Source organism: Trematomus bernacchii, unplaced genomic scaffold (assembly GCF_902827165.1).
Source record: "Trematomus bernacchii unplaced genomic scaffold, fTreBer1.1, whole genome shotgun sequence".
Lineage (NCBI taxonomy): Eukaryota > Metazoa > Chordata > Actinopteri > Perciformes > Nototheniidae > Trematomus > Trematomus bernacchii.
Window position 1 is genome coordinate 15,063,947 of NW_022988043.1, and position 121,541 is coordinate 15,185,487.

General features: G+C 40.2%; 4 protein-coding genes and 1 pseudogene across 4 annotated transcripts; 1 reads left to right on the plus strand and 4 right to left on the minus strand.

Moving 5' to 3' along the window:
- Nucleotides 1-10,268: 10,268 nt before the first annotated feature.
- Nucleotides 10,269-29,962, minus strand: castor1 (cytosolic arginine sensor for mTORC1 subunit 1). Its single transcript, XM_034118705.1, has 9 exons — nt 29,656-29,962; nt 23,011-23,081; nt 20,366-20,559; nt 19,754-19,889; nt 17,844-17,967; nt 16,624-16,731; nt 16,307-16,389; nt 13,615-13,709; nt 10,269-11,281 (listed from the first exon to the last, which is right to left on the minus strand). The coding sequence occupies exons 1-9, from the start codon at nt 29,766-29,768 to the stop codon at nt 11,210-11,212; spliced, it is 996 nt and encodes a 331-aa protein (XP_033974596.1). The 5' UTR covers nt 29,769-29,962; the 3' UTR covers nt 10,269-11,209.
- A 600-nt stretch (nt 29,963-30,562) lies between these two features.
- Nucleotides 30,563-41,749, minus strand: nipsnap1 (nipsnap homolog 1 (C. elegans)). Its single transcript, XM_034117559.1, has 10 exons — nt 41,568-41,749; nt 39,968-40,095; nt 39,253-39,298; nt 38,738-38,832; nt 38,302-38,372; nt 37,979-38,119; nt 32,273-32,304; nt 32,052-32,146; nt 31,787-31,870; nt 30,563-31,048 (listed from the first exon to the last, which is right to left on the minus strand). Exons 1-10 carry the CDS (start codon nt 41,636-41,638, stop codon nt 30,984-30,986), a joined length of 828 nt encoding a protein of 275 aa, XP_033973450.1. The 5' UTR covers nt 41,639-41,749; the 3' UTR covers nt 30,563-30,983.
- A 309-nt stretch (nt 41,750-42,058) lies between these two features.
- On the minus strand, nt 42,059-59,229 carry lrrc74b (leucine rich repeat containing 74B). Its single transcript, XM_034117558.1, has 10 exons — nt 59,048-59,229; nt 57,211-57,394; nt 56,473-56,606; nt 53,962-54,094; nt 50,511-50,717; nt 47,440-47,549; nt 44,638-44,753; nt 44,120-44,198; nt 43,204-43,299; nt 42,059-43,105 (listed from the first exon to the last, which is right to left on the minus strand). Exons 1-10 carry the CDS (start codon nt 59,063-59,065, stop codon nt 42,989-42,991), a joined length of 1,194 nt encoding a protein of 397 aa, XP_033973449.1. The 5' UTR covers nt 59,066-59,229; the 3' UTR covers nt 42,059-42,988.
- Nucleotides 59,230-59,532: 303 nt separating this feature from the next.
- nos1 (nitric oxide synthase 1 (neuronal)) lies at nt 59,533-99,831 on the minus strand. The gene is made up of 29 exons (XM_034117532.1): nt 99,155-99,831; nt 95,155-95,257; nt 88,334-88,471; nt 85,723-85,865; nt 84,861-85,023; nt 84,538-84,629; nt 82,508-82,649; nt 82,272-82,411; nt 81,179-81,353; nt 80,510-80,611; nt 77,974-78,168; nt 77,127-77,212; nt 76,431-76,575; nt 74,767-74,871; nt 74,621-74,679; nt 74,414-74,530; nt 73,926-73,985; nt 73,522-73,696; nt 72,418-72,556; nt 71,682-71,760; nt 71,288-71,481; nt 70,381-70,550; nt 68,548-68,758; nt 66,685-66,772; nt 65,896-66,017; nt 65,473-65,621; nt 64,581-64,775; nt 63,703-63,821; nt 59,533-62,551 (listed from the first exon to the last, which is right to left on the minus strand). Exons 1-29 carry the CDS (start codon nt 99,829-99,831, stop codon nt 62,536-62,538), a joined length of 4,299 nt encoding a protein of 1,432 aa, XP_033973423.1. The 3' UTR covers nt 59,533-62,535.
- A 6,337-nt stretch (nt 99,832-106,168) lies between these two features.
- On the plus strand, nt 106,169-109,434 carry LOC117472588 (annotated as a pseudogene).
- The last annotated feature ends 12,107 nt before the right edge of the window (nt 109,435-121,541 follow it).

Below are 121,541 nucleotides of genomic sequence, written 5' to 3' on the forward strand. Positions count from 1 at the left end.
TTCAATAGGCCTGTAAGATCCTCAGTGGTGTTTAATTCACAGCCGCTGTCAGTCGGAGCAGAAATCACTGGCCTCCACTGAAGTCCCAGGAGCATCAAGACAAGTGCTAACAAAAGAATATGTGAATACAGGTTATTGAAAATGTAACGCATGATAGGGTTAAATTATTTCTGCTTCTCTAAGGACACATTTCTCTACGTATTTGGCCAAAATAGTTAAGAAAGGAAGAAGACAAATAACATGTGATTGAAATTAAGTGAGAAACAATAATCAAATATACGCTCTTGTTTTGTTTTTTGAAGTTGTGAAACAAGGGGGGAAAAAGGAAAGAGCTCTATCACATGTAAATAAAAATCAGCAACATATTTCCAATATTGCCTCTCCTTGTGACTAGCCTTGCTTGCCCGTTCTGTATTCTGAGTAAAAATGGAAATCCTTTCACATCACTTGAAGTATCTCCTTCGATAAGGCTACTTTTAACAGACTAGTTCCATAAAGGCCTATTTAACCTGCACATATTATGGTATGTAGGCCTGCACATTCACACAACTTTTACTTCTGATTTGTCAGCATTATGATAGGCTCTACTTTTTGGACAATTAACCTTAGCAGCTAAATAATAAACTGCATTATTAAATACATGATATAACAACTTAGATTTTTAAACTAGTAGTAGTATATATTATTTTTAAGATATTTACCATAGTGCCAGAGAAGTCCATTGCATTTAAAATGCATAGCAGTCAGTGATGTTGTTGAGGTTCAGCAGTACTTGATAAACAACAAATCATGTAAAAATAGCAACTTTTCTGGCCTATATATACAGTATAAGAGCTCAGTCATCAACACCAACCCACACACACGGCAAGAATGTCATTTTTCCATGATGACATTTTTTGAAATTATGACACTGTGGTTTTTCTTAGTCCTTGAGATTAAGCAGGTGTTAATTACATGTATCATGAGCTCTTCAGATAATATCTGGCAAAAAAGGGTTAACAACCATAAATAGTTAAGACGCTTAAAATGTTAATATATTTTCATCACATTTAAGACCATTTCACTGTCTACTAAAATGTCTCACATATACAGAAACCACCTTTTTAAAATAATTTCATGACAGTTGTTTGTTTGTCTGTTGTTCCCAACCCTTAGGGTCGTGATGGAGCAAAGGGGGTAAAGAACATAAGAAATGGTGAGATTAATATAAGAGTGAAAAATAATCAAACATACTTTGGTTAGCAAAATCATGTTTCACACTTTGCTAAGTCATTGCTATGTTCTTGTCAATTGTGGAATAGTTTCATACCCCTTCAGAAATATTGTAAATATTACTGTACTTCAAGTGGACACAAGTTTAAAAAGTTTTAAGTGTTTTGATTTGAATGCCACTCAAACCTCCCTGATTAAGTTGAGTCATGATGAATGACAGATGTTAAAGGATACTCTGTCGGTGAGGTAGTCATTATTAGTTGGAACATGTTGTGCTATGAGTTTAACTGACTCTTGACAAGAAGTCAACAAAGAGTAAATATTTTCAATACTCTTTATTGAATGAAGCAGCACAAAAATTACAAATGTTTACAGAATAGGTTTACTTCAAATTGTACAAAACTTGTACAAAAGAAAATGTCTGAGTGAGCTAAATAAAAAGTGTATTGTGCAAATAACAAAAAAAATAAGACATAGTGTTATTGACCTAGGGTAATACTAAAGTAAAGATACACTGACCTCTTAAAAAAAAAAAACACTGACCAAGCCTCTGTCCTGCTTGACAGCATTTGTAGTAGTTTTAATATATAAGAACTACCTACACATTCGCCTCAGACCAGAACGAGTGAGTCCTGTTTGAAGACTCACTTTTGTTGCTTGAAAATTATTGTAAGATGAACTTTCTCACAATGCCTAGCATATTAAACTTCACACTTTCAGTTCCACAAAAAGGATAATTTAAATTCTTGCGAATGGCTTTAAATGTTTAAAATGTTATTTAGACACATGGCCCGGAAGACTAAGTTGTGCATTTATAGCACTGGTGAAATGTATGTGAAGGTGTTCTGCTTTACTGCTAAATAATATTATAACCAAATCAACCTACACCAAGAGATATCTGCATTAGAGAGAAAGGGTCATTCATCTGACTTTGTGCTTGTGAATTTGAATGTGCGAGTGTGTGTGCTTGTGTTTTGGAGTGATTGTGCATTTTGATGTGCAGGTGTCAGCTTGTGGGCCCCCTGGGATTCAGTGCATCCCGCCTTAGATAGGTAAGACAGGAGGAGACAAACTGTGTGCACACCATCGAGAAGCGCTTCTGGTGTTCATGGCAAGTCCGTAGTCGTTAATACTGCTGGCGATGCAGTGCTAGTCTAGGCACAGGGTTAGCCTCTCCTCCTGCTGCCGTGCCACCATTGGCCACTGGAGCTGGAGTGAGAGGCGAGGGTCATCCAGCTCAGACGGGACGTCAGAGATCAACTGGCTGCTGGATCTTTCCTCTGGTGCTGGAGCATGTCTGTTACGCTCACTATGTCCTCTTCTGGGACCTAGAAAATGGCAGAGGAAATGAAAGCAACGTTGGTTGATTTGTATCCTTTGCTTTACACACAACATATTCTCACTTTAAACATTTGTAATGGTGAACAAACCGTTGCCTATTTACAAATCCAGCAGACACACTTTTACCCATTCCGACATTCACTTTTGAATATTTGTGAGAAAAATAACAGATTCTTTACAGCAGGTTTTTTACTACTGCTTGTTGGATCTAGAACAAAGTATATAAGAGCTTTGAGAGTGAACCAGAAAACCACAGAGGTCATAAAACCAAAACAAGCATGCGTATAATCAGCAGCAACTCCATTTAGAACATTCATTCTGTTGGCCACTATGCATTTATTAACTTTGTTGTCTAAAATAAATTGCAAAAAATACAATCAAATATGTAAAAAGTGTATTAGCTTTTATATCTTGCCAGTTCACTATGGCCATACTCACAACCCCAGAAGAAGATACATTTTTTGTCATCTCCTTCAGAGTTTCTTCCAATTGTCTGTTTTCCTGTCAATAAAAGGCATTTGATGGCCCTATTTGAGTCTGACGTCACTGATTTCAAGTGCCAACACCATGCAATCCTTGCCATTAACTGACATTTTCCCTAGATTTTTATTTAGATCAAATGACATTGAATTTGTCAGTGAGTAATTAACTGAACATTACTGTACAGTGACCTACTGTAGCATCATACCGCACACACCTTCCAGGGAAGGAAATATAGTCAGCTTTGTGACCAAGAGCTTTCTGAGTTCCTTTAATTGTATTCTTCCTCTTTTGCAAAACAGGGTTGTCCCGGTTCTCTGGCCTCTGTGAGAAGACCGACCAATCATCTTGTTACACGAGTCCCTGTCTAAACTGCCAATAACATAATGATGGTACTGGAGCTTCCATGATTGGTCACATCCTGAAGCCCTTGCCACACGATAACGATAACGATAACGATAACGGACCACAATCGTTATCAAAAAAGTCTTCCGTCCACACGCAACAGGCACCAGAAACGTGTCCGTTCACACGAGACCGCTCGAAAGCACTGGAGACGCTGTAGTACATATGCCAGGCGCCCAGGCCTGTAAGTGGCGCTGTATGTATGGGATGCTACAATGCATGATCTGTTTGGTATTTCCAGCCAAACACTTCAGAGACATGTTTGTATGTATCTGAGACCTATAACATATTAAAAGAGTATAATAGTGGACCTTTAATTTCAAGAGTAAATTAATGCAGTATATTTGTCACACTCCTCTACTGCCTCTTCAAGTACCCTTGGCACCTGTGTAAGCCAGGCCTTCAGGTTTTCAATGACACACTTTCCCAATATCTTTTTTGGATAGTCATGCATGTCGGGCAACTGTGGAGTGGCTGGTGTTGGTGACAAAGCGTTCATGATTTTGAGAATATTCTTTATTTTATTTGAAAGGAGGGAGAGCTTTCCCTTGACATTGGGCCGGTGATCCAAACGCTGATATTCGTTTACCTCGGTAATATGCCAATGAAAAAGCAGATTCTTTGAGTAAATATCCTGCATCCGCTCGGAAACGCTGGCTCCAGATATATTGGAGTCGGGATCACAATCATCAGAAGGTGTATTCTTATCGAGATGATGAAATGTTAACTGTAAAGAAAAACAAGTAATGAAAATAAATTCATTGTATTAAATGATAGTTGAAAGTCATTATTGTTACTTTTTAATGGATTAAGGTATTGAACATGAAAAAAGTTTAAGAAATTTGAATTCTTTGCAAAATGTCAATCTCTTTACAATTCTTTCAGACATAATTAGTGACTGCATTTTTTTTTACATTGATAACAACCATATCAATACAAAGATCCGAACATCTATGAGACAGTAACGTTACAATGCTAGTGTTAGCTGTTAATGGTATCTGAAAGTAAGGTTTTTTTCTAGGCATTTCATGTTTTTTATATTATTTATTGTACATGATTCATTGGCGCCACAGTATAGGTGGTTGGATCAAGCGTCTCTGTTTTTCATTTTATCACATTAATATCCGCCTAATTGTTTACACTTCAACCTCCTGTCACCATATCAGAGCCGTATTAAAAGTGTCCTGTCGCTAATCCAATCTTTTTTCCCTAAATGCAGACTTCACTTTAAAGTCACTTCTAATTCAAACCAAAAACTCTAAAATACTGTATATTCAACATCCGAAACACTGGGTGGCTTTCCCTGTGAAGCAGTTACAGGAAATGCAATGAATTACTGTGCTGTCTGTGCACTCATTAAAATAAGCCGATTAAAACTATATTTGTGTATACAAATATTACAGGGACTAATGCAGTGGTGGAAAGCAAGTACATTCACTCAAGTATTATACTTAAGTACACATTTGAGGTACATTTACTTTAGCCGAATATTTTCATTTTATAATACTTCATACTTCCACCTTACTACATTTTCGAAGCCAATTTTAAAAATGTTACTCCAATACATTTATTTTACTGATTTATTCACTATTTACATTATAGATCAGATTTTAACACACAATATTTAGGACAAACTGTTAACATATGATTATTCGAATAGATTGAACTATCCATCATTATATTTAATAAACTGAGTGGTTCAACATTGGTGTACATTTTTGTAAGACGTTTTCTGTTCAAAGATTATTCACAGTTAAATGTGAAGATTTGCTGCTTTTGCTAATATTTAAATATTTTTTGAGTTTTTTCTGCAATGAGTACTATTAGTCCTAAAAGTACATTTTCCTCATCGTTCTGAAATACTTAAGTACCATTCTCGATGCAGAACTTTTACTTGAAATTGAGTATTTTTACAGTGTGGTATTAGTATTTTACATATAGCACCACTGGACTAATGGATTAAGATGGATCAGGCATGCTTAGTTATTATGCAGTTGCACAAACTGGCTGTTATTTATTTGTATTTATGACAAAGCAGCTGCACAAGCGTTAGTACAACACTGTTGCAATAGTAAATACATGTTAATTTAAACCAAATCAGTTAAGACCGAAACCTTAAAGATTACAATCGTCTGTGAATAAGCGGAATATGCGGTTTCCTGTCAGACACATCAGCGATAGCGTGACAAAACCACATTAGATCACATCAACACGTTGGGAGGCTGAAATTTAAGCCAAAATTGCTGTACGATCACTTTGTCTGCAAGTTAACACAGATATATCACAAACCATGCCTGGAAAATATGAAAACATTACAAAATCAAAGGGAAGGACTTACATATTGTTCCAGTAGTATATCTGTTTCATGTTTCAATAGGCCTGTAAGATCCTCAGTGGTGTTTAATTCACAGCCGCTGTCAGTCGGAGCAGAAATCACTGGCCTCCATTGAAGTCCCAGGAGCATCAAGACAAGTGCTAACAAAAGAATATGTGAATACAGGTTATTGAAAATGTAACAAATGATAGGGTTAAATTATTTCTGCTTCTCTAAGGACACATTTCTCTACGTATTTGGCCAAAATAGTTAAGAAAGGAAGAAGACAAATAACATGTGATTGAAATTAAGTGAGAAACAATAATCAACTAGAAAATGCATTTCCTGCAGAAAATGCGTGCGAATGCTGTAAACTGTGAACATTTGTGGCTGAATTTAGCTGAAAATGCAGAAAAAGCTGAATATGTTATTAGCTGAATGGTAGCTGCTTTTAGCTACAAAAATGCAGAAAAAGCTTAATATTTAAAAGAAAAGGTTTAAAAAAAGGTATAAACAACAACATGTACAGCCTTGATGTCCTGAAATAGCTGAATAATGTAATAGTTGAATGGTTTCTGCAGCTGAAAATAGGCTGAAGGAATTAAATATCAGATGTAAGTAGTAGTGAATGAATTTGTATTAAGATGAGAAAAGAAAGTAAAAAGGCTTGGGAAAGCAGCAGAATATTTGAACTGCACACTTTTGAACTAACTTGATGGTGAATCATCTGTCACCATGGCAACGGCATTTGATGACACCCCATAATACGCTTAGATGTGTTGATGGCTGCATCGTTACCAAACCTGTGAAGTTTTGGGCCATTTCGAGCATTTTCACGGAAGTTATGAGAAAACCGTGTTTCATGGTGAGCATTGTGTTGCCATGGCAACGGCATTTGAAGAAATCTCAAAACTGTCCCGTAGATGTCTTCACGGCTGGACTGTTAGCAGACATGTGAAGTTTGAGCACTTTTTGAACATTTTCATAGGAGTTATACATTACATTAGGAGGTTACATTACTCTCTCTCTTCTCTTGATCGCCCTCTCTCTTCTCTTGATCACCCTCTCAATCTTCTATCGCCCTCTCTCTCTTCTCTCTCTTCTCTTGCTCGCCCTCTCTCACTTCTCTTGATCGCCCTCTCTCTTCTCTTGATCGCTCTCTCTCTCTCCTCTTGATCGCCCTCTCTCTCTCCTCTTGATTGCCCTCTCTCTCTTCTCTCTTCTCTTGATCACCCGCTCTCTCTTCTCTTGATCGCCCCTCTCTCTCTTCTCTTGCTCGCCCTCTCTCTCTTCTCTTGCTCGCCCTCTCTCTCTTCTCTTGCTCGCCCTCTCTCTCTCTTCTCTTGATCGCCCTCTCTCTCTCTCCTCTTGATCGCCCTCTCTCTCTCTCCTCTTGATCGCCCTCTCTCTCTTCTCTTGATCGCCCTCTCTCTCTCTTGATCGCCCTCTCACTCTTCTATCACCCTCTCTCTCTTCTCTTGATCGCCCTCTCTCTCTTCTCTTGATCACCCTCTCTCTCTTCTCTTGATCGCCCTCCCTCTCTCCTTTTGATCACCCTCACTCTCTTCTCTTGATCACCCTCTCACTCTTCCATCACCCTCTCTCTCTTCTCTTGATCACCCTCTCTCTCCTCTTGATCGCCCTCTCTCTCCTCTTGATCGCCCTCTCACTCTTCTATCACCCTCTCTCTCTTCTCTTGATCACCCTCTCTCTCTCCTTTTGATCGCCCTCACTCTCTTCTCTTGATCACCCTCTCACTCTTCTATCACCCTCTCTCTCTTCTCTTGATCGCCCTCTCTCTCTTCTCTTGATTGCCCTCTCTCTGTCCTCTTGATCGCCCTCTCACTCTTCTATCACCCTCTCTCTCTTCTCTTGATCGCCCTCTCTCTCTTCTCTTGATCGCCCTCTCTCTCTCCTCTTGATCGCCCTCACTCTCTTCTCTTGATCACCCTCTCTCTCTTCTCTTGATCGCCCTCTCACTCTTCTATCACCCTCTCTCTCTTCTCTTGATCACCCTCTCTTCTCTTGATCGCCCTCTCTCTCTCCTCTTGATCGCCCTCACTCTCTTCTCTTGATCACCCTCTCACTCTTCCATCACCCTCTCACTCTCTTCTCTTGATCACCCTCTCACTCTTCTATCACCCTCTCTCTCTCTTCTCTTGATCACCCTCTCTCTCCTCTTGATCGCCCTCTCTCTCCTCTTGATCGCCCTCTCTTCTCTTGATCGCCCTTAATTGTTACAGCTCAAATGCATTGCAATGATTTCCATGTTAAAAAAAGACTTTAAAAAGCTGAATGTTTTAAAAAGTATAACATATTTTGAAAAAGTTGAAAGTTTCCCATCATGTGCTGAAAAGGCTGAATAGTTTGATATTTGAATGGTTCCTGCAGCTGAAATTAGGCTGAAGGAGTTAAATAAAGATATTAAATGTAAGTAGTAGTGAATGAATGTTTACAAACACCTGTGTGTGTAAACCCAGAGATGAAAGGTTACCATGGTGACGATTTATGGCGATTTACCAACTGCAGCACTGAGTCCCATTAAGAATGCATTGAGGATTATATCTGATAATTTTGCCACCTGTTCAAAAACTATGGCTCCTATCAAAAAATTACCAGACTGTGAGCATCAGGGAACCCCAATGAACTGATATATGTTGTTTTTTTTGTTTTTGTGTGTAAAATGTGGAGATGGGAGCAGTTTGTCTAAAGTGTACTTCTCTCTGTTCTGAAGAAAGTTCCGGAAAGATTTAACATGGGAATCAATTGGGAGCAAGGTGGACTTTTTGTCTCTTCATGCCCTCAAGAGGCATTTTGTTTAATATTTCTTCTTCATTTTTTTTAATTTGAGTGTAGGGTTTGGGAATTATGGCAGGTTTAAAACATTTTCTTTGGGAGAATTTCAAGCACTCTTCCACTCTGTTTTGAGATCAAAGCACTCTAGACTTAACGAGCTGCTCCATCCACACTAATGTTAAAATCTGAAGAAAGCCTCTTTACCAAGCTCCAAACTAAGTTAAATATCTCAAGAAGTGTAAAAGATATGAAGAATCTGAAGGTGTTGTGATGATTTGAAAGTTGGAATGAAGTGTCTAGCTGAAATTATGTGGAAGGAGAAGCATTTGGCGCAAAGTGTAGGAAAAGAGGATTTGAAGGCATCTCCCATTGACTTCAATGTTAAAAAAAAGTTTAAAAATCTGAATATTTCAAAAAGTATAAAATATTTTTAAAACGTTGAAGGTTGCCCATCGATTCCTGAACAGGCTGAATAGTTTGATATTTGAATGGTTTCTGTAGCTGAAAGTAAGCTGATGTTATGGAGAGCCAAAGTATTAGTGAAATAATAAGGGGAAGAATAAAGAATTTAAGTACTATAGTGGAATGCTGTGGTACAGCATTCGCACTAATAATAAGGGGAAGAATAAAGAAAATATCGAAGAACTATAGTGGAATGCTGTGGCACAGCATTCGCACTAAACATACGCTCTTGTTTTGTTTTTTGAAGTTGTGAAACAAGGGGGAAAAAAGGAAAGAGCTCTATCACATGTAAATAAAAATCAGCAACATTTTTCCAATATTGCCTCTCATAGCCTTGCTTGCCCCTTCTGTATTCTGAGTAAAAATGGAAATCCTTTCACATCACTTGAAGTATTTCCTTCGATAAGGCTACTTTTAACAGACTAGTTCCATAAAGGCCTATTTAACCTAAGGCGGGATGCACTGAATCCCAGGGGGCCCACAGATTTTTAAACTAGTAGTAGTATATATTATTTTTAAGATATTTACCATAGTGCCAGAGAAGTCCATTGCATTTAAAATGCATAGCAGTCAGTGATGTTGAGGTTCAGCAGTACTTGATAAACAAATCATGTAAAAATAGCAACTTTTCTGGCCTATATATACAGTATAAGAGCTCAGTCATCAACACCAACACCAACCCACACACACGGCAAGAATGTCATTTTTCCATGATGACATTTTTTTGAAATTATGACACTGTGGTTTTTCTTAGTCCTTGAGATTAAGCAGGTGTTAATTACATGTATCATGAGCTCTTCAGATAATATCTGGCAAAAAAGGGTTAACAACCATAAATAGTTAAAACGCTTAAAATGTTAATATATTTTCATCACATTTAAGACCATTTCACTGTCTACTAGATTTTCTCACATATATAGAAATGGTGAGATTAATATAAGAGTGAAAAATAATCAAACATACTTTGGTTAGCAAAATCATGTTTCACACTTTGCTAAGTCATTGCTATGTTCTTGTCCATTGTGGAATAGTTTCATACCCCTTCAGAAATATTGTAAATATTACTGTACTTCAAGTGGACACAAGTTTAAAAAGTTTTAAGTGTTTTGATTTGAATGCCACTCAAACCTCCCTGATTAAGTTGAGTCATGATGAATGACAGATGTTAAAGGATACTCTGTCGGTGAGGTAGTCATTATTAGTTGGAACATGTTGTGCTATGAGTTTAACTGACTCTTGACAAGAAGTCAACAAAGAGTAAATATTTTCAACTCTCTTTATTGAATGAAGCAGCACAAAAATTACAAATGTTTACAGAATATGTTTACTTCAAATTGTACAAAACTTGTACAAAAGAAAATGTCTGAGTGAGCTAAATAAAAAGTGTATTGTGCAAATAACAAAAAAAATAAGACATAGTGTTATTGACCTAGGGTAATACTAAAGTAAAGATACACTGACCTCTTAAAAAAAAAAAAACACTGACCAAGCCTCTGTCCTGCTTGACAGCATTTGTAGTAGTTCTAATATATAAGAACTACCTACACATTCGCCTCAGACCAGAACGAGTGAGTCCTGTTTGAAGACTCACTTTTGTTGTTTGAAAATTATTGTAAGATGAACTTTCTCACAATGCCTAGCATATTAAACTTCACACTTTCAGTTCCACAAAAAGGATAATTTAAATTCTTGCGAATGGCTTTAAATGTTTAAAATGTTATTTAGACACATGGCCCGGAAGACTAAGTTGTGCATTTATAGCACTGGTGAAATGTATGTGAAGGTGTTCTGCTTTACTGCTAAATAATATTATAACCAAATCAACCTACACCAAGAGATATCTGCATTAGAGAGAAAGGGTCATTCATCTGACTTTGTGCTTGTGAATTTGAATGTGCGAGTGTGTGTGCTTGTGTTTTGGAGTGATTGTGCATTTTGATGTGCAGGTGTCAGCTTGTGGGCCCCCTGGGATTCAGTGCATCCCGCCTTAGATAGGTAAGACAGGAGGAGACAAACTGTGTGCACACCATCGAGAAGCGCTTCTGGTGTTCATGGCAAGTCCGTAGTCGTTAATACTGCTGGCGATGCAGTGCTAGTCTAGGCACAGGGTTAGCCTCTCCTCCTGCTGCCGTGCCACCATTGGCCACTGGAGCTGGAGTGAGAGGCGAGGGTCATCCAGCTCAGACGGGACGTCAGAGATCAACTGGCTGCTGGATCTTTCCTCTGGTGCTGGAGCATGTCTGTTACGCTCACTATGTCCTCTTCTGGGACCTAGAAAATGGCAGAGGAAATGAAAGCAACGTTGGTTGATTTGTATCCTTTGCTTTACACACAACATATTCTCACTTGTGAACAAACCGTTGCCTATTTACAAATCCAGCAGACACACTTTTACCCATTCCGACATTCACTTTTGAATATTTGTGAGAAAAATAACAGATTCTTTACAGCAGGTTTTTTACTACTGCTTGTTGGATCTAGAACAAAGTATATAAGAGCTTTGAGAGTGAACCAGAAAACCACAGAGGTCATAAAACCAAAACAAGCATGCGTATAATCAGCAGCAACTCCATTTAGAACATTCATTCTGTTGGCCACTATGCATTTATTAACTTTGTTGTCTAAAATAAATTGCAAACAAATACAATCAAATATGTAAAAAGTGTATTAGCTTTTATATCTTGCCAGTTCACTATGGCCGTACTCACAACCCCAGAAGAAGATACATTTTTTGTCATCTCCTTCAGAGTTTCTTCCAATTGTCTGTTTTCCTGTCAATAAAAGGCATTTGATGGCCCTATTTGGGTCTGACGTCACTGATTTCAAGTGCCAACACCATGCAATCCTTGCCATTGACTGACATTTTCCCTAGATTTTTATTTAGATCAAATGACATTGAATTTGTCAGTGAGTAATTAACTGAACATTACTGTACAGTGACCTACTGTAGCATCATACCGCACACACCTTCCAGGGAAGGAAATATAGTCAGCTTTGTGACCAAGAGCTTTCTGAGTTCCTTTAATTGTATTCTTCCTCTTTTGCAAAACAGGGTTGTCCCGGTTCTCTGGCCTCTGTGAGAAGACCGACCAATCATCTTGTTACACGAGTCCCTGTCTAAACTGCCAATAACATAATGATGGTACTGGAGCTTCCATGATTGGTCACATCCTGAGATACTGAGCGAGTTGTGAAAGAGAACACGTAGATATTATTATCCATCATCACAGACTAAAGAGTAGTTGCTTTGAAAATGCAACACATGTGAAAGTTTTATTTCAACTTGCAATGTTTTAGTATTTTTGCTTTTCAATTGCAAGCGTAATTATAGCACATCACTTAAATTAAATAACATCATTTTCTGAACTTCGATCCGGATGACTTTTTTGAAGTGAAGATTATACCTATTATGTTTTCAATCTAGGTCGTAGAGATAATTTCTCAAAAAGACTATACTGTACTAAACAAGACGTTTTCAAGCGGAAACAATTGTGAGGTCACAGCTAGAATAATTTAATCAGTGGAATTTGCTATTATCAGGCCGGTCTGCGGTTTACACTGATCCCACTCAGGTTTACAAAGTTCCAGTGAAAATAGGATTTCATGACTGAAACAATGACCCTGTATGACACTCATGGTTAAGTTAAGTACAATGTTATGATGGATTGCATAATACAGCTCTGAAAGTGAGCACTCAAAGCATTCTGAAAGTAGGAGTACAATGGTGAACCCTTGAATACTATTTGGAATACCCAAAGATTTAACACCATGTTTTGCATCCTTTTTGAGTTCAATTTTGGTCATATATAAAGTTTTCTTCGTCATTTTTATGATAACAGGTGGTCGGAGTTAGTGATGAAGTTGGTAAAGGGAAAAAACAAAGAGATCAGGATACCGTCTGTCGTATATGTGGTACATTTGTACATTTACAAACACAAAAGTAGTACTGGTTTAGGCTGAAAACAGTATTTAAAATAGTTGTGCGTTAAAAGTCCTTAACAACCTAATACATGCTAACAACCAAGAAAACATTTAATTGAAGAAACCTTAATTACAGTCTAAAAATAAAAATAAATGTCTCCATCATGTGACAGTTAATAAGTTAGAAAGGGTAACAATAACTTGTAAATACATTTTCAGAGTGTTTACACATTTACATTGGACACTACATTTCAAGGATTCTTTTTTTTCTTGAATGATCTTAGCGTTTGTAAATGTGAACAGTAATTGGTCGATTGCTATTGATCAAATTGATAATATGGATCATAGGATTTTAATAATCATATACTAGCTAAATAAATTGGTCCATTTGATGAACCTATGAAGCCATATACCTTTATTCTCAAATGTATAAACCAGCTTGTATCAGAAACACCCTGAAGCTGATTTGGAATCACCTGGTTCGCTCATGATTGAACTTCACAGGAATGCTTACAGGAACACATATTTGTGTATCTCATCATTATTAGTCTCCCACATTACAGAAGAAAGACCAAACCTGAAATCTTTAAATATCTGAGCTAAGAGTAATCGCAAAAATGTGGCGTGATTTTGACAGCGCGGTGACAGAGGTCTATCTGATGACGGTGAGATGCTGGACTCACCAGAGCGTGGTCGAAGCTGAAGGTGCTGATGTAATAGGCTGAGATGTCGCTGTCTGCCAGAGGCTGAGATATCTGCGCCACTATTCCACATTCATCTGAAAAACAGAGAGAGAGTGGAGGATAAATGCATTAATATAAGTATCACATAATAAACAGCTGTTATCAAGCCAAATTAAGGATTTGTAATTGCCTGGAAATGTCATCACATGATAATGTAAAATATCTTATTTTCAATTGGTAACATTTTGTTTTAAGTATGTTAGGTAATAATACAAAAACAAGATGCATGTGAGGTAAAATATTGGAGTGTACGTATAAGACATGTAATAGAAAAACAAGGACATGACACTACTAGTGGTCCCATTACACCTCAACTGGCTGAATAATAAATAAGTTATAACAAAATAAATAAATTGAACACAGCAAGTGATAAAAAAGACATTTAGTTTAAATTATATCTCCGTCAACATTAAGCCTTACAAAATAAAGAAATGAGATACAACTGCCATTACAACTTGACAGCAAAAACTCTTTAGACAATATTTCTGGTGCATCACAGACATAATGAGTAAATCATATATTTTCTTAGAACAATCCTGTCACATGTTACAGTAAATCAAACAGCTTGTCTTACCATTTTAATAAAAAAAATGTGAAGTTTCAGTTAATGTATTGGCTTGCTAGGTCTGAAAGGTACGCAGGATTTGTCTGGACATGTGTTTGCATAACCGCAAAGATTTCTGATGTGATGTCAGATACCACTTGATCCAATTCCATTTCAATGTAAATACTGCTATATTTTACTATATTTTTGTAATGTTATTATAGTTTTCTTAAAATAGTTTTCTATCTGTGTTTTTAATTTTAGTTTTACTTTTACGTATGCACCAAAACACCAAGTCAAAATCCTTGTACGTGTCAACCTAGCTGGTAATAAACCTGTTTCTGATTCTGATCAATGTCAGCAGGGGAAGCAGATCCAGAAACAGGTTGGACTGTACCATATAAGTGATGCGCACTAACCTTGTTAGAGCCAGTATTTTGTTTTTTATAAGAAAGGCCACCTAATTGTGACGTCTGTAGTCAACACACTAAAAGACTACAATTCCCACGGGGCCTGCGCTAAAGTGACAGTGATGGGCAACCTGCTAGAAAGACACCGTTGAGGAACAGTTTTTAACTGTACAATTACCCTTTAAGTTATTAAGATATATAAGCCTTATCAAGAAAGAAAGAATACCCAAGTTGTTTGTTATTTTATTTGAGTTTTGCCTATTTGTTTTGAATATTGTAAAGGCCTCTTTTTCTTTGTTGCATGTGTAAAAGTTTGTTATTTTATTTTGAGCAAACACATCACATAACATCATCTAAACCATCGGAGGCCAAGCAAATCTTCAACTGTAAGTAATATAAAGGATGAAAACAAGTTAAACATGTGTGTTTAAGGCGTCTAGTGGCTTGATAGATAAACAAGGAAGGAAGCCACGACAAACCTGTACATAGATTAAATTACTCAGTGGCGAGCCGTCAGGGCCCTCTAGGCCCTCTGTGAGGGCCTAAGATATTCTAAAAAATAATATTTGAAAACATTAAAAAAAATAAAAAAATTTAAATATTATTTTTTATATATTTCTTTGTTACATTTTTCATTAGTTTGACCAAAATAACTTGATTTAATTGTATTTAAAATAACATTTCCAAAGAAATAAATCCTTCGAATCTGCCTGTTCAGTTTCTGTTGGAATGTGAAGGGTTAAATGCCGTCTCTGCGAGTTATGTGAAGACGGGAGAGCTTGTTGGTCCCTCTGTACATTCACAGAGGGCCCGCTATAGTAACTCAATGAGAGAGTAATGTCAAATGACAGTACAATTGACCAATCATATCTTCCCTCTAAATGGGTGGGCTTTATTTTCGCGGACTTTATGACAAGTTCGGCCCGCTGTGAGGTTTATGCAAGTGGTGCAGTGACGCGTCCTAAAACCCGGAAGTAAGCTGTGCTCGGGTTCCCTCGACAGAAAAGCAATGGGATTTCTCATGGATGTAATAGCTCGAAATAAGGTCTGTGGAAAACGAACCTGTTAGATAAATGCACGTTTTGTTCAGCCGTATAATATCTACATGTCTACCCTACTTTTATTATTTTCGAATCATAAATCTAATCAATAGATTTATGATTAGCATAAGTTCGTTCATGATGGCTCATTTCAGTGATAGTGATGACATCGTTGCGAAATTATTAACCAAGTCATTTTCAAGATTGAGTTACAATGATAAACTGGAGTGGCAAAGGATAAGCTGCATGACCCCGCCATCAAGTGCTTCATCCAAAAGGACAGGAGGATGGACTTTGTGTTTAAGTGATTTGATCATCAAAGGTAGGCCTAAGTCATTTTCAATGTGGACCGCCGTGCCGACTTCATTCATTTTTAATTGTGACTTGGCTGTGGGTGCCCTGTCATGATAGGTGTTTATATAAATGGTGTTGTTTTGTGTGGTAGAGGGTCGCTGTCATTGATGCGTTTTGCACCCCGGGCCGCTGTTTTGATATTCCGCTGAAGTATACGCTGTGACGTAATAACTCTTCTTTTTTTTCGAGGGAAGGGGGCGGGGGTCAGAGGGCCTAGGTACAAAAGTCACGGCTCGCCACTGAAATTACTATATGATTAAGTATTTGAAAGAAAGCAGCCTTACCAAAGCCCAGCGGCTGTCCCCCGATACGAACCATTCGCCACAGCTCCCCAGAGGAGCTGGTGAAGAGGAGGTCAGCAGGAAACCTGCAGCACAGAGATCAAGCTGAGGTCTCCCGGGCAACCGAGAGCAGACATACACAGAGACATTTCAGAGATGGAGTAGGCAATATCCTTTAACGCAAGCCCCAGATATCAGCTAGCAAATACTGACATCCGCAAAGCAGAGACAACAAAAAAGGGAAACAATTGACTTGCTAGCTGTAGTATGTAATCAAGGAATGTGCTTTTTTAAGGTGTCAAGAGTATGCTTTTCCTTACTGTCTCTGAGCCTCGGTGTCCATCACCAGTGAGATGTAGCCATCGATGAGGGAGAAGGAGAAGAACTTGATGCAGTCCAAACCCTGGTTGGCAGCATCCTCCTTAGGACTGCAGAGGAGAAGAGGCCATTGGTGAGACATTACCGAGCAAATAGACCACGAGGAGGAGAAGAGAAAAGCATTATTCAAAAGGAATAGAACCAAAACAATAAAATAGTTCCAAAATTTGATTAAATATTGTAAATAATTTGGATCTATATTATAATCAGAGTGTGTGAAAGACATGTGCCTGTATAGGCAGGAGTGTATTTAATTTCAAATGTTGCAACTCTAGTAATGCAAGCGTTCCTATTAGTGGTTCTTCCTCTAAGGCAGGGGTTTCCAAACCTTTTTCACCGAGGGCCACATACAGAAAAACATACGAAGGGCTTGGCCACTCACTAGAGGGGAGTTATACTGCCTCATAAGTTAAGTTATAAGTTAGCAAAACCAATCAAATACATTCAATGATGCTTGATATTTGAATATAAAGAGCCTACATCACAGCTCTCCATAGGGATTCTTTTATTTTGTTACAAACAGTGTTGGCAGCTCATTCCTTAAAAGGAAGCCTCAGATTGCTTATAATAAGGGGAAATAGTAAGTTATTGAGCTGTGTGCAGTGCTAGTGGAGCACGCTCATGAACTGTTCGCCGGAGCCTCGCAGCGGAGTTACTGCGGAGCGCATAAAGCAGACCCTACACGCGATAGCAGAGCGAACAGGTACAGGAGGGGTAGTTAATCGATCGCAGATGGTGTCGTGTTCGCGGACGAATAAACAAATATTAAACCTAAATAGGTCGCGAAATATACTTTGGTGGACGTTATGTGTGGGAAACCCTGTACATTATAAGACAAATACAAGTTTCATGTGTGGGACATATTCCATTATACTTTTAGAATTTGCTGCGGGCCAATTAAAAATGTAGTTTTGACACATTTTGAAAAAGAAAAAAAGAAAAAGATATGTATGGAAATTAGCCTGGACAATAATGTACATGTGTAATGTTTATAAATAATTGATTGTGACAAATTATCAAATTTGTGTCTCATGTTAGTAAACAGATGTGAAGTGATTGCCTGTGTCTGTTTGTGAAACAGTTAGTGAGCTGATGCCTTGTTAGGATCACGTGCTGCCACCTTGTGTTTTACAGAGGTACTGCGGTGCTGTGAACCACTCACCTATTGGAATAAAAGAGCACGTCGATGAGCGTGGTGGCGATGGACGGCAGAGTGTCCGGGTCCAGAGACATGACACAGAACTGGTTCTTAGGGATCACCACCGGGTGGACCGTGGGCTGGATGGCTGCGGAGAGAAAAGGAAGCATTGGTGTGTGGGAAAAGCTCAAAGTGTTTTCAGATGAAAGCCTCCACAGATATATCAAGTGTGTTGACTCTAGCTTTTTGTTTAAGATATTTTTCTATTGAATTAACCAAAAATAAATGTTAAGAAATGCATTATGTAGGATTTAAATGGTCATGTCTGGCACTTTGGGGCCCAAGTACACAAATTGAGAACAACTTGATTGTTTTTGGTAGTACATATTTTGTTAACTTTTACTTCATTACTGAAAAAAAGCATAATGATTCTAAGACATGTTGTGAGGTTTTCTCGCTCCATGTTTTATTATTTTATTCGTAGGCCTTAATCAAAAATCAGAAAGAAAATCACATCCCTCTCTATTAATGCACACACGTTTTACTAAGTATGTTTTAAAGTGTTGCACAGGTAGAGCTGCATCTTGATCACTATTGTGCCAAAAGTTTGTCAGTGAGTGCAATCTGTAAAACAAAAGCTTGTGAACATTTCCAAAGTAGTCATTTTTGTTCTTTGATGTTTTCATAAAGCCGTCATCTTGAAGATGCAAAGATATGAAAGATTGTGAAAGGGTGTCGATATATTCCATAATTGTTCTCTCTCTTCGTACAGCATGTTCTGCACTTTGTACAAATAACAAATAACTTCCTGTGGAGGACACAGCATGTTTGTAACCCGGTGCGGACCCAGCCTGTTCACATTGTTTCTTTATGTAATGTCATATAATACAATATCCTTCAACAGCAGGTTCCTTTAGCTATAAACACATATTCGATTTTACATGTAAACTAAACTCTATTTTCTGTCATGGAGCTATTCAAAAAAGAAAAAGAGAAGCTGTCTTTGCTTTTTAGAGGAACACTGAATGAAAAAGAGGCTGGCAGGTAGAGCACATTAATTCACAAAGTATTCGTTTCTAAAGGGATTTATTAAACTGCGTTCTAATCTAAATGTAAAAATAGGTATGCAATATCTTAAAGCAGTTGTGAATTGAATACTGTATATAATAAATGTTCATACAGCCTATTTATGTTAAGGCCTTGCTAATCTGGTAATGTGACCACCTTACATTCAAATATTAACTGTTGAGAAACAATGTTTTTAAGAAACAGCAATGATTCATGTTTCACTGACATCTTATTTTCGACCTGTGACTATACAGTATTTTAAGGTCACTTCCTTTGCTCAGAAACCTGAAGGTGGTGCTAGAGGATCTTAAAGGGGCCCTATTTGGCTTTTTTTGTGGTTTCCCTTTCCTGTAGTGCGTTATATAAGTTTCTGTGCATATAAAAAGGTCTGCAAAGGCTAAAATCCAGAAGTTCCCTCCAGAAGGAGTTTCTCTCCCACACACTCCCCCCCTCCTGCTTGAAACACCTCCATTGGACTCCTTTGTTTACCTCTGTTACATAATGACATCACTATGTAACACTCGCGCTGCTATTGGCTAACGCTCCATTGTAAGTGATAGGCCAAGGGGCAGGACATTTCTAAGCCGTTGACCAATCACAACAGAGCCGGCCAGCTAACCAATCAGAGCAGACTGTGTTCTGGTTTCAGACAGAGGGTGAAAAGAGGTGCTGCAGCACAGGCAGTATGAGAACAATTAAGAGCTTTTTAAACATTAAAGCGTGGAAACATGTCCCAGTAGAGGATCAAAATACAATTATAAAACCTGAAAGGAGCACAATAGGGCCCCTTTAACTTTCTCCCCTGAGACGAGCTTGATCAATACCTGAGAGGTAAGTGAGCTCATATCGAACAAAGTGACCTCTACCTTCTTTGCCGTTCTTCTGGAGGCCGTTGGGGACATCCTGACAGTGCATGGGGACCGACTCTCCTCCCACCTCCTTGTAGATATTGAACTCCTCCTCCAGAGTGCTGATGACTACAGACAGGTCTTTCTCTTTCACCTACACAACAAAGATGTGGATCATGAATATTGTTTAATCTACGGTGAGTTTATTGTGTAGTCAGTGTACATCATGTAGTTTCAGCCAACACTGGTTCACTTTCAGACATTATTATTAAACTTGCTGACACAAACGTCTGTCAAGTTGTTATCTATTTTTGCCCACTTAACACTTTCACAAGTAAGACAACAACTAACTTTTTAGTGCCATCAGCTCAGTTGGGAATTCATTCTTTCACATTATTGCCGAGTGGACAAAAAGGCTTCTTTTGTCTGGCAGAGCTCAGTAGGTGAAAGGCTTCACTGCGAGATTAGAAGTCTGGAGTTTTTTGTATACGTTTAGATTTTGAAAAACTGCTCCAGACGTCTATAAATTATACAACGTCCTACTGTGCCTCTTTTATTTTAACAAGGTTCTTAGGCTGGAGTGCAATAGAGTGGAGCAGAAATAAGAGTGTGCAAGTAGACGGGGCTCACCAGGATGAAGTCGGTCTGATAGGTGGAGAGCATGAAGACAGAGACGTGCTGCTGGGCCAGAGGGGCGATGACCGACTTGGCGATCTTGGTCACGCCGACAGCCTGCGAGCTGCTGGAGGCGTTGCCGTTGGAGGCCACGTTGAGCGGCAGCCAGATGGAGCTCTCCACCTTCAGATGCTCTGAGGGCTGGAGCTCTGAGTGGGGTGGAGGAGAGAAATGTTGCCTTTATGAAAATGTATCTCATTGAACATGTTCAATTTACAGTGGCAAAGAAGATGTCAGATTAAAACCTAAATCATTTTTATCAAAGTTTTTTTTTTGTCCAAGGAGCATTTCAAAGACGTTTTATTTAGCTGAAGGTTATTACTACACATTCAAATTTAGCCATTTAGACATTGTTGATTATTTTTTTATACGGGCATACCATCCCATCTTTTACACAGCGTGAATAGATGAGTATTGTTGCCTTTATCAATTAAATTAAGCATATATATGCAGGTTTTTTAAACAAAAGAAACTAGAGGATATATTCCCGTGCCAATGCCATTTTTTTGGCCTCCATCAATTTTGACAATTTAAATCTTATCTAGACTTAAAAGTAGTGCTGTTGCACGATGGTTTGTTGAGAAACAAGACATCAGAGCTCTAATGAATCGAGAAAGACAGTTTAATCAAAAATAAACTTCTGCAAAACTGATGCAGTCATATCTAGAGGGAAAAATAATTGACAGCACACACCAAACTGCACAAGTGATTCTTTTTGATTATCAAGTGATTATTTTTACAGCAATTACAATAGTTACTTGGTTACTTTAAAATAAAAGGCCCCTTGCAATGAAGTGTTCAACGTCTGCAGCCCATTACTATTTTATGTTACTGCTGATGTAATTGTTATTTTTGTGAAGGTGTGAAATATGAGGCAGCTTTAAGAAACAACTTCCTCATGATTGCCGTTTAGTGTTACAGAGACACACACTTCCTCTGCCCGACCTCCTGTCTCTTCGTTCACCATGGAGACCTAAAACGTCCTCGCTATTTATACCGCACAGTTAAACTGAAGTGTGTAAACCTGATACCAATGCATTAGACACGCGGCTCCTAGTAGGTGGTAAAGAAGGGTCAGAGTTCAAACGGGCGTCTTTCCCTTAGACTTGGCTGTAGCAACCGAAAGTCTGGAAGCCAGAAAATGAAAGACCTGTGGGGTGATGTCTTAGGGAAATGGGCACCCTAACCTTTTTTATGTCACTTCAAATACTGTTCCAAATGTAGAATACATTAATGGTTTCCTAGGTCGACTTAACACACTATTCTTTGCATGCTTGAAATGTGTCTTTATTTAAAGTCTCATCAAGGTTCAAGGTTATTTATTGTCAAACTAACATAGCTACAGAGTAATGATGTCGTTAAAGGAGATATACTACTTTTTCGTTATGGTTTAGATAGCACATTTTTTTTAACCACATGGTGTCTACCTCCTGCGGTGAATACAGTTTTTTCTTTGCTCTCCTTCAAAGAGCCAAAGTTCTGGTTGGCATAATTTGTCAGACGGCCCCTTGTGGCTTCTCTACACCAGCTTTCACCTCTTAAAATAGGCACTCGGTTAGAAGGAGAGCAAAGGAGACAGAGAGAAACAGAGCACCCGGAGGCAACATATGTCTTTGCAACTACATCCATGTGAAAGGACCAGACAGAAATGTCTGGATGCTGAGTGGGTGGGACTATGACATGTCCACAGTAAGCTATACTGTGGACTCTGACCTGGAAGTGTGTTCAGGCAGGAGGGGCAAAACATTAATAGAGGGCAAACACATACTTTAATAAATGATACATCTATCCATTGTCTTTGGGATGATCTAAAAAAATTTACAGTATATCAAATCTCATTTTAAATAACAGATACTCATCACAATTAATCATGAAAAATACTTAAAATGTAAAGAAATAAAAATGCTTCAATCTTCAGGAAACATTGAGATATTCATAATGAATTTATTTTGGAAAGTAAAAAAGGGAAGACTGCAGACATTTGAGAAGCTCAAATAAATTATCTATTTAATTTTGCTGCCGTTTTAAATCAAAATGCACTTAAGTCTTTACAAATGACTTATTTAGGGTTTTAACCTCATGTTCAGCTCCATCACTGAGAATAACAAACAAAACAAATTGCAGTCCAGCAACTTCACTATATTTTGGGAATTAAAAAAACTTGAATTTCCTATTTTTCTTCAAGCTTCAGAATTGCCTGATCATAGAATTCCGATATTATGCAAAAAGTATGTTTTGTTGATTACCTTGATGTTATCACTAGGATAATTTACACAAAATAAATTATAAAATTGTTTTCCCATCATACCAGTGAATAGTGTAACATTAAAGAGTTCCCCTTTAAGTTTCAAAATTAGAGATTGGCAGAAGCTTCCCTAAATTGTTGTTTGGTTGACATTAATTAGTGCATGTCTTTCAACATTCTCTCCAAGTTAAAAAAAGCCACGTTTCATTTATTTATTGTATTCTGGCTGCCAAACATGATACTATAAGGATCAGTATATATTGTCTTCTGTATGGTACATATTTATGGTCTAAAACAAGAATAAGCAGTCAGAGTGTAGGAGGACAGATGAAAGATATACACAAGGGTGCTTTACCTTTGAAACCTTCCTCGTCAAGGACAACTGTGTAGTTCTCTGGTGTCTCTGTCAGACTGAAAAACTTGCATCTGAAACAGAAGAGGAAGTACAGATGAGGAGAGGCATGAGAGAACATAAAAAGGGCAGGAGATAAAAAGGCGGGGGAGAGGTGAAAAGTGTTATTCATTTGCAACCAACTAAAGAAGGTTCAGATTTCAAGAATCAAGTAAATGGGGTTCTCAGAAAGTCACACTGGTTTGCAGGACTGTCTGTCGCTCGATAAGCAAAAGCCCGAGCTCCGCATTATGCCAGCATTGCTCCTTTGTCCACAGCAAATTGGTGGGTAACACACCAAACTGGGGCACTGCTGCATTCAAGGAAAGGCCTGGCATGACCTTTCTAAATGTGATGATATGCAAGTTTCAGAAGCTGCAGCATTGCAAATAAGCATCCGATATGAAAATCGTCATATGGGATCGCAGAACTGCTTTATACAAGACATTTCCTCGATGATAATGTAGTTTACTTTCTTTCTCCAGCTTGGTATTTGTGCATCATTGGGCTTCGGGCCAAAAGCATTTGCTTTCAAAGGTTTTGGCTTGGCCTGGCCAGTGTTCAGTTCTATTGAATGTTGCCTTTGTGAAACAAGTACAAAAAAACAACATCGAAGTACACGGGCCCAGAAGGTTTGGTATGGGTTGAGGGGAAGAACTGGGAAGTGAAACGCATTTTCTTGGATTACACCAGCTCCAAACGACTTTTATGAATCAAATCCAGTTTCTGCAGCTAAAAATTTCCTTTTGTTCTTAATCCAAATAAATACCTTTGGTAAGTGTAACAGCAAAAACAGGGAGATACATTGGAGTTTTTGAGGGAGTTGTTGGCAGCGAGAACTGATTACTGTGTACACCAGGAACTGCGTTTGCCCTGTGTCCTGGACATAGATATGAACTTTGACAAAGGAAAACTAGTGTCCACTATTCACTGGCTAGTCCAGAATTAAAGGGGCCCTGTTATGCTTATTTTCAGGTTCATATTTGTATTTTGTTCTTCTACTGTGACATGTTTACATGCTTTAATGTTCAAAAAGCTCTTTATTTCTCTCATACTGCCTGTGCTGTACCATATTTTCGTGTGTGGTTCGGGTGCCATCGTGTGGCCTTCTGTAGGCATCGTACTTGCTTCGGCTGTTGACCAACTTCGGGGCCATCTTCGTACAAAATTCACAATTCCATATTCGTGTGTCCATCTGGTGTCAATTTCGGGACAGTGTGACAGGGGCTTAAGAGATGTCCCGCCCCTTAGCCCATCATGTACAATGTGTTGGAGGGCTAGCCAATGGGAGACCAATCGAGTCCTTCAGGCATCAAGCTCTGATTGGCACCTCTGACAAACTTATTATCTATAGAGCGAGCAAAGCTCAATATGGGAAATATTTAAAACAACTGACCATACTGTGGAAAATCATTTGTATTCCCCGTAAGTTTTAGTGGGGAGACATTTGTGTTTATATCCTTCATAGATGATCGTCCCACTTTGCAACTCTACAGGATTCTATTTGGTGCATTTTTAAGAATAGTTTAACCTTTAAATGAACCTTATTATCAACTAGACATTCATTTTTAGTAGAAAGAAGATGCAAGCCATTTCTGGATGGATGATTTTTCTTTGTTTTCCTTAAATCCCTCAAATTAAAGCGCTATATTATTCATGTTTTCCTGAAATGTCTCACAGGAGATACACCATTCTCTTCCTCTGCTTGTCGGTCAGCTGAAGCTATTACAGTAGGAGCCTGAGTGAGAGTGCAATACTCCTGCCTCAGCAAAAAGTAATCCCTGCCATGAGACCAGACAATCACCCCACATAGAGACAAAGAGAGGGAGCACTAACTACCAAATCAAATCAAATCAAGTTTTATTTATATAGCACATTTTTAAACGATTTTTGGTCGAGCCAAAGTGCTGTGTACATATAATAAAAATACCCTACAGTAAAGACACTTTACAGCAAATACAACAGCACAGTTTGTTCAGAATATCAGTATGAGAAAAACGACACCCTCTGTCCTTAGACCCTCACATCGTACAAGGAAAAACTTCCAGAGAAAAACCCACATTTCAAAGGGAAAAATGGGAGAAAACTTGGGGAGAGGAACAGAGGAGGGATCCCTCTCCCAGGACGGACAGAAGTGCAATAGATGCCGTGTGTAAATCGAAGAGATAATACATTTTACAGCATACCAGCTGTGGTAGCAAACTCAGCCAGCCCATTGTGCTATATTACACCCCCCCCCCCATTTCCTCGTGACCCTTCACCTTCCCTTGCTGGAAGTTTCCTGCAGGTCATGCGTGCCAAGCATCTATCCTGCCAATGAGACAGATAAAGAGAGGAGCTTTATAGCATGTGGTGTGCCTTTGGAGAAGACCGTTGGTGCTCTTATTTTGCACCTGCATGGCCGAAAAAACCTCTACAACGTATTGGTTGTGGGTTGTTAAAAACCTGAGAGTATGCATCAGTTTTTATTTGACTTCCTGTTTATAAAGGCAGTGGCACAGATAAAATGTCCTGCCAAAGTTTCATGACTGAATTAAGCATACTGAGAAGCACACAGAAAGATGTACTTGCCTATCATTATTCATCTTCCTCACATCAGTCTAAGGAGTATTGCTTTACATTACCTATGATCAGTACACCCCTGCACTTCTTATGAAGGGCAAAGACAACTTTATATCTGTTGTTGCAGAAATTAATTATACATGTCCTTCCAAAAAACTAATCTAATCAGTAAAACGAAGATGTTGTAATATATCACTTGGTGGAATGAATGCAAAAAGAGGGCCAACCCAATGTCTCCCCATAATAAAGCTTACTGCCCTTACTTTATCTTTTTTTAGCAACACATAAAAAGGACAAACAGACAAGTAGAGGACAAATACAGCCCAAATGGAACACAGTATGCAAGGTTTTGGTTCTGCTCAACATAACTTGTTTGTACAACGTGTTGTATAACCCTGTCGGAAATGAAATATGTTCAAGTTGTTCCCACTACCTGAAAGCAGAGTAGAAAACAGGGTGTCATAGATAGGGAGGAGAGGCAATATATATATATATATATATGGGATAATGTTGGTGCACATTTTCAGACAGTCTCTCCAGAAAGTCAATGATAGCGTTGCACTAAGTGACAGAAATAGTTATGTCAAAAATGTAATAAGTTAAAAAAACAGAGATAGAAAGATAAGTTAAATCCCTGGCCCCTTCTGTAGCATAAACAGACTAGTTCAATTCTGGGGTAAAACGGCCAATTCTGATGTTGGAAGGTGTGTGCATGTGCATGTGCATGTGCATGTGTGCGTGACTTTCCTAATCTATTCAAACATCTGACAAGCCCTTCTGAAGAAGTGACAGCTTCCCCCACATCTTCCAAGCAACTTACCCAACCAGATGAAACAAGACATGTAAAAACGATTATGATATTGGCCTCAGCACAGCCCATTGTCTGTAATCATTGAAAACAATACAGATGAATCCATTGATCAAGTGAAACAAAACTATTTTAAATGATCAATTAGAATGAGAAGTATCAGCTTCTCTAGTGGGGCTGTGTGCTTCTTTTCTTGGTAAATATCAGTCAGTGCAATTTGAATGCATTTGGTTTTGGACTGTTGCCTGATGAGTGCCATGGGAACATTTCAGGTCAATAATAAGTCAACTAATCATAAACATATTCGTACAGCACTCTGAAACAGTGACGATTAGCTTGTGTATGATCACTGGTGGTAGTGTGTTTGAAAAACAAGTTTCTTCTATTGAAGCATGAAGGAACACAAATAGGAGGAGACGAAAAATAACAAAAAAAGGACGAGGAAGCAACAGGTAGCGAGGAAGCGGCTGAGTGGGGAAGATGAAAACCAAGCATACCAGAGTCTGGACTTTGATCCAGCTGCACAAAGCAATGGGCGGTAGGTGGTTGTGGGGTTTGTGCAACTCATGCTCCAGCTGAGGAAACATGATAAGAAGCGGAGAAAACTGATGTTGTTGAAGCGTGAGGAAGGATCCTCAAGTCACCTCAGCCCCACTGACAGTGGACGACAAAGTTGTCGGCTACATCGGCTGCTTTCGAAAAAATGGTCTGTAGCGTTCTCACGACCTACTCTTTATTCAGAACAATGGGGAAGGTTGTTTTTTTTTCTTCAAATGCCTGCATGTTATTAGAGGCAGGGGGGCAGCCTTGTGCAAAAGTGGGGAGCAAGAGCCCCAACCTTGACAGTTCACTGAAGCAGACAAGTGGAAAACTCGCCACCGGGGTTTCTGGCTCAGCTGAGGCATTGTTCCAACCCATGCTCTCGTTAGGGAGCTGCAGAAAAAGAAGAAAGAAGGACTCTGTGGAGCCTGCAGGGCTGCATCTAAAGTACAGCAACACCGATATTTTTGGGCTGAGTACTGGGCTTAGTTTACTACCATACACTCCAAACAACAAATTACAACTATGTATAAAATGAAAGCTTGCAAGCTAATAAAAGTGTTGAACAGAAGCATACTTACACTTTTTGTAAAAGTGCATGAAGATACATACAAGCAAATAAAAAAACTCATTCTCTTTGCCTGTAATCCTTACCACTATAGCACACATCGAACATGATTCATGGCAAAACCACCCTAAAACCAAACAAAAGGCCTGAGCTAAATCCTCCCTTACAGTATGAGGACATTTGACTTTTCCCATACCTTAACCCTTTTGATGACAATAGCTAAACATAGCTGATCATCACAGATTAACATTGAAGCTGATGCAATGTTGTGCCTCATCAAAAAGGGTTCTAATTTTTTGACAAGGCAAAGTCTCGAACTACTTTCATCCTCCACAGGTGTTTTAATCCCTTAGTTGTGCTGGATGATGTTAAAAAGGAACATCGACATTCTTACAATTTCAGATAAGTCTAGCTCCTATAAGTGATTATAACCTTCTTAAAATTATGCTCAGGACTGCTTTCAAATCACTTTGAGTGCATTCACAGGGAGTTGTTTGCTAATGAATAGCAGGGGCCTGAAAGAGGGAGATGGCAAAAACCAACCAAGGCAATCAGGCTTGTTTTTGCTCCATTGTTTTTAGTTGCTATGAACTCAATTCTCTCCACCACTCCCCAATCTCAATCGTCTATAGTTTGAACACAGAGGATGGGGGGAGGGTAAACAAACCATGCTATAGAAAAAGAACAGGAAAAACCAAGCAAAACACAATAATGCCACAGTATGATGATATAACACCAAAGCATGCAAAACAACACACTGAAAAACATACTAATCAAAGGAAGAATGGCCTGCATGCTTTTTCTGGTTCATTCTTGGCCAGGCCTACTTTCCCCCCACACTCACAGTGACTGCATCACAGCGCCTGTTTAGGTAAAAATGTAGGCAAACACTTTTTAAATAAAGTAAAACACTAACTGTAAATCTGGGAGCTGCAGTTCCTGATAATATTGCTCAGTAGGAACCTGTTGGCATGTGCCTTCGAAATACTGACGCAATTACAGTACTTGTATTATTCACAGTGGCTTGTTAGTTTTTTAGGATAGGCCTTGTAGTTTATAACGTCATCATGCCAGTGTGTCTGGTATGGACATGTCAAAACCTACTGTCTCATCCTATGCTCTGAGACAAATGCATGATGATGGATGCAGCTAGGCATGAATGGATGTGAAGCATTTGACAGGACAAGATATAAATCTAATGTATCTGTCAATTGACAAGATATGAACAGTAAGTGTTTTCCAGGATGATGATCCACTCACTCGTCGACATGGGTTAGTCCTGTTGCAAATAAACAGAATATTAAAGGGCTGTTACTTATGAGATGCTAAAATCCTCAAGGATGTTGTGTTATCTAGACTTCAGAAGTCACAGAGCACAAAGGCAATCAGAGGAAGAAAATCTTCTCTGACAACTTCTTCGTATCTTGAAATGTAGCTAAGCCACTGCCTGTCATGTATCACGGGCAGCTCAAAGACAGATGTTGAGCTCTAGCCATGCATATGTGGGGCAGCCAGAGTAATAAACAATGACATAACAAAGGGAGGATATCCAGGGATTAACTGAAAACTGGTACAAATGCCAACATGTGATGCGTACAACTTGCAAACGGGATGTTGGCCTTGGGTAAAGGAGGTCAAAGTTCAAGTTTGTGTTGGAGAAACAATGTCTTTTTAGAGATGTTATCAATGTTCTGCTGAAGCAACATATACAAAAAAAAAAGTATGCGTGCATGTATTTCACAGGACTACAACATACATGCATATTAAGAGCATGCAAAGTGTTTACTGGTGCAGGTTTATTCAAATGTAACCTAGATAATAAAGAAATATAATGAATATATATCAAATCTCCATTGTTAGAATGCATTCCCAAAGAAAGGGCCTGTTTTTGGCTAATGTGCAGTTTTACAAACGTTAAATATACGTCATAATCTACTGTTATTCCCAACAGCTACATGCATATGAGTAGCTCCCTCATGGAGGCAGAGCAGGGCATGCACAGGCAGATACCCCCAGTAATGGCTCTGCCACCCAGTGAATGAAAAGGCGCTGTGGGTTATTTCATATCGGTACTGGATTACCGGGGTGATTCACACAAACATTTGACCCCGATCAATAATAATCTTCTTACCGTGTTCTGTTCCGGAGGAATATCAGTTTAATCAGGGGGTGTGTGAAATTCACCAGCCCATTCTTGGATATGCTGATGACTCGGAGCCTGTGGTCCAATATGTGCAAGTCCATATTGTCGGTAGCGTGCAGTGTCGTCTCCTCGAGTGTGCATGCGGCGGAGAAAACGCCTTCCTAGCTGAGTGGTATCATTCAAATGTTAAATATAGGCCTGGATGATGAGCATTACCGACGACTACGACCACCATGTCCCGCTGTGCTCCTCTCACAAGGCGAAAAACATCCGACGCAATCCGACTCCAGCCTCGCAGAACTACTGTATATTCAAATAAAGGGACAGCACCAGAAACGACACGCCCCCTTCTCTTAAAGAGACAGGCTTATGTTTAATGTCCCGCGCATGCACATACATTTTTCAACTGCGAACAGAAATGAAAGTTTCTTCAAATTAAAGTACACGTGCACCACATGGCCAAACATTAAGGTATATACTTGGGTTACAAATGGTCAAAAATGTGTACAGAAATGTTTAATTTTAAAACGACATGTTGTGGTTTAACAGTCAGCATTATGTGCTTTTTTAAAGCAATTTGGTTTTTGTACTGATAAAAGAACCAATATAACTTGTTAATTAGTTTATTTCAGAGATGCTGGTGCCATGGATGAGAAAGCGATTACAAATTCTCCCAAATAAACTGGCACAGGGTGACTTGTAGCCTACCCATTAAAAAGTTCAGTTTAACTTAGTTTTGCTTAATTTATATTAAGCCTTTATACAAGTCTTAATAACATTAGTCATGGGTATTACAAGGACCACACTGCTGTTTTGCCAACTTTTTTTACGAAGATACAGACTGCCTCAGTTCCGCATCTTACTGTTGAAACAGCGAAATGATCAGATATTTGTGTGAGGTTCGACAAGTTTTATTTTCAATCAAACAGCTGTGAAGCTCATTGTGATCTCATTCACTATGATTCATTTCCAGTCATAAAAGTGCAATCATAAAAGCCTGGGTGGAGACTATTGTGAAATACAAATACACGCCCATTACCATTATTCATCCTATTTTTTTTTTACTATTTTACCTAAACTTCTTGAATTTTCAGGATCCTCAAAGTCTACTCTTCACCATTAATTTGCATAACTGGCTGGCTGCTGTGCAATTATTGAATCAATTTACATACTTGAACTTAATACAGATCATCCAGCAGATGAAAACAATCTGACAAATTGAGCACCTGATAAATAAAATGTATTATTATTATTACATTTTGCTCTGGCAGTAGGTGAATGAGATGTAGTTCATGCTCCCAGGTTCCACCATCTTCTTATTGTAAGGGTGAACTTTTGGTGGGGATCATTATCCTAGACTCCATGCTTCTGATCAATGGCACTGAGGAGAGAGAGAGAGTAACCCGTTATCTTAAAGACAATACAATTAAGGGTAATTTGCTGCAACTGTTACATTATTTACATTGTTTCACAGAATACTCACATCATGTTCACTGTTTTCACCACGTTTTACAATCTCAGAAAATACTTATATTGCTAATATTGCTTATTGAGATATCTATCTAGCTATAAATGTGTCTTAATGAGCTGAGGCTGAGTACTTGCCTGTATATTTTATACAGGCAAGAAAGCGTCTCCCTAATATGCTAACTCACATATAACCCTGTGCTTACCTGCTCACTATGCTGCTAAAAGATTTCTCTTGGTAAATACATCTTTGCTCCTTTCACTTCCTCAGCATCCACCTGTGGGCTCTCTTCTCCAAAACCACTGAGGATGATCTCTGTCCAGTTAACTTTATATTTCAATACACCAGTTCTCTATGTACTTTTAAACTCACTGCATCTGTGAAGTAAAATGTCTGCAGTGCTTCACATCGTGTTTCAAATGTAAAGTATGTTTATTTTACAGGCTGATTAAGCTCCTATCTGCAATCCTATCCATAGTATTTGAAGCAGCACTTCTTATTGCATTCATGGAAGTTAAGCCACAAATTCAGTCACTGATTTGATCTGAATCCCTCTTTTTAAAATACAAATATATGATGATATGACACTTTTGGTTTAACTGTGGATGATTTTCTTGGGAGTGTATGTGTGGTTGTTTGCTTCTCTCAGACCTGTATAATACACATTTGCATCCCATCCGTCCTTCAGCCAGGCAGACTTTCTGGTGTCCTCTCGGGACTGGAGGCTTTCATACGCTGCAAACAAAAGTAACCAAACCGAATGTTACATTATGAGTAAATAAATAAATGATACTTATATAAAACCTTTAGCTTCCCTAAGTTAAGTGATCAGGCAAATTGTAGTTTTGGCTGTACAAATAACTTATAGCGGAAGATTTACCAAATTATTGAATGTTTTGTTATGTAACATACTCACCCCACAAATGATGAACAACATATAGGTCCCCGATCTGTGAGAAGAAGCCGCCGATTGCTTCGTTGTTTTCCTGTCTGTGCATAATTGCCCTCGCCCTGTTGTGAGACATGTTATTTTCAGGGGTATAATGATCACCTAAACACCGGTTATACTTAATGCTTACTTCTGAAAAAGTTCAGGCGGCTGATATTATCTATTTTTAGGAAAATATTAAGCCTTACCAGTGGTTTCCCCATTCAATCATGGTTCCTGGCTGAAACACAAGTGTGGAGATAAATTATTAAAACAGTTCAAACATGACTTAGCTTGTTTATTTTACACGGACCGACCAACTCAATAAGCCACATGAGACCATATGCAGGAAGAACTTCAGATTTGGTTGCACACAGATTTGATCATAGTTGTGTTTTTAACCACTTTATCAGGTACACCTCTAAATGTGTGGACAGCTCACCCAATAAGTCAACTGTGAATAAAAAAGGTGTAAAATCACACTATTAGCATTTGTAAGGGCTAGTATGAGCATGGGCAGGGTGGAATACAAGTATGATTGAACAAGAACAAATTCCTAACCTCTTGTCATTAATGTGAGAGAAAAGAGGAAAAAAATATAATTCTTTCAAGACAACAGGAAGACCAAAGGTATGCAAAATATTTTAAATGCAGTTATGTGTATAGTACCATACAACTGTATTAAACAGGGATGGTAAACAACTAGCATGGACAAAGATCCCCTTGGCTCATAGGCTTGAACATTTCAGCCTGATTTAAAAAGGCACCATCCTCATGTTAATAATACCTGTATGTGTACAAAGTGGCTCTCACATTCAGTTAATGGGCAGGCTGCTCTGTGATACAAATTGTTATATTACATACTTTGGCAAACAAAATTCATCAGTGTCAGCTAAGCCATGATAAACACTCAAAGAATATGTAATTTAGTGGGAATGCTGACACAGCATTCCAACTATCCGTTATGCTACGCACAAAATTCTTTATTATTCCGCCGGGTTATTTTGCGCTGCTTCTTCTCCCACATTGAACATCACAGAAACTCCGTTCAAAGATCAAAACGTTCAGCTTGGTCGGGAATCAATGGCTATTACTTTTATCATTCATAACTTTCATAATTCCAGAGATACATCCCATAATACATCCCATTTTTAACATGGAAGTCAATGGAGAACTCTTCAGACTTCAACAATCTTCATGCAACTTCAACTGCTAAATGCTCCTTCTTCAACTGCTAACTGCTCCTTCATACTTTCACTCAGAAACCTCATTCCAACTTTAAAATGTTACACATCTTTCTGACATTATTCGTGTAACACAACTTTTAAATCTGATTCTTACTTTTAGAGATATTAAACATTGTTCAGACCTTGGTAAAGAGGCCTTCTTCATATTTTAGAGTGCGTGATGTCACAGATAGAGTGGAGGACAGATTTAATTTGGAAGACTTCATATTTTCTTTTAAACCTGCCATAATTCCCAAACCCTACATTCCTGAGACATAATTTTTCATGACAAACGTAGGAAAACATCTCGTAGCTTGAAAGATAAAATAAAATTAAGCAAAATAATTAAACAAAATGCATCTTGAGGGCATGAAGTGACAAAAACATTCAACATGTCTCCATTAAACTCCATTGTAACTTCAGCCTCATCGATCCCCACCACAGCAGCCGCACACCTTTAGTTAATCTGCCAAAAAGGCCACATTATTAACCCGAAAGTATACAAAAAGTACACTTCAGATGCTCAAGTTCCTTGACATGCTTCACGCTTTGAAATTTCACCGATATCTGTTACGGTTCTTCAACAAAACGTTCACATGTAACAGGTTTATTTCTCATTCAGAACAATGAAAATGCTTTCCTCTCACTAATCACCATGGAAACCTTTGATCTCTGGACACCTCGTTAGCTCAAATATAAACACCTGTGTCATGGAACACGATGATGTCATAACTCCAATTGACATAATTAGAGCAGCAGACTAATGACGTGGTCACTGGAGTTTAACAGACTGTCTCAGCCTATTCTTTTCCGTCTGATGGAGACTTCATTCTGACTTCAACATGTTCCACATATTTTAGACATTATTGGTGACGTATGCTTTTAGTTCTAAAGTTTTCAGTTCAAATATTCTGCTGCTTTTTCATGCATTTAGACTTTTATTTTCTTGTTTCTTGTTCTTATTTCACATTCAAGTCCCCTCTATTCATGAACCCTTTAAAGTACTCAGCCACACCACGTGCGACTGTTGCTATGTCAGTTAATCTTTCAAATACAAGGTTGCTTGTTTGATTCAAGCTCTTGTAGTCAATAGGTCAAGGTATTTATCCCTAACATTTTATCAGCTAACTAATGACACACACTCAGAGGATCTTTATAAACGTTTTAAAGGGGACCTATCATGCAAAATGGACTTTGTGATGTCTTTTATACATAAATATGTGTCCCCGGTGCGTCGGGGAACTCACGCAGCGTCAGAAAATAAAACCCTCTCTTTTAAACCCAAATCTTTTAAAAACGGTTACACGAGCGGATACAGATTTCCATCCGCTGTGACGTGTCCATCCGCTGTGACGTCATAGCGGCGGCGGACCCACAGAAAGTTGCTATCAGAAACAATGCCTGACGTGTTTTGGACGTCTTTGTTTACATTAGCAAGCCTCGCTAACACTCAGAGCTAACCTGTACTGAAGAGCACATGTGTTTAAAAAGCAGGAAATAAAAAAAAGATCTCACCTTGTGATAAACCTGCAAGAGAAAAAGCATTTGTGCTCCATACTATTTCAGAAATAATCCTTGACATGGTTTAAACAGGATGGCGTTTTATCACAACCGAATTTAACTTTAACTCCGGTAGAATTCAGATCAGGCATTAGCTCCGCCTCCTCTTTTTTTTTTTGTTCAAGCTAAGGACACAAAATCTGCATTTCTCTAACAGGGCTGCAAAAGAGGGGTTTGAGCAGTATGAGGCATGGCTACAATGGGTGATCTGTTTGGTATTTTGAAAAAAAAAACTTCACAGACATGTTTTATATAGGTATGGCCCTACAATATATTTTTCAAATATAGCATGAAAGGTCCACTTTAAGTATTGCACATCTTTAAACATGACTCTTATAAATCACTTTTAAAACCAGCGATGCACTATACAGTGTCAGCTTTTCTAAAATAGAAACTTCAATGTTCACATCTTTCTAAATGATTCTACTTTTCAATGACCTACAAATAATCCTAATAATAATCCCATTTTCAATCTTCCAACTGTTCACATTTTTTGGTCAATTAACCTCTTAAGCACGGCGGTCCCCCCATTGGACCCCTCCCACCGTTTTTTTTTCAAGATAATGTCTCAGGGCTTCTTAACTATTATGAAACTATTAATGTGTAGCACCAGATTAACGGGAAGAATCTCAGCTAACTGAAGATATGAACCATTTTTACCAAAACAAAACACAAGTCTCATAAGAATCGTCTAAATGACCCCTGAGCGAAAAAATTCTAACGCACTGCGGCACACAATTCAAGATAAAGATACCCTTATTACTTATCGTAGCTGCACATACAATATAGCCGATTAAAGCTGAGACTCCACTGATTATTTAGGTATAGTATCATCACTGAGTGATCCGAACTTGCGACAGGGGAAGCAAACACAGACATCACAACACGTACCTTTACGGAGCTTTTACGGCAGATTGTCTCACCGTAGCTGTCAATTAGGTCAAAAGACGTTTTCAATGGCATTAAAACGAAAAGAAAAAATGCTACAACTGTTGATCCATAGGTTGATAATGTACCTGTGCCTTTGAAGAAATTATTTATAATCCATAATTCCATTTTGTATGTAAAAATCGGAGCGGAAAAGTCAGCTGCTAATGGTAGCCACCAGAGTGTATGCAGCTTCCGGTTTTGGTAACGCGTCACTCTCACTCCTTATTTGTTAACGTTTTGGTGTGTATATAACTTTCCCTCGATTCCATTGGCTCTAGCGGTTATAAAGAGATTTCATTCATCAAAATTGAGCAAGGGGGGCCAGAGATAGGTCAAATCCACCCAAATGACCCCAGAAGTGGGGGTTTTTGGCTAAATCTCTCTAAAAAGGTCAAATTTCACTTGTTTTGCATCAATCTTGATACAGGGTACTTATTATATGTTGTACTTTGGATTCCTAAAGCTTTTAGTCTACTAACCCATCATCCAAGGGTAGTTTTCACTATAAGTAAAAAAAAATGTTGGACGGACACTATAATTTACAGTTTTTTACTATGTAAAATCTGAATTTTCTTTAAAATAAAAAACATCTATATTGATTCTGACTTTTCTACATCCAACTCACAGGTTTATCATTACTTTGAGAATAAAGATTATTAATTTAACCCTTTTAGAAGGGAAGATATGGTCATTTGTTCTGGGAATGTCATTTTCGAGCCTGAGACCTGAAAAACAGGCTCAGGGCTTAAGAGGTTAACAAACCTGTTACAAATGTGTTGTTCAACACATTTGAGCCTTTGCCACATTTATTTGAATTATTTATATAATTCCTACATAATGGGGAAGCTTCCCACTCTATGTTATGTAAATACAAGTCTTTGACAAGAAAATATGTGAATTTCTAAATATTCCCTGGTTTTGGTTCTAGTATGTTCACTGTACTGTAGGTTATTTAGTGGGAATGCTGATACAGCATTCCAAATATCTGTTATGCTACACACGAAATTCTTTATTATATCACCATGGAAACCTTTGATCTCTGGACACGTCGTTAGCTCAAATATAAACACCTGTGTCATGGAACACGATGATGTCATAACTCCAACTGATATGCTCAGAGCACCAGACTTCAAATAATGGTTAACGGTCCAGCCCTAACAGCTCTACGTCAATTATGGGGTGTCATCATATGCCGTTTCCATGAAAACGCATCCCTCGCCATAAAAGACGATGTCGCTATAACTCCTATGAAAATGTTCAAAAAGTGCTCAAACTTCACATGTGTGCTAACAGTCCAGCCGTGAAGACATCTACGGGACAGTTTTGAGATTTCTTCAAATGCTGTTGCCATGGCAACACAATGCTCACCATGAAACACGGTTTTCTCATAACTTCAGTGAAAACGCTCCAAACGGCCCAACACAAACCAGGTTTGGTAACAATGCAGCCATCAACGCATCTAAGCGTATTATGGGATGTCATCAAATGCCGTTGGCATGGCGACAGATCATTCGCCATCAAGTTAGTTCAAAAGTTTGCAGTTAAAATATTCTGCTGCTTTTCCAAGCCTTTTTACTTTCTTTTCTTCTCTCATCACACATTCAAGCCCCCAGTGTTCATGCATCATTTCAATCTAAATTCTTCACTTTCTTCTTACACATTATATTTCAGCATAGCAGTTTAGCGTCAGCTTTTCAGCATAAAGCATTCCCACAAGCAATTTCTTCAGGAATTGCATTCTCTAGTTATAAATATTAGTGTTCCTGTAAAAATTATGTTTTTTGCAACAATTTGGTAGCCTTACATACTAGTAGGGGATTAAATAACTGTAATATTATGTATGGGTTAATTTATTATGAGATGACCATTAACAAATAAAAAATCTGCTGCACAGAGAATTTACGTCCGACATTTTTATCATTTTCACGGGGGTTAAATTAGTATGTTACTTCTATAAATGTGATTTATTAAAAAAATACATCTTCAGAAACCTTAAACTAATACCTTTAATTCAAACTGTAAGTCCATTTGTAGTCTTAATATATGAAAAGCTTCATTAGTATTTTATTTGAATGAAACTACCCAACTGAGAGAACTGACTCATGTCTATTCTATATCATTCTGAAAATAAAATCTATAGTGTAAAGTGCAGGAACATGTTAGTCATGGCATTAATATGTACAATATATGTGGATATACCTTGAGAAAATATGTTCGCATTTCATAGATGTTTGGTCCTGGTCTGGGCACGGGTTCATTCCAGAAACTGAACTCCAAGAGGAGCTGATTTCGCCTTGAAATCAACATTTTTGCCCTCTCTTTGCGAAACTCGAAATACGCCTGAAGGGAGATACAAATGTTTTCAATAAGATATACGATACAGTTCTTTTATTTTGCTCAATTGAAAAGGAAATTCTGGAATGCTGATAAAAAAACTCAAATCAGTGTAAATTGCATTTTAAATATCAGTTTTTCCATTCTGTGCAACAAGGTTAACGCTTAAGAAACAGTTCACAGTCAACCTTGTCATTGTTCAGCTTCTTCAGGCATTCAGTCAAGGCCGGGTATCCTCCTCTGTATCGCCATAGATGCACTGCAACAAACAGAGCAGCAGATGTCACTGCAGCACTGTGTGAGGACTGAAGCCACCCACACAGCAAACAGACACAGTCCAATGCATTGTGATCACTTCTGGCTGTCACTGAATGATCCTAATGTACATTATACAGTGTAAATGAGCATATGTAGGGGGAGAAGTGCTGGCGGTGAGTCATCTGGTAGTGTCTGTACATTTCTCTGTCATGCTCTGCCAAACAATTCACTGCAGCTATGAACATTCATGGGGCCAGAAAAAAGGAACTAACCCTCAAACAAATGGTGAATGTGATCAATAAGATGTGACACTTCTTTATTTATTTTGTAACATGTTGTCTGTTTACGGTTGTGATTGCTGCTTACCTGCTTGGTCCTGTTCTCCATACCAGGTATTCCAGCTTCCGACCACCTCACATGGGTAATCCTGGTCCAGATGGAGCCTGGTTTGCACCTCAGCCCTAAGGGCAGCATAACAAATATTACAATATTTGATCAATTGTGAATGTGCCAGAAGTCATAATATACTGTCACCAGGAACAACTAGAAGCCCCTCAGAGAGTAATAAGTCCACATATATCCATCTTGCTGTTACACCCAAGATATCACTTCAATTTTACAATTAATTACTCTTGAGATTCTGCAGGACTATTATGCAATATTTTCCATCTCAGAATTATACGAAACAAAATATAATTAGCAGCTCGTTAACTGAAAGCATAATTTACCTAATCTGTCTTTAATTATGTGGAAATGCAGGTTTTCAAAATGTACGTTTGAAAGAAACCTAATTAGACATGCAAAGGATTTCATACTTGTCGAAATATACTATATTGTTTGAATAAATGCAAGATACGTTTTAAAGCAGTGAACACACTCACTCTAGACTGTTGTATGCTTCCATGCACTCTGGTTTGACGTTGTGAACTGAAAAGAAAAAAGACAGTCATATCACAAAGAGGTGTTTTTTTTTGTATAAAAGCAACCCTTAAAATTCCTCAACAAAGTAATTTCACACTCCGATTCAGCACAGGCTCCTATTCAAAAAACTGATTTGCTTTCAATAGGTTATAGGCTACGGCCAATAGAGTGTTCAAATTGAAATCCCCACATGGTGTGATGTACGCCACAAAAAAGATCAAAGCCCTAGGAAGAATGATATATTTCTCTACAAGAGACAGACACAGTTATCACCACAGACTCAAAAGAAAACATTGTTTTGATGTCGCTTTAAAACTGTACAGACTTGGCACCTCACCTCACACTATAATATATTGACTTGTTGCTGCCTGTATGTTTCATATGTATGATATAACAAAAATGTGTTAAAGTGCAAAGCTGTGCTTGTCCGTAATGTCATGTAACATATAGTTCTCTCTGAGGTCACTGAAGCCAGATTTAATTGTATCAACATTATTTGTTTAGCCATTTTCTACAGAGATAAATGGATGATGGACTGTTGAAACATAAAACAGAATCAATGTCATTATAATATGATGCAACTGTATCCCATTGACTTGTGTCTGGCCCTCTGCAGCCTCACACTGAATGAAGTCAAACCTTCACTTGAACCAAAGTATAGATCTTTATGCCTACATTGAATTTTATACAGGCTGCTGGTCTCTTTCTTTGACAACAGGTTGGAGTGGGCATCTTTCCTGGCATCCAGTTTGTGCGCAAATACAGAACGGAACCAGCCTTTGTCTTCACTCTCCGAAAACCTCCTACACAGAAACGAGATGACAGAAGTTTCACAAAGGCTCAAAGCAACAACGTAAAAAGTTTTTTGATTTAAAAAGGAAAAACTCAAAAGGGACGTGGAGATCTGCGTGACATATCAGCTAAAAGATGGTAATATTCTTTGATATGAAAAACATGCATACTGTAGGAGTGAGTGGGATGAATGACATAGCTTGTGTCTTCAGGAAAACACCTCTTTTCAACCACTCTGGAGTGGATAAAAGGGGAATTTTAATCACTTTAGTAACTATTGTTACTTAATCAGTATTAAGGAATGAATAACAGTCTCTCAAAGTCAGAGGGGACAGGTAATCATTTAATCTGTTGTGTCTTTAGGTATTTTAAAGGAACTGGCCTAAAGAAAATAAACTGGAAAGGAATATAATAGTGGCATTACAGCAAACAGGGACAATTGCACTTTTGATACTAATACGTTGAGGTAAAAAAAATATTATTTAAGGCTTGAATAATCACAAAAACAATCCATAAATGTAATTGGTTGTATAGAGCTATGTCATGCTAAATATTGCTTCAACGCTCAGAATGACATTCAATCCAAGGACAGTTTAAGGATTCCCTTTTAATGGACTTTGAATTTTAAAACATTTTTAAAGCTGCTTCAATGTCAACATTAACTTCAATTTAGGGATTTCTGTGTTTGTTGGACCAAGAACAGCCCAGAGAGGATAGTTGGTATATGCCCACTAATGGATTAAGAAGAAGCTATATTGTGCATATGTTTACTTGTTAATTCACAGACACTTTCTAAGGCTTTATTTAATATTCTGAAATCCCCAATCAAACTTTCAAGGTCAGAGAGACTTATTTTGTATTAACCTTAAGGGCTTTAATTAGAAACTATAATTAGAATGTACCATGGCTCCTCTGAAACATAACAAAAGTAGTAATCGAGCCAGAAAATATGTTGCTGAATAAAGCCAGATACAGGGGAGGTGCATACAGTGTGGAGGCACAGATAAGATGTCAACAAGTGGTGGTTAAACTAAGTGAAGCTTTACAGGACAAAGTTCAGAGGTCCAGCAAATGATTAAAGCTGCTTTGGAAAACTGCCTGGTTGTTTTGTTAATAATGACCCTGCTGTCTTACATAAAAAGGTGTTTACTTCAGCATATTGTAGTCAATATACATTGACCCAATTTATCATTCAGTTCTTAAACTTGATGTGGATACAAATATAGATAAAGTTAAGATGCAGGCTGAAATAAACACAAAAGCTTGGTTTGTGTTGCATAGACACAGAAAAGTCTATTTAGCAATATTTTTGTTTGGTAACGTTTTTATAGCAAACTATCGCACATATTTTCCAAGTTCAGGCATGTAAGGTTAGATTTTAAAATGTAACTTACTGTTACACTTAAAGGTAAACATACAGAACGTTGCACAGGCTTTTTAATAAACATGTAATAATGCTGTACAGTTAAAATAACTTATTTACCTGGTTGCTCGGTGCAGCCTCGAGGAATACCCGAACAACATCTGTCCTTTGGACCACACAGTCGTCGCCATGTTCTCTGTCAACGAAAAACTTATTTGGACACGTAAAAGCAGCAGTGTGGTTAATGTTTACCTCCTGGCGCTGCCCTCTGTCTTGTGACGCCGGGCTAACCCTTCAGCTGCTAAAGGAGTTAGCCCGCCGGGGATTTAAAAACACGCGAGACTCTGTGACGCAGTTACGCTGGGATCAATAAGCACAATCCATCAGACATGATTAGATGAGTTTGTCTTTATTTAAAACAGTTTGCTAATGAAATCATTTACTTAAAACATGAATGTGATGCTTTAATTGTATGCAGGACATGCATGTTTAATTTAATTTAATTGTAGGCCTTTTTATTCATGCCATTCTATAGGCTTGGCAATTTAATGCTTTGGTATTTGGAGTATTTGTATATTACAAGCATTACGTTTAGTCATCAAGGGTTCATCCCTAAAAAATAAAGCATAGGCCTACATTATATTACCAAATACATTATTGTAAGTCCAAACAGCCTACTGTATGGGGGATGAAACCATTCAAAGATTTAAATTAAATGACTAAATGTACAATCTGAAAGGTTGTAGCTGGTAGCTACATTTGCTGTTTTTGTCAAAAACAAAATCCAGATAGGCTACCTTAAAACCTTTCCCTGAAAAGCAACTACAGACAAAGAAACAAGAACTACAACCTTTAACAAAATAATTACTATGGGGCATGTCAGTGCAGAAAATATAAAACTCAAGCAAAGAACATTAAGTATATATACTGTAGCCGCTACTGTAAGTATAAATGTTTAGCACCTTTTTATCCCTGGATTTAAATAAGACAACCTGTATCTAACCCTGTTGGAGTTGTTCTGCTGCAGTAAACAAGCCTCTTATCTAACAGTGGATCATTCTTTCAAAGCTGGTTTCTCTATTAGACTAGTCATGCAGTACTTATATCCTTTTTGTGCAACCCACTTTCACTTCTTTTCATACACAATGGGGTGCTCTCTGATCCTCTCTATCATTCTACCCACTGACATTATATAACATCAAATCAGATCATACCTAAAAAGAATCATACTCAATACCTGTATATATTTAACAACACCATATTTTAAGCACACACACATGCGGTACTCAACATTTTGAAAACAAAGAAACAGTCGCTTAATTATATTTACGTTAGATTATCTGGTATTAATCTGGTAGTTTATTTCACACAAAAACCTTTCATTTAGTGGAATATATTTTTTGAATTGACATGTTTTTTTAATGATATCCTTGCATGCATCCATCCTTTGGTTCATTTGTCGATGAAAACTTATACAGTGCTTTGACAAGACTTATTCCATCTTTTCTGGCATAAAATGTAAGCAATTACAGTAACACTTTTCAAGCTTTTGCTTTTCTGAATGTGCCAATTCTGCCCCCATGATTAACTGTAAGCGCAGGGAATATTTCTTTCACTGCCCTATACAAATCTTCAAAATCCTGGTTCACCGTGATGTCCTAGAGAGAGTGATACAGAAAAGCAGTGAATAAGTTTGAAAGGGAGAATATTTGCAGAAAGTCTCATGAAGATGTAGATGGAAATGTCGGTGAGTTACCGAGAAGTATATTGCTTCCATGGCTGAATCTGGGTTTTCTTGTACAGACTTGAGGATGGTAAAGCACCCAGCATTCTGGATGGGGTTCCTACCCATCTGGCCAAAGACAAACATTAATAATGTGAGAAAATTGCAATAGTGCAAATGATTAACACCAAACATCTAAAAATAATCCTCCTATAGCCATACAAGGAATAGTTAAGCATTTTGGGAAACAGACAAGCAGCAACCTTGGTGCTGAAAAATGAAATCAACGACCGATTACCCAAAACCGCAGTTCTGCCAATAGCTGGTTACAAAGATCAATCCTACTGTATACGCCGAAGTTGAAATGCCCAACTTTACCCAACCCGAAAAAAAAATACATTTTAACAGCCTGTTACAATAAACATGTTTGGTCTCGTGAGATAATTTCATAATTTGATGATGGCTTGAGCGTTAACATTTAGAGCCAACCACATTGAGCTTCACAACAACTCTAAGTAAATGTATGGGTGGCGTCACAGAGACTAGGCTACGTCTTTGTTAGTGTTTCAGAAATAATCTGCGCATTTCCAAAAAGGTCAAACTATTCCTTTAAAAAATGTCCAACAAATTACAAAATCAAATCGTGCACTATCTACATTCAGCTGGTCATGGTGTGACTTCTACTTCAGACTTGTTTATTCTTACCCCAACTACATTTTCAATTTAGGAGTGCATGTCATCAACAATAAATGCTTAAACTGTAACTCAATATCAATGTATTTATTCACCACAACTTTACAATTCCTAACTTGTTTTAGGCAGTCGAAGTAAGTCCTTGTGGCGCTGACATTAAAACAAATACAGTGATCCAGTTATTTATCCCATTTTATCCACTGATGCCCCCCATTGCCTTGCCTTTGAAGCTAGAATCAATCTTTTAACAGCTTACATTCAGGGATTTGATGGTCTTGTTTACTTTCAGGCCCATGGCTAGGTGGATAGCTCCTTCAGGGGGTATTCGGTTATTACTGTGGCGAGAATTGTTTGAGAGAACAAATAAAGTGTTGGAGTGTGAGGAAAGCAATCATAAAGTGTTGTTTTTTTCAAAAATGGCATTATTCATCCATGTACAGAAGCGCACACATATCTGGAAATCTGTGAGGCATGCTTTGTTTTGCTTCAGATGTTAAGAGAAAGGCAAAAGAAACTCAATTACCTCCACTTTGTTAATGCTTACAGTCTCACTTTAAAAAAAAATGTCACCAGTGTTTAAAATTTGACAGTAAAACTGCACATCTGATACAGCAGGTGGGCCTTATTAGGAGTCTCATGGAGGATATTTTGTGTTAGTTTGGCCCCTCAGTAAACTACAGACCAGCATTTGATCTGATTCAAGATACGAATGACCTAAACTGAATTTGTAACTCAGAGCGAGCATAAAATAATCTGATTACCAGATACACATACCTCACATTCAACTCCTCCAGAACGGTGTTTTCTTTCAGAGCCTTTCCTAAAGCACTGGCTCCTTCTTTACCAAGGCCATTGAATGACAGATCCACTGTCCTTAGGCAAATGTTTCCCTAAAAACAGAAATAATCGTTTTTGGTAAAGCCCCTGTTACACTGTCCCGAAATTGACACCAGATGGACACACGATAAAGGAAATGTTCAAATTCGGCTCTGATCGTAACAACATCGGGCCATTCGTGAGGGCATCTTAAGCCAGTATGACCGCAGTTGTATGTCTTAAATGTAATTTAGGTTAACTTCCTGTTTTATTTAGATGCTTTTATTTTGAAGGCGAGTTTACGCTGTTGACAGGAAGTTGTTGTTTCTATGGAAACAACATGACGGAGATAAGTAATATCTTCTAATCTACATATAAAGACGGAGAAAGTAAAGAATAAAGTGTATGTTTAAATGTTAGCACCCCCCGAAGAGGCACAAGCTCTTACGTTGAGTCTGGATACATTCTAAATCATCAGTAAAGTCTACGACCATATTTTCGTGTGTGGTTCGGGTGCCATGGTGTGGCCTTCTGTAGGCATCGTACTTGCTTCGGCTGTTGCTTGGTTGTTGACCAACTTCGGGGCCATCTTCGTGCGAAATTCACAATTCCATATTCGTGTGTCCATCTGGTGTCAATTTCGGGACAGTGTGACAGGGGCTTAAAGTAAGCATTTAAATGCAATCACAAGAAATACTTGAATGACTTCTCTGATGTGATCAACTGAGTGAGGACCAAAGGAAGACTTTAATTTAGAGTGGGGGTGCAGAAGTATTGATCCGGATGTAATCAGTCTCTCACGAACTAAATCAATCACACCCGTCAGTGCAGCTTACTGATCCGGGTCCTCTTGACCTCCTTGATCATTAGCCGCTTTCACACCAAGTACTTTGCCGTACTTAGTGCCCGGCACTTAGTATCCCCATGGAACTAAGTACAGATCGCGTTCACACCGGAATAAGTTCCCTGTGGGAAGATTACGCAAATGAAGCCGCTGACGTCAATTCTTCTTCTTCTGCTTTGGGTTTACTGGCAGGCCACAAACCACTTCACGGCATATACTGCCACCCGAAATCCCCGGCTGGAAGTCCCCGGAGTTGGGGACTGGCTTCAGTAGAAGCTGCTGGGACTCGAAGCCTTCCGAGTAAATCGCCAGAACGCCGACACCTCCTCATCACTCCACCACTCCCATGTTTTTTTTTGTGTTGCCATAAGTTATTCTCTCTCCGTTGGTGCGCGGGGCTAATGCTAATGATAATAATGCTAATGCCAGCAAATACAATGGCGGCTTCACAAAACTTTTCAGAGTTTTACGGGGCGTGGTTTGCAATTCGCCCAGCCAATCGAAATTGGTACTTTTTTCTCCCCATGATAGTACCACCTCTCTAGCAGGCACTAAAAATGGGGGTAAAAGTTCTCGGAACTAAGTACTTTTTTTGGTGTGAACGCAAAATTCCAGGCACTAACGGAACTAAACGGGAAAACTACGGGGAAAAGTACTCCGGTGTGAACGCGCCTATTAAGACCCCATTTACACGGGAACGTTTGCGTTTACGCAGCGTATGCGTTTTCAAAAAGGTCTTCCGTTCACACGCATTCGATTCATTTAACGTGTCCGTTCACATGAGACCGCTGGAAACGCTGAAATGAAAAACACCCACCTCTCCGCCTTTTCCAAGGGACGAGGGAACCATGCGGCAGAGTTTCCATTAACCTTTTTTTTCGCCGGTCAACATGTCCGTTAAAGTTTAAATCTTCTGGACAAAATTCGAAAAGTGCCGGTCAGAGGTCTTCTTTGTTATTTATTGAGCTTTAAAACAAATTGATAACGACTCTATATAATAATAATAAACGGAGCCTCTCTTTTCCTCCCCCTCTTCTGACAGCTGATCTCTGAGCAGGAGACGTGGGGAGAGGGAGGCGGGGCTATTTCATCGCTATCAGAAAATGATCGCATAGGGCGTACACACGGAGCCGTTTGCCCCCCCAGAGCGTTCCGTTTGCAGATCTATCCACCTTGGGACCCTTTATCGTTTGCGGGGTCCGTTTCTATCGTTTTGTTACGGCCTTGTGTAAACGAAAGGGCTATACACAAGAGAAACTATGCGGATACAACCCGTATCGTCCTCGTGTAAACAGGGTCTAAGATAGGAAGAACCACTTACACAGTCCCTCCTGCTGTGAGATGTTAATGAATACATGACCAGGGGGCTGTTTCAGAAATAGGATGAGCGAGTTAGCCTGGCATGCTCAAGTAGCATTTATCAACCGGCATCATCAAAATACGTAATATACACATTATAAACACATTCTAAATAGTGTCATCAGAGTATATCATGATTTTGTTCTTACAGTTACTGTACCACATTTCAGATTCTGGTTTTGGAAATCCTCTATGCCCTTGTCAAAAATTGGCCCTATAGCCAATTGACCATTTGCTGTAAGAACAAAAGGCTATGCACCTGGGTAGTATGATATTACGTTTTTTTTGCCTTGCATAACAAAAACCACATTAGCAAATCATGACCGATACAAAATGTATGCACTAATTGAGAGAAGTGCTTTTCATTAGCAATGTTCTTAATTTGAATTGTATTATAATTGAATTCATATGAATATTTATTGTATTGCTTCATGTGATACAAGTTCACAGAACTGTCCTGGTTTTACCTCACACATTATTACCTGAAGACCACCTTTTGCTTGAATGAGTTGAAAAACTAATATGGTGTTCAAACTTTAAATCTCCAGGTGGATTACCCCTAGGCCATTAGCCAATATCGCAGCTTCTCTCCCTCGGATGCAGTTCCAGGCCAGACTTAGTGATCTCAACCCAGTGTTCTCTGACAGAGCGTGTCCCAGGCTCTGCCCTTAAAGGAGAGGACACAATAAGAAGGAATAATGTCAGTATGACAAATGAAAGGCTACATTGTTTCCATTGTAAAACCAAGAAAATAGCTAAACACCTTGGTAACATACAAGGGCTTGTTCTGAATTAATATAAACAACTCAGCTACAAGCCTTTGGGACAATTTCTCAAATAGGTACAATCTGAATTTGGAAAAAATATACACATCCAGACAGGTGGAGGGGAAAATAAATCTCAATGATGGATATTTTAGACATGTTACTGGTCAGAAAGCATAATCAGAAGTACTTCAAATCAAACACAGACTTCATGCTGCAACTCATCTTATCTCCAGATGGTAGATTCCACTGAGATGGTATGATTGTGTGTCTCGTGGTCTAAAAGCACAAGTCTGTGAGGATCCTAAAAAGAATGATCCCCATCATCATTTCACTAAATGTAGCTCAAGAATAAGAATAGGCACAACACTTAGTGGATCATAACCAATGGATACGCTCAAAACGTGCTTGATCGAAAATGAAATAGAACCATAGCATGAATTCTGTTTTATTGGTGCACTTTCTTCTATATGGAAGAGTGCACTCAAAAAGCATGAGGATGTCCTTTGATATTTAATACAATTGGATATTTCGGGATGAATCATAGCAGCAATGAAAAATGGTGGTGCACCTTTTCCACATTCAGATTTATTTTCAATTATGTATACATCAGACGCTCATTGCTTCCTGGTCTGACATTCTCCCACAAGGTGCACAACACTTAGTGGATCATAACCAATGGATACGCTCAAAACGTGCTTGATCGAAAATGAAATATAACCATAGCATGAATTCCCAGAGTGTTTTATTGGTGCACTTTCTTCTATATGGAAGAGTGCACTCAAAAACCATGAGGATGTCCTTTGATATTTAATAGAATTGGATATTTCGGGATGAATCATAGCAGCAATGAAAAATGGTGGTGCACCTTTTCCACATTCAGATTTATTTTCAATTATGTATACATCAGACGCTCATTGCTTCATGGTCTGACATTCTCCCACAAGGTGCCTGTCACAAAGCTCATCCACATGGTAATTAAACAATTAAAAGGGGTTTTAATCCAGGCGAAATGTTCTTGACCTTTGAATGCCAAAGTCTGCTGCGGCCTGCTGTCCTGTGCATGCTTCCAAATGTTTTTTCAATGATCTAATAATAGGAGATACCAGATATTGCTTAAAGTGGACCTATCATGCTATATTTCAATTATATATTGTAGGGCCATACCTATATAAGGTATATTTATACGTTTCTGTTTTCAAAATACCAAACAGATCATGCATTTTAGCCATGCCTCATTTCGCTCTATGTGCTGTTTGCTGTCTACGGGTCTGATTCTGCTGACCACGCCCCCCTGCAGGAGAGGAGAAACGTGCTCTGATCAGCTGCTGGGCTGTCAGAAGAGGGGGAGAAAAAGAGATCTCCGTCCTCCGTGTTTTATTATATAGAGTCGTTATTCATTTGTTTTAAAGCTCAATAAATAACAAAGAAGACCTTTGACCGGCACTTTTCTAATTTTGTCCGGAAGATTTAAACTTTAACGGACATCTTGACCGGCGAAACAAACTGAAACTGAAACTCTGCCGCACGGTCCCCTCGTTCCTTGGAAGAGGCGGAGAGGTGGGTGTTTGTCATCTGCTGGTGGACTAACCGGAGAGAATTACAGTGCTTGCCTCGACGGGGAGGGATTGCATTGCAGCGGGAGCAAACACTTGCCTCGGGGAGGGAGAAAAAAAGCCACAGCGGAGAATAAACAGAAGGAAGGGTAACCAGGGTAACTATGGGCGGGAAGTCTTCTTCGCTGCTTTTGTGGCAGACTACAGCGCCACTTACAGGCCTGGCATATGTACTACAGCGTCTCCAGCGCTTTCGAGCGGCAATGGCCGGCCGTGGCCCAACCCCACATTCCCCTGATAGGTGGAGAGTTGGCCCAATAGCCGTAGCACCACCGTCCTGACGTCAGTAACGTGTTCAAATCTGGATCAGTTTTTATCAGATCCGTTGCAGCCCCTTTTTTAGAGATTTGGGTATGGAGGAAAATAGAGAGGGTTGTGTTTTCTGACACTTGGTGAGTTCCCTGGAACACCGGGGACACATATTCATGTATAAAAGACGTACAAAAGTGCATTTTGCATGATAGGTCCCCTTTAATTAAAGATATTCTGCACTCATAGCAAATGGTCAATTTATAGAGCTCTAATGTTTATTCAAATGGCTAGATGGTAAATCAACTGAATTCATAGAGGGAGAGCCTGCCCTACAAGGTGAGGGTGGTGAGGGAAATTACCATTCACACACATTTACACACCATGTTAGGTCAATTTGAACTAAAGCCAATAATACATTAAATGTCAATTTGTTAGACGCTTTTATCCAAAGCGACTTACATACATTCAGTACTGTGGTCAATCCCCACAGGAGCAATTTGGGGTAAAGTGTCTTTCCCAGGGACACAACGACATGCTGACTGCAGCGGGACTCAAACTTGCTATCCCCCGTTGAGCATTAATCTCCATCCCATGCAAGACTTTTGGGATTAATCAGAACTACCTGAAGTGTTAAACGGTCCATATGGGTGTAACGTTTGAATGTCCACATGCTTGATTCCATACTTTTGGCCATATAGTGTTTTCTTTGACATGGTACAAATTCAACTGAAGGTTGAAAAGCAAACTTTCTGTTTAATAAGAGCTCTGTCCAAATAAACCAGAGTTATTTATCCAATACAGCACACCTCTTTCATGTCCTTTGCTTTTACAATGATCACCCATATCATTTATGGGTCCCAAATGTATTTCAAATTACCTTTATGCTAAGTATTTGAAATACAGATGGGATCCATGGGTAGAGTTACATTCCTTGAAAGACTAAGTGCTCACAGAATATATGTGACCTTTACAATAAAGAACTAATTGCTGTTCTACCTGCTTGCTCTCCCAGAGCGTTGTGGCTGAGGTCGAGGTGCTGCAGCCGAGAGTTGGTGATCAGAGCTGGGCCGAGGTGTTCAACGGACCGGTCTGTGAAATGGTTTCCTGACAGATTGAGGTTCACCAGGGTGCTGTTCTCCTTTAGCATACTAGCTATGGCTCCGGCCCCATGATCCCCAAGGCTGTTGTCGGAGAGGTCCACCTCTGTGATGACACACAGTACACAGGTTATGATGCAAATAGGCCAGTGGAAACAACAGTACCTGGCAGGAGAAGCTGATGTGTTTCCAATTGCAAAGAGGGAAAGACCGGCATAGGGGAAGTAGGGTAGATTTTTTTCTCACAATTCTGTAATGTTTTATCGATTTATACTGTAGAGTGGTTGTTTCAAGTTTGATCGTTTATCTTGCATATATCAGATATTGCATTTATCAGGCTCATTTAGTGGGATTGCTGATACAGCATTCCAACTATCTGTTCTTCAAAATCTTTATTCCGCCCGTTATTTTGCCGGTCTTCTTCTCCCACATTCCACATCGCAGAAATCGTTCAAACATCAAAACGTTCAGCTCGGTCGGGAATCGATGGCTATTACTTTTCTCATTCATAACTTTCATAATTCCCGAGATATATCCCATAATTCATCACATTTTTAACCATTGAAGTCAATGGAGAAAATCTTCAGACTTGAACAATCTTCATGCGACTTCAACTGCTAACTGTTCCTTCATACTTTCACTCAGAAACCTCATTCCAACTTTAAAATGTTACACATCTTTCTGACATTATTCGTGTAACACAACTTTTAAATCTGATTCTTACTTTTAGAGATATCATTGTTGTCATTGAGAGGTCATTGTTCAGACCTTGGTACAGAGGCCTTCTTCAGATTTGAACATTAACTAGAGTGCGTGATGTCACAGAGTATAGGAAATCTTGAAATTTGCCTTCATATTTGTCTTTTAAACTGCCATAATTCCCAAACCCTACATTCCTGAGACATAATTTTTCATGACAAACGTAGGAAAACATCTCGTAGCTTGAAAAATGACAAATAATTAAACAAAAATAATTAAACGAAATGCCTCTTGAGGGCATGAAGTGACAAAAACTTTCAACATGTCTCCATTAAAGCCCATTGTAATTTCAGGCTGATATTTCCTCACAGCAGCAGCCGCACACCTTTACATGTAGTTAATCTGCCAAAAAGGCCACATTATTGACCCGAAAGTACACAAAAAGCACACTTCAGATACTCAAGGTCCTTGAGATGCTTCACGCTTTGAAATTTCACCGATATCTGTTACGGTTCTTCAACAAAACGTTCACATGTAAGAGATTTATCTCTCATTCAGAACAATGGAAACCTTTGATCTCTGGACACCTCGTTAGCTCAAATATAAACACCTGTGTCATGGAACACGATGATGTCATAACTCCAACTGACATGCTCAGAGCAGCAGACTTCAGATAATGGTTAATGGTCCTGCCCTCAACAGCTCTACGTCAATTATGGGGTGTCATCATATGCCGTTTCCATGGAAACGCATCCCTCGCCATAAAAGACGATGTCGCTATAACTCCTATGAAAATGTTCAAAAAGTGCTTAAACTTCACATGTGTGCTAACAGTCCAGCCGTGAAGACATCTATGGGACAGTTTTGAGATTTCTTCAAATGCCGTTGCCATGGCAACACAATGCTCACCATGAAACACGGTTTTCTCATAACTTCAGTGAAAATGCTCCAAACGGCACAAAACTCTTTGGTAATGATGCAGCCATCAACATATCTAACCGTATATGGGGTCATCAAATACCGTTGCCATGGCGATAGATCATTCGCCATCAAGTTAGTTCAATAGTTTGCAGTTCAAATATTCTGCTGCTTTTCCAAGCCATTTTACTTTCTTTTCTTCTCTCATCATACATTCAAGCCCCCAGTGTTCATGTATCATTTCAATCTAAATTCTTCACTTTCTTCTTACACATTACATTTCAGCATAGCAATTCAGTGTCAGCTTTTCAGCATAAAGCATTCCCACTAGCAATTTCTTCAGGAATTGCATTCTCTAGTCAGAATATATTACCCCCTTTACACCAACAGCATGAGTGCAGCATATCAATTAAATTATGTCACTCTTAAATTAAGTCTCTCCTAATTCATCTAGCCTTTTTTGATTATTTGATTAAAATCTTAGTGATTCAAAACTTTTTATGAAGCACCATCAGAAATCTTACATTTGTTCAATACGTTGGTATACCTGTAAAATCAATGATTTCTAATCTCGAACCTTTCAGAGTTATCAATTGTTTTGTATGCCTGCATTTGAAATGCAAACATAATGTGTGTGGGCAAATGTCTGCTACTGCATCAGCAAAATATATATTGGCAACTTTTTCTTTTAGGTTTTTTAGGTTTTATGTTGCCTATATGCATACAATTACCTCTGCAATTTGAATAGTGGTTTGTACAGACCCAGTAATTTATAATTTCCTGAAATGTAGGAGGATAAGATTTACACCTAAACCTAAAATGTAATTAAACTAAATAATGCAATACAACTTCCTGACTGATATTATGGATGATTTGACATTAATGTAATAATTAGTAAAAGTATTGTTTTCTTACCAGAAATGTGAAATTTGCAAAGTTTAACAAAAATGAACCTGCACACACCCTGATTGTTTGTTGTGCAAGGATCCTTCATTAGAGCAAAGTGGACCTTAGGTAAGACACCATCAGTTGATTGCTAACGTCACACAAAGCGTTCTCAAATCTTTATTGTCATTTGAGTCAACAGTGATTCTTATTGAATGTAGTGTATCCATCGTTTCGCCTGATCTTATGACATATCCTGTATTAAAAAAGTGTTTCAAAAATCGAATTGGAAATTAATTGACTTTTACTCATGTTGGGGGGATCTAAAGACACATTTTCTAGTTTTAAAGTAGGTCCTGACCAAAAAGCTTGATCATCACTGCCTAAACTTCCCAAAAAACAATGACCTATACAAGGAAATAAAATAAAAAATCTCAAAATTGGTATTACAGTATCAGGCGAAACGTTTTTACTTTATTGGTCAAACTATAGGATTATGTCACGTTGCACTCAGGTATATATAATAGGTCCAAAAGTTCAGACGTAATGACATTTTCAGGAAATTATTTCATTATTGGGATTTACATAATGTATGAAAAACAATGTAAAAAAATTATAATACCACCCCGAAGAACCTGCGTGCCTCACAGTAGTAATTCTCAATTGATCCCTCCCCAGGTTCCTGAACTGCACGAATATGACACATACCCCAGATATCATGGCTTATAATTGGGGTGACAATGGCACATGAGTGGGAGTGAGGGTGGCATTCTGCTAGAAAAATATGAGGCAGGGTGAGGAAAAAGGGAGAGATAATGTGAGGATGCTTGAGTGCCCAGCAAAACCACCTGTAATGTAACAATTTTCCTTTAACATCTCGGCGATAGCAGCTCCGCCCATTCCTTCCATCCAATTATCTCGCAGGTTCAGCCTCAGTATTGAAGTGTTGGTTACCAGGGGAACTGCCAGTGCTTTGGTGCCCTGCAAACACACAACCACCCCCCCACCACTACCCTTTAAAGTAAAATTCCTCACTGCAGTACATTTTCTTATCAGTATTCCAGTTAGAAGAGCAGATATAGTGATGCAGGTGGGCAGAGAGCGAGAGGGGGGGGGGGGGGGGGGGTATTAAACCTGTGTGAAACAAATGAAGCAGAAGGGAGCTGTGTGGAGGCGTGGGTCAGAAATGAAGCTCGCAGAACATGAAAATTATAGTTTCCAGCACGGCTAATGAGAAAGTTGGCTGCATGGAGCTAAACTAAAAGCTCCTCCAGAGAATAGTGTGTCGAAATGCATGCAGAGTATCGTTCTCTTCGATTTCAGAAGTGTTGGGGAAATATTTTCCAAGGCCCATAACGTTGACCCAGTTTATCAGTTCATACTGTCCTGACTGAGCACACGCACCTGTAACCTTGGCTGCTGTGCTCTCAGTGTTTTGTCTCCCTGTTCCTGCCTGTTGGCGTCAGCTGATAGAGGTGTTATGATTCTATCTTGTTATGCACAATGTTGATTATTCTCTCTGAACTAGCTAAATGCATGGGTCTGGGGTAGAGTTCTTCAGAATTGACGTGGCAACTCTACCGTGAAGTCAGAACCTCTGACTCTTTGACTTGTTTTGTGAATTCTCCGGCCGAAGCTCCAAATAAACCCATCAGTGTTTGCCATCAAAGCTCCAGCTCGCCCCGTGTCTCCTTTGAGTCGGTGACTCCTCCTGCATTGCTACACAGAAGTTTCCCCCACAAGAAGCATATCAGTCTGAAAGACATTTTAACAAATAACCTTTGGCAGTTGCACTTTGTTACTTTACTACTCTCTGCAATGGACAGGTCAGACTTATTTGAAATCCAAATGTAATCCGTCTGAATGATGTCGCTGAAGCAGAAACCGCGGGAAACGGCTTGTTGAGGAATGGATTTACTTTCACAACTTTAATTTACAGCGTGATGGACCAGTAGAAGCATGTAAAATGTCAAACTGTGTTTCTAAGAGCTCCAGGCAATGCCTTTTTTTACACGTGTAGAGCATGTACTCTACCCTCAGTCGGAGTTATACAACCATAGAGCAATTTAACTTTGATTTACTGCTTAAAATACAAGTGAATTTCAGAGATTTTGGTCTGAAATTAGGCTATTGGAGAGTTCGAGAATATAAAAACGTCTCAAAAGCTTGTTTTGTTTATGTTTCCCTGTATTTTATCGCAAAAAGTAAATAAAGCATTGTTTTGCATGTACTTAAAATGAACCATTTGGTTTATACAACATGTCATAATGGATTTCCTGTTTGGTCTAAAACTGCCAAGAGCATCTTTGATTATGTTTTTGTGGATCTGTATCTAGTGTGTGTGTATTTTGGATAATAAAGAAGCTCAAACATGTATACGTAATATTGAAATTGGATATTATGCTGTAACAAGACCAAATAATAAAGCTATACTTTCTGTCTTTTAGATAAAAAATGAGAACCTTTCCCCAGATGTCAATTAACATCTGCATAATGAGCTCTCTGAGTAAATCCCTGCCATCTGCCTTCTCTCTTTTTAGATAGGGAAGGGCTCTACACTTATACGTGCACTGGTATGATCAATACAGTGAACTAGAAATGTGCCATTTTTTATGTCAAGTGTATGGCAAAGATATGTACGTGCATGATCTATTTCCTGGGGAGAAACACTGAACGCTACTTGAAGCTCAGCTGCGTGCAGTTAACACGGTGCTCCCCAGACTTTGTCATGATCAGTGCAGTCCCCTGGAGGGGAATGTGACTTTGAATTAATGAATCATTAAATGTTCTAAAATAGCGTTAGAGAGTAAGGAAGGAAAAAGCAAGTACGATTCAAATACCTTACCCCGGGTGTAACTGAAAGCCATGGAGTTGGCAGAAATAAGATGTAGCAACATTATTTACATATGATAATCAGTGATATGGGGAACTTGTTAGCAAACTGTTGCTTATTAACACATCCAGCAGTTTCAAAGCAAGATTATCATTTATTTGTAGTTGGGTTTCTTTCTCCTTTAGCTCGGTTTTTGGTCTCTGCCTCGGGTAGATGCTAACTTTGTGCTGTTTGGGGCTGAGCGGCTAGTGGACACTGAGTCTTCTTTAGCTTTGTCACATTAAGTGATGACATTTACTAGAGTCAACTAAAGCAGTAAAGTTGCCAGACATAACAAAATAAGCTGAAACTTGAGAGAAGAGAGGTGCTTCAGATTCAGGTGATAATTCTCTGTAGGTTCACCATCAGGAGCAAATCCCTTTCACATTGTCTTCACAATGCCATGTGATATATTGCTGATATAAATATAGCAATTATAAAATGTTTGTAACTTAGAGATGCAATCCCTAATTTATGGTTAAAGTACCTGAGGCCCCAGACAGCGATGCATCATGGATAGCTCGCTATTGTGCATGTTCCTCAGGAAGTTATAGGCAGGCACCACCTGTAACGCTTCGCACGCCTTCATGTAGCCCGTCGGATCATACGCCTCCTCCTTATCTGCAATAGGAAAAAAAGACAATAGCCTGCTGAATTGTTCGCTATCAATACCTCTTTATGAAAACCGAGATGTGGCACCTTCCCCCCGGAGGAGGACCTTTTGAGTGGGATATTGAAAACTCCCTTGTGGCTGATTTCGCCCTGTCAGTGGATCTCATTCATACCAGATAGTTTTCACTTCTCGCGAAAAAGGAGGCCTGACACAAAGGCTGAGATGTAATCATTAAGATGCAGAACAGAGCTTTACATGTGTGGGCAGCAGGCGCGCGTAGGAGTTACTGTTTTTCTTTCCTGAAATCATTTAGAGAATGAGAAGATGTAATAGCAGAAGGGAGAAGATTAACAGATGGGATGACAAGAGGGCTTCACTTTATCAAAGCATGTTCTGATCAAGATCAAATTAAGATTCACATTCAAAGTACTTGCTGCTGGAGTCTGGTATACAATATATAATACAAGCCACAAAATAACATGATGAAATTGTTCTTTTCAAAAATGTGACACATCACCAAGCCTTTTCCTCACTTTTATTATAACAGGGAACATCACACCCTTTATCATAAAATGAATAGCTTTCCCACCCTTTTTATCTCCCTTCTTTTACCTCGGAGCTCCAAGTCTGTGTCGTAGTCCTCATTGAGGATCACACAGTCTTCCCCTCCCAGCTCTTCCTCTTGATCCTCTTCCTCTTCAACCTCTTTTTCACCCCTGTCTAGCAAATTCCCGCACGGACTTGAGCGTTGGTCCTTTGGCCCACACACGTCGACCTCTGTCTGGCTCATTCTTTCCTGGATGGAGAATGAGAAAATAAGACATTGTGACTCCTAAAAGCTGCCTGTTGTGGGCAGCTTGAGTGAGGAGATTGGATGGATTTTGAACAACTGTTTCCATCAATATGGTTGGATTGTATCACACTGTCCTCCAAGTTTTTTTAACTACTTATTTTGCTTTCCCACCTCTCTTTTGCCAGAGGCTGTTTTTGCTGTCTTTCACCCCCTTTTTCAAGGCCTAAGGCATATCCACTACATTTCCTTTTCAACCTTGCATTATATTGTTATATTCAGGAATAAATCAGTCTGGCAACAAGGCAAAAGTAAGTCCAATATTTATTGTCTTTAAACCAGGGGTGTCAAACTCAATTTCATCACGGGCCACATCAGCATTATGGTTGCACTCAAAGGGCCGGTTGTAACTTTAAGACTATATAAAAAGACATATATAAATATTGAATATATATATAAAATAATGTATTATATTACATTATTGCCTCTGATTAGGATTATTATCGGATAGGGTAATAACTTCTTAATTAACTACGTCTGAAAGCAGAAGTCTAGGGGAAATAATTGCAAGTCTCTTGAGTAAGAATGTCACAATATGATTTTAAAAGAAAAGCCACATTTTGGAAAAACATTGATTGTGACATTTTGAAAAAGAGAAGTGACATTTTGGAAAAAAAGTAACATTTTGAAAAAAAAATCTATTTATGAGAAAAAGGCTAATTCTAAGAAAAAAGGCATATTTGGACAAAAAAAGTCAAATTCTGAGAAAAAGTCAAATTTGAGATGCATTGTGGGACATGTCGTTTATGGGCAAAGTGCTTCTGTAAAGTAGCATGTAACCGTATAATAAACATATTATATTCTTTGCAAGCTCTTGTGGGGCCACATAAAAGGAAGTCGCGGGCCGGATTTGGCCCCCGGGCCTTGAGTTTGACACCCCTGCTTTAAACCGTCTTTTTGGTCTCCACCATCTCCTAGGGGAAGATGTCTGCCTTTAATCACAAGGTAGCTGCTAACTTTGCCTTTGTGCTGGTGAAGCTTTTTCACAGAAAGTGATACCAGAGTGGCTGAAGCAAAATAAGAGCTAAAACTCAATACAAATCATAAATAAAGCCAATAAAAGCTTCAGACTTGGGTGATCATTCTCATACTGTACGTTCTTTCTGAGGCCCTTTGTGTGGACATTCAACATTAAAAAATTATAAAAAATAAGCTGCCTGCATAATGTTTTTCTGACACTTACAAAAGAGCATGCAGGCCTCTGATTAGATTGCATAAAAGTGTAATTAAGTCGGACTTTCAGGGTGACACTCCGAGTCCCCCGTTAAATAATTCATGCAAGTACACAGGTCAAAAGAACAATCTATTAAAAGAAAAATAGCAGGTCTCTCGCCTGTATTTTTTAGCCTTGCCCTAGGCATAGAAAGACCTCAGCTGTGTCTATATAAGGTGTTATGCTGTGTCTATAGAAGGTGTTATGGTCTAGACCTCAACTTTCAAGCTTGATACACTCTTGCAGATCAAGGACATGCTTTGAATTCTCACCAAGTCCTTCTCTTATGTACTAATCAATCTCTACAATATAGAACATCTACCTGAACACTTGTACAAGTCTCCACTTGCCTACCTGGTTGTTCACACTTCAATGATCCTTCCTACCTCTCCCAGTTGCAGCATCTCACTTTCCAAATCATCGGCTTCCAGCAAAGAAGGTTGCTATAATTTAGCTTTTTTGTTATCAATATTAAAATCACTGCACTGCATTTGACTAGCAGGTATGTATCATCTTCCTCAAAAGGAGGGTCTTCTCTCTTTGGGCTAATGAGCAAGGCCAATGTTTCTCTTCCCGGTAGCCAGTCACCAATCAGAGTCCTTTATTGTAAAGTTTGGACCTCTTGTTATGTTGACACGTTTCCATGGCGATGAGAGGTATTTGTGCTCTGAGTTTAGACTCTCTAAGCCATGACTACCAGCACTTAAAGAGGCAGGAAGAACAGTGGAAGCAAATGGCTTGTTTGTATCAACATCTAAATCTGACCTTCATCTAAAACGCTTCAAACTTAAACAAGTTCTACTGCAGGAATAAACCTTTTCAGTCCCGCTTCTCTCTTATATAAACAAGAATCACAGACAAAACACATGTGTTGACATATTCTGTAAATGTTTCTCTTTATTTGAAAGTAAATGCAAAGTCCTTGCAGTGGATGCATTAAAATGGAATATCCTCAATCAATTACACAACAAAGGTCATTATAGCAGAGGCTGATTGGATCAGAGTTGTTTATAGTAGCAGCAATATGCAAACACAGAAAAATAAACCCCCTCCCCCATCACAATACAGTCTCACTGACTGACACAGTGCTGGTAAATAGACAGAGCTTTTAAAATATACACAGGAGAGAGAAGATCGCCATGCATTTAGTCAATGCTGCTGTTTTATCCCTAAACCGCAGAATAGGCTTTTTTTTTGTCCTTTTTTTAAAATCAAGCAGAATCAAAGTGCTCCTTTACATAATCAAAATACATTCTTAGAAAAGATCGAAGTAGTACTCTTTGTATTTTATACTTTGAATATATATCTATAGAAGCTATATATAGAAGCTATATGTATCAATTGTTTGTCTTGCTGCACATTTGACATCACAGACGTTTTCTTGACGGCTCCCATTCCAATGAAACTAAATGTGTTGAAAACAAATTATACAGAGGAGACATTCATCCAGATTGAACAACAGTGGGGACGTGGGGTATCCCCCTCTTTATGCAGGCAGTAAATAAAAGATAATTTAGAAAACGAAAAGCTGTGAGGGACGTTTGAAAATCACATTGAAATCTGTTTATCATGCTAACAGTTACCTTTAATTTGAATCAAAGACAAATAAAGGGAACAGACAAGAAAAGCCACAAGTTACTGCAGAGTGGGTGATCAATAAACAATGTGGCCCCTCCACCAATATATTCAATTTACAAACCTGATGCATTGGAAAGCAGAAAATGACCACAGCGGCAGTGGGATTGCCTTTTGTCCCTGAATGAAAAACATCACTGGAACTTATCATAACAATAGTACTGAACTGCTGAGATCAAAACTTAAAAAGCCATGTGGGCAGTTTCCTGTCACCAAAACACCATCTGTAAGATTTGCAGGCTTGTGTGACTCACAGAGCAACAAATTCATGCTTATTTTAAAGGTGACAAGTTTGACAAGGTAACAAACAACAAGCAGAATCGTCATGTAAAACATACACCTGAGCACATGCATGTTTGAAACCCACTCGTATAGAGATGCACACTTCTGAATTGTTATGGCACATACGCGCACATACACACGCATGCGGATGCTACTGAGCAGGTGTGTGAGGTCACAGTGAAAGGGTGGCGTGTAAGCCTAGGGTTGTGCACAATCATGCAGAGGGACAAAAGAGAATGAATATGCTGTATCTAGGCAGATAGTTAATGTAAGGCAAGAGGAATAGGGGGTTGTGATGTGGATAAATGCACATTTCAAAACTCAATAGCTTAAATTGTTTTGTTACATGTCATTTTTAAAGGAAACGTTTTCACAGAGTAAGATGAAAAGATTGATGTTGTGCTATGGTCACTTTTGTTAGAAGCCAATAAAAAGTAAACTATAACAAATCATACGACTTACACCAAGCCTCCATTTTTTCAGAATTGGCTGTAGGATTGGTGTGTCGAGATGACTGCCATGTTGTTTTAACTCTGATTTGTGTAATATACTTCTGCTACCACAGATGGCAGGAAAAACATGTCAACAAATGAGGACACAGGTCTTAGTTTAGCATAATGGAGTTTAACCACATATGTAATGTCCCCATATCATAACGCAGGGTGACGGGGGAAAACAAGTTCACCTTTAGGGCACTGGTAGGGAGATATTGTTGCATTTCCCTAGGTTTCCAGTGTTTATGCTAAGCTAATGCTGCATTTAGACATGAAAGAACACCCCTGAATCAAAGGAATCCTTGCTTTGTCTGTCTGAATGCCTCAAACGGGCTGTTGAATGTAGCTTCTCATTAACCATAGCAAAAAGTAGTGGCATCAATATTCTCATCTTACTCCTGGCAATAGAGATCAATGTATACCCAAAATAACACCTTTAACTTATAAACTAATGATTCGATCATTGAACAATAATATGCAAATCAAGAAATGTCAAAACAATGTTGCATCTAGCATGATTATATGATTGATATATGATTAGGATAATATTTGATTGAACACATCAATGATTAGATAGTTAAAATCTGAAAATTAATTGATTAGAGTTCTTTAAATATGAATCAGGTTAAGCCTTTTTGCTTCTTGGTTGACCTCCAAATTCCTATGCAGCTGCTGTTGGTGGGACAAGCACCAGCTGGGAGACAGAGTACCATAATAATGTTGGGAGAATGGATAGGCCAATAAAAAGAGAGCTGAGTGGCTGATGCGCTTTGATTGAGTGCCAGTAAATAGATATATAATATGGTAGTTTAGGCTGTGACAAAATAGCTGTTTTCATAATCAGGGCAGCCTGTTAGCATGCCAAATGTGCTTGCACAATATCTGTCTTTCAGTTGTTTCTATCTGCATGCCTGTACATCTTTGAATCATCTCTTCCATTTGACTTTTTCATTAAACTAATTGAAAATAAAACCCCAGCTCCAATAGATTTGACCAGCCCTGAATCCTTTCTGAATGTCCCTTTAATTCGTATTTCTGAAACATCTGCGGGTTTGTTATCAATGCCATACTTTAACTCGTAGAATAGGAAACCCCAATAAAAGCCTTTTAACTGTAACAATAACACCGAGTATATTATATTTCTTGAGTATATTCTCTTCTTGGTCATGCATTCACAATGAGGCAGGTCATTACACTAGGTGCACACATTATGAATCAAAATGATCAATTAATAATTTTTGGAAGTATCATCAACAAGCAAAACAGATTTTCAGAGAACAGAACATTTCCAACTTGCTACAGACAAAATCGCAGAGCCCAACAAAAACATTAAAGTGGTATAAAAAAAAGAAAGAAACCTGTTTTCTTTTTTTTTACAGTACAAAAATTGGCACAGTATTTTTTAACCAGTGTTGCTGTGTCCTCCAGATTGGTTGTTGACAGAAAGCCGCCGCTTCACGGACCTACACGCAGAAAACCCTGAGAGAGGAGACAGAAGGAGAGACAGAAAGATGGACAGAGAGAGCAGAGACATGGAAATAGAGATGTTACAGTCATTACTCATCCAACGAACCGGGGCTTTGATGGCCAAATGTGAAATTCAAGTGACAATCCACACAGGAGCCATCGTCTGTGATGCATTATGTTGGGGCTTAATGAGCCATAGTGGATATGTAGGGCCCTTGTTTTGCTCTCATGGCAAGAGTATATGAAGTGTCTAATCTTCAATGTGCACAAATGACGACGGAAACAAAAACAGAAATGGAGCAGACCCACTCGCTTTCACTCTAATCCTGTTAGTTTAAAGGCCCCTCTCCATGGGTTTCTATGGTTACCCACTCTGTTTTCATCTGAAACGAGGAGTGATAACACATCGGGGCCGCCAACAACTACAGGTTGGAGATTGGAGTTATACAAATGTCTTTCAGAGGAAAAACTGCCCTAGTCAATCAATGAGATAAATCTAAATGGGCTGTGCCAAAAACACATTTTCTCTCTTATAATATGAGTTACCCAGCTGGCATATCTGAGTGGTTCAAAAATGATGTCTGGTAAATAAAAAATAAATAAGATTGATTACTAAAACACATCATAGATCTTAAGCATCCCACGCTGTTCAGCTGTGTTGCAGATTAGTTAAGTGAGTAATCCTGGTTTCAAGGTTAAAGACATTACCATGCGTCCTAAATTCCACAACGAATCCAAAAGATGAATGATGAAGCAAAGGGGGACATGAATGTAGAAATATTTTTTTTTAAATGATTCATGCCTGAGTCAGCAGGTTTGGATAACTAAATTAGCAAAAGGCTAGGCCCTTGGTCAATAACTGAGGAAGATAGTTTATAAGAAATGATGCTTATATTTATGACTCATAGCGGATGAATCCTTCTGTTTCTGGTGACCCCTTGACCCCAACTATCCATTTGTAGATAAGATATGTCAAAATCTACTGGGAAAGTTACTATACCATTACTATGGATGCCTTTCGTGTCATGCAAAAGCCAAAAGGTTACAGGCAAGATACGTCTTTATCCACTAAGATTATTGCCTTGAAATGTACTAAGGACATACATATTGGCTTTAGGATAAACTTTTGAATTACCCTAGGGAAAATGGAATAACACACTTACTCATCCGAGTCCTTTTTGCTCTCCTCAATGAAGGCTATGGACTCTGAGCGAAGCCTGTTGGTGACCTCATAGGTCCGCAGGGTGACTCCAAAGATGTCTTCATGGTAGCGGTTCTCATCCTGGATACGGTGGGAAGGTGAAAGTAAAGAGAAAAGGGGACATGAATATGAAATGGATATTGTTACACAGTAAATCACAGGACTGATTTTAAAGAAAGAAAAGAATACCATATATAATCAAATCTTAAACACAACCAGAGGAGACTTACAATAAGAGCATGCAATTAAGATATATTATGGTTTCAGAATACTTCTTAGTTCGCTTTGGGGGTCTTAATATCATACATAGAATTGAAAATGTATAAGTAAATTGTACTTTTTATTTAAAGTTTAGAGATTTTAAAGATATCTTTATCCACTCTTACAATATAGAAAGACAGAGTTACGGACGGTGTTTACATGCCTGCAGTTGTTACAATAGACAGATTCACTGAACAGTAAAAACGCCTCTTCAGTCAATTTGTATTCTACACATGTAAGTGTGTTAATTGTAGGCTTGTTGAAACGTGTCATTTTTTCTATTTATAGCCCGTTACCCTTGAGTTCACACATGAATATGAGCCAGTGGGGGTGTTTTTAACCTTCATTTTCACAAGTTATACTGACTCAACACGCCTTCTGTTTTTCGACTGCTCCACGCTAGCACTCAGTTACATTCATGTGAAGAAGCTAACCTGTAACACCTCGCCTGTTCATATTCACTTTTTTCACAGCTCATCTAGGATTCAAACCTTTGACCCCGACAGTACCAATATTCCAACCCTATAATGGTGCACATCATTGTGATAATGTTGCACGGTAACCTCTACTTTTTCTTACCCGCAGCTTGCTGAGGAAGAAGCCAGCATCCTCCAGGGTCATGTTGCCTTGCTGCCTGATGATTTGCTGGATGGTCTTGAGAACATCCCCAGCCATTGTAACATCCCCACACACGTAGATGTGTCCTCCCTCCTCCCTCAGGCACTGGTACACAGTCTCTGACAGCTGCTCCCGCAGTACATCCTGTACGTATTTCTGACAGAGAGGCAATGGGGAATGATGGGTGTGAATTAGGAAGTCAAGTGTGAGACAAGTAAGGGAAGCAAAGTACTGTACAATGACAGAAAGGGAATAAAGTTAAATAAAGTAGCAAACTGCAAGCTCAAAGCGTGTTGGATACATTGGAAAAGTATCTTTCTATATAAGGAGGACCTAGAAGATGGATACAAACTAAATGCTAAATAAAAAGTCAATTAGAAAGTCCAGACCTAAGCCAAGGTGGATTGTGCGGTCAAGTGCTCCTTGGGCATTTCCATTTCCACAGTGAGGAATTTCCCAAAGAACACATTTTGTCCACTTATTCCAACATTAAATAAAAGCAGCACAAATGCCCTATCTCACAATGTTAACAGCATTTAAACATTACTAGTGTATCCACCACATGATTTGGAAGGGCTTTACAATTAATGTGTTCTTCCTTTAACCAATCTTCATCTTCATTTTCATAATCCTGCTAATTAACCGAAAGCATAACCTCCTCTGCAGAGATAATAACTTTACCTTGGGATCAACTGTAGAAAATCGCATTCATTATGTGAATCGGAGTGAACTATCTCCTGAATACAAGCACAGCATTTTTATACAGCCTTTCCTCTACTCTCATTTTAAACCCACACAGCGACCCAACATTTTGCTGACTCATCCACAGCTATGGAATGTTTAGTGCTTGTACCTTTGGTTTGTCGGGCTCTCTTGAATAGGCCGCGTAGAGCTCCTTGAACGCTTGTTTGTTCTTGGCCTGGATGGTCTCCTCCTTGTAGATGTGGTCCATCTCAGACTGCCGACAACCGAACACCAGGGTCATGGGGCACGACTCAATTACTAAAAAATATGACAATCAGAGTTACTTTGCTGCTCTGAATGGTGATGAAGAAGAAACAATCTGCTGTGTTGTGTATTATCTTGATCTCTGATACGGATTTGATACGACTTCCATTAATGCGATATATATGCGAGGTGCACATTTATCCTTGATATTCTTATAATAAAGCCATCAATCAAAACATTCCTTCAGCTAGTTCATGTTCAGCAGTGACAATCCAATGCAACGCCTCTCAAAGATAACAATAAATAAGGAAGGAGAAAAACAACCTACCGTTGTGTTCAAGGTCAAATAGTCTTTGTTGCCAGAAGCTTCTGAAAGGGGCGATACCTGTTCCCGGGCCCACCAGGATACAAGGTGCTTGGTTGTCTTTGGGAAGTCGGAATGATGGTGCACTAAAGTAATGCATTAGACAAAAACATGAAGCAAATATGTAATACAAGTGATGACTAAACTTTCGACATTTGGGAAAAAGTGTATTCTGTTTCTGGATTGTCTGACAAAAGAACATGATCTCTGGTGTCTGCCAGCTGAATATGAAACTGCAGCAGCTGGCTGACTTAGCTTAGTAGAAAGACTGGAAGCAGCCCTGGGTCTGTCCAACAATAACAAAAAACGTACAAAGCCCACTGATCAGCACATTATGTTTTGTTTGTCTAGTCTATAATGATAAATGGCTGTTTTACATGGATTTATATGGTTGTATTACTTGGTATGCTACCAGTGGAGACTCCAGGAAGTTACTGGCTCTGACCGGGAAACAGCTTGGTTGTTTTATTGTTGATAAATATGTTCAGATCAAACATGTTAATTAGTGAGCTTTAGAGGTGCTTGTTTGTAGAGTTTGTTACTTTAGAATGAGCTAGCTGTTTTCCTGTTTTCTGTCTTCGTGCTCAGCTAAGTAAGCTAGCTGCTGGTGGTAGTTCACATTTAGCATGCAGACATGAAAGTGTTATCTTTTCTGAGAAAGAAGATTAGCTTTTTCCCTCAAAATGTCAACATTTTCTTTTAACAAACAATACTGACTCAGCTGACATTAAAAAATGTTTTTATGATATTTACCCTCTGACAAAGCATGGCACCATCTCCCCCTTCTCTATGCTGTTGAGCCACGAGGAACACACTCCATGGTGAATAGGTCCCACTCCATCTGAAAGGGATGATTATTACCAAGCAGGCACTTTACCATTGCTCTCCACCTCCCACTCTCTTTAAGAGCAAAAACCAACAGAAGAAGAGTGGCCCCAACACGTTTTCCAAGGCCAGGGCTGCTCTCCCCCTCAAGGTAATTACATGAATTCAAAGGTTACCTTTACAATCATAGTTATATTGTTTCCACGGGTACAAATTACACGTATGAAAGAAAATAGCAGGGTTAGCATCTGGTAATGTTTGTAATATAAGAGCCTTGTGATATTCATGCTACAGTATACACGGAACTTGAATAGCCTAGTCATTTTAATATAGTGTCAGACAGACTGATATACCTGCAGTGTTTCCTCTTATTTGTGTTTGTGTCTGTAAATAGAATATGTTTGTAGATATAGGCTCTTCCTGAGGCGTTTCTAAATCTACGTTTCTTGTAGTTACAGTTGTGGTCTGGTTGCCCTATGAAGCAGACCGGCTTTCCAGGATAACTTCCAATCAATTTTCTTTGAGCCATCGGAGGGTTCTCACAGAGGCTGAGTCATTTGACTCTCTGAGTCTTTTCAGCAACCTTGAAAGAGCCACAGCACAGTGCCTTTTATCCTTGGCTCAAACTGAACTAAAGGAAAATATATACACAGGATAGGCTCTTATTGCTAGTTCATGTGAAATTATTTAAACAGGGTTGGTTGTGAAACAATGACGCAACTGCAGGAGACGCATGCAGACAGCAGGCATTGAATATACAAACATAAAAGACAATTCTATTCTTTGGCTGGGCAATCTGTTGATATATCGATATTGTGTTATGATGCTAGATATTGCATATTGTACAATAGTAATATGGCATACCTCTTTGCCTGGTTTTAAAGGCTGCATTGCAGTAAGGTGATGTCATTTACTGAACTCACCTGATTTTCCTAGCTCTTCTATTATTTGCCTTCACCCATTTCGTCATTACTTCTACCATGCTTATGATTTTTTAACAAAACTCTCATTGTGTTCATATTTGTTGAAAGCATAAATGGTGAATTTGTTATGAAACAATATCTATTCATATTCAAATACTTTAATGGCATGATTATCCGGTACCACTTTACAATAAGACTACCCTCATAAAGGGTTTACGAATAGTTTGGAATTCATTTATTAATTAGGCTGTGAACACTTTATAAATCATTAATAAGCTTTTATAAGACATGAGATAAACAGGGCAACTGTGACCGGTTGCTTGCCAAATAGTGAGCCTTCTTCATCAGCCAGCATCCTTGGTATCTGTTGTTCACTGAGTTGATTCACTAAGTAGTCGATATAAGACTTAGACATCTTGCAAAATAGTGAGCCTGTGTTGATGTGTGAAAACTATGTTAGAACTGGTTTATAAATGGTTCTTAATGATTAATAAAGTGTTTACAACCTAATTATAAACCCTTTATGAATCCTTTATAAGGATAGTCTCCTTGTAAAGTGGTACCGATTATCCCAACCAAATTCACAAACTTTCCTTATTTTAAGGACCCAAGGGAACCATGCTTACTGCTAAATACAGTTTAAACCACAATCATGGTTGCGCTAGTTGAAATGTCAAGAAAGTGGCAATACAAAATGCCAAGAAAGAAAGAGACCAATTCCAGACCTTCAAAAGCCTAATGGGAGCATTACAGTTCATCCTCAAAGAGAGCAGCAGAAAATACCAACGGATACAACCCACACAGTCTTAAAATCCTTGGAGACACAGCAACTAATGCTCAGAGAGCCAAGTGGGTAGTAGGTCCTTACCCCGAGCACGGTAAGAGACCACAGCCACGGTGAGGTGGATCTCCCCTGGGTGCAGGTCTGGAGAGGAGCTGATGGAGTAGTAGCGAGGCTGCAGCAGGGGCAGCTGGGTGAGCAGCAGAGTGGAGGGCATCTGAATGGAGGGGAACTCCTCCAGCACCTCCACCAGCGTCGGATCATTGAACCACTTCCACTCCTCGTACTCCTGCAAGCCCTGGGGGGTGATGAGAAAAAGACAGAGGTTGAAGAAGTACTTGGATCCTTTACTAGAGTAAATACTTAATTACAAGTAACAGTCCTAAATGTAACATGTTTATTGGAGACAGAATTATTATCAGGTATATGAACATAAAGTATATACTACTAAATACAGTTTAAGTAGTCTTAATGCAGAACATCTCTTTATATATGGTAAAACATCATGATACTATCCTGTTTTTTACCCAATACATATATGTAAAAGCCTTTTAATGTTGGAGTTTTTCAATGTGGAGCCGATTTTAGTTACAAGATACAGCAGAGGAGTAAAAAGTTAGATATTTGCCTCTGAAATGAAGCAGTGGGGAAGTATAATGTAGCATAACATAGAATTACTCAAAGTAAGATTGTGTCAAAATAGTACTTAAGTATGGCACATGAGTTCATGTACTTAGTTTCATTGCAGCACTGGATAAGTTCAGATGGATATGTATCAGATTTAATTTCTGTCTAAGTTAGTTGTTGTCCTAATTAAGAAACCCGAGTAGCTGCCATGATTACAGAAAGAAAATAGGGGGTGGTTTCCTCTTAGGGAAAACGTCTGACTCGAGAGCAGGAGGCAGCCACAAGCGGAGCCATTCACCATTCACTGCCCAACTGTTTTAGTGTGTCATCACTTACATTTGGGTGGGATTTATTTAGAGCACTGCCACAAGGCTTAAAAACGTTGATATATCCCCAACTTTTGCTTTGTTTTCAAAGTGCTAATGAGCGACACAGTGCCCTTGAAGAAGCCTTGTGTGGTTCCATTATAAAAGGCGAAGCACTGTTAAAAGCGCGGTGTGAACAATTAGCAAAAGTTTAACAAAGAAAATATTCTTGGGCCTGTGTTTTTTTAACCTTGATGCACAGATGGGGTTTCAGGGGGTCTTTTCATGAACTGTTTTGAGATTTCTTATGAATATGCAATCATTTTTAAGGCAATTCCCTCTTTCGTGCTTTTGAAAATACATAAAAAGAACACAATAACAAAATAAACTTAACAGCTTGAATGTTCTCGAATGCTTGATATGATTAAAAAGACTAGGAATGTCAGAGATCCATGCTTTAGTCCGGAAATGTGCTTGAAATTAGGGCATATACAAATTAAAATTATCTGCAGTGCTGATTCTACAGTACTGTTTCTGAATTCCTCTTGCTTTGGTGACAATGATTCGACGTATGAGCATATGAGTCACTGCTTGGCCTCAGCCAGCCTTCTCCACACATTGACAGAAATGGAGAGTGAATTGTGGGAGGCACTGCATGGGGGAATGGCTCTGAGATAGAACGAACAACGGCTATAATTTGGCGCCAGCTCACTCCTGCTGTACATATTTCTGTCGGAGCAAAGTGCAACAAATCGGCATTCAGACACAGAAAACCATGTCCCATATTCTGATGGCAAACATGAGAAATGCGTTGGTTATTGTTGTGCCTTAAACACATGTCGACTCTTTCTAGAAATGTGCTTCAAAATGTGCTTTAGTATAAATATCTGCATACATTTGGCACGCAAGAAAAGAGAGCCTAATTTAGGATACAGCCTACGCACATACATTGCAAATCCAACATTTAGCTCAGTTAGACTGAATTTACCTTGCTGAGGACCTCTAGTTTCTTTTTCTGTTTGTCATTGGTTGCCAGAGCAGCAAACTGCTGCAGCAGCACAGGGCTCGGTGGGGTGGTGATGTCCAGGAAGTACTGGAAGGCCTGGTAGATGGTGCAGGGAGGGATCCGAGTTTCATTGGTCCAGTTAGTGATAACACCTGTCGTAAGGAAAAAAAGATTCAAGCTGCATTCATTCATATTTTTCATCCTCAGTGCATCAAATGTGTAACTGATGAGCTAGTGGTGTGGAACCCACAGAAAATTCATCGAACAACACCCAACTGTGAATTCCCCTTAACTCCATGCAGAGTTTACGCTTCTACCTTTGAATACTTTTTTTTCTGGCCTGAAAATTCACTGAAAAATCACAAATAAACCCATTTGTCTGCACAGCACCAAAAGGGCACACAATGGTATTACATACTTAGTTGTTCATAGGCAATTACATATCACGTACTACATATTATATATAGTCAAGACTATGTGATACTGTGTTTTCAGGTTTTCAATACCTATTGAAACTTTATTAAATTAGCTTCATATGAAGAATTATAATCTTTAATTTATTATTTTATTTATTTATTAGTAAAGTTCTTATATGCTGCTTATAAATGCCACGACACAGGATGGCTTTATGTCTTAAGGTAACGTTTGTTTAAGCTCATGTGATGTGCTTGAAAAACACCTTGCTTCACAGCCACAGTTAAAATCACACTTATGTCACACGGTGTCACCACAACTGTGTCTGACTTCATCTCGTCTGTTGATTCAAGAGAGTCTGTTTCTTATTCATGTTCAGATTAGGACATCCTGCCCAGATTCCAACTGCTGCCCTCCAGTTTGCACGCCTGCCGTATCCGTAAAGTACCATGACGTTGCTGATAGCATCACCCACCTAGGGCAGTGTTCCTCTCATCCAGGAACTCCACTTTCACAATTTGATTGACAGGCGGAGCGTCTTCCAGTTTATCCATGAGTGCTGTCACCAGGTCCTCGTGGTTGCCAGGGAAGATGCCCAGATGGTCGCCGGGCTGGTAGCTCAGCTTGTCATGGTTGTTAGTGTGGAGCCGCACAAATATGGTGGAGCGACTGCAAAAGAGATACAACATTTAGGGAATAACGAGTCGACGCACCATTTTCAGTCTGTTCCATTTAGTTTGTGCAGCACATTAAACCAAATGAATGAGTTGGAAACCAGAGTGCATTACATCAAATAAGAATATATTTTTACAAGCTTACAAAACCGTTAACATGTGACTTATTATTGTCCTGTTTTAAAACATACTTACTTGGATTTAGAACTTTGCAAATTTTGAGATTCTAGCATCTTTGCACCGTACACCATCTTCTTGTGAACACTGTGCAATGCTGTTGGTAGACATAAACACAATTATATTTTCACAGAAACAGACTGTTCCATGGGCGGCTCTAAGGGGGGCCCAACAGGAGCCAGTGCCCCTGTAACATTGAGCTTAGAGCCCTTTGTGACCCCCCCTCCAAAAGAAGAATTCGTCATAATGTTATGGTTTGTTTTTTTCAATAATTTAATTGTAAATCATTTACAGAAACAAATTATGCTACAAAAAAAAAATTCCAACAAAGATTAAGAAATCAAATCAAAGTTTGGCTGTATAAATAATGTAGCAAATAAATTCCTGTAACCTTGGCCAAAGTAACTCAAACTAGTAACTAAACTAAAATTGTAACTAAGTAATTGACACAAATTATATTACTAAAACAACAACCAATAATGGTATGTTGTGTTTTTTGTCATACTGAACTCAAAGACTGACTTTTTTGACCACCTATAAGGCTGGGTAAATTAACTACAGTAACCCCCCTTCTCTTTATAATGCAAAAGAGTCCAACAGCTAAAGAAAATGACCAAATCTCAGCTCTAGTTAACATTTTGGATGAGTCACTGCACTTGATCAATAACCTTGACGCCCCTCTGCAGATACATTATAGTGGGGATCAAGACGCTATCAATATTTGTCACTTAGCTCCCACTGGATTATTATGTACCTTCTGTGAGGGCCGGGGCCTCGGCTGTGTAAGTCATGCGGAACTTGCTCTTCTTCCAGCTGCGGTCGTTACTGATCAAGGAGTCGTTGGCCTTCTCGATGTTCACGTCATCGCCAACACAAAACACGTCACAGGCAGCCTTGACATGTAACAACCGGGCAAAAGGAAAGAAAAGGACCAATTTTCAAAGTGTGCCCTCAAATGAATAACAAAGGATTTGGAAAATGATCTCTGCATTCAAAGTAGGACTGCCCCCACCAACTCAAGGTCAGTGTGTGGTCATCCATGGCCAAACAACACCACTGTTGGGGTTGTTGTAAAGGGATGAGGGTGCCTTCTGATTTAGTTTTCTTTGTTGTGGTAGCACAGAAAAATTGGGACCTATTTCAAAATGAAGTCTTGGCAAATACCCAATTAGATTTTAATGTGTCATGAATTAAAGTTAAAAATGATGTACATGTTGTTCCCATTTGAACAACATGTAATAATCTAGAGTCTTATCTTCTAGAACCAATTCACAATTCCAAAAGTAGATTAATGTTAATATTTAGATTTCAATAAAATAAGCATGCTTTTTTTACTGACTGACTGCCCATAACCCTACACACTGAGTCAAAGTTGTGTCAACATAATTTTTTGACATGACGGAAAATACACATTTTGCAGTGTTGTTGTGCTTCCTATATGTTTCTGAGGAAAAAAAAGCCAGCAAGCCTAAGCACACCAATTGTATTTATGTGACAGGCATCATTTGTATTTTGTGGTGAAAATGGTAGTGAGAAATAGTACTAGTAATAGTAATTGTAATAGTACTATTCGTGAAAGGTTGGCATGATTAAATGTCACCTTTTGTCCTCGGTTTACCTTTGTGTGTTAATGTTATTGCAATCAATGAATAATATAACTTTGACAAATATGAGAACTCTAAAATCTTGTTCACACTTTACACTTCATCATGCCATAATTTGCCAAAACCCCTTTATTATTATAATGGATTAAATGCTGAAATTAACATCACCAAGATAACTGAATCGGAAATCCCTTTGAATCAAGAATCAATATTCATTTAACCAAGCCCACAGGGTCTTAAACCATGAAACAGACCTTAAAAACCTTCTTGGCCCAGGTTCTGAATGACTCCTCCTGGCCACACAGCTCATCTCCCTCTCCCATACGTAGGATGCGCTCCCCCCCCAGCTCTTCAAACAGCGTGTCCACAGCGTGGGCAAAGGCGCAGAAGTGTGGGTAGGCCCTGGAGCCAAGGCCAAACACTGAGAACCTAAACAGAGACACACACACACAAACACATACACAAGAAGGAAGAGAGAGAACAAGTGTGAGAGGCAGATAGCGTTAAAAAAATCCAAACACAAACCAACGTTGGTCAATCACCGCCAACAAAGCCATGTCTGAATCCCCAGAGTTAGTCGTTTTAGAGCTTTTGATTCGTTAGAAATGTGAATGAGCTGAGGGCAGGAGATTCATCAAACCACAGCTTCACAACTTACTTTAACTTAGGGCGACATGTTTGTGTTTCTTTCATATTCAACATGTCAGGAATCTGTGCACTGCAATTAGATTTGAAATCCAGAAAATAAGTTTAACATGCAAAACACATACAAATGACAAACGAAATGCTCAATTGATAAGACATACAGAAAAGGATCCGTATAACCATTGTTTAGACTATAATGAATAGTGAGAATGACCTTGAAATTACCACAGTATTGCCTACTGTGTGCAGTGAAAAAAAATAAACATGGCCTTCAACAAGTTTCAACAGGTTATACATAATTGTATTAGATTAGATGAAAGCAATAGTATTAAGTTGAACCTATCATTTTTTTATGTAATATTATTGCTTTCAAATACAATTCGTGTATGTGTAATTTGTTGACATAATACATGTATTTAAGTCAACGTTTCAGTTTTTTTTCAGTGTGGCTTTTGTTTGACAAGTTGTTAAAGTCTTATTGTATGGCTCATTTTTGTTTACCTGACATTTGCGAGTGGTCCGGTGCTCTCAAAGTTAATCCTGGGTTCTGGCTCGTCACTGGAGGACTTGCGAGTGTCAGAGTAGGAGGACACGCTGTTGAAACGGACCTTGTAGCTCCTGGATGGGAGGCAAAAGTGGAGAGATTAAAAGCATGGACACATAACTCAAGGAAAAAGGAGAAAAATCCACAATGCAATACAAACTTACTTTCTATCTTCTGTGTTGGATGTTGGGTGGCGCATCTCCATTAAGGCAGCTCCAAATTTCTTCAGTAGCCAAAGAAGGACTGTTAGTAATCCATGCATCTGCCTAGTGTTAAATAGTCAGAGTTGTGAATATATAAATATACATACCTCTCCATTCTCTGGTGGATCACCATTGCCGAATGTGCTGGTCACCGCTAACACCAGCGTCTCGTGCTCCAGGTCCACCACATCGTATTCATCCATCGACATGACCTGCGGATAACAAAACGGGGCATCATGCAAATGAAATATTAGCCTCCACGTACAGGGTGTAGTCTTCAGTGTGAATTTAAGTCTACTATTGAAGGAAAAATGGGACAATATATTTATGTAAACTTCCTTATCATCCTAGGACAAGATGATGAAGATGACGTCATTAAACACCAAAGGAAAAAGAAAAAAGGAGAGACTTAAATGTAGTTTTAAAAAAAAAAAACATTACATGAGAACCTCTATTTTTGTCACTTTTCCCTTTCTTTCCCACACTCTCTCAAACAAACACCATGTGAGCCTAGAGATCAGCCGTTGTCTCAATCCTCCTCTGTCCTGATAATTGTGCTACTTTATTTAATTATATTTCTAGTGTTTTTCCGCGTTGGGCGTTACAGATCGGCTCATTACAGGCTGGTTGGGTGCTAATGACCCAACACTAATGAGCACAAATATTTTATGCTACATATATTTGACCAAAATGACAACAATATTTGTTTTGGCAAAACTACATTGACTAAAAACAGACTTAATTGTCAAAAGTATTTATGAGTAAAATAGAACAAAATCAACTTTTTTCTTTGACTAACTTTCAGTAGAACTAAACCACATAAATAACAAATAAGCCTGGCTAATTATGATTTTTTTTTTTATCTCACAAAGACATTTGACACAGGGCTAAGCCTAAATAAAAAAGAACTGGGAAAATTAACCCTCGCCTTTTTAAGCTTGCTCTCCAGACACGCATTTCTAAAGACAGATGACCAGAGCGTGTAAAATAAGGCTGAACACGCAGCCGTTGGCGAAGGAAGAGGTTGTAATGACCACTCCGTCCTCGCCTCTAACGAGATGATAATATGCTGCTGCCACACAACGAGCATCCATGATGCATGCATACCGCTCAACATGAATGTGTTAGTCTGCCACAGGACTCACTTGCATTTCACACACACACACACAAAGGCATGAAGAGGAAACAGGCTTTAGCCCCACGACAACGAAGATTTGCCCCGGGCACTCAAATCTGCCCTGCGATCCATCTACAGACACCCACTCTCAGTGACACACACATCCACACACACACGAATCTCTTCTTGTACGATTGATCACACTGGGAAAACAGGAAGGGGAAATTAGACATGACCTGAAGGAAAAGCATGCAGTGTATGATTGAGAGCAGCGTGTTTAGCATTTTTGCTCTCTCTCTATTTTTCAAAACAGATTTGCACAGCCAGGGGTGCTTCGGGATCTCGTCTTAAACTACTGCACTGCTCAACGCATCGGTGGTTAAATGTTGCCTCCAACCCGCGGGCACTTTACTGCATGAGAGAAGAAGAAATTGTGACAAAAGATACACTTTATTCTTGTATGCTCTCGTTGCCTGTGCTCAGCTGGCATCTGCCTGGCTTCGTCAGCCACAGAGGGGGTAGAGGGGATGGAGGCGGGGGGTGTAGGAACGGTGTCTTTGAATTCCTCCTTTTTAAATGAAACGTCTGCACAATGACAGTGAACGTTCCTGTCCAACTTTCGGATAACATGATGCAAGGCAGGAGCAAGGGTACCTTTGCGTCGAATGCGTGCTTGAAGATTTCACACAGAGTTTTGGCATAATCTTGCGATTTGCCCGTCTCCGTTGCAAACAGTATGGTGGCTTTCACCCTCTTGGCCATGGCTTGGCCCATGAGCTTGGCTGAAAACTTCACAGCCCTGCAAAGGCAAAGAAAGAGATGGTTAGAATTGAGAAGCACAGAAAATCCAAGGGTAAGACATTTAGAAAAACAAAGACCATTGATTTAGGGGCACAGTTTGCTGATAGATAATTTGGTTTTGAGAGTAGTGTGGTACACTTAGAAGCGGGAAAACAAATGTGTCAAGGGGGATGGATGACAATAATGATTACATAGCTTGTCATATCCTTGAGGAAAAACATTAAAAGCAGAACATGCGCGTGAACATGCATGCCTGCTCAGACAAAACAATGACAAAGCTTTGATTACTCCCTGAGGGGTTGATTGAATAAATTGCACCGCTGATCACACCAGTTTCCTTCCAATGCGTCTCACTTTTGTCAGTAAAGTGATTACTAGTTTGGCATTAGATTAGACACATCCTTCACTAAATTATCTTTGGCATTTGATAATGCAATTTAACCTTGACTTTAAAAATGCAGGAAGAACAAAGGAAGAAAAACAAGTCATACATTTAACAAACACTAAACCTTGTTTTTTTCAAATCTTTCCGTGTGCCTGCATACTCACTTGGCAAGCTTCTTGAATCCAATGGTTCTCTTCTTTGTCGGCGTCCCGTTGGCTCCCTTCCACACATAGGTATTCCAGGGATCGAGCTTTTTGCATATGGAACAAGAAATTCAAGTTTGTTTAAAGGGGCCCTATTATGCAGATTTTCAGGTTCATATTTGTATTTTGTTCACATGTTCAAAAAGGTCTTTACTTCTCTCATACTGCAGCATCTATTTTCACCATCTGTCTAAAACCAAAACCCAGTCTGCTCTGATTGGTTAGCCGGCCGGCTGTGTTGTGATTGTACAACCACTTAGAGATGTCCCGCTCCTAAGCTTATCACTTACAATGTGTTGAAGCGCTAGCCAATAGTAGCGTGAGTGTTACCTAGTGAGGTCACTATGTTGCGGAAGTAAACAAAGGACTACATTTGAGACGTTTCAAGCAGGAAGAAATGTATGACATTAAATGAGTGAGTTTAGCCTTTGGAGTCCATCTACATGCAAACCAATCTATATAACACACTACAGGAAAGGGAAAACCCCCAAAAACACAAACACACTCTTTAGGGCTAGAATCCATTACCAGATACTGAGACATCTTCTGTGACATTCAGTGTATTCAAGAGGTGCAACTTCCTGTACAAACTTTCCTTTATTGTGTTTGGTCTACTTTTACTAATGATTCCCAACATTTACCTTCATGACTTCCTTAATATAGCTCTTCAACCAAGCAGTTTGTGAACATAAGTGCTGTACTTGTGGTAGTACCATCTGCCAATAACACACAGCACCCCATGAGTTGCGTTACGGCCTTGGAAGCTAATGTCAAAGCAGGTATTCTTATCTCCGTTTTATGGCCTCACCTGGTACTCAAAGGAAGGGGTGAGGCGATAGTTGATCATTTCTTGGTGGAACACCGGTGTGATACTTCCTGACATGGAAGGCACAATCCACACCCAGTCTCCGGGGCAGCCACCTCGCACCCGGTACTCATTCTCCATGTGCTTCATGAAGGACTCTGTGGCTGAGTGATGGTCCACTATGGTGACTTTGCACAGCTGAAAATAAAGGATACACACAATGAGCTCATTTAAGTATCTCTGCATGTTCTCTGATGCTTTCTATAAGTACTATAGATCAAATACAGTATCTCGTAACCCATTGGCTATTGGTCTGGCGACAATATCCTCTCAGGGTGAGGGGTAATCTTTTTGGGGTTCCATGTAGCTAGCAGATATCAGGGCAAAGACTTCCTTCAGTGCACTGCTCATTGTTTTCAGTTCGATTAGCAATAGTTAAAATATGCGAGGAATGGAGTTTAAGTGGGAAAACCATATGAAACGACCAATTTGTTTCACAAGGGGCCCTTTAACAAATATGCTTTTGTAAAGCCCGCGTCACACTGTCCCGAAATTGACAACAGATGGACACGCGAATATGGAATTGTGAATTTCGCACGAAGATTTCGCACAAGTACGATGCCTACAGAAGGCCACACGATGGCGCCCGAACCACACACGAAGGCAACATTTACATTACATTTAAGACATACAACTGCAACGAAAGTAACAAAAACAAATTATGTTAAAGTACTATGGGACTTTACATTTTGGAAACTTGAGATTGTATATAATAACGTCATATTAAATGCAGTCATTTGGTCTTTAGCAACAGCTTGTGAGAGCAGTGCATTCATCGGTGTTCGTTTGAATGCTGCCAGTTTGTTGACGGCCTGTGTGTTGATGGGACTTCTCATGCTCCCTAAATGTTTCCCCTGCCTTTCGCCAGTTGTTAAACCCTCCTTTCACAAAACTCCCATCCCTGATTGTGTCTGCACTGACGAGCTTCTTTTCTATAGCAGAGCAACAGAAGTAGCACACCGGATTATCACTTTCTCTTATATAGTGAAGCTTTTTATAGACTGCTTACAATAAAATGTTAACTCAAAAATAGTAACTAAAAATAAAAATGTTGTATTGATTTGTTTAGTGAACTTTTTGGCGTTGCAGTTACAACTCTCCGCCAACAGATGGGGGTGCTGCAGCCCCCTCAGCACCCCCCCCCCTTCCCGCGTCCCTGCAAGGAAACATTGCACACCGTGGTCCCATCTCGATGTCATCGTACTATAATACGATGGCTACACGACGGCATTGCGAGGGCTACACGTAGTCGTGTTGCCTTCCCAAGACAATCGGGCAGCTTCTTGTTTCCTTCGTATTGTCTTCGTGAGGCGGAAAATGCCCGATGGCACCGATGATCACACGAAGTAAAGACGAAGATGACACGATTTGACAAGATGCACTCACGCTGGCCTTACGAAGGGCAAAATGGACACACAAATTCAACACGAAAATGAACCTTCGCAAGGTCCTTCTGCAATTTTTTGGCATGCCAAAGATTTTGCCACCGCTCACGAAGTTGCTGCCGGAGCCTGAGAAACACCACCGGCGGTCATACGATGGCTTAAGATGCCCTCACGAATGGCCCGATGTTACGATCAGAGCCGAATTTGAACATGTCTTTATCGTGTGTACATCTGGTGTCATTTTCGGGACAGTGTGACAGGGGCTTTAGGGAATTATTTAACTAACTTTATTATCATGGCCTTAAGGCTGAAACCTTTTGCATGATAAAGCAGGCAACTCTCAGCCATTGGGGCCTCAACAGTAGCTGGTAAAGAGAAGACCTGTCTTTAAACCCTGAATGTGTCTAAAGCAAAGACATAAACACACAGATAGGGCCAACGTTTCTGCTGAGGATCAGAGTACGTTTAATCAGACCAGTGCTTTCTGGAGCCAGCTTCTTTGTGAAAGACATTTCTGGTTGTTGATAGAGCGTTAGTTGTCCTTTTTGGGCGTGTTAAGTAGGCACTGAGAGAGGACTTGAATCACATAATTGGTTGGGGCAGGAGCTTCACTAGAATCTCCCAACAAACCTCCAGTGTCAGTTCTCTAGCTTCATCATCATATTCCAGTTCATCGCTCCATCTAAGAGTTTCCATCTAATTAAATCGAATTCGTTGTCATTTGATAGCTGAACGGTTAAGAGGTTGCATTTCAGGCCGATCCTCTTTAATTCTCTACAGGGAATGTGAACCTGCATTCCACCAAAGCCTGCTCTGCATTCATATTCAGAATCTGTTTACAAAGATGATGTGCATTTCACAAAACAATATGTTCTATTTCATCAGTTACGTTAAAGGCAAATCTTTTATGCCTGCTGACATTGGATGCACCTCATGTTAGACTAACATTAAAAAGTGACAGCTCTAGAGACAAACATGTTGCAAATTCTCGCAAAGAATAAGAGTGTTCAGAACATGCCAGCTTTTCAGAGCCAGCCCATAGCGGGGTTGAGGAAACATATTCAAAACATTGTTTATTATAAAGTAAAGTGTACCTGGAAGCTGTAGAGAACAGCGATGTTGATTTCCACACATGCCTGGTCTTTCCAAAGGGAGGAAGTCTTCCTGGTGTCTAAGGCCATCTTGTCAGCAACTTCCTACATGATATAAAAATAAATGTAACAGTTGCAAATATGAAAAGTATCTGTCCAAATTAAATCAAGTGTGACATTGAAGTACTTTTCACGCCTCCAACAGGTGTTTGTTTATAGTAATAGATCATTTTTGAGAGTGCAAAAAAGTATTTCTCCCTCTCTTTTAACTTGACTCAAAAGGAAACATGCACATTTAGGTAATTGCCCTAATTATGTCACATATATAAAATATTTAAATTTGAAGCGTTTACTATTCACTTCCATTAGCTTCTCTAAATACATGACTTACAGTATATGACTGCATACATATATCAACAGTTAACTATGTACACATTTTGTAACAATATTCAAATTAACAATGTATAATTGATGTTATGAGTGTCTGTGCCAATACAAAAGGAGGCTTTAAGTGCTGTTCAGCAGTTTTTTCGTCAGAGTGCACAATTAGCAGAGGAATGGCATCCTGATTTGACCATTTGGTGAGACAACACATGCTCCCCTCTACACAAGGTGTCAGTCAATCTGTGGTTCCTATGGAGCATGACTCCATATTCTGGCACGACACATTACCTCCAGAATGTTGTAGCGCGAGCTGTCACAGAAGTCTCTCACGCCGATCTCTGTGCCCATGTACCAGCCACTGAATGGGCAGCCAGTGAACTCCAGACCCCCGATCTCAAGCAGCATGTTGGAGACCGCCGGGAGGGAGTACCACTTCAGCTCCAGGTCCTTGAACCAGTCGTACCTGGGCAGAGCAAAGAGGGGATTGCCAGGTGGGAACTGTAGGTAAACATCCAATTTGCGATATCAAGCTTATTAACCACAACAATTTGCATTGGTCTGTTTGAGCACACAAATGTATTCCTGAGACACAAATAATTAAAAAAAAACAGAGCAGCCAAAACCAACATTAACAAAAAGAAACCGTTTTTGAGAGCTTTTCAGTGCTGGACAGAGCAGGCAGGGTGTAAATCAACCTCCCACTGCTCGCTCCTTGCACCCTCTAGGGGGATTGATAACATTGCTTTCAGTGTATTATTTGAAGAGTTGGGTCTAATCTCATGTAATGATGAGGCGCCGTTGGCGGTCGACTCCTGTGCCAAGCTGCTGCCAGAGCTGAGGGCCAGTTGAAGCGAGGAATGGAGCAAGAGATGCCAATTTTGGGGAGAGTAGTCTGGCGGGAGATCAGTGTGGGTTTTGAAATGCTCTGTGTAGCGTGCAGAGATGTATTGATGGCTCAGTGTGCATCTGTATTTATGATATCTAGTGTAGCTGCAGTTGTTAATGTGATTATCAGTATAAGATAGAGCAGCATAATGCTTAAGATTTCAAACACATTGTGGTTTCATACAGGGTCAGTTTTCTTAAAATAAAGTAAACGCATAAAAAAAGGCAAAGCTTGAAACCTCATTTTCAAGTCCCATGGTTACCACAAAAGCTGGCATAGCAACAGATCAAGTATGGCTTGTTGCGCTTTCTGGGAGCATTCAGCACAGTTTGAATGTCACAATAACCCAATCAGACTTCTTGTTGTAAAAGTAACCCATTGTTTAAGAAGTGTTGTTAAGAGATGTGTGAGTGGGTGGATGTCTTTTTTATGTAACCCCCTCTGTTTTTATTTTTGCTAGATTGATGCATGCTTCAGAGGGAAAGCAGAACTCACTTAGGGTGTGTGAATGGCACCTCCAGGATGAGGTCTTCGGGAATTTCGAACAGCTCGGGATCATTTCCATTGGCTTGCAGCAGGAGGGGCAGGACATCAAAACGACCCTTTGGACCTTTCCATCCCAGCTGCGTGCAGATCTGGGGACGAATAGCAACAAAGCAGAGTGCAAATAGGACATTTGTTTCAAAGTGACATCACCATTTACCACATTGACTTCAGCTCCTCTTGTGTACCTCAGTAAATTCGACATTAGCAGGGTCCCCTTGGATCTTTCCATCAGGCATTTTGTATCCAGCGTAGCGAATCAGCTGACAGTTCCACACTCGATAGTCATGTTTTCCATCTATCCTCTGAGGGAATATGGTGATTGCCGACCTGCAAAAAACAAAAAATATAAATTGGTTTCAAAGAAAAATCTAAATTCGGTGGCATATCTGTACCTACATTATAGTGTATACGGTGTGAGGGAAACATTACATTGAGTATATGTTTAAGTGTATTAATCAACTAGATTGCAACAGATGGTTGGCATCGTACATGTAATCCTCATCAAATATATTTTCAATTATGCTTTGTCACAGCTTAGCTACCTACATCCCTGTGGTGTTTTTAATGCCATGACCGGGTGAAAGTGTTAACACTACTAAGCTGGTGCTAAGTCACTGAGGAGGGGGAGCAGCTGCTGAGAATCTGGGCCAGTTGTGCTAGCAAACAACATCTGCAGTAAAGCTTGGAAACTGGTGTGAACAGCAAAACCAACAGTCTGTGCCTTCAGACTTTAATGTGCCAACGACACATTTCATTACAATCTGTCCTCTTGCTGCCAATATCTAATGAAGTACATTGTTGACATTCACGAGTTCTAAGGGCTGTGTGTTGCTGCTGCTGAAGGGACATCCTGACAGGCCGGAGCAAAAGATACACACCCAAAAGCTGAACTCTTAAATACAGGAAGTGGTCAATCGGAATGTATCAATTACCTGCAGGGGTAAAGGTTGCGAATTCATGTCAAGAGATTTTGTTTAATACTTTTGTTATGGTTAATTGATTGAATATTAATACCGATAATGCGATTTTTTATGTACTTAGGTATTAAATTGTTTTTCAGAAGTATACAGTAGGTCCTTACATTAAGTTCTGTTTACTACCGTGGACTACTGTCATGGTTTCCATAAATGTTTGTGTCACTTTTTTACACATTTTGTAAATTGTTTACTTCCTTTTTATGTAAATAAACCTGCCTTTTACACTCTTCTTGCCTGCTGGCTCTGTCTGCAGGCATGAGGCTTAACACTAAAAGATAAGCCCCTTGACTCTACTTTATTGCTTAAAAAAACATTTCAAACTGCATTAGTATAAAATAGAAAGGATAAACGTCACCAAATGGAATTGTTCACAACCTTGCAACCCAACAACGGCAACACACTGATGACTTATGGATCACTTCAACTGTAAAGGTTTAGTAAATAATCGATGAATTTGTTACAACTAAAAAAAACCTTCATAACAAGGTGCCTAAAGAGAAGTGTGCAGTGAAATTCAACAACATGTTGACACATATTTTGTAATATATTGAAGACATAACATCATGTTTTTCCAAGAAATCCTAAACCTAAAAACCACTGACTCATAGTCTTTTCTTTGCATCATTTATCATCCTTCCTGACATTTTTATTTATATTTTGTCATGTTGACAGGTGTTTTGGGGATGAGCAGAATGATTTCAAAACTATTGCAACACGTTGCATGTATTTATGTGTCTGTATTTATCTATGTCGAAGCGAGCCAGACGGAGAGAGGATGTTGTGCTGGCTCCTATCAACATGTGTATCCGAGCTCTCCTCCAGAAGGCCAGGCTAAGTGTAGTAATGATTCAGAAGCTATCCATCATTCAAGAAGTAAATATGAGGTGTCACATGTGATTAGCACTTGGCAGAAAGTGAGCGAGCAGGTCTGACAAATGACTGCTTGTTAGCAAGGCCCGCCGCCTCACCAAGAGGGCTTTGATTGGTGCAGAGACACTGACAGGCAGCAGATAGTGTCAGATAAAGCATTAATAGCCAGAGCACAGGCTGACAGATGGGACAGAGGGTCATGTCAGGGCAGAAAGAGATGGAGAGAGGAGGGGGGGGGGGGGGGTGAGATATATGAAGCGACAGATGGGGAGAGAAACACGTGTAGTCTGAGGAACAGGAGCAGAGTAGAATAAAAAGAAACAAGACATAGGTAAATAGCTGAGCATTGTGTGTGTGTTTTTGTTTACCTCAGATTGCCTTTGTTGGTGGCGTACTTGATGTGGTTACAGATGTAGTTGTACATTCCATGAGCTGTTGTGCAGTCTCTAGCATCAAAAAGCTGGAAAGCAAAACAAAAGAAGAATAGATGTTTTCAATATTAGAATAAAATAGTAGTACAGTCTGATATTTTATGCAAGATGATATGACTGCAAAGCTATGTTTCTGAGTATCTTGGATGTTATATGAAACAGCAAATGCACAATGCACAATTGACCTTGTTGACTTTCCATATTACTTGTTAAAAAAAAGCAGTGTAAATCTAAGTGCTATTTGTGCATGCTGCTAGTACCTGCAGTTTGGACCACTGGATCCTCCCTACACATCGGGCAGCATTCCTCCAGGCGTGCTTGGCTCCATAAATCAGTTCAGTGTCTTTCAGCTGGTAAGTGTCCGAAATTTCAATCTCCTTGGTTACTTCCTCCAGCCTGTCCACATGAGCCTTAGAGCCGAATCTGTACACAGAACAGGTACGGAGGCACGACAGAATAGAAGAGAACATTTTAACTTCTAATTGAGTTGAATTATTTCAATTAACTGAGTTTTTACTTTTGTAAAATATCCCAGTACTTGTTGCTTTCTGTTGTTATGTAAGCTAGGAAAATTAAGCTACCATGTTGAACCAGGCTCATTAGCTAACACTAACGAGTAGCTATCAGCCATGTTAGCATTTACTACACATACATTAGTGGATTAAAAAAAAGAAGATAACCTCATAAGATAAAAAACAATAATACAAATAGTTATTTATGTTTAACCTTTATATTTTATTATTTGCCTCTACCCAAACATGCAGGAATGAGTTCTGAAACCCAGAAGTGTCATCATTGTTGCGCAGAAGTCCCTTTAACACAAGTCAATGGGTCGTTTGAATGAGGTTTTGAAAAGATTCCTAAAATAACTTCTGCGGCTAACAAGCTTTAGAGATTTTACTTTTTTGTGATATTCTGACATAGAAATATGTCAGTAACTACCCTACCCTTTAATGTTCAGTCTACCTAACCCACTCACTCTAAATTGCATTTAAAAAAATCGTATTTTTTGTGTGTGAAGGAAACCAGTGTGACGCCTACTTTCTGGTTGGCCTAATACAAATGTATTTTCTGCAGCACTCTATTGAGTCACAACTATCAGCTGTTACAGGCCATGCTTACCTTTTGATAGAGGTGTAGTACTGGTCTATGAAGTCAGTGGCCAGTGGAAGAAGCTCCTCTTTGGTTCTGAACTCGTCTGGTTTGCGGACAGGGGGCGGCATCATCATGGAGCCCATGCACACATTTTCATTACAGAGTGGCATCTGATGAGACAATATTATGACAAATGAGGTAGGATTTTGGGGGTTAAATCGGCTTGTTTGCTTTTCGTTAGTGCCAAAAATCCATCTGAAGAGCCAGGAGATCATTGCATATGGTACAGCTCTCTGATATTATATCAGCAAATATCCTCAACATTTACTTTCAACTAAAGGAAAAGAAGACACAATGCTGCCTCCCAGTTCACAACATAGAGGTGTTCCTTTCTTTGAATTGGACAAAGAATTCTTCAACATATTTCAGAGGTCTTCGGGATTACTGTTCACTGACAAGAGCCAGTTTCTGTACTCACGTCTGTGTTGTGACTAGATGCAAAATGAGAGATGCATGGCATCCTATTCATTTACAAAAGGCAGAGCTATCATATTACCTTCCCCCTCTATTCATTTTAGATTAACCCTCTAGGTCTTGGTTCTGCTTGATATGAAACAGACCCAAGGCATGCTTGAATTACACTTTAGGCAAATGGAATCATTCACAAGTGTTTTCCTATTGTATTCACTTTTTACTTTTCTCTCCTTTTCTTACTGTGTGTGAGCCATAATCCCCTCACTTCTTTATCCCTCTGATAGAAGGCTCTCAGGGTGCCTAGGAGTAAACCTCTCTTTTAATGCGTTTTCAAGGATAAAGGTAAATAAATTGTCAATAAGAAATAAACTAGAACAAATACATATTTTAATAGGTAAAGGCCTACAGGCCATTGGTAGATCACATCCAACTGCACTGGAAAGGGTTCATCTTGATATTTAGTCCCACAGGGTTCAGACGCAAGGTCATGTTTTATTATAAGCTCCGGACTCTGAATGCAAACAAGGCATCATAACTGTTTTACAATTCCTTTCATGATATTGTTCACACATGGCTGGCACGCATGTTAATGAATGAGTAAGTCGGTGAGTCATGGATTGGTATCCTTCTTTTAAGCAGGGCAGGAAGACTGAAAGAGCGAGGATACAAAACAGAAAACAAGTAAACAGAGATGCAGGGAGAGAATTGCTCATAGCTGAGAGCAACCTTGTGTGGTCAGTTTAATATGATTAGAGATGAAGTCAGCTGTCACTTTGGTTTGCCTAAATGCCTTCACCAGCTCAGAGAGAGATGGAATGAGTGAGCCAGAGCGGACGGCAGGACGGATAGCGCAGGCGTGCAGCCGAAGAGGAAATTTGACACTGACCCCATCGCTACTAAAATTGGCTTGTTACGCTGAACCACACACTTGCACTGTCCAAACACTCAGACGTGGACCGGCAGTCTGTCCAAAATAAACTTCCCTCTGTGTGCCTTCCAACAAATCCAACCCTCGCTCGACAAAAACAGAGAAGAGAAACAAATATGTTGAGCAACACAACAAACACACCATCACAGCCAGTCAACAACAATAAAAACCGAGTTAAAATGCGTGAAAGATTCTGTAATAACAAAGATAAAAAAATAAAGGGATCATTTGAAAGAAAAAGGAAGCTGAGGAAAGATTGTTGTCAACATGAGAGAAGGAAAGATATGAACAGAAAGAGGTGACAGAGTAAAAAGGGGTAATGGATGAGTAAAGCAGGGAGTGTTAAAAATAAAACAAAGGAATCGCTCGTGCTCCAGCACGTCCGCTCATTATACCGCTCTGGGCATTCATGCCAGCCAGCTGTCCTTTTCGAAAAAGACGGATCATCCTCGAATACAGCAGCGTCTGTGATATATAATAAATCTGAAGATGCTATTAGAGGCCATTCATTGGGATGCACAGTCTGTGTTCGATAAGTCACCAAAGTAATTAGGCTGCCGTTTGCTGTTCACAAATGGCTACTGTGATTTGGGGGGTGAATGCTTAAACAGCGGGGTTCACCTTGTGCTTGTTAGACTGGCTTCTTAACTAGAGGGAGAAGCTTTGGCTGCCTGATCAAACGGAAAAAACCAATGATGAAAAGGGATAAGACGTATTTCAAACTTTTTGATCGAAACCATAAACTTGTCAGGAAATGTTTGTAATTTCTCATAGACTAAATGTTTATTATTGTAACCATGATGATGAAGGTACCCCAACATTAGCCAAGTAATAACCCATATCATTATCTTTTCCTAACCCTAATTGTGCCTTAACCTTTGTGATGTTAGATTAGAAAATAGTCTTGATTTTCAATAGCCAATGTTGTCTTATTGAGAGTTGTCTTTTACCAGGAAATGTTATGTGTCAATTTGGACGGCATGGCCCGCTTTGTCCTTTAAATTAGATGGAATTCTCACTGGATTTTTCTTATTTCAGCAAACATGTTCCTAATGTATTCATGTTCATAAGGTTCATCACTGGCATAGAAATCCTGGATATTATATGACGACTTGAATCACAACATCTTTCTCATCCTTGCCGGTATGGTTGCCACAGCAACAAATGTAAATATGTAAATGTTGAAGCAGACTGCTTAATCTAACCCTTAATTGAGCTGATTTCCATATGGCTTACCTTGCTGGAGCTGTGGTGGAGTGTGTCATTGTAGAGGGTGCCAGTTTCCCAGTTCTTGATCTTAATGAAGCGGGGGCATTTGGAGGGGCTTCCATTCTGAAGTGACTTAGTGGGTGAGGTCCTTCCCAGAGCCGGGGGCTGGAAAGAGCACACAGAAAAGGACACACGAGTCATTACTTCATGCCTTTGAACTATATATGGCTAATGGGTTCTGACCTTTGCTCCAAGCATGGATACATTGCTTATGAGTCATACTGTGGTAAGAGACAGTCATGCATTGTCCTCAAACTACCTCAAATGGACATTGATTGGCAGGTTTAAGATGGGAATAACACAAACAATATATGGAGGAACTTTTGCAACCATTTGGAGGCTTTCTTTGTGGACCACAGGGAATGATCCGTTTGTCATTGTGTTTAAGCCTCACCAACACAGAAACTCTTCACATTGCCTCCCCTATCCATTTCTGGTTTAGTTCCCACTCAAGGATAAAGGCAATCAACATTTAACAGCAGGTTGATGGCAAGCTTACTTTGGCTCACTTGGTTTTCCAATATGGTGGCTGTATTGACTAAAATGAATGCCTGCAATTTAACCCCGAAGCAAACTGTACACGTTCCAAGAGAAAGGCACAGAGTGATGTCCAATTATCAGAGCAATCAATCCCACACCTTGGAAGCTCTTTCATCATCTCCCTCTGCATTGTTAATGACACAGTGGAGCATCTCCTGAACAACTGTGCCACAATCATCACACTCGACTGGGACCTGAATACCGACAGAGTCACGCCAGTTGAGTCGCATTGTTATTTTGCATCCTCTCAAACATCGGAGAGGAATGAGATGGATTGAATTGGATTTGATTTGATTTTGCACATACTGATAGTAAAGCGCTTAGTTCCTGTGTGTTCATGCGCCAACAGCAGTAACCCCCTCAGATATGCCACATGATCACTGAGGTTGTGGACAGGAAGGAAGACCATCGGAGCGTAAAAACCTCTCAGTCAAACAGGCAAAGAAAATCAGAGAATTCAAGCTTTTTGACAGGAAAAGCAGAGCCGTTATGTGTATGAAGTGAACATTTATAAATTCGTGTTGCGCACTGACCGGAAGCTATAGCTCTGGCATTTACGTTTAACAAAGTCTGTTTATATGAACAACCTGTAAATGTCAGTTTACTTTTCCCTCATTTATACACACGTTGTGATGTCAATTTAAAATGTCAGAGTTAATGTAGCATCTTTTCTCGCCCCTGAAAACATTTACATGAGTGGAAAGTCAGCTATTGAGTGACCATTAACTACATGTTTGGAAAGGACTGACATCAGCCAGGATCGATAGGGAGGTAATTGTGTGTCAAATAGATTGCTCAATCGAAATCCCTCCCGCTAAAAGAGATTGTCCAATCATAGCTTGGCAAATGCATCTAGTACAGGGGTGTCAAACTCAATTTCATCACGGGCCACATCAGCATTATGGTTGCACTCAAAAGGGCCGGTTGTAACTTTAAGACGATGTAAAAAGACATATATAAATATAATAATTACATTATTGCCTCTGCATTGGATTATTATCGGATAGGGTAATAACTTCTTAATGAACTACTACGTCTGAAAGCAGAAGTCTAGGGCAAATAATTGCAAGTCTCTTCAGTAAGAATGTCACAATAAGATTTTAAAAGAAAAGCCACATTTTGGAAAAACATTGATTGTGACATTTTGAAAAAGAGAAGTGACTTTTTAATTTTAACCAATGACATATCACTGGAAAGACCAGGATTTCCTCTGTACAGTACAGTACATCAGGGATTGATAGAGTAGCTCAAAAGAGTTGCATGTTAACAAAATGTCCACTACAGTGGACATTTTCAATGGGCTGGGTACCAGGAGGATTTACATATACTGTAAACAACAATAAGTATATTCCACACAATGAATATAATTGCACATTAATGAGTTTGATGGCAAGTTAGCAACCTAAACTTTATGTTTTGGACTCTCTCCACCATAGTGAGGCGACCTGAGATCACCCCTGCCCTTCTTAGAGTGTGAGACCTTCCATTCCAGCTGTCTGCTGTCATAAGGGCGGCCGCGCCCCCTTCGACCCACAACCACAACAATACACAACATGAAATGACGTGCAAATTGGTGATACAAAAAAAAAAACGTTTTCATTGCGCTTGTGCCTCCCCCAGTCGAAATGCCGCCCTGGGCAACCGCCCATGTCGCCCATATCAATATCCGCCACTGCCCGGAAGAAAAAACGTACTGTACTTCGAGGGTTTGTGACTTTACATGCAGAAAAAGCTACATAACACACGAAAGGACGGGTAATAACCGGAAAAGCATATGATGGGACCTTTAACCGAACTTTAATCGCCCTGGATATATGTTAGAACACCTGATTTACAAGAAATGCACTGGGGGGGTGGGGTTGTTCTTGGCCTCTCAACATTTGCATGGATTTAGGCGGAGAAGCCTAACTGTAACTGTGTACATGATGACTGTATGATTACTACCCCCCCCCCCCCCCCCCCCCCCGCAGTGCTTTTCTTGTAAATCAGGTCTTACAATATCCCAAAAAAACCCGGCGGAGTGGAGATTGCGAAACTGAGGCCCAATTCCAAACCACACCGTAGCTACTTCCTCTCCGTGATGGAGTGAACTCCGTCTGTAGTCACGAGGCTCCCTTCTTCCAGGTGGAGGGTGTAAGAACAGCGGCAAGCTTAGGGACGAACTCCCCTCTCTCTGGCAGAAACAGGAAATGCTGTAACCTTTCGTAACAACGGTTTCAAATCAGCATATCTTGGATTAAAAATAACCCCAAAAATCTTTAATGGCGTTTCCTTTTTGTTTTAAAATCTAATGTTTATAAGCTGCTTGGTTTTTGCAACAGTCCCTGTAAATATACCCAACTTTTTCAACTTTGGAGCGATTTTATCGACCTTCTTTGGGGGCCCCCTTCTGGTCCGGGGCCCCAAGCAGTTGCCTGCCGGCAAACGGCGCCCCTACTGATGCTCTTCTGGGTAATCATACATCCTATCATGTACACAGTATACAGTTGGGCTTCTCCTTCCCCTAAATCAGGGGTGTCAAACTCAATTTCATCACGGGCCACATTACATTACATGTCATTTGTTAGATGCTTTTATCCAAAGCGTACTGTACTGTGGATAGTCCCCACAGGAGCAATTTGGGGTGAAGTGTCTTGCCCAGGGACACAACGACATGCTGACTGCAGTGGGACTTGAACTTGCTATCGCCTGATTCGAAGTCCAGCACACTATCGACTGAGCCACAGCCTCCCACATCAGCATTATGGTTGCACTCAAAGGGCCGGTTGTAACTTTAAGACTATATAAAAAGACATATATAAATATTGAATATATATATAAAATAATGTATTATATTACATTATTGCCTCTGAATTGGATTATTATCGGATAGGGTAATAACTTCATAATTAACTACGTCTGAAAGCAGAAGTCTAGGGCAAATAATTTCAAGTCTCTTCAGTAAGAATGTCACAATATGATTTTAAAAGAAAAGCCACAGTCTGGAAAAACAAAAAAAGAAGTGACATTTTGAAAAAGAGAAGTGACATTTTGAAAAGAAAATCTATTTATGAGAAAAAGTCAAATTCTGAGAAAAAATGCATTCTGTATGTTGAAGAAAAAAAGTCAAATTCTGAGAAAAAGTCGAATTTGAGATGCATTGTGGGACATGTCGTTTATGTGCAACGTGCTTCTGTAAAGTGGCATGTAACTGTATAATAAACATATTATATTCTTTGCAAGCTCTTGTGGGGCCACATAAAATGAAGTCGCGGGCCGGATTTGGCCCCCGGGCCTTGAGTTTGACACCCCTGATCTAGTAGGTTCAGCTGATCTTTCAGTTTACTCTCTTTTTCACTTATTCAATACTCCCTAAATAATAGATGTGCAACGGTTTAGTCATTAAACGCTAATCATGTCTGCTGAAGTGTTGCTGAACAGTATTTTTGCATTGTGGGATTCTTCAAAGTCATTCTTTTACTTATTACAATGTGGAATTTGTAAGCACTTTATAGTGGGTTGATTTACTCACAATTTGGACAATCAGATGGCAGATGGTAAATACTGTGCACTCTATAGTAAATAGGGATTGATCCCTGACACAGGGGAGCTTGTGTCACAGCCAAGCTTTGGATTTCTCCACATGCTAAAGTGGCATTTCAAGGTTCTTTTTTAAGACTGGTGTCTTTTGTTAGCCTTTCCAAAATCAAAAGCATAATTTAGTGACGTCAAGTTAGGATTGTATAGAGAAATCCTTTGTGTGTAGAAAATCCTTACGCTCTTAATTTTGTATTGAGAACATTTAAGTAATCCCCTATACTTAGTGGGCGTTTTAAAGTTATACCTGTAAGCTATGGGAATATAATATATTCAAAACAAAACTCACAAAAAGGCAGAGACTGAGAGAATATTACAGAGTTACAAATCCATCTGCTGCTTCAGCACCACGGACAGTGAAGTATCAGTACATTCAAGATACCAAGGTGTAAGAGCCAAGGTCGGGCCATAGATTCTATCTTGCACAATCCTTAGTCAAATAAAGCATACGCGAGTATGGTTGACTAAAGTAACTAGGGTATGAGAGATAACATCAATACCCCAAGGCAGCATGCCTGGGCCATGGCCAGAGAGACCAAGTAAAGAATGAACTGGGTCAAAGGCAGGCATCTAAGCAAAATATTCCTTAACACTGGATCCTGACATTAAGAGTTACCTGTGCCTAGTTCCTGTTGTTCAATGTAAAACGAGAAGTTTAAACAAAAAAGTAAAGTTAGCTGAAAACATTTTTAAACCCACTCACGTTAACTTACCTAGCTAGCTAGCTACAGCTGACTCAAAATCAGGCAGCAACAGTTTTCATTGAAGTCCGAAATCAACAGTCTCCCACTACATGACAGCATGCTTTTATCTACTTCTGACTGAAATCAATAACCTAGAAACATACCTACTGAGAGTCAAGAGTCCAAATCTGCCACGATAATATTGTAAAGCTCTACAAAAATTATTTACAGAAAAATATCTGACATTATAGTTTATCCTAATATAAAGAGATAATAAAAGAGATAAAGAGATGATTGTAATCGATCTGTGTTCTAATGCACAAAGTCCAGTCTCTTTGTGAGACACACTTCCCTGATCTAGTCCATATTACTGGGAGAAGTTGCTGGACCACGCAGACTTTTGAAATCCCATCATATGTCATCAAGCCTCAATGTCAAAAATAAGGTGTGGATGTAACAGTAGGAAGCATCTATGAAGCTAGAAATGAAGATAATTGGAGATAATCTGATAAAGATAATTTCATAACGGGGCGTAATGACCAAAGTCATTCTGGTAAATGCAGTTATAGAATAAAAGTTCCCTTAAACACCCATCAATTAAAATGTCTGATGGGAAATGGAGATGATGAGAGCAAGGTAGGGGGTAAAAGGGAAACGAGAAAGGAAGAAAGTGAGACTGACAGCCGGAGAAATGGAAAGACATGGTACGCGTTAAATATTGATATGGTTTAGTCATGTGCATTTATGGTTTGACAATCGGGATTTAATTAATTAAGCCCTTGCGTGTATAGAAAGACAAATATATTCTGTTTTTAATGGATAATCAAAAGGCAGCTGGTGGAATTTGACGGAACATTTACCACCTTTTTTAGACAACAGGCTTTTCAAACATTATATCAGGCAGCAGCAGAAGCAAAAACAAGAGCATATCCTTCTCCAAAGTGAGAAACGTGTTGGCCGTTAACATAGCAATCCATGTCAATCTGCCTTACATGTCCTGACATTTCTTTTACTGTCTGAGTCTATCGAATTAAACACTTAGCGATGAGCCATCAAAGTCAGCATCAGTGTCTAGAGAAACGCCTGCAGGGGAGCTTCTTGCTGCATGAGTCAGTACACATGCATATACTGGCCACTGATACACACACACACTGCTTTCACTTCCCACACTTTTCTAAAAGCATGCATGTCCTCAGTCCGAGCACACACTCCCAAGACAAAGATCTAGCTATCACATCATACATACATATCCTCTAGTGCCACTGCTAAGAATGCATCACCCAAACCAACCCCACCCACCCACCCACCCCCCTTCTTCCCTTCCTCTTTCCAGCACTCTCACACAATTATTCTCATAAGCATGCACATTAACACTCTCTTCTCTGCATGTCTGAGGGGCTTGAACGTTTCTACAGGAGCCACAGTTGATAGAGAGTGACGGATCAGCAGCTGCATGTATTCATTAGACCTCCTGGAATCATTTTGCCCCATCCGGTCCCATTGAGAGGGGATCGAGCAGCGTCACAAGTGGGTGGATAACGCCGACCATGTGCAGATTACGACACTATCCCTGTCACAGACTCTCAGACTTGTGACCAGACCCTTCTATGTGGAAGGCATAAGCTGGATTTAATGCCGCACAAGCTTACCTCCCGGAAGGATCTAATGCCTAGGTGATGGGATCTTAAGCAAGGGCTTTACTACTATGAGCAAAGAAGCAACACAGATGTGCGTGCTCAGTTTCTGAAAGCATCGCAAGTGCCAATCGTGTGGATTAATGCACAGGGCTAAAAGAAAACTCAGACATGGATGCACATGTATTACACAGCTGCAACGATTCACTAACTGTAGCCGGCCTGCTCATACACACTTGCAAACACGGGGAGGATTTGCAGGTTATTGATCTAAAAGATACACAAACGTGTGCTTACAAGTGATTTGTCTTCCTCGGAAAATCATTTGAAGGCTTGAACATTTGTTTCATTTTACCTTGTTAGTGTCAGCGTTGTGGAGCACCACCGGCATGTTTTCCAGCATTCTGTTGTTATCTGACGCCAGCTGGGGAGACGTGCCATTTCCCACGCCAAGGTCCCTGGGGGTCATAAACCATTTTCTGTCAGGTGTGTTTGCTCACATCTGTTGCAACATAGTTATTTCATTTCATGTAAAAGAAAAAAATGCCACACTTGGAATGGCATTGAAACAGTGAACAAGCCACCTTTCTTCTGTCTTTACAAATAAATGAACCGGGGACTTGTACACGCTCCAAAATGCTTTTTACTCAGGGATCTCTGCACACCCACATAGGTGTTTTCTCTCTTCAGGCCTCCGTGGGTGTGTAGATGGAGATCGTTTGGCTTCTATCAGGCTCTCCAGTGTTTCTTGTTCACTTTTGTTGCGGTGCTGCATTGGGACAATGTGATCCTTAATGGAGGTCAGCCTAAGTAATTCTTTCTCCACAGCTGTGCTCCAAATTCACTCAAAAAGAAGTGGGCGTATGCTACAAAAACTCCTAAGGAAAGACCCTTGTAAGATGGGGACGGAGACCTAAAAGTGAATTGCAAAAGGTGTATTGTCATTGCATGTGTGATTTCAATAATGTTTTGTAATATTTTTTTAGGTACACTGTAGGTCAGGGGTGTCAAACTCAAGGCCCGGGGGCCAAATCTGGCCCGCGACTTCATTTTATGTGGCCCCACAAGAGCTTGCAAAGAATATAATATGTTTATTATACGGTTACATGCTACTTTACAGAAGCACGGTGCCCATAAACGACATGTCCCACAATGCATCTCAAATTTGACTTTTTCCTCAGAATGTAACTTTTTTTCTTCAACATACAGTATGCATTTTTTCTCAGAATTTGACTTTTCTTGTCCAAATAAGCCTTTTTTTCATCAAATTAGCCTTTTTCTCATAAATAGATTTTTTTTTCAGAATTTGGCTTTTCTTTTTAAATCATTTTGTGACATGCACACTGAAGGGACTTGCAATTATTTGCCCTAGACTTCTGCTTTCAGACGTAGTTGATTATGAAGTTACTACCCTATCTGATAATAATCCAATGCAGAGGCAATAATGTAATACAATACATTATTTTATATTATTAAATATTTATATTTGTATTTTTATATAGTCTTATATATAAAACTGGCCCTTTGAGTGCAACCATGATGCTACTGTAGCCCGAGAGGAAATTGAGTTTGACACCCCTGAACTGAGTTTACCCAGGAAGTTAAAACTTTACTAAGGTTTCTCGGCAGTAGCTAACTTTCTTTGCATTGTTCTCTGCATTTAGACATGTGAGAACAGGTTAAGACTGATATTCCATTAGTTTTGCCTGTAGACCATTTCAAATGACCTGAGGCTACAGATAACATAAATACTATTTATCAGATTAAATAAGTCCCAAAACATCGGAAAAAAATGCAAGGATCTGAGATTGTCCAGGTCTTTCTTAATAGAAAGGCTCAGTCTTAGTCTTTTTTGATAATATTTCTTTGCAGTTTGACATCTATTTCCATACATTTAAAAAAACATCAATTTATTTTCAGTATGAATTAGAAAATAGATACGGCTGACGGCTTGCAAGTGAAGCTCTTTCTGGCTTAGTCCTATTTGGTCATTCAAACACATCATAACCAAGTTACAATATAGATGTTCGACTTTCGTTTCACATTGGATACAGTTTACGACATGAACAGGGAGGTCTCTCGCTGAGCTGTAACTATAAGATCGTAAGAGACTAAAGCAGAAGGGGGGGGGGGAGGACACTGTAATGCCGCTGTGTTAAACAACACGAGACATGAATAAACGAATAAACACAGTTTGCGTTCCTCCAATCAAAACCGCCCAAACGCAGATCCAGTCTACTGTATTCAGTTTCCCACCCCCCTAACTTTCTTATAATCACGTGTCTATGCTAATTGTAAATCCTTACAGGCTTCCCTTCTCCCCTTCACACTCCCTGTCACACTGTATCTCTTTATCATAGCAATTTGCATGAGGATGTTTATCCCCCTCCATTCAGAGGTGGAGTTCAGACATGCAGAAACATGCAGAGGAGTTGCATATGTCACTAGTCATTAGCTCTGACGAAGAGCGTCATCAGCCTCATGCTGAATTGTGAGATTGTTAAAAAAATAAAAAGCAGTAAATCAGCAATAATGTGCCATTCCTTTCCAAGCAAATAGATTACAATTATTTTAGGGTTTATTCGATATTGATGCCCTTTCAAAATAATGTATACTAATGATTGTTCTCATACGCATTTTTCCAAAGCCATAAGAGTAAATCAAATAAGGTAAGCTCTCTCCTAGTGCCGACCAAATGTCAACATGTTTTTAAATGATATATACGCTTGAACCCTATTAAGAAAGTCATTTAACAACTGACTGAAGCCGCAATTGGATTTCAATTGGTCGTAGGAGTACAATAGCAGATAACTGAGACGTCAATATCAACAGTACACTGTGCAGACCACTTAGAGTCCGGGATAGAATATGGGCTCAGACTGTGAAGCCGTGTAAAACGCTGGTACAGAATGAACACTTAAGACAAGCTAAAAGCAATCTAAGTCTAACATTTGTCAGTCTTCCTTCAAAATATTTGAAAAGGAGACGTGTGGCATATACAGATTTTCACACTCCACGAATTGCCTGATGAAATATTGCTGCAAATGACCTCACAAGCCAAGAAGGACTGTTTAGAAACGATTCACTCTCTTGGAAGATGATAATGAACAGTCTAATGACGAGTGTGAGACGAGCTTTGATAACGGCTCCCAAAGTGGGTAGGTCTGAGGACGAAACGCTTGCGGCTCCGTGTGTACGCCCTATACGATCATTTCCTGAAAACGATGACGCCATAGCCCCGCCTTTCCCCACCTCCGCCTCATTGCTGATACGTTTTGCCAACAACAATGGCGGATCACAGGGTTGCGTTCGTGCTCCAGACGCTACTGACCATGATACAGATTTTAGTGCAAAATCTACAGCTGCTCTACCACAACCATCAGCAACAATAATATTATAATATAATAATAATAATAATAATCGTCATCGGTCTTATTCGCTGCTTTTGGTGTATTTTGAAACTACCATGGGCAAGCTACATTTTTGGTTTAAAGAAGTTCATATGAACGTATAAAAAGAGCCCCAGTAATGGAAGAATAGCAAACTAGTAGACATGATGAATGTTGTGCGCCATGTATTCTTAATTGATGTTTGTTGGAGCTCAGCGTGCAGACAGTAATTACTTGGCACTGTACTCTGAGTCATATTAGTGCCTGTCTGTAGCTGCTAATACAATGCAGCTGGGTCAAGGAGTTTAGGGACGGCAGGGTGTCAAAGTGAGTGGGACTTCCTTTCAATCAGAGGGCCAGGTGTACACTTAGCTAATAACCACCTTGTTGACGAGTTCTTGATCTAAATTGTGATTCTTATCCTCCCTAGTCTCTGACACCAACCTGCAATGTGAAAGGGACCAAGCACAAAGACACTCTTAAGGAATACTTAACACAGAAAATGACCATGTGTATATCAATTACTTACTAGGTGTTACCATGAATTCTTCACGAAACTTTGTTTTTCTCGCATGCCTCCACGATGAAGGAAGAGTCAAACATTTGAGAAAAGTCTTGATGAACTGAAATAAATGGGAGACCTTTCTAAGACAGCCAAATGCATTTTGGACTAGCATGGGCAAGTAGTGTTTCATACAGTAATGAATTAATTTGTTAAGGAAGTTGTTAGCGTATGACTGGATAACTGAGACTGCATACATGTTTCTAAAGTTTACAAACGATCCCCATTTATTTCATTTAAGACTTTTCTCAGTTTTTTGTTCCTTCGTTCACCGTAGAAGCCTGCAAGACATAGTGCTTGTAAGAATATAAGGTTAAACAGGGCAGTAGTTGATATCCGCATATCATTTCATAGGTGAGGTATTCCTTTAACTGAGGGATCAATAAGGTAGCATCACATATTACCTGGCCACTTGAATCTGGGCATCTCTTCTCCCCACGTTCCTCTGGCCTTCTCCATTGATCTCCCTTTTGCTGTTTTTGATGAGGCGCAGCACTGGTTCGATCTCCTTCAGGAGCTCGTTGTTCTCCTCCATCCCGTTGCACAGGAGCGCCCCGCGGCTCAGCAGGGGGTCCTGGGGGATGGACGGAGTGGACAGGTTCTCAATGGCCCTCAGCTGGGGCTCCTTGTTGACCTGCTGCTGCTGCCCAGGGCTGAAGGGGCTCAGAGGGGAGCAGTGCTCGTAGGACTTGGAGGGTGGGAAGGCGGGACGTGTGACCCTCACTGTGCGTTGGCGGCCATCTCCGGATAGGGTGGTCTCCAGGTGGGTGGTGAAGCCCTCAGGCCCGCGGAGGATCAGCACGGCGTGGCTCTCGACCATCACGTTCTTCAGCGTCTCCAGGGCCCGCTCGTAGGACAGCTCCACCAGGGGCTTGTTGTTGACCGCCAACACGATGTCGCCCACCTGCACCAGGCCGCACTCCTCTGCCGCCCCCCCACGGATCAGGTCCGACACAATGACAGGCGGCTTGGACACCCTCTGCTTCACCAGGAAGCCCAGCCCACCGACCTTCCTCTTGAAAAGACGCACTGAGATGATGTTGGGCTGCAGCTGGCACACTGTGGGCTCTGACTCCTGCATGGTGCCCGTGTGTGTGTGTGATCGCCCGTGTGTGTTTGAGTCTGGGTATATGCGTGTCCCCAGGGATGTGTCTGAAAAGCAACAGAAGGAGGAGAGGAAATAGAAGTTCTATTAGTTTTAGAGGAAATTACCTTTGCTGCATGATTTGTTTACAGTGTGTTGATAAGTCAAAGCGGGTATATGAGTCACTCAAGGAGAGTGTAATATGATAGGGATCATTAAGTGCTATTGAGCTACTAATACAAATGTGGTCATGCACATCAGAGTCTATCATCCTACCTGCTGGTACTTCTGTGATCATCAATACTGTCATTACAGTGGCCAAACGTGTACCAAACTGTAAGACTCCAAAGATAAATATTCATCAAACTAGAGAAGTGAGCAACTGCAGTCTCTTTTGTCCAATGATGAAAAGTATCTACTCAATTACTTAGTACAATTGTGTGGTATTTATATTTTATGCTCCTTAACACCTCTATGTCACTGAATTTGAATGAACGGAAATATTGCACCTTTAACTCTGCTATGTTTATTTAACAGCTATAGTTACGGCATATTACATTTGAAATGGGAAAAACATGATCAGTGATAAATACTGTATGATGGACTATTATAGATTAAACCACCAGGCAGTGTATTTAACGGTTAACATGTTATCATCGTATAGGTGCAAACAACATATTCTTTCAGATATACAGTATTTTGCTGGTGTGGGTGTAGGACTTTTAACATTACTGAATAATTGTACAAAGTTTGATAACTATACTTTCCTACTCCATCTCCAAGATAATCGTTTTTGTTTCACACAAAGTTGAGAGACCTTTGAAACTATACTAACTTTACTTATGGTGTTTATAACAAAAGTATCTCCTCAAATATTGAGAATAAACAGGGCTAATTTCTTCTAATAAACACAACAAGTGCACTCCTAAGAAATGCCAACACTTCAGCCTCTTCTGGTATTAATGCACTGCCACATGCACATTATGTTCGCTCGTGTCTTTGCATAATCTTAACTTTTGAGCCAAACAAGAAGGCATGCGACTAAAGCCGGTCCCTCCGCTCCTCGAGCCCCATTATGTCCCCTCGTGCCTCATTGTTCCTGCTCTCAAAATTAACTCAAGAAACAAAAAGAAGCCTCTTCCCTCATACAAGCACTGCCAGACGCTAATAAAGCATTCTACCTCCTTTGAAGTCGTAGCATCTGGCCGCGTGGGTGGCGTCGCGTGGAATGTATAGTATGTCAAAAAAAGAAAAAAATGTACGCGTGCTACGCAGTCAGTAAATGGGGGCAGGCACGCGCCATATAGAGGGAACAATTCAGCACCAAGGTCAGCGCTCTGACTTCACAGCTGCCTGTGAACGCTGCCACTTTTTGTTTTCTCTACACCTCTGCATCAGTTCTCAAAGGTTGTTTTTTGTACTTATTCCAACAGCAGAGGTAATGGCTATGAGTCTCTGTGATAAATATACAACTTCCACACGAAAAGGTTCATATTCTTGCCTCAAGTAAAATAAAAAGTAATTCAACCAAATGAACTCCTCACCCACTGATTCAATCAAACGTTGACCTGGTCAGGTCAGGGCTTTGGTTAACAGTTCGTGGCTGGAAAAAGTGGCGCAGTTCATAAGAACTGTCCTGGGGCACAGGAATAACTTCAGCAGGCGGGCCTTTAATCTTCACTCTTTGTAGCTGCCCCCTACGAAGATCAGAAATTGCCAATAATGGAGGTGAATATATTGATGGAAATGTGCTCTGAATATTAACAACTCTCTTTTTTTCAGAATGCTGCTGCGTCTGGATTGGGGAGGTGGATTCTCTATTAATATTTATTAAAAATAGACAGGTGAGACCATTTCCCACCTGATTCAGGGTTATATGATCTGATGACGATTCTCCGTCTATTCTACATAAACTCTGGTAGCTTTTCAGTTATTAAAAGTAAATTCCTGGTTTGTTTCTCTGTAAATACGAAGGGATTTCCCCCCGTTGTAAGGTTTTTGCTTTTTTCTGCAGCGGGGGCCTGAGCTTAATTTGTATACTTTATATTGTTTACACGGTGACCTTTCCTAAATAAATATGAGTTTAATTGTTTGGGATCCCACAGTCAGGTTGGCTTAGTTTCTGTTCATTAACATCATAAATTACGATACAGCAATTCAGGTTTCAAATCCATGCATCAGTTAACATGTCATCTGATAAACCTGATGGTGTTACAATTTGGTAACATTTCCCTGACTGTAAAAACAACAAATCCTTCCCCTGGTATTTCTGATGTCACAATAAGTCCAAACGCAGCCTACAAGCAGCTACAGAACTGCGTACTGCTACAATCCCAACATGCTAAGAAAACATGATGTAAATCTCCTTTAAAACATAATGAAAAAATGTGAAACACATTTTCGGATAAACATGGAAGAAAAAGTAATTAAAATGCATCTGATTTCATTCCCTCCTCAATGCAATCGAATGCGAAAATGCACAAGATGTTCCCACCGAGCCTTAATTTAAGAGCAACAAGTTCCGTCGACACTTGTTTGACAAAAATACGAAAAACAACTCAACTAAAAAGGTTTCAAACTTCTATATTTGATGAGACGAAGACATTTCTCAAAATAAATGCATCCTTTCTTAGCCACAGGTCCGCACATTAGTGGACGCTCCATCTTTCCATTATAGCTTTCTACAGCCTAACCAACCAGGGGAATGCGCAACCACAGAAAGAACAAATAAAGGGAGCACGGGTAAATAAATCCAACTACTCACCCCTGAGAACAGAGTCACTCTCACAACCACCCGCTGCAGTGAACTTGGATAAAAGTCCTGCGCGTCTCTTCCTCAGCAGCAGCCGCACAGGTCTGTCATCCACAAATGTCTCCAAGTCACTTCGATGCGCTCTGCCTCTCTAGAGACGAGGCATGCTTGTGCCTTTCTGCGCACCGGGGCGCCTTATAAACGCGGAGCAACGGGAGACACGGTGACGCGCAGGGAGAGAGCCGTGCGCGGGCATTCAAATGAACTGTGGGGTGGGTTTAGTTAGGTCGGCTATCGTCATCACTCAGCATGCAACACCCGACCCTCTTCACATACCCAGTCCCTTTAGATCCTTCAGAGGGAGGGAAGGGGAAGGTAAGGCGTGTCACACCAACATGCAGCATTTTGACTGTTAACCTTTTTGAACTTGCAATAAAGTCACATTAGTCAAGTTGGGGGTGAAGTTTTGAGCATTGTAAAAACGTTTCGTACAGGGCAGAAATTTGAACTGCAACTCTGGGATTAAACAACCCTTATTTATGTTGCTTTGGCATGTATGGCAATAATCCATTAATATCCAATTGTATGATGCGCACCATGCAGATCAATGAGCACCAGGAGACCAACAGTGCAGAGACGCGAAACACTTTTCTCGAGATGTTATTCATTATATTAGCCTTCATCCAGCCCAGAGAAAATCCCATTGAGAGCCCTCAAAAAGTGCAGATTAAAAGAAACTGTAAATGAGACCACAGCTAAAAAGAAAAACAGCATTTATTGAGGATTTACCTTTACACGGTTTTTAAATGTTGCCCTGAGGGAATCCATTTTTAGATAACTATGCGGTGAGCTTCAAATAGACGGAGGAAAGCTCTTCAGCTCACTAAATGCACTCAATTGAAACAAATTTGAAAAAGGGGGCTCTACCAGCTTTTTAAGAAATGTAATGAAACTGCTATGAATGAAGGTTGCTATGAATAAAGTGATTTTCTTTTTAGTAATGGCCTTTAACTAGGCTCCACAGACAATTATAGTAGCCGTTATTAACAAATGATTATAATCTCACTTGCATTATATTCATTTTAAGCCTCAAACAAATTGTTATTTTGCAGAGTGGCCCAAAATGGTCAAAGGCCACTCCTTTATCTCTCATCATGGACTTGACCTGCCAGCTCCTTAAGGAAGGAGGAGGGTTTACATTGGAGGAAAGTGCCATAAATACTCCTTACTGCACATATTCTTATTTCACATTTCATAGTTTATATTCTAAAATTCATTCATAGCATTCTCTTTCCATGTAAATTACTGCTTTATTTTTATTTGTATTGCTATTTAACTGTATTTTACTACGGTGTAAAATATTTTTTGTTTTATATTAGATTTCTTGTTTTTTATATTTTATGTATGCACCATGACATCAGGTCAAATTCCTAGTATGTGCAAACCTACCTGGCAATAAACCGGTTTCTGATTCTGATTCTGATAAACTAGAGCTGAAACAATCTTATGCATCTTATTGGACATGTGCATATTCTTCTACCGTTTCTCACCCATCTCATCAATACTTCTCTAACTTCTGGTCACTTTACAAACAGTCTCAAGGAGGCAAGAGTAAACCCTCTCCTAAAGAAACCCACTCTCAACCTGTCCAATGTTATAAACTACAGGCCTGTCTCTCTCCTCCCGTTCCTGCTATGAATGAAGTTTGCTATGAATAAAGTGATTTTCTTTTTTCTAACAATTTATATGAACATGGTTTCAATGAAGAACAAAATTACCAATAAAAAAGTGCATATTCAAAGGTTTAAGGTTTAATCCACCTTTATTAAAAGACAGGAAGGGTAACCATTCTTCCTCATATTTCCAAGTTTTGGGATACATTTTTTTGTAAGATTTGTACACACAACCTTTGTCAAACAGAAGACACATGATAAGGTTATATATATCCGGTAATAACTCAGTGTAATACACACCCTAACCACATACCTGCCTGTTTTGACTTTTCAGATACACCGCAAGATTATTAGCTCTGTGAAAAAAAGACAATAAACAATAAAAGCACAGTCATCCTGCAACACTTTTTTGAGATGACCCTCAAAAGCTGTAAGTCAGCTAACCTGGTGACCTTACAATCTGTGAGGGCTACAAGCCTCACAAACGAACACACATCCTAAAGGTTATGCTTTTGTTTACATCAGACATACACAGACACATTGATTTGAAACTGCTTTATTTTGCTAGTTTGAGTGCACGCAATCTTGTTTAAAATATCTATTGTTAATTGTGTTGTGTGTAATCCTATTGTCAGTGTCTTACAGCTCACCTTGCTTCTGGCAAAAGGCTGCGCTGATGGAAAACACCTGCATTTATAGATGTGTCAGCTAATTGGACTACGCCATTCCTCTCAAACCCTGAGGGGTGTTTAAAGAGGCCACTTCATTTAAGCCACCCTTTTTTAGAGCCTGTTCCCCCTGCACGCAACAATGGACTGGCCAGTAGGGCTATACATTCCTGCAGTGTGGAGATGAGGGGGGGTATGTGAGTTGCTCTTGGGCAGAAGAGCACACAGGATGTCACCCATTTTTGTGACGTTTTGTTTATGAGTTAAATGCTAGATTGTGTATGTGTATGTTTATATCTACACCTTTTTGTTTAAACCTAATTGATTTTAGTACCCATCTTAAAACTGTACATATATTGGGTAAATAAAATCCTTATTTTTGCACCTCAACCTGCATTCCTGATTTTTGCGTACCCTGGTCCTTCACACAATCCATTTGCAGAATACTCCCTTTTGTAACAAGTTTTAATAATATCGCAAAAACAGATGTATTTTTGAGGAGGTCATGTCCCGGGTCAATGTAAAGAGCAACTTTGAAAGAGACAAAAATAATAATGAATATATTTAATTTAGACAAATCCTCCTGTTATATTGAGTTTTAGTTTAGATCGCTACCATTTATTGCTGATTGTGCTATATATTCTCAAACTAATGAGATAATTGTGTACAAATTAGACGAGGGCTCTCGCTAATTTGTTGCTGCGCTAATTTGTTACTGCGCTAGTGAAGAGAGCGTCTCCGCCCTCCTCTCACTGCATACATTTGGTTCCTTACCTGTTCTATCGTCCAGTTAGCTGAGTACTCTCGCTCAAGCTAAATGTTACGGCGCTAGTGAAGAGAGTGTCTTCGCCCCCCCTCTCACGGCGCACAATTGGTTCCTGTTCCATCCTCCAGTTAGCTGAGTGCTCTCGCTCAAAGCTAACTTGCTCCAGCGCTAGTGAAGAGAGTGTTTCCGCTCCCCTCTCACTGCACACAGTTGGTTTAATATCCGTTCCATCTCCAGTTAGCAGAGTGCTCTCGCTCAGGCTAACTCGCTACGGCACTAGTGGAGAGAGTATTCCCGCTCTCCTCTCACAGCATATATACCACTAACTGACTTCATTTTTCTCACCCCAGTTAGCACAGTGCTCACGCTCACGCTAACTACTATTGTGCTCACTCCCACTGCAAAGTTTGTTTCCTGGCCCAGTTATTTACAGTCAGCTGAGTGCTCTCCCCCAGACTGCCTTAAGCTTTGCGCTATGTTTAAGGGCTGTAACACCTGTATGGCTTCTCTTCAACCAGAGGATGGCCATGACCTTTGCCCCTCTTGTCTTGGCCTCGAGCATCTGAGGGAGGGCCTTTCGGAGGACCCGTGCATGAATTGCACCATCATGCCTCGTGCGGTAAGAGCTGCTAGACTAGCCGAGGTTGAACTACTGACTGAGGGTGGCCTTCCCCCTGCACAGTCGACTACAGCCCAACCTACCCGTCCTAGGCGTCGGGCAACAGAGGCTGCGGGTGCCCCGCCCAAGAAGAGGACTAAGCCTGATAGGCTGTCCTCTAGGATGGACCTACTCACTACTGAGCTAGCCCAGATGAAGTCACTCCTCTTGGCTCTCCATTCTGGTGCCCGTACAGAACACGCCGCTGCACCCAGTCCACCCATGGCTGAGCTGATTCCAGATGACGATGTGTTCTCGATGGCAGCTTCAGCCACTCAATTTAATGAGTATGACGGAGAGGGCCCGTCCCATGCTTCTGGGCCTGGCTCCTGTACCTCAGCTCATGCATCCTCTGAGGGGGCAGATGACGGCTCCATGGGTAACGTCATTCGCATGGCACTGGCTCGCCAGCAGCTGGATGTACAGCAGCCCGAAACAGCGCCTGCCAGTGCGTTCTTCAGGCGCACTTTGGCACCAGCCACCTTTGCAGTTCCTCCCTCTTGTGAGTATCTGAGGGAGTTACATGCATGCTGGAGGGACACTAAGACTCTTTCCCGTCTTACGTCCGATGGCCGAGCCCTGGCAGCCATGCAGGATGCGGCAAAAGTCGGCCTTGACCACATGCCGGCTGTTGAGCCTACTATTGCTTCCCTCATAGTTTCCCCTGACGAAGCTCTGAGGTCGGAGGCCAGGTGCCCTCGACCCCAATGTCAGGTCACTGATGACCTGCTCACTAAGGCTTACGATGCAGCGGCGCGCATGGGCCATATAGGCAATTCCTTCTCTCACCTCATGCTCGCCCTCTCAGCTTCCCTGCAGCAGGAGGCTCTTAGCGCTTCCTCTACCAGCCTCAGTGACGCCTTATTACAGGCGTTTGCTCTGATGTCTAGAGAGCTTGGGCGCCTGATGTCCACTCTCGTCCAGACTCGTCGCCAGGTTTGGCTGGCACAGTCACCCTTATCAGAGGCATGTAGGAGGACTCTCCGTGCTGTCCCAGTGGAGCCGGGGGAGCTGTTCGGTTCAGCTGCCGTACAGGTGCTCGAGTTCTCAGCTCTTCGCAGAGACATGCCCCCCCCCGGTAGGCCTAGAGGCTCCGCGTCTGCCTCCCGAGGCCGCTCCCATCCACCGGCTCACCCCGGTGCCCGCCATGGGCCTCAGCATCCCACGAGGGGGCCGGCCCGCTACGGTCCTGTTAACTCGCCCCCAAGGCAGCCTCGGTATCCGGTGCCTAACCGTCGCCCCCCCAGAGTCTCCAGAGGCCGGGGGGCAAGGTACTGAGGGTTTGGGGCCGGCTGTCGGTTATTTCTCCCAGCAGCAGCTCAACTACTGGGTAGCTCAAGCTTCAGACCCCTGGGTGGTTTCCACCTTAACTCAGGGGTACAAGCTTCAGTTCCGACGCCGGCCCCCAGCCTTCAGCTGGGTCAAAATGACCACTATAAGCTACCCGGCAAAATAAATCGCCCTAAACCAGGAGCTGTCAGTCCTCCTTGCCAAGGGTGCAATCGAGCCTGTGGACCCCATCTCAAAGCCCGGGGGCTTTTACTCTACCTACTTCCTGGTAAGGAAGAAAGGCGGTGGACTTCGCCCAATCCTCGATCTGAGGGGACTCAACAAGTTCCTAAAGATCTTACCTTTCCATATGCTGAGCACAGCGGACGTTCTTTGTACCGTTGTCAGGGGGGAATGGTTCACGTCCATCGATTTGAAGGACGCTTATTTTCATGTGCCTATTGTGCCTCATCACAGGCAGTTTCTTCGCTTTGCCTTCAGAGGCCGTCATTTCCAGTTCAGGGTGCTCCCATTCGGACTCTCCCTCTCCCCAAGGGTGTTCACCAGGTGTGTCGCGGCAGCCCTCTCGCCCCTGCAGTCTCAGGGTATGAAGATTCTGCCATACTTAGACGACTGGTTAATCTGTGCACCATCCCGGTTGCAGTCGACCCAGGACACGGCTCTCCTTCTCTCTCATGTCGCCCGGCTAGGCCTCAGGGTGAACATGGAGAAGAGATGTCTGAACCCCTCTCAGAGCCTAACCTTCATTGGGGTGGCTCTGGACACAGTCACTATGCAGGTCTGTCCATCTGCTCAGCGCCTGGACGACATCCTCCAGCTTCTTCCCCTCTTCAAAAGGGGCAGGTCTCTGGCATGTATCCTGTTTCTCTGCCTCTTGGGCAAGCTGACAGCTGCCTCAACTGTCGTTCCCTTGGGCTTGTTGTCACTGCGCCCCCTGCAGAGATGGCTGAACGGCCTCCACTTAGACCCCAAGTTGCACAGGCACAGAAAAATCAGGGTGTCACAACAGTGCCTCTCCGCTCTATCCCCATGGAGGGAGAGGTCGTATAAGTCGAGGGGCGTGGCCATAGGCTCCGTCCCTTTCCGCAGAGAGACCGTTACGACGGATGCCAGCCTCTCGGGATGGGGTGCGGTGTGGCAAAACAGGACAACATCAACGTGCTAGAGCTACGAGCTGTGCACCTAGCACTCAGGCACTTCCTGCCATACCTGAGGGGGAGGCATGTGCTTGTCCGCTCGGACAACACCACCAGGGGGGCACCAAATCTGCACGCTTGCTAGAGGTGTCCCAGACTCTCCTGCTCGGAGAGCAGAACCAAGTCGCAGACTTCCTCTCCCGTCACAAGCCTCAACCAGGGGAGTGGCGGCTTCATCCAGAGGTGGTGGCCAGCATCTGGGGTCTCTTCGGCAGGGCAGAGGTAGATCTCTTTGCCTCGAAGATGTCGACCCACTGCCTCCTATGGTTCTCCTTGATGGAGAAGACCAGCCCTTTGGGTCAGGACGCCCTGGCTCATTCATGGCCAGGGTGTCTTCTCTATGCCTATCCGCCCCTTCGTCTGATCCTACCAACACTCCTCAGAGTGCTTCATCAGGGCCACAGGCTTCTTCTGGTGGCCCCCTTCTGGCCAGCCAGGACTTGGTTCTCCCTGCTGCACAGACTCTGTTGCGGGACACCTTGGCGTCTCCCCAACAGGAAGGACCTCTTGTCTCAGCTGGAGGGTCGGATGTGGCACCCCGACCCCTTCCGCCTCCAGCTGTGGGTCTGGCCACTGGAGGGCCTGACCCACTGCTGAGCGACTGCATAGAGCCTGTCAGGAGGACTATTCTCAATGCTAGGGCACCATCTACTCGTAAGCAGTACGAAAACAGGTGGAAACTGTTCTCTGACTGGTGCCAAGGGCGAAATGAGGACCCAGTACATTGCTCGGTGCCTATTACCCTTGAGTTCCTGCAGTCCCTCCTGGACGACGGCCGGTGTCCCGCTACCGTCAGGGTGTATGTGGCTGCTATATCAGCTCAACACGCAAGGGTTGACAACAGCACAGTGGGGAGCCATAGGCTGGTATCCCTCTTTTTAAGGGGAGCACTGAGGCTTCGCCCCCCGAACATCCCAAGGGCCCCTACATGGGATCTGCCCTTGGTGCTGGATGCCCTATGCTCGCCTCCCTTTGAACCCTTGTTACAGGCAGAACTGAGGTGGCTCTCAGCCAAGACTGCTTTCCTTCTTGCCATCACCTCAGCAAAGCGTGTAAGCGAGCTTCAGGCCTTGTCTGTGAACAGCTCGTGTCTGAGGTGGAACTCAGATGGCTCAGGTGTCACCTTATGGCCGAACACAGCGTTCCTCCCTAAGGTGCTGGCACGCTCTCATTGCCGCCTAGGCCATACTTATTGGGTGAGTATTCATACTTCCTCGTGACTCTGTTGGTATAGGTCATCCAGTGCTAAAGCACCGCCTCTGGCGGTCAGTAAGGATGAAATAGAACGATAGTTACGTATGTAACTACGGTTCTATGAATACTGGATGACCGCCAGAGTTCTTGGTCACTCGGAATTTCGTGTTTCTGCAAGAAGATTCCATAGGACTGAACTCGTTGACAACACCGGAACTCTTATTGGACATGTGCATCTTCTTCTACCGTTTCTCACCCATCTCATCAATACTTCTCTAACTTCTGGTCACTTTCCAAACAGTCTCAAGGAGGCAAGAGTAAACCCTCTCCTAAAGAAACCCACTCTCAACCCGTCCGATGTTATAAACTACAGGCCTGTCTCTCTCCTCCCGTTCCTGTCTAAAACACTTGAACGCGTTGTCTTTAAACAACTCTCCTGTTATCTCCATCAGAACAACCTTCTTGATCCGCACCAGTCTGGATTCAAGGCAGGTCACTCCACAGAAATTGCTCTCCTTGCTGTCTCTGAGGAACTGCACACTGCTAAAGGAGCCTCCCTCTACTCTGTCATCATCCTTCTGGAACTGTCTGCTGCATTCGACATGGTGAACCATCAGATCCTCCTTCGCACTCTCCAAGAACTTGGAGTTTCAGGCTCTGCACTTTCCCTCCTCACCTCATATCTCAAAGACCGCACCTACAGGGTAACTTGGAGAGGGTCCGAGTCCGACCCTTGTCAATTATCTACAGGGGTCCCTCAAGGCTCTGTCATCGGTCCCCTCCTCTTCTTTCTGTACACAAACTCGCTCGGATCGGTCATTAGCCCGCATGGTTTTCCATACCACTGCTACGCTGACGACACTCAATTAATTGAGTCTTTTCCCCGTTCAGAAACCCAGGTCATCGCACGCATCTCTGCTTGTCTAGCTGACATCTCTCAGTGGATGTCTGCTCGCCACCTCAAGCTCAACCTTGACAAGACTGAACTGCTTATTCTGCCTGGAAAAGATTGTCCCACTCTTGACCTAACAATCAACATCGGCCCCTCTGTTGTTTCCCCGACTCAGACTGCAAGGTATCTGGGTGTGACCCTAGATAACAAACTGTCCTTCACAGCAAACATCGCTGCTACAACCCGCTGCTGCAGATACACTCTTTACAACATCAGGAGGATCCAGAATGCAGCAGCTCGTCTGGTCTTCAACCTTCCTAAATTCTCCCACACCACACCGCTCCTCCGCTCACTTCACTGGCTTCCAGTAACTGCTAGAATCCACTTCAAGACACTGGTACTAGCATACCATGCTGTGAATGGTTCTGGCCCTTCCTACATCCAGGACATGGTTAAACCATACACCCCAGCACGTGCACTCCGCTCTGCATCGGCCAAACGGCTCGCTGCACCCTCAATGCGAGGGGGACCCAAGTTCCCATCAGCAAAAACATGGTGGAATGAGCTCCCCGTTTACATCAGGACAGCAGAAAGCTTACACATCTTCCGGCGCAGACTGAAAACTCATCTCTTTCGACTCCACTTCCAGCAATAAAATTACTAACAAAGCACTTATATACTAACAAAGGACTGGCTTATCTAAAGCCAGTTGAGTAGCACTTGAAATGTTTTGGCTCTATGAAACCTGATGTACTTATATGATTCTGTTTTCTTCAAGTTTGTATCTTCTTGGTCGAATGCACTTATTGTAAGTCGCTTTGGATAAAAGCGTCAGCTAAATGCAATGTAATGTAATGTAATGTCTCTTGTACATGTTGTACGGTATTTCCATCTCGGTCCAACCACCCCCCCATCCCCATCCCCCTACACTCTGATTGGCTGATTCACTCGAAGCGTCTTATTTGGGAATGCATTCCATTGTGCTGTCTTCATAGAAAAGTTGTAGCACATATTTAAAAAAAGAAAAAACACAGCCACAGAAAGGCCTTCTTTAAGTCATTTAGACCATGGTGTAATTGAACTGGCCCCACCTATTGACCAGTTATTAAAGGGCCCATGTCATGGCCATTTCCACTGATCATAATTACATTGTTGAGGTATACTAAAATAGATTTATACTGTGCAATTTTCCAAACTCACATTGGTTTCGCATACAGCATCTCTGTCAAGCATGTGTATTCAGCAGTATTCACTTTCTCCACTAAACGACTCGTTGGAGCTCTTGCCCCCCCCTCCCTGTGAGCCTAGTGTGCTCCGATTGGTCAGCTTGGCCACTCGTTCTGATTAGTCAACCACCAGAGAGGCTGCGCCCATGTCAGTGCTTTTCCCGGCTGCTCTCAGCGTAACATCAGTCTTATCATGGCGTCGGTACAGCGGTATATTTTATATACATATATATTTTTAACTGTTGTTATAGAAGAGTGTGACGGCCTCAGGGCCTTTGTCTTACGATGGGGTGGAGCTGAAGAGGCTAATCAGCACGATCACGGACACCTCCGGACACAGTCTCTCTCCAAAGCGGCTGCAGGAAGACTAACTCTGCGATCCTCTCAACCACCTGTCTCTGCATTTACCACAATAAATGTGCCGTGGTTTTGTAAACTCGTGTATGTCTCCTTGCCTTTCCGTTGTGGCCTACGAGCTACTCTCATAACAAAGAGTAAGCTATTTTTACCCGTTATAAACTACTACTGTTTGATGAGAAATCAAATCATGGTTTGCTATATATGAATTCAGGGAAGAAAGGATAGGCCTACTAAGTATTTCCATTAAACTTTATTTTTAGAAATGTACAAAATGAACATAAATATACATATATACACGGTATATCATCCATTCCTCCTCCTCGCATCTTGCCTGCGCACAGTCGGTGCGGTGCCTTTTAGCACCCTCAGTAGTAGTAGAATCCCGTCCCCGTCATGGATTGTCCGCCAGGATCTGGCTGGACGAAATCAAATGCAAATCACAAAATATTAGAGAAACTTAGTTGTTTTAGATTCGTTAGTAGTAGTTGTGTAATGAACAGCTTGCCTGCTAATATGCTAACCTAGCTTTGTTTACCTTGGTAGCTAACACGATATGAACGTTAGCTTGGAGGAAAGGCAACTATAATGCAGTGTAATAAAACTACTATGAACAAAAGCTAGTGGTTCATATTAGGCTAGCAATAACGTGTTTATAATTGCAATCGTATACAGGTATTCTGCTACGTTCGGTCATACAATGTAACTTGCATTAATACATTGTTTTGCGCTAGCATACAGCTAGCCTCGTTAGCTACATGCAGTATATGTACGGTCACAATGTACGGTAAATCACAGTACAGTATACTGTATGAGTATTCCGTGTGTGTGACTGCAGACATTCTCCTGCCATGACAAACATGTAAGGCCATCTGCTGACATTGTAGTTGATATATTTAAACGCTAGCAACGTAGCATCACAAAAATGTTTTTCTGACCAAAACTAGCTCTAGCTCCGTGTGTTAGGTCGCTACGCCAGCTATAATGTAATTACGTTTCGCGACTGACCGGCAAATCACCCGGAGTATACTGTCAATAGGTATTTTGTGTGTGAATGCAGACATTCTCCTGCTATGAGATACATGTATGCAAGGCCATCTGCTGATATTAGAGTTGATATATGGAAACTCTAGCAACTTAGTTAGCACAGTTAGCACTGTGTCAATGGCTTAGCAGTCCAACACAGTTTACACATTTAAACAGTCTTGTTTGATAAATACACAAATAACAATGCAAACTTACAGGTTGTATACCCAGATCTTCCCCTGCTCCAAACGGTCCAAACAAGCTGTGCATATCCGGCCTCAAACTGGGCAATGTTTTGGAAGCTTTCGTCTGTGAAATGCCGGTTCTTCGAACCTCTGGAGGAGGAACACGCCGCTGCTGGTGTGGCCATAGCTCTTCGGGATTGGTCCATTTCGTTCCGGGTACCGCATGACATCATGCGGTACCCGGAACTAAATGGAAGACTCAAATGGGCAGTGACGTATCTCCAACGAGGCGTTTTGGGGAGGTATTTTCTGTGTTAGAGTTTTACTCGCTACAGGGTGTACTTTGAGGGTTTTGACTCTGCACACCGTTTACATGCATAAAAACCTTCATAACACACAAGGGGACGGGTAATAACCGGAAAAGCATGACATGGGAGCTTTAAATGCAGTAAATCAGTCACTGAGACAGTAAATGTGCAGTCTGGCAACCATGCATAGGAGCTGAGAGGATACTTTCTCCACACACACTGGGACATTTTCTTTCAGGGAGCAGACTTTGAACTCGTCACAGAATCGATTACCGCCTACACCTCCTTTAGTGTTGATCTAATCATACCTCAGGAAATACGCTACATCACAAAAGAAATCAAAGACTGTATTAACAGGAAGAAAACAGCCTTCGGATCAGGAGATACTGTGGACTACAGGCTGCACAAAGGAAACTAAATCCGCATGAGCAGAAAGGGAAACAGCGGAAAAAACATGTTTAAATCTGACACAAAGAAACTGTGGCTCTCCGTATGGAGAATTTACCAATATGGACTCCGATAAGAAGCCTAAACAATAAAACAGTGTTTCTTGGAAGGCATGGGGTCTGGGTGTTTAGTTCAAATTGTTATAGAAACTCATTTGCCCCTCAATTAACCTAATGCAACTCAATGAGGCTTGTTGGTTGTGTCATTTATATGCGAAAGTGTGTATGTTCTTGAGATGTTTGCCTTGAATTCTGTAGCTCTTAACATCAGCTGTGGCATGGCTGGCTGCTTCTTTTTTTTATTGCATATAAGTTCTTATTTAACCCTGTAAAGCCCAAATATAGATAAACATTAGAATGTTGTTGTAGGGAGCCTCTGGAGCAGAAATTAAAGAGTTTTCAAATTGGTTACGTTTTGGTAAGTTTTTAGGGAAATGTTGTAATAATGCAACATTGGCCGTAGGTGGGAGCAGCATTTCTGTATTTCTACGCACATTGTCTGAATAAATATATTGAACAACTAAGAGTTAATTTGCAGGATTGATTGCTTACTTAGCCCTATATCAGTATATAGCATGAATAATAATCACACATCAGTCATATTTTTTATGAATAGTCATTTATTAAATAGTAATTCAATGGTAGTCTCAAAAACAGTTCCTGTCGTCGGAAAAGCACAGACGGACGTTGCACTTGCTGCTTTGCGTGTTTGTGTACCTGTAAATGACATCCTCTGTGATATCTGGACCAGAAAAATCAGTATTGGGATTGATAAATTCTTTTTTCAGCCAGCGATACCTGTCACGGGCTTGGTGTGTTTATTTGGTTGGGGCTCGATGTCCACATAATCACTGACTGGGCGGTCATTGGGTAGTTGGTTTTCTTTGTCCACGTGGCCACAGGCATCTTCATCTGCCTCTTCTTCACTCATAGCAGTGTCACTGTCCACTGATTCCAACTCAAACTCACTTTCTCCTTTTTGGATGGCAGCAATCACATCCTGCACACTGAAACGAGGACCTCTCTTTGATGGTGGCATTCTAAAATGGAAAAAGTAATTAATAAATATGTATCAATAATACATATGCTTATTATATGTAATAGATTACCTGAAGGAATAGATAGGGTGGTGGAACAAGTGTTCATTCTGTCTGGCTTAGCCTATTATCATACTAAAAGGAATGCCTACACACATGCAGGTAAACCAGTTCAACAAGTCACACAATGCTGTCTGACTAATGATAGGCTAATTATCATACTGAAATGGATGCATCCAAGTGTCCCAAAACATTTCAGAAATAACTGTTTCTGCCAGAACCAGAGAAGAGTTCAATGTATTTTTGTAACTAATTAACTGATAAGATACAAGTAGAGTTTAAAATATTGCTAGAGATATCATTTCACATACGGCTATCAGAAATAATGTATTCATTTATTCAATTCTGGTCTTAAATCAAAATCTTAACACAGGACACATTTAGAACTTAGTTATAGTGAATTATCGAAGACATTATATTTCTATTAGTGTTTTATTTCCATATGTGAACATATAAGAAGGGCAATCTCCATGACAGGTGCACATGCTATTTTGACTACCACACTGACCCAGGTATGTAATATTGCAACAAAGACATAAGCTGCTCAAAATCAAATTTGATGAATGTATTCCACAATATCTAAATATGTACATGTTCTAGACCAGGGGTGTCAAACTACATTTCATCACGGGCCACATCAGCATTATGGTTGCACTCAAAGGGCCGGTTGTAACTTTAAGACTATATGAAAAGACATATATAAATATTGAATATAATAATGTGTTATATTACATTATTGCCTCGGCATTGGATTATCAATCAAGCAATCAATGTTTATTTATATAGCCCAATATCACAAATGTTACATTTGTCTCAGTGGACTTCACAGTTTGTACAGAATATCAGTATGACAATACGACACCCTCTGTCCTTAGACCCTCACATCGTACAAGGAAACACTTCCAGAGAAAAACCCCACAGTTTAAAGGGGAAAATGGGAGAAACCTCAGGGAGAGCAACAGAGGAGGGATCCCTCTCCCAGGACGGACAGACGTGCAATAGATGCCGTGTGTAAATTGAAAAGATAATACATTTACAACATAGGTAGTCCAAATGTTTGGAAATGTGTGTGTCTATAATAAGAAGATGAATCCACGAGGATATCCATCCAGGACTCATGATCCAGGACCACAGCAACAGGCACAGCCACGACTCAAGATCCAGGGCTCGCGATCCAGGACTCAGGACTGAGGATCCAGGACTCAGGATGTAGAATCCAGGACACAGGACTCAGGATCCAGGACCACAGCAACAGGATCAGCCACCACTCAGGATCCCGGCGTAGATAGACACCAAAAATAAATTTGGGTGAAGCTGGGTTATTCAGAACATGAGAGTACACAGGTACAGACAGAGAGAAGGAAGAAGTAAGGTGTCCCCCGACAAACTAAGCCTATAGCAGCAAAACTAGGGGCTGAATCTAATCAGCCCTAACTATAAGCTTTATCAAAAAGGAAGGTCTTAAGCGTACTCTTAAAAACGGATAGGCTGTCTGCCGCCCGAACACAAACTGGAAGCTGATTCCACAAATGTGGAGCTTGATAAGAAAAGGCTCTGGCTCCCATTGTACTTTTAGAGACTCTAGGAACAACCAACAACCCTGCATTCTTGGAACGCAATGCCCTAGTAGGACAGTAGGGTATAATGAGTTATTTAAGGTAAGATGGCGCCTGCCCATTAAGGGCTTTGTAGGCGAGAAGAATAATTTTAAATTCTATGTTCTATAGGGAGCCAGTGTAAAGCAGCCAAAACAGGAGTAATGTGGTCCCTTTTCCGAACTCTGGTTAGTACACGTGCTGCAGCATTTTGAATCAGCTGAAGCGACTTAACTGACTTCTTGGTACACCCTGATAATAAAGAGTTACAATAATCCAGCCTTGAAGTAACAAATGCATGGACTAGTTTCTCTGCATCGTTTTGAGGCAAGATATGCCTGATTTTTGCAATGTTATGTAGGATTGTTATCGGATAGGGTGATAACTTCTTAATTAACTACTACGTCTGAAAGCAGAAGTCTAGGGCAAATAATTGCAAGTCTCTTCAGTAAGAATGTCACAATATGATTTTAAAAGAAAAGCCACATTCTGGAAAAACAAAAAAAGAGAAGTGACACATCTATTTATGAGAAAAAGGCTAATTTTAAAGGTCATACAGGACATACAGCATCTCTGTACAGAGATCTCTGTACAGAGATGCTGTATGAGAAACCAATGTGATTTTGGAAAATTGCACAATTTAAATCTATTCTAGTAGACCTTAACAATGGAATTATGATCAGTAGAAATGGCCATGTCATGGGACCTTTAGCCTTTTTCTCATAAATAGATGTGTCACTTCTCTTTTTTTATTTTTCCAGAATGTGGCTTTTCTTTTAAAATCATATTGTGACATTCTTACTGAAGAGACTTGCAATTATTTGCCCTAGACTTCTGCTTTCAGACGTAGTAGTTAATTAAGAAGTTATTACCCTATCCGATAATAATCCAATGCAGAGGCAATAATGTAATATAACACATTATTATATTCAATATTTATATATGTCTTTTTATATAGTCTTAAAGTTACAACCGGCCCTTTGAGTGCAACCATAATGCTGATGTGGCCCGTGATGAAATTTAGTTTGACACCCCTGGTCTAGAACATGTACATATTTAGATATTGTGGAATACATTCATCAAATTTGATTTTGAGCAGCTTATGTCTTTGTTGCAATATTACATACCTGGGTCAGTGTGGTAGTCAAAATAGCATGTGCACCTGTCATGGAGATTGCCCTTCTTATGTTCACATATGGAAATAAAACACTAATAGAAATATAATGTCTCTGATAATTCACTATAACTAAGTTCTAAATGTGTCCTGTGTTAAGATTTTGATTTAAGACCAGAATTGAATAAATGAATACATTATTTCTGATAGCCGTATGTGAAATGATATCTCTAGCAATATTTTATAATCTACTTGTATCTTATCAGTTAATTAGTTACAAAAATACATTGAACTCTTCTCTGGTTCTGGCAGAAACAGTTATTTCTGAAATGTTTTGGGACACTTGGATGCATCCCTTTCAGTATGATCATTAGCCTGTTATCATTAGCCAGACAGCATTGTGTGACTTGTTGAACTGGTTTACCTGCATGTGTGTAGGCATTCCTTTTAGTACAGGGGTGTCAATCTAAATGTCATCACGGGCCACATCAGCATTATGGTTGCACTCAAAGGGCCGGTTGTAACTTTAAGACCATATAAAAAGACATATATAAATATTGATTATAATAATGTATTATATTACATTATTGCCTCTGCATTGGATTATTATCGGATAGGGTAATAACTTCTTAATTAACTACGACTGAAAGCAGAAGTCTAGGGCAAATAATTGCAAGTCTCTTCAGTAAGAATGTCACAATATGATTTTCAAAGAAAAGCCACAGTCTGGAAAAACATTGATTGTGACATTTTGGAAAAAAAGTAACATTTTGAAAAAAAATCTATTTATGAGAAAAAGGCTAATTCTAAGAAAAAATGCATACTCTATGTTGAAGAAAAAAAGTCAAATTCTGAGAAAAAGTCAAATTTGAGATGCATTGTGGGACATTTATGGGCAACGTGCTTCTCTAAAGTAGCATGTAACCGTATAATAAACATATTATATTCTTTGCAAGCTCTTGTGGGGCCACATAAAATGAAGTCGCAGGCCGGATTTGGCCCCCGGGCCTTGAGTTTGACACCCCTGCAATAGAGTAACCTTAACCTTAGATAAACAGCTGGTGGAGCTAAGTCTATAGTTTGATGCTATTAAACCATTACAGAGGAAGAGGGTGAAAACACCTGATGGATGTTTTAGCATTTATGATTGTATCGAGTACAAACTGAAGGAAGGTTGCAGTCTCCTTGTCGCTCCACATGATATTGTCTGCTGTTATTTTTTGTCCTTTCAGCGGAAGCTTGAGTGACACACGTATTTCTTATACAGCATTTATTTGCTTAAACTTTTTTTCAATGATGCATACGTTTCTTGTGAAGTCTCAACTTTAGGTTTATTTTACCCAAAAATGTGGAATGTGCATTTGTCCTGCTCAATGGGCAGATGTAGTAATAGACACACTTACACCTCAGCTGAGCTAAAAAGAAAATGTCACTGTATGTGACGTTTGGTTTCCGAAATACAGTTCTAAAACATCGAGTTTGGCATTTTTGCTGTTGCCATCTTGCTTTTCATGAACCAGAAGTGACACAAGATGGTGGGTAAACATCCCAAACTGGATGTTGTGTAATATTCATATTTATTTTACTCTAAATGGGACCATCATTTGCAAAGACAATATAAATGCCGATTTCATATATTTATTGTGGAACTAAATCAATTGAGTGGTAGGGTAATTTTCTTAAAGATTCGATATGATTAGACTTTTTTTTTTGCCACCAGTTGGCTACTGAAAATAATGCATGTCTTGAGCATTTATTGGTTCCGAAACTCGCCGCTTGGGCTGTTTTGAAGGACTTACAGTTTTCAAACCTTTCCACTTTGTTTTTTTGTTATATTGTTCATGAATGACTGCAACTAGGGAGGAAGGGAAAGTTGGCTTGGGTGTCACACAACACTTCCGCACATTGCGTAATTGTCCCACATCCGTGATACAGCATTCCCCATGAAAGCAGTAAGTAAGGGGAATTAATAAGCATTTGCTTCCTCCTGCTCCCTTTCGGATTTATTATTGATTTATTATTATTATTATTATGAATATTTTTGTTGAATATATAAAAAAAAAATTTTTTTCATTTAATCGTTTATTTGAACCGGGACAATGCATATTAATGAACATTTTAAACAAAATAATGCTTTGAAATGAAAATGAGCCGTATTTGAGCTTTTAGCTAATTTCCATCCGTAGTCCCGTCACATACAACATTTATGAACATAACATTTATATACATGGCAAACAGAAATACATGATATGCAGAAAGAGCATGAGCAGCATACAAGCATTTACCACAAGGTAGTACAATATAGCAGCTACGACATATAAAGTGCAGGAGGAGATAAAAGAGCTACATAAAGTGCAAAAAAGAGCTACCTAAAGTGCAAGAGGAGATACCCCTGTGTTAAAGTGCATTTAGCGGTGATTGCACGTCTGTTTGTTTCTCAACCATTCTTTGAGTCGACCTTAAAAACTATTGAGAGTCGGACAATCCCGTATCTCAGTTGGGAGGCTATTCCACAATGAGCTGCCTTTAATGGAGAGGACATTTTGTCCAAAAGTGGTCTGTCTACGGTGGACTTCACAGTCTCCTCTGGTTTCTGACCTAGTGCAGCCTCCAGTGTGTTTTTTGTGGATGAATTCTCCTAAGGGAGGGGGGGCCAGTCCATGTAAACATTTATAAAAAAAACACATACTTTTAAAAGACTTAAAATGGTCAAAACTCAAGAAATTGTGTTTTTCAAGGATGGTACAGTGGTGGTATGAATTTGGCTTTCTGTCAAACACCTTGATAGCTCTCTTGTACAGCTGTTCTATCTGTTTAAGGTTTGTGGCACAAGCAAACGACCAGTCTGTAAAACAGTATTCAATGTGGGATAGAATCATACAGTGGAGGTATGACTTTGCAGCATTGACAGTTAAGAAAGGTCTAATTTGTTTAACATTTTGCAAGTTGAATTTAACGGTATTGGATACTTTCTTAATATGTTTCTTAAAAGTCAAGTTCGAGTCCATTATGACTCCAAGATACTTGAACTGGGGGACTAGTTCAAATTCTGCTCCGTTTAAAAACACATTGGATGCTTCGATTTTGACTGGTCGTTTACTGAACATCATGCATACTGTTTTTTTTGCATTTAACTGTAAGCACATGTTGATCAGCCAGTGTTGAACCTTGTCCAAAGCATTTAAGAGACAGGATGAGATAATTTCAGTCTTTTTCCCATGTACAAAGATGACCGCATCATCGGCATACATTTGCACATTCAAC

Bases quoted from the DNA above. Each gene is read 5' to 3' on its own strand.
- castor1 (XM_034118705.1), bottom strand. From the start codon at position 29,768: ATGGACTTGCACATATTGGACCACAGGCTCCGAGTCATCAGCATATCC. The intron at 19,890-20,365 runs GTGAGCCCCGTC...TTTGTTGTGTAG, and splicing joins ATCAGACCGACTTCATCCTG to GTGAAAGAGAAAGACCTGTC. The intron at 16,390-16,623 runs GTAAGGAAAAGC...TCTGTGCTGCAG, and splicing joins GACACCGAGGCTCAGAGACA to GTTTCCTGCTGACCTCCTCT.
- nipsnap1 (XM_034117559.1), bottom strand. From the start codon at position 41,638: ATGGCGACGACTGTGTGGTCCAAAGGACAGATGTTGTTCGGGTATTCC. The intron at 40,096-41,567 runs GTAAATAAGTTA...GTTTCTGTGTAG, and splicing joins AGGCTGCACCGAGCAACCAG to GAGGTTTTCGGAGAGTGAAG. The intron at 32,305-37,978 runs GTATATCCACAT...CTTGTGTTTCAG, and splicing joins TGCGAACATATTTTCTCAAG to CCAGGAACCATGATTGAATG.
- lrrc74b (XM_034117558.1), bottom strand. The intron at 44,754-47,439 runs GTAATCCACCTG...TTCTGTTTTTAG, and splicing joins TATTGGCTAATGGCCTAGGG to GGAAACATTTGCCTAAGGAC. The intron at 44,199-44,637 runs GTATGTGTATCT...TTCTCGCCACAG, and splicing joins CTGGAGGAGTTGAATGTGAG to TAATAACCGAATACCCCCTG.
- nos1 (XM_034117532.1), bottom strand. From the start codon at position 99,831: ATGCAGGAGTCAGAGCCCACAGTGTGCCAGCTGCAGCCCAACATCATC. The intron at 82,412-82,507 runs GTACACAAGAGG...ATTCGTCCCCAG, and splicing joins CTAATGTCGAATTTACTGAG to ATCTGCACGCAGCTGGGATG. The intron at 74,872-76,430 runs GTACCCTTGCTC...TGTTATCCGCAG, and splicing joins AGCACGCATTCGACGCAAAG to GTCATGTCGATGGATGAATA.